This window comes from Adelges cooleyi, unplaced genomic scaffold (genome assembly GCF_023614345.1).
Source record: "Adelges cooleyi isolate 19-005CV unplaced genomic scaffold, UGA_ACOO_1.1 ACOO_flye_CR_arks_rails_tigmint_CR_PRNA_651, whole genome shotgun sequence".
Classification (NCBI taxonomy): Eukaryota; Metazoa; Arthropoda; class Insecta; order Hemiptera; family Adelgidae; genus Adelges; species Adelges cooleyi.
Window position 1 is genome coordinate 4,253,018 of NW_026096352.1, and position 144,179 is coordinate 4,397,196.

The following is a 144,179-nucleotide window of genomic DNA, read 5'->3' on the forward strand; positions in this document are numbered from 1 at the left end:
TATTCCATAGTTCAATTTCAAATTTTTAATAAAAAAACTATATATTTTTTATTTTTTATAAATCAATCAAATTTTTACTTGTATCTAAAAAAAATTGCTTACACAAAAAAAAATGTTATCTTAAAATATTCAAGATATTTTTCCTGGAAGCATCGATAATGTTCTATTAGATTCCTGTAGGCTGTAAGATACCCAGAAACTAAATGAAACTCCCTAATTTCTTTATGGGGTATTTCTAGGTAGGTATACCTACATATCAACCTCCTCTGGGATACCTATGCTATTCAAGGATTTCAGTAAAATTTCCAAAAATTCGGCTACTTATTAACTATAAAAGCATAAAAAAATAATTTAGTCTAATTTTATCTAAGATATTGGGTAGGTCACTCTTAGCTAACCAATCACCTTGTAATGTGTAAAATAAAGTTATTAGTTGTTAGTTTGTTAGTTAAGTAACAATTTGTATTTTTTATTTAGTCATACAGGTTACCTATAACTATAATTCATAGTTAAGAGGTAGTTGTTCAATATAATATAGAATTTAGGTAATTTATCCCTTTTTTAAATAAAAAACAAAAATGATGCCCCACCAAAGAATAATCCTTTTATATGGCATTTTGTTATGTTTCAAAACTGGGCATTTTTCCTTAATTTCACTACTGAACTTCAGTATTAATTAAAAATAAATTTAGCAATTTGAGTGTAATATTGGATACCAAATAAAGTTCCGTGATAAGCGGAATTTTACAAATTTGAATTATATTAAAATGTAAAAGATTATTTGATATTTTAATGTTTTTAAACAAAATTATTAGTAGCTATAGACCAAATGCGGTTTTAGCCATAAACATACGAGGCCAACCTACTAATTGACTTAGTATGTTTATAATTCTTCAAAGATTATTCTAAATGACGCACTATTTTTATCATAATAATTTTAAGTCCATAAGCAGCTATAAACGGTTCTATAAAATAAAACAATAGGTTATAATTTACTACAGTCGTGATAGGAGACGCACATACCTAATTATATTATGTGTTATCTCTATAGCTAAAATCAACAGTTTATAAGCAATATCGTGTAATTCTCCAATAATCCAATGGCAAATCGTTTTTGTTCTAATAAAACAATAAATTAAAACACGTCATATTGCGTTGTATAATTTATACAGTAAGTTGTAAGTATGAAGAATATAAACACTCAAGATTAGTGCATCCTATTCATAAACAACTATTAGATGTTTAAATTATTAACTATTATACCAAATTATCATGAGAAAATGTACACCCATCAACATTTATAGCTAGTGGACAAAATATGTTATTGGGACCAATGAGTAAAATGTGAGATGGTCCCCTTAAGCACAATATTCTACTTAGTGAGCTACACAAAACAGCAAATGGCTGGGGTTTAGGAAAATTGTTTTTCGATCATTTCGCTAGGTACAACAGATTATAGGTTATATTATTTTTAATTTTATAATTTTCGTCGCTTTTTCTTACGTTAGTTAGAGTTAATTTAGTTGGCGTAGTAGACATATTGTTAAAACTGTATAACATACAATTATACACACTAATGACAACTATTAACATACTATTACAACTATAACTATTATTACTAAACAACAATACAACAACAAATTACATACTAATGACGTACCATTTTTAATTGATATTTAATATTTTTACTATTACTAATATTACTTACTGTTAAACTTTTACACCTTAAGTACAACAATTGAATACATACATAGTTTAAGTAAATACAAATTAAAAAAAAAAACATCAAACCCAAGCCTACGCAGTGTATTAAAATAATTAGGTATATTTAGTGTGTTTAGTTTACTGAATTTCTAAGATTAATAACTTGCATTAGAGAAAAACATGCCAGTATATTAAATTGGTTTTGAAAAGTTAATACATACATATAAGCCAAAGGTGAGAATATAATTGTAAAACGATAAGCGATGAAAACTATTTGTTTTAATCTGGATTTAGCTGATAAGAGTAGGTTCAAGTGCCGATGTAAACACGTTAAAGTTTATAATTAATTATTGTTTATAGTTTGCAATCACCTTCAAAACAAATCATAATGCTACGTTCCAAAAACTTTACGTTTTTCATGCTAGTGAGTAGACAGTTTAGTAAAAAAATAAAGCAAATTTTTTTTTCATTATTAATTTTATATTGTAAAATATGTAATATTTATTTATAATACGTTATTTTCAGTTGTTTTGCAATGGCGTTATGGGCTTTCATTCGTTCATCGTTATGGGCTCATTCATATATTCAACCATACTCTTAGCACAACTTAACGTTGCTGAATCCGAAATACCGCTGAACACCAATCAAGCATCATGGATAGGTAAGCATTTTTGATTATCTGGAGAATAATAGTAGTATTATTTTTTTTTGTGCGTTAATGCAATATCGAAATTCGACTGATTGTAAATATTTCACTGAATCCTGATTGAATATCGTTAAAATACCTTCACAGCTCTTCGTCATAACTAAAATTTTGTTTAACTTACAACCTATTCTATGTACCCATACTGGAAAACAGAATTATATTTACAAGTTTTATTTGAAATCTATTAATATTAAAAACAATTTTTTTAAATTATGTTTTGCAAGAAATTTTTGTTTAAAAATTAACGTTTAACAAAGTGTTGTTTAAATATTACTAAAACATAAAAAATATTATCATTGTATTTAAATTATGTTAAATATTTCAAATATGTTTATAATTGTGGGTGTGCGTGAAAAAGGGATTAAGTCAACGACTATTAACTTTTCAAGAAACGGAAAATAATTTTTAGAAGAACATGTTAGATTGTACATTAGGATAGGATAGACATTTTTTGAATACGATAATAAAAAATCTTATTTTGATATTTTCTGTCTTAATTTCAATTCATAAAAATAAATAACAAAATAACTGTTCTAAGTTCTAAAACAACAAATCTTAGTGAGTTGAGTTTACTATTTCTCTGTTTTTAAATAAAAGGGTTTAGTCAATTTAATAATAATAATATTTTATTAATTAAATACATTTAATATTTTTAGTAATTTCACATTAATAACAATATTATAAACAATTTGAAAGTGTAACAAAATAAAAACTTATTTAATAGACAACCCTTTTTATCACTAAAATAATGGTTCAAAACGATTTAAGTCAGTATAAAAAATGACAAAACTCTTGCTGCAATATTCAATTGTAAATTCAAAAAGATTTAAGTCAACTATTACAAAATACACTAAAGTGAGAAAAATAGTCACTTAACTCACAAAAACACTTCTTTGTTATCTATTAAATAATATACTTTGACTTTAATTATAAACCACAAATATCTTTTCCTGAATTTTTCGGTGTATCTATAACTAATTTTGTACAAAATGATGACTTAACCCCTGTTTCACGCGCACCCATATTAAATAATTTTGTAAAAAATATTTTTGAAACTTTTTGAAAACTTTACTATGACATTCCGTTTGAATTCGGTATACATTCTAAAAATATTTTTAAAACATATTCTATATAAGAATTAAGCTATACTAACTATTATTGTTTTGTTGGTTTATAATGTTGCAGCCAGCATACCGAACCTCGTGTGTCCAATCGGTTTGTTAATTACCGGCATTTTGACAGACAAAATTGGCCGGAGAAGAGCTATACAGACCACATACATACCGATAATTACCAGTTGGTGGATGTTCGCATTCGCTCGAAGTTACAACGTTATACTGCTGGCTAGAATTATAACAGGCTATGCCACAGGTAATTTACTAAAACAGAAATCCTAGATAAATATTGCGAACTTATCGTTAATGATTATTATTTTTTTCTTAAATCGTACACATTTTACTGCCTTAAAGATATATTTGATGTGGAAAGCAGAAAAAACTTACTGCCGGCAAAGATGATTTCGAGAAATACATCTTTTAAGATCGAAAGTATCAATTTATTACTAAGTATTAATAGTTGTAGCATAAAGTCTTTAGGATTAAGGTTTAGATCAGAAAAAAATCAATTTTGGAAGTACCGACAAGACATGAGCGTAAAATAGGGGGTGAGAGGGTTTAAAGACCCTCCACCGTGAAAATACATAAATGTACTAAGTTTATAATAGGAAGCAGAAAAGATTTTCTTTTTTGTCTTTTTTGCATAAATAATAATAATACAAGTAATAAAATAAATAAGCTTTCATAAAAACTATACATAAAATTAACATTTGCCATAAACATTGAAATAGTAGTGCTGCTGCTGAAACAATAGAATGTTCCATAAAAAAAACTGCAGATAACATAATATACAATTTTCTTAAAAAATCTTTAGTCAAACCTTTTATAAAATCCGGTAAGGAAAAACAAAAAATTCACTCCGGTGTATTAAATTTCCATGTTGTTATGTGTAAATGAATTTATTTATAAGCCTATTAATTATCTATAAAGTATTACCTTTGTTTTAATTTTGTTGTAAATTTGTTCAGTACTCATTTATTTATTTATTGGGTATAATATAGTTGTAGTATTTTAACTCAGTGGTGTCATTTCACTCTTTGCAAAGAAGGGGGCAAAAGTTTTGACCGGATCATATAAGTAAAAAGTAAAAATAACTGCTCGTAAGTTTCTTACCGCGTTTTTATAATCTTATATAATTTGATATTTATTAATTTATCATAGGCATAAATTACACAAAATCGATTCGGTATCGATTAGAAAAGGAGGAACAACCGCAACTTCCTTTTCTAAATAGATCGCAAACCCGATTTGGAGTCCTAAGTTTATAACCTATAGTTATAAATAAGTCGCTAATGGCGATTGTAAGAGCAATAATGATTATTTAATAAAAAAAAAATGTTTAAGCTTAACATGGAAAACTTTACGTTTGGCCAGCGTATTCGTCAGCTTCCGGAATGCGGTAATCGTTACTTATAGACATCCGCTCCCTAGATGTTGCAAGCTAATCCGTGAAAGAGACACCTAAACATCTAATACTCTACGTCTACCTTATCCTACCTTTAAAGTTTGGGCAAGTGCGACGAGAAACACCTAGTCATTCTTAGGACATTTGTCGAAGCTGGAACTATCACAATGGTATTACTACCGTTCCAGACTCTCAGAAAGCTGAGTCATCTACCTAAAATGTCGGTATTCTTGGGCTTTAGTATATTCCTAAGAACCTAAATCTTAGTAGCTACTATTTATTAAAATACATTTTTACCTTACTAGTTATTATATAGTTATAAAATAACAATAATCGATCAAAGGGTAGCCTACCTGCAAAAGTGAATCATAATTATAGTTAAACAGTGGCATAATTTGGTCATGTTTGTGGGGGTGGATAAAATAAATTGCATACATTTTACTCATCACCCCCTCCCTCCACCAATTTTTTTTTTTGTATGTATACCATTGTGATATATATAACGTCAAAGGGGGATACGACACCCAAATCCCCCCCCCCCGTAATTACGCCACTATAGTTAATAATAAGATATTTTAACAACATTATGTTTGTGTTAAACAAAAACTATTTTTGTGCAATTATATAGTTTATTTATATATAAAATCCTTATTTTGGGATTTTTCTGACGCTGTTATTATAATATCTGTGACATTGGAGTTCTTTTAAAATGAACATCGCTATTTATTATTATTTTAAAAATAGTTAATATTATTATTCAAATAGGTGAATTATGTACCTATCGCTTTAAATCACTCAGAGTTCCCTAGCCATATTAACATGTTTTGAAAGAAAAACATAATTGAAAACTGTAATAATTAAATAATTTTAACCAAAAAAATAAATATCATTAAATAGTTCAATATAATCTTTATTTTATTAGATTAATAGTCACGCATGCCTAATGTGACCGTTACAGCAATGTTTTATAGATAATTAATAATATAATAATTTTTTAGGCACTATTGCGATGGTGTTCGTATACACAGCCGAAATGAGTCCAACTTCTTATCGACCATTGTTTTTGTCTTTGATTTTCATGCTCTCGGCGTTGACTGCGCTTTTCGAAACGGCGCTTGCCGTGTTCTACACGTGGAGAACGGTAGCGATGATATACGGTGCGATGAGCGTGGTCGTCGCACTAGCCATGTTCGCAGTGCCGGAACCGCCGCAGTGGCTTCGGTCTATGAACCGTATCGAAGAAGCCGAACGTGCCGAACGATGGTTAGGATTGGAACCAGACACTTCGGCGGACGTTGCTACATCAAAGGAGCAGTCGATCGCCACGCCCAGACTAGATGAAACAACGTGGGCTGTGTATACCAGTTCCTATGTCTGGAAGCCTACGGTCCACATGTTAACGCTGTACTTAAGCCAACAGTTCTCCGGCATTTACGTGTTGACGGCGTATACGTCAGAGGTTCTGAGAGACAGTCACGTGCGACGGGATTTCCAAGTGGGCACAGCTTACTTGTCGGTCGGACGCGTCGTCGGCTCTTTTATTTTTACCCTTCTGTCAAACGTCAAAAGGAAAACATTGGCCGTAGTGTCCGGTCTAGGAATGTTCATCAGTCTAGCCGCCGTTCTGGGTTACATGTGCGTGTACGACGACGTCCTCGACCCGCTGTACTCCGACATCCCGTTAGCTGCATTCTTTGTGTACACCATCTTCTCATACGTGGCTGCAGTCCCGCTGCCCTGGAGTATATCTGGCGAACTGTATCCAATGGCCGTTAAAGGCGAGTAAAGAATTCGTTAACATACCAATCATAAGGTTAAGCTTTCTTTATACTTCTAATCATGAACATATAGGACACAATGCAAATTTTAAGATATTTAATTAACTACCTAGTCATTTTCGTATTATAAATAACTTGACTTTTATATTTTTTGTATGAACTAAATAATTCATTAATTCGCATTTTTTTAAAGCTTAGTTTGTTACACAAATTAAAACATAATTTCGTAAACAAACCAAGTGCTATAATATATTCATACACAATTAAAACACTATTAATACATATTCACATCTAATACTCTAAAAAAATTGAAAATGATTTCAAATTCAACATAATAACGGATTCACTCCATGGATTCTAACGGATGTCACACAAACACCAACTCCAGCCAGCTAGTTTGTACATAGAGTTATTATGCCTACTGTGCCGATAACATAAAAAATAAACCTAACACGATAGTGAATGTATATAAATTAATATAGCAACAAATAATAATACAATAATTACGATCCGAAACTTTATTGATAATTCAAAAATGACAATGGTAATTTGTATTGTTAATGTCGAAAAGCAACTACCCGGAGTTATCTTATGACTTATTGCCATATATGTATAAAATAGCATTGAGCGGTCGTCGCTTTCTAGTATCCCTTCGCAGATTAGCATGAAATTCGAGTTTGATCGGTTTAGATCCCAGCTCACATATTTTCTCAATTGAAAAAACCAATATTCTTCAGTAAATTTTGCCACTGCGCAGTCTAATGAAAAATATCCACCTAAGTTGTGCACTATAAGGGTAATGGTTTTCCTCATTGAACATTGTACAAGAAAAAAATATTTTTCTTTATGTTTTCTAAAAAGCAGACCATCGTTGTCAACTAAATATTTCTCTTGTTTAGTTATACCATAGCTGCCTTGTCAAGTATTTGGACAAGTTTTTTAATATTAGCGTCTTTTTGTTGTACCAGCCGAAACACCTATTGTAATATTAAGACTTAAGAAGGTCTACACATCTAGTCTCATTCTCATTATTTCTTCACTCGAGTCTTTATTTGGCCGAATTTGTGCCCGACTAATAGTATCCCTATGTGCGTGTAGGACCCAGGGCCTTGTCGTGGGTTTGAAACATATAAAACCACCGTGATATTGATGCCTTATTAGTCTTATGTACATTTAATTAAACTAAAGCTTTACAGTCAGTAAATATTCTAAACTACAGCTCCAAAAGTAACGGTTTTAATTCCTTCAAACTCTAAATGATTGCAAATATTTTAAGTTACTTGAGTAATAATATTTTTCTGCTAATGTAGTTTTTTTACAAAACTAAGCAACTAACTAAATGTTAGTTATTTTTATCTTATTCTTAGTCCAGCTAATCCTTTACTTCTAGTATCAGTATGTAGCCCTGTCGTCAGAATCTGCACATTGAATAGTTGTATTACTAGATATTAAGTAAGTAATTGCTTTATCTTATTCTTGTATCCAACAATTAGCTCTGCGGCTATAACTGCATACATCGGTATGAACCTCCGAAGAACCCGGCTAGTCCAAGAAAACGTCGGATTTCATGTGCGTACTTTGATCTGTCATACCACTTTCACACTTAAGTATTTAAAGTTGTCAACTTTAAAATATTTTTTATTCTGCATCTCCTAATTTCAAGCTATATCAACATATATTTCAAGCGACCTATCATTACTCTATTTGTACTCTACAGATCTACTGATTTTGCTTTTTGGAATTATTACTATGTCGTCTACGTATGGGACGGGATGTCCGTCATTCCGATTGATATGCTACTTAATTCAATAGGTTAAATAAAATATAAATATCTAAAATTCAATAGAGCCACTTTAAAGGCGCGTCCACACGATATTATTGATTGATCCAGTATTTGCTTACGAAGTTCTAGCATGTTAAGATTGAAACACAGGTTTTTGTCTATTTAATAATGTTTGATCATGGTTTTGTTTTTTTTTAACAGACAAAAAAACACATAATTGCAAATCAATTTAATTGAATACCTTCTCGACTTCGCATCGAAACTAAAAAACTATTATGAAAATTTAGAGCACAATAATTAAGTATTATCTAATAAATGGTTAATTAATAATATTTTAAGGTTTTAAGTAAACGACACTAGTTTAAAATACGTGACTGTGAGCTAACAATGGAAAACCCAAAAAACAAAATATTATAAAAATGTATCCAAAATTACATTCAAGTGAAGTCCGGTTTACACGATTCTTAGCGCTAATCATTAGTAATTATCAGTTGTAAAGAAAGTGGCTTTTCGATGATTACAAATGATTAGTAAATAGAATGAAGTTCTGTCTATTCACACTCTCAATAATTTCATTAATGCTTAATATTATTTTTACCTGCGTTTACATGTCAAGTATTAGTGCGAGTGACAAGACGTACTAATGATAAGTACTAAGCATTGTGTAAACCAGACAATAGCATAACTCAACATTTAAATTAAATTAGCGTAATTCAATTAAGAGTTGACAACTTTGAATAAAACACTGTAAATTTCTTAAATTGTATTCATTTTATTATTACAACTTATATTAACAGGTAAAATGAACGCGATATCCCAGTCGATTGGTTATGAAATCATGTTTGGAGTCACAAAACTATACCCAATAATGGTCTCGGCTTTAGGATTGAAAACAGTTTGGAGCATATACGCCAGTGTTTGTCTGTTGTATACTTTGTACGGTGCTACATTGATGCCGGAAACCCAAGGCAAATCCCTAGAGGAAATTACAGCTTATTTTGATCCCAAAAAAGAAAAGCAACAAGCCGATATTGTGAACAACAGTGTGGCATAAGTCGAAGGCTACATAGCAAACCCTCGTAAGTTGATTTTTGTCACATTTTACAGGTGAAACGAAAAACTAATATGTATTCTTGCAACAGCAAATTGTATTGGCATGAAAAAAAATTGTTATAAATAAATATTAACATAATATTCAAACATTAAATTTCACGCCAGATCATCATTTTATGCTATTTTATTTACTTTATATTGATATAATATATTTTTATAAAGTAAACTCAGTCATAAGCATATACATATTCTAACAAAAACTTAATGTTATTCCTAACTTATCCTACCTTGTAATTACTCAAATTTTACAATAAATACTATTTTTTGAAATCGGATAAATCGCTTTAGACTATAGTTTTGGAGTAATTATGTACACGAAATTTAGACAACATTTTAATGTTATAATATATGATGTCATTATCTTCCAATTACAGTCATCGTAGTGTAGTGGCAAACTAGATCATTGGGCAAGAAGGCGATCGCAAGATTTAGTACTTTAGATAATTTAACCAATATCGCCTGTTTTTATTTAAATAATGGATCTAATTGTATGATTTCCCAGGCCGATATTGGTTAAATTATCTTATGTAAGTGAGTAAATTAAAATAGGCGCCGTCGAGTGCGCAATGTATATTTTTATAGGTACATCAATTTATCGCAGCAGCAGTGCTATATTCACTATATATTATATATTGCTGTATTGTCAATTGACACAAAAATATACTATATTTCTTACTTTTAACAAGCGCAAAGAAACACAATAGAACGAGAGGCTTATTCCACGGGTGGCCAACATACTATGCAGTTCATTGTTATATATATATATATTATGTACTTAACAAAAATAAATAATAATTAGATGAAATAATTTATAAAGATAATTTATAAAAAGGTTAATTAATCAATTAATTTATAAAAAAAATTATCACAAAGCAAAAGAAAATTAAAGAGGAAAAGAGAGAAACTGCTGTTTTTGGGAAAATATCAATTCGATACTACGGAAACCTAATGGTTTTAGTCTTAATATAAATTTTAAAATCTAAAACACACTGTCAAATTATTGCAACTTTATTGAAACCGAATAGATCACATTTAACATTTTGATAAATTAATATTCTAGAGTACCTTGTGAGAATTCCTGTCAAAATTAAAAAAAATTGCCATTGCCTTATCGCCATCAATATTTTATCAGTTAATCTAGTCAACTGAACAAACATACTGGTCAAATTTTAGGGAAACTTTAAATGCGCATAGTCACTATCGGTAGATGTGGGAATTGCATATACATACACGGATAGAATGCTAAGTTATTCTATTTTCAATAAGGATATACATAAATTCTTCTTTTTATCCCGAGATTTGAAAAAAATGTTTAGGAAACCGTACATTGATCATACATTGATAAATTAAAAATGTGAAATCGGGGGAAATGTACAGACTTGGCTGTACCAGACTTTTTATTTTTTGGTACGTCATTTTTAGCTTCGATATAGGGCTGAAAAGGTATTACAATGATATTATTATTTTGTGTTGTGTCGTATATTAAAGTTTGTATACAATTTCCGCAGTAAATATAGAATATTTTTTTGAAATATAAAAAAATCGGAAGTAATAATAGTTATGCTTGAAAACTTATAATACTAAGACAATTAAAATTTTGAAGAAATCTAAACCTAATACTATGTGTGGTACTAATACAGGCTACTTTAATTCATCAATTCTCCTTTATGTTTAAAATGTATATTACAGCTTAAGAGACTTAGCAACTTGTAGTTTTAAAATTTGAACAAAATTTTAGAATTGGTCTACTAAATTTCTACAATATTTAAATAAACTCTTAATCACAAAAACGTATTTCGGCAGCAATGTTACCATCTTCAGCATAAACAACAGTCTGTTATACACAGTCTGTAGGGTTTATTTAAATATTTTATTATTTCATAATATATAACTATAAGTGTTGCTTAAGTCTTTTCTGTATTTCAATATTGGTTTACAGTACAAATATAAAATCGTTGTATAATAATTTATAAAACAACTAAATAATAGCTTATAACTAAAATATTGTGATTCATTCTTGATAACTGAATGACATAATAATGAGTATTATATGTTACAGAAAATTGAACTATACTTTTGACAATTATTTTTAAAAAGAATACCTAACAGCGCGTTCTCTAGGACGTTGACTACGTTACAGTGTTACTGATGCGGCCTCTTAATTATACAGCTTACGGGAAATTTAATTGGTTAATAATTTTCTTATTTAGCCATGAGTAGTTGATTAGTCAAAATTAAGAAAGTTGCTTATTGTAGTAGGTCAAATGATGTAAGCTAATTGATAGAAGAAATTAAACAACTTGACTCGATATCATTACCATTTACGTTTCAAAGGTTGATATCAAAAAACCTAATTTGGGAGGGGGATAGGAACAAAAGAAAAATTTTGGAAAATTGAGATCACGATATATTAAAACACTATGAACAAAAATGAAATTATTAATTAAACCCAGTGAGATAATGAGTGGTCCACGATAAAAAAAATCGCCTTGTATGACTTATAGTTATAATAGGATATAGGCAATACGCGTCAAGAAGTAGCGATAAGAATAAATATTTAGTCATAACTAGAAGAACAAGACAACTCGGACCTGATAGTAGAGAACTATATCTTACAACAAGTGGAAGATTTCAAAATCTTGGGGTGAACATAAATCAACACAATAGTATGTATAATGAAATTAAATTGAGGATATCTGCTGCTAACAAGGGTAAGGGTTATTATATAATTATATAATAACTATAATTATTATACAATTGACTATAAGTAAAAATACGCTATAATTATTTAATTAAACCCAATTTTTGCATCAGAGCAATTACATTTTTTTTATAAACCAACTTTTCTGGAAACTTACTACACAACGCAAGACCTATGTTAAGGGGAACGGAGAGCGGTCCATTTATTTGTTGTTAAGGACCAAAAAGCCTGATAAAATTTTGAGTTTTTGACTACTTAAGATGGTTTGATTTCAATTTTTCAATTATACACGAGTATTTAGCTACTTCACTAGGTTATGTTAGAAACAGAATTTTTAGATTTTGCTTTTTTTTTAAATTGCGTTTTAGTATTACAATTTATAAAACGCTTGACACGTCGGGGTAGCATGTAGATTTACTTGACTTTTAACTTCTAGAGAATTATTTAAAGTATATATTTTATTATTAAGCAGTTAATTCAATAAAATATAAACATTCGGGGAATGAACTATACCAGAAAAGTTCTGAATTTCTACGCTGCTCATGTACTTTCCAAGGTTATTCTAATAAGACCCTAAATAACAAAATCCGTTCATCGGTTTTAGAGATCTGCGTGTCTAAAGACAAATTTAGCTAAAATAGACAATTACTTTCTTGATTTTTGCAATTGTTAAAAATGTATTTTTTTAAATATATTTTTAACTTTTAAAATGATTTTTTTCTATTTTCTTGACCAACTGTTTCTAATGAGCTCAGAATCAACTTTTTATCGCTTATAGTTTATAAGTTGTAACACACGATTTTGTTCAAATTCAAATCATTATACCACTTAAGAATGGAATCCGATCAATCTGTATATTATTATATGATATTAAAGCTAAAACAAATATTTATCTTCTCACTATAAGTGTGTAGCATTTTGTTTCTTTTTCTATTCACAACAAGCTTTTAAAGTTATCGACATCAAATTTGTTTTCATTTCTATTGTTATACTTACTTGATTTTTAAAAATTAAATAATTGAAAATCTGATTCCAACGCAACCCGTTAAAGAAGCCGAACATTTCTTAACGTTTTACATAACTGAAATCGAACCTGCTGAAGTCGCTCATAAAAAAAATGTGTAATCATTTTTTTGTATCGAGTTATTTAGTTCTTATAATTTTTAGATGATTAAAATTATTCTGTAGAGTAGGTGGTTAGATTAATATCGATGTGGCTAGGTTAATACCTCGTTAACCAGTAATAACGAAAAATTATTAATCATTTTCCGAGCAAACAGTTGGTCAATTAGTGCACGAACCTATGCTTTTCGGGTGCAATGTATTGTTAATGGTTGAATTCGAGCGTCTTGTCTGACAACTTGTTTACCGTGCGAATACTTTACGGATTAAATTAACGTTGCTTTGGTAAAAACATTACCAATGAAGAACGTATGATTTTATTCCGGTGGGAATCGGTAACAAACACAGTTGGGTTTTTTCGATATTATTATTATCATGATGATTACTATAACAATTGATATACATATATTATCCAGTACGTGTTTGACCACCAACAGTGATACACGTGTGCCACCAGTGCGATTTTATCAGCTGCCGATAAGCATTTTAGTAGTTACGCCACTTATCAGGTAATATGGACATTATTAAATAATACCGCAGGATCTGTAATGAGCACTAAGAATCAATTAGGCAAATCGCCTAACACTTCAACACCCACGCAAAAACACAATCCAAATGTCATATCAAAACCAACGGGTAACCGAACCCAAAATAACATCACTTCAAAAATACAGCAAACCCCTACCTCTACCAAATCACCAATAATAAACCGCACATCAATGCCGAGCCAGACGGTCGGAATCAACAAACATTACCCCTCCCCGGCCTCCAGCTCCACAATGTCTACCTTTTTCATCAATTCACCGCACGCAATCGGTATCGCAACCGCTAATGAACCCGATACCGAGATAACCGCCAGCATTACGAACACCGCGCTTACAAGCCACAAAGACGGACAAAATGTCTTTACACATATAAACCCAACACAAACAACACTCATGACAACAAATTGCTCTAACAGAAATTTTGCTTCAATAACTGCAAATTATAATTCGCCCAAAAGAAGCCCTCGTATTCAACTCCATCGACGGGGTTCCACAAAAAGAATATATTCTGGCCGTAGGTCAAATAGTGTCACCAAAAAATATCACCTTCGTGTCCAGAATCTCCAATAACCGCTTCTGTATATTTTTATTGAATAAAAGTACATTAGATGCACAGATGGAAAAAACCAAAAGAATTACAATAAACGATCAAGAAATTCAATTACGCAGATTAATCAATCCAGCCAAGAGAATATTCATCTCCAATGTTTGCCCCTCCATACCCAATCAAGGGATACTTAATGACCTCAAAGAGGTTGATATAATTCCCACATCCCAAATTAATTATTTAAAAGTAGGAATAAATATCGAAGGATACGAGCACATAATGAGTTTTAGAAGACAAATGTATATAAAACACGAGGACACAAATAAACTCCCGGAATCACTAGTAATTAACTTAAATGGATCCCAATTTCGTATATTTCTCACCGACGACTCAATCACTTGCTATACTTGTAAATCTACCGGACACACTTCCAAACCCTGCAAAAAAGATATTTTAGACGAATTAAGCACCCAATATAGCACCGATAACCAGTACCCAAAATTATTACAAGTCACCTCACCAAAAGAAGTTACCAAAAGGGTAGACCACTTTCTCCCTCCCAAACCCACCCAAATTCCTGACTCGTCCGACGGCGGCAGACTCATGGATTGGTCACAAGATGACATCTTATCAATTGACACAATAAAAACATCTTCCCCACCTACAGACACCAACTCACCGACGTAAAAAATAAGTATTTCACCCAAGAGAACACGGACCACGTATCAAATCCCTCGAAACATAGTGTACCCCCCATCGTAATAAACGAAACTAACGAAAAAAACAAAAGACCACTATCCGAAACATCTGTTTCACAAAAATCACCTACCACGATTAATATTGCAACTTCTCCTACTGTTAACAATAAGCCCGAGAAAAAGAAAGTCAAAATTAATTCCCGATCCAATTCTTTCTCGCAAGTTGAAGAAAGAAACCTGGAAACCTCATTGGAACCAGCTCAAGAGATTTTTCTCAATACCAATGACGACCCATTATCAATATCTCAATTTCAATACGTAATTGAAAATTTTTCAAATAAGTCGATCAACATACATTCCTTATGCAAACAAGTCAATACAGATATACCCTCGATTTTAAACATAATTGAAAAAGTTCGTCCAAAAATAACGGATAGAGCATTGAAGACCAAACTCACAAGACTATCTAACCTCTTATTTCAAAGCTTGCCACCCCAAGAAGACGATTAAAGTTCTTCGCACTCAAATAGTAAAACAGCAATAAATATTAATATATCTGAATGTGGACAATACTACAGTGGAACATAAACGGGTTTTATAAAAAACTCGACGAACTAAAAATCATATTATCAGAAATCCGACCAGCAATAATATGTTTACAAGAAACTAATTTTAAAAACGATAACACAGGAAAACTACCAAACTACACAGGTTATAGCAAAAACCGAACCGAGGGATTACGAGCTAGTGGGAGAGTAACAATATATGTCAAAACTGAATACCCTAGTAAATTAATCAACATAAATACCCACCTCAAGGTCAGAGCGGTTAGAATAAAACTTAAACGCCTAGAATTAAATATATGCAACATATATCTACCAAATCAACACAGCTTCGACCATATCGACATAACAAATATTCTAAAACAAATACCAACGCCTTTCATCATTACCGGAGACTTCAATAGCCACAACACCAAGTGGGGATCCGAGTCAACCGATAGAAGAGGAAAAGAAATTGATAAAGCATTCGATGACGACAATATTGTAATACTTAAGAGCAACGAACCCACCCATATAAACATCGCAAACGGTCTTATGTCCAACATCGACCTAACACTATCTAACGCATCGCTAGCACAAAGATTACAATGGAAAGTATATAGCAATATTACCAGCAGTGACCATTTCCCCATTATCATTAAATACTTATCTCGGATCCCTGATGAACCTCCCTCCGGTGAAAGGTGGAATTTAAAAAGTGCCGATTGGTCACTTTTTTATGAATTACTTGACGAAGAAATCAAATGTATAAATGATGCCGAGACGGTAAACACCAATATAATAGTACATACATTTACTAACTCAATACTTAAAATAGCAAATCTAACAATATGCAAATCGACTTCTAATAAAAAAAACCCAAAGTACCCTGGTGGAATCAAAACATTAAATCGGCAATTAAAGATAAACATAATGCATTAAGAAAATTTCAACTCTCCAATTCTCAAGATGACTTCATTGAACTGAAAAACTCCGAGCAAGAACCAAATATTTGATTAAAACTATCAAAAAAGCTTCATGGGAAAATTTCACAAGTAGTATCAACGAAAAAGCCGACACCAAACTTGTTTGGAACAAAATCCAATCTCTAAAAGGACTCTATAGAAGTCGCAGAATAAACCTTATCGATAATAATACCGACCTACTAATGAACAACGACCATTTAACTGCTAATAAATTAGGAGAATACTTTACAACAACAGTAGCGATTAAAACTATAAAACCCAGTTTCAAATTTATAAACAAAAATGCGAAAACGAAAATATTCCCAACTATATAGACAATAATCTTACGGATCAAATCCAACTAAATAAATCAATTTCCATCCAAAAACTCAAATACACTTCAGAAAAATGCATAAGTCACGGCCCCGGGCCCGACAATATACCTTACATATTTATTCAAAACTTTGGACCAAATGCCCTAAAATTATTGTTAAAAATATTCAATAGGATCTTTATCGAAGGCTCTTGGCCAACCACTTGGAAAAATGGTACAATTATACCCATCATCAAACAGGAAAAAGATAAATTTAAACCAGAAGGGTATAGACCTATAACTCTATTGAACACCATGTGCAAGATATTGGAAAACATTTTGAACCTTAGACTAACATGGTTCCTAGAAAAATACAACTTCATAGCCAAACAACAAAGTGGTTTCAGAAAAAATAGAAGTACAATTGACAATCTCTTTCAAATTAAACACGAAGTAAATCAGACTCTCGAAAACAAGCAAATCATGGGACTAGTGAACTTGGACATATCCAAGGCTTATGACTCAACATGGAGACATAACATATTAATTAAACTCAATAAAATTTTATCCAAAGACAAAATACTCAATATTATAACCGACTTTTTAAAAGACCGTACATTCCAAGTAAAAGCAAATAGCCAGATGTCCGACGAATTCTCACAAGAAAACGGAGTACCCCAAGGCTCAGCACTGTCAGTAACGTTATTTCTGTTAGCCATAAACGACATTATCCAATGCTGTTCCCTACCCGTAAAATGCAACCTTTTCGCAAACGATTTTAACTACTCATGTCGAAGCAATAATATTAACTCCGTACAAAAATTCCTTCAGATAACCACCAATAATCTAGAAGAATGGGCAGGAAAGACAAGTCTTAACTTCTCTCCAAAAAAATCAAACTGCATAGTATTCACAAAAAAAAGAAAGGTAGGCAAACTTCATATCACTCTCGACGGCATGCCAATTCCCAATAAAAAATCGGTTAAAATCCTTGGTCTTTTCTTTGATCGCCGCCTCACGTGGGCATCCCATATACAATACCTAAAGACCTCAACCAACAACGCTCTAAACTTACTCAAAATACTATCCCACACACCTTGGGGAGGTGATTCCGAAACACTAATCAAAATCCACAGATCTACTATACAGTCCAGACTAAACTATGGATCCATTATGTTCAAATCTGCAACATACTCTATCCTAAAAGCAATTGATACTATCAACAACAGCGGATTAAGACTAACTATAGGTGCTTTCCGTAGTAGCCCAATTTTAAGCATATATAACATAACTGGAGAACACCTTCCCGAGATAAAAAGGGTAGACTTAGCTCCAAAATATATGGTTAGAACAGTTAGAGCCAACTTCAACTCACTCACAGAGGAAAATACTGAAATTCACCAAGAATTAAAAGTAAACGGTATTAACACGACTCAAATAATTTCAAGAGAACCAATGACCCATCCCCCTTGGATAGCTCATTACGCAATAAATACAGAACTAACTTCCCTCCTAAAACCTCAAACTCCTCCCCCAGTATACAGAAGTCACTTTCTCAGTATACTAGAACAATATAAAGACTACCAAAAAGTATACACCGATGCTTCTAAATCCCTAGATCAAGTTGGCTTTTCAATAATATTCCAAAACAGAAATCTATTATTCAAACTTCCAAGCTTATGTTCCATATTCTCGGCTGAAGCAATTGCGATACTCGAAGCAATAAAAAGAATAATACATGAAGAGCACTCAAAACATTTTATTTTTAGTGACTCCCTAAGTACTCTCAACAGCATCAAAAATCAATTCCATCCCGGCGATATCGCAACAAAAATACAAAACAAACTAAACGAAGCCTCAACTATGAACAAACAAATCACGCTTATGTGGGTTCCTGGACATACTGGCATCAAAGGAAATGAGTTAGCCGACCAACAGGCTAAAATTGCCACCCAAAATGCGGAAATAACATTAATACCAGGGTTAACATACGATGACTTAAAAACCCAGATTAATGAGATGTCCAACGACAAATGGCTCCAGTTATGGAAGCAACAAATTATCAAACTGAACACTATTAAAAGTTCCACCAACCGATGGATTAACAGCTCTCTAAAAAGAAAAGATGAAACAATACTAAACCGCATGCGAATCGGACACACGAGACTAACTCATGGTTACCTAATGACTAAGGAAGAAGCTCCTATATGTGTAGCTTGTGGTGTAAGACTGACCGTGAAACACATATTAACCTAATGCCTCAAGTCCGAACAAGACAGACAAAGGATTGGAATCGACGCGACACTTGACACTTCACTAGGACCAGAACCCGAGGACAATGCCAAGATGATCGACTTCCTAAAATCAACTAACTTATATAACTCAGTTTAAAAATTACACATACTCTTCCTTTGTTCTTAATTATTAGAATTCGCAAACATAATGTATACCTATTGTAAATGACTTTTGTTACACCTCATCTGAAACTAATGGTCATAGATGCCAGGTTGTATGTTATTACTAGATCAATAAAAAAAAAATTTTTAAAAATATATTTTCATGATAATACTTGTTTGAAAACAACTTGAATTATTAAATTGATCGTGTGTGTGTGTGTGTGTGTGTGCGTATGGCGGTTGAAAACTAACAGTATATTACATACTGTATTAATATTTTTGGCATTTACATTTTGACTTGAATATAATTTTTGTTTTTACATAAAACGACGTGACGCGACAGTGTTACTTGATAAAAAATAATTAGTGTCTCGTTTTTTTAAACGTGACGTTTTAACAATCTATCAAAACAAAGTTTATAATATAATACCAGTGAGATGGCGCAGACAATGTTCGCGTGCTTGGGTTTAATGACTTAAGTATTGGAATTCGATTTGAAGGTTCCTATATTTGTATATTAAGACATATCCATGTCCCTATGTACTTCCGTGAAGCGGAGGTACTAGTATCAGACTACTGATGAATTCCATTTTTTTACATGCTTTTCTTTAGCTCGCTAACACGTACGTTTGTACAGGTATTATTCAAATCTTCTAAAACTAATTTAACCCACTTCCCGATGTCGTATAGGGCTGAAACTTACACAGACACATATCTTAGATGACAATACAATATCCTGTAATCATATTGGGACTCGGACATCCAGGTCGCCCTACACAGTGTCAAATGTGGAGGTCATTTCACTAAAATTTCATTTTTTTCCAAATCGTCCTAAATTAATTTAGTAACCTAACCGCAACGCACATGTGTCATGACCTTGAAATTTTACACCCAGCGCGCGTAAAAAAGTTTCACTTCAATTGTTTTAATTCACTTTACGACAAAACGAGTGATATAATATTACAAATATTATACTCTCATTGTATAGCAGCATTTAAAACATCACAACAAACAAAAGCACGACATCACCGTCAACACAACTCGATGAACTCGTATAATATGTTTGGATTGAACGAAAATTATCTCTAATTAATATAGCATATAAATACAACAGCTAGTTTATTACAGTGATATTCCGAAGTCAACAACACAATTAATAAATCCGTGGCTCGGAAGATAACGTTATGACTTATAATAAATTGAAAATAAAAAATGTATAATTACTTATATCGGTCGTTGAGGAAGGGCTAATTATTTTTAATTAAAGAAGTATTTTAATAAAGTTGAAAAACAACTCGATAGCTAATCTATTCGTTTGAAATTTGTATGGTCGCTTAATATGAAACAATAAAATACGTATTATTATGTTTAGGAGTAGATAAATTGCAATAGCTATGCTAGAAGAAGCCGATGAATCAGAACGATTACCCGTATAATAAGATTGATTACACTTTTATCGGCAGTCTATTGAAAAACAGACAATTATCCAATGAACAGTGCACGTTTATCACGGATTCTTATATATTAATATGTTTAATCATACTCAGTCAAACGAATGGACTCGAATTGGTTGAAATCCTATAACGGACAGATTATAATCCGCACATAGACATGACATTCCCACCTTACTAGTAAGACACTTTCATTCTGCGATCAGTATTTAAATGTTAAATATTACAACCGAGTCGTATTAATTTTGTCGGTTTCGGATGATACAATGACCGTTGCAAATCAATACGAGGATAATACACAATAACGTAAGTACCGATCAAATAGACGCCAAGCGAACCGCACAGGCTCGTAGTTGTTTTTTATTGTTATTCATATATCGTGTGTTTAGTTCCCATTTCTCGGTGCTCAAGACTTGTTTTTTTACATACGTTTTAAAATTACAGGGTTGTACACATTTCGTGTTACAGCCGCTTATTAAAAAAATATTTAATTGGACAAAAGTGAATGACAGATTTGCGTCAAACCCGCGTTTTCAATATATGTAATCATTTGGGCAATTGAATCAGCCACGTGATCCTAAGGAAAAAGTATATGAATTATTATCTTTACAAAAGAAAAAACAATACTCGTATACACTGATTTCCACACAAAAATATACATAACTTTTTCTATTAATGTTATTGCACTGGAAATAGTTGATAATTATTGACTAATGTCTTTGCATAGTTATCTTCTTTAATACAAGGAAAAAATATTGTACACAAACAACTAATAGAAGAGAATGTTTTTATGAATTTTATAGTTTTATTGATAAATTCAGTAAAAATGTATAAGTACACACTACACGATTTATTTACAATATTTGAAAAGTGAAAATAGTAGGTTACGTTAAATAGTAAGATTAATACGCAGTTTGACAATTTATTTAAACATAAACTAAATAATTTGGTACACACTCTAAATACAAGATTTAAACCACCCTATATATAAAATAAACATAATATTTAATTTAATAAAATGTTATTATTTTTATTATCGAGCTATGAGCTTTTGAGAAGTGTTTACCGATATTCATAGGTCCTCGAGTAGCTTATTAAACGTTGACGCTTCACGGTTTACAGAAATATTGATAGGTCGTACAAGACTGCAACAACATACAAATTATAATATAATTGCAGTTTATTTTTTCTGTACACAAGTATGGAACTGTGTAAAATGTGAGGTACTTTGGAAACTAGCCAACCGCAAGAATAATGAAGCGAGACAAGACTAGGCTCCTTTTGAAGCTCGTGAGTTCAACTTAAATTATAACATACACAATTTTGACATCGTTTTATTTCTATAATATGTGACTTACAAATTGCTTGTCATATTTATGTTTTTTTCCATATTATACAGGTGCTTTGTACGGGTGTGATAAGTGTTTACTCATTCGTCATGAGCTCCTCCCTTATATATTCGTCGATACTTTTAGCACAGCTTCATGATCCATTATCTACCATACAAATCGACAACAATACGGCGTCGTGGATAGGTAATTGTTTAAATTGGATACTGAAATATTTAAAACTAAAGAAAACAAGTCTATTTTTTATATTTTTTAAAATATATTTACTATAATTAGTTATATCTAATAATAATAAGGTACTCTATTTTTATCTAAAAATATAGTAGGACTAGGTACTTAGATGTTATTATCTAGCTGTTACTATATTATTATCACGAATATTTAAATTTTTGATTATGTATTGATATCTAAAAATGTAAGGAAAAAAGCATTGCATGCAATTAGTACACATTATACTATTGAATAAATAATTGGTTAATTGCAAGTATAAAGATCTCGTCATTCTGTAAATCTGTTTTTTGAAAATATTACATCTATTATGCTTATTATTCTACATTGTAACAGTTTGCATAAACAAAAAAACAAAACAAAAGTTTATTTATAGTTTGTTAAACGTTTAATAATGTATTTTATTTTATTTTTAGCTAGCATACCAAACTTGGTTGGTCCCGTTGGTTTGATTGTAACTGGATTGATAACGGACAAAATTGGCAGGAAAAAAATTTTGCAGTTCACTTACATACCGATTATCCTGAGTTGGCTCTTGCTAATTTTCGCCAATGACACCAACTGTATTTTAATTGCAAGAATCCTTTTAGGCTATTCTTACGGTAGATATTAATCGAAATTACAATAATAATGTAATGAAATTATGAAATGAATAATAAGTGTTTTAAACGGTTTTTAACTGATATTACTATTTTTAATTAATTTAACCCTAGATAATATGATGATTTAAATAACTAATGTACTGACTATAATATAAATAATGAGTTTTAGAATGAGTTCAATACCAAAAAAATTAGGATTTTATCGTATTTGTAGAGATGTAATGTTCTGGTAATATTCGTCGACATTAAATAGATGCTTAGCTAAAAGCCAAAACAGTAAGGGGACGTTGCACCCCTATATAATAGCACCAAAATAATACTTTTGTATTTCCAATGGTATGAAGTCAGGGATGGGCAAAATACAGTATCTTTCGACTAAATACAAAATACTATTATCTTATAACTTAAGATAATTGTATTTTGTATTTAGTCGAAAAGATACTGTATTTTTCCCATCCCTGTATGAAGTCTACAACGCACGCAGGGATATAAATTATAAATTGTTTGAAAGATGAGAACTTTAACTAAGCTTTGTTGGAATTAGATTTTAATTTTAAGATATATACATTTGAATAATTAAAAAAATGCCCTTTCTTTATGCCATATTGTTCCATATTTTGAATATGGAACAATAAATTGGATATACAACTATCGAAAATTGGTTTTCAACAAAACATGGAAAAGTTCTCACCTACAACATTAATAATTAGGTTTTTTACTCTAAAACCACCCAGTAAGTCGTGTTTTTGGAATTAGTAAACTATGTTTAAATGAAAAAAATATTTAAAATCGATGATAAAGATGCTGCGATAGTCCGAAAAATAAATTAACTGCCTAAAAAGGATACTTATTACTAAGCTAATAATTACAAATTACAATTTAAGCTTTAAATTGAGATTTTGCAAAAAATTGCCTATAACCAACTCCTTAATAAATAGCGGTACGACGTCCCCTTAATTTTTGGTTTGAACTTCACGAAGAGTTGCCCGTAACATATATATATTATGACACAATATAGTAGGTGATATCTACCGTTCTAAACTATCAATGCTTTTTCTTTTTATAGTGTAGGTTTTTTAAATGACCCTATTTATATATATATAGGGTGATCACTAATCAACATTATAATTAGCAGTATTTTTCATAAAATTATTTTTTTTAGGTAAAAAAAGATGCAAATAAAATTTTTATTTCATTTAATGATCAAGAATTGTTTTTAATATTCAAGCTACAAATATTAGCTTGAAGGATGATTTTAGGGGGTAATCATTTTAAAAGATATCAAAAAGCAGCTTACGCCTGAACATTTAAATGCTTTCAACTTATGATATACTGTTTCTGGTACACAGTCCAGTCTGTAGTTTCTAATGACTACTTTTATACAAATTTGGCTAGGTTTTTTTACAATTTTACGAATAACTAAAGAAAGAAGATATATTTATTATGATATTAAATTAGATAAGTATACTCTACTGTTTTTTTTTTCAATAAACTGGACATTTAAATTTAGGATATAGACCAGTTTGGAGAAAATTAAAACAATAAATTAGGATCTCAAGTCACATAAACTAGATTTATTACGGTTACTGTTTAATCATCTTCTAAAATCTTCTTAAAAATATGTTTTAACTAAGTTTAGCCGATTAATTAAATAGGTATTTTTAATGGCTAAAAATTTAATAATCCTGTATAATAAAACCATTTAGCCAAACACAGTTTTATAAAATGTGATGTTTTTCTTCTAGGCTGCGGCATAGTGGTATTCATGTACGTGTCTGAAACCTGCCCTACGGTCTACCGGCCACTTTTTCTGGCCATTATCAACGTGTTCACCGGTAGTAGTATGTTTTGCGCCTCGGTAATGGGTATGTACTTAAATTGGCGAACGATGGCGGCTGTGTACGGCACGATCAGCTTGTTTGGCGCGATTGGCCTGTTAGCCGTACCGGAACCGCCGATGTGGCTCAGATCTCGCGGCCGGACAGAAGAAGCGTTGCGGGCTGAAAGGTGGTTAGGCGAGCAAGTACAGCAGGACGACAATGGCGGTGACAACGAAAAGCCTTTCACAGTGACCACGCGACCCAAATGCCCGACAGAGTGGTCCGCGTACACCGGTCCCACCGTCTGGAAGCCCGCGGTGTACGGGCTCACGTTCTTGTTCCTGCAGCAATGCACTGGCATCTATGTCCTAATTTCTTATTCAGTAGACGTACTTCGGGACGTCGGCATTCCTATGGACGGTCTGACAGTCACAGCATTTCTATCATTCGCCAGGATGGGCGGCAGTTTGACGTTCGCTGTTCTGTCGGGCGTTAGGCGGAGAACCCTGACCACCGTCTCGTGCTTGGGTATGTTTTCTGGACTAGCCGTCATCGTCAGTTACTTGTACTTGTTTGAAGGCGTCTCAGATCCGCCGTACGGTAACGCACTTATCATCGCCTTTTTCGTGTACGTCTACTTTTCCCTGTTGGGAATGCTGCCTCTACCTTGGAGCCTCACCGGTGAACTCTTTCCTATGCCTGTCAAAGGTAAGTACACGCGCCAATCAGCATTATATAACCAGGTTTTACGTTCTAAACGCCATTAAAGTTGTACATTTTTGTCAGGTTTCACAGACAGGCGTTATAGCCCAGTACACAACATTTGTTGTATAGCTTTATAATTGATACTTCTAATTTATTTATTGCCAATTAAAGCCGTATCGTACAATATTTTATGATGCGGTTGACTACATATTTTACACTGCCCCGAAAGTGTAGGTATACAAAAAGCTAGCACAGTAGGGTCGAGGCATAGTGAGGACGGAGGATATTATGGCTGGGTACCTACCCAAAGATGCGTATAACGCTGCATGTTTGGAAATAATCACATTTTCACACAAAAGTTATTATTCAGAATTATTTTTAATGGTAAATTCATTTAAAGATCAACAAAAAAGCACTTTAAAGACAATTAATAAACAAACAAAAATTATTCAACTTGTACAATACAGTAACTCAATCTTATAATCTTCGGTCTTCTATTAAAAAAAATAATTAAATCATATTTTTATGAAATACAGGAGGACTTTTTAGTTCATACACTCAAAGAACAAATTGATTCTGGTTTAATATTGTATGGAGCTCTTAGCAAAATATGAGAATAGCTTAGCAAAATCTAATGTGCCAACTTGATCTATGGGCTATGGTTTATATAATATTATTGTTTAAGCAGTATATGAGACGGGATGAACCGCCGTTGTTGGTGCGGATATTTAAATAAATTAAACACTTCGAAAGCGGCGTTAGAGACAGCCCCAGGGTCAAATAACAGTAGGTACGAGTATATTAAAAATTAAAATGATAATACATTAATGTCAATATTTGCACCACGGGGAAGATTAACCGACGTGTCGGGTCCGAGAAAACTGACAAGTGGACTCATTAAATCTATGCACTGGCTATTAATAATGAGTTATGCACAGCTACAAAACGCAAATTGTGTATACGGTATGTTTGCCAGTCTGCCACAAAAAAAGTTGAAAGTCTGATAACGGCTACATGACGTATTAAGGTCAATTCACACACAGTGCTTGACTTGGGGGGGGGCGCAGGGGGACTGAGTACCTCAACTAATTTTTTGGATATTCTAGCGACCCTACTTCTTTTTTAAAGGGGAACGCATGGGACAGGTTGCTATTTAGTCTTACCTATATTTATTAAGTTGCTCAACTTAAATGTTTGTGTTAAATATATAAATCTTACAAAATGTTCTAATATTTACAAAATGTATTGATATCTCATATCTGATACGTATATTTTATTTTGCAATCAATATTTCATTATCACTTATCAGTGACTACGCGACGGCAAAACGTTTCCCGTTCGTGCCCGCCAATCGTCATGTTAGTCTCGTTGCGAAACGTTACCGTTTAAACTTTAAATACGCTGTCTAGAGAAGTACCGTCATTGATTAAATACCGGGTGATTACAAAAGAATAAATCGGTTTCAAATCTGTATTTTTTAAACGGTACAAGCTACAGAGCTGCGCGACCTCTTAAAATGACCGCTATAACCTCAAGTTTTTTTAAAAATAAAAAAAAATCATAAATGTTCAATGTGTCCTCCTTGAGTAACCCAAACAATGTCAAGTCGGTATGCAAATTTCCTCCCACACTCTGTGGAGCATGTCAGTAGTTACTGTCTGCACAGCCAAAGTTACGCGTGCCTTCAAATCGTTTTTGTTCACAAGCAATGGCGGCACAAAGACTTTTCCTTTGACGTATCCCCACAAAAAAAAATCACATGGCCAATCTTTCAACATTTAAAGGTACAGTGGCTTCATTAAAAAAAATGGTCCATACACTTTCTCATGAGACATCGCGCAAAACACGTTAACTTTTGGCGAGTCTCTTAAGTGTTGCAGGGTTGTGTGTGGATTTTGTTCACCACAAATTATCCTAGCGGTAGCCTAATCTAACTTGAGGTTACAGCGGCCATTTTAAGAGGTAGTGCAACTCTGTAGCTTGTACCTACCGTTTAGAAAATTCAGATATTTGAAACCGACTTATTCTTTTTTAATTCCCTGTACAATTGTATTTATATTTACATTTCATCAATGGTACCGTGGAATTTTTTAAATGAAGATTGAAGTTATACTTAGATAATTTTTATATTATTCTTTTTTGTTTAATGGTTTTTTATTAATGTTCCTTAGGGCGCCGTTAAAGGGGGTGTGGGGGATATTAAAATGCTAGGGACGCTACTTTTTTAAAAGTATCTAGAGTACCTCTACTACTTTTTCTCAAGTCAAGCACTGTTCACACATATCAGTGACGCGACAGTGCCTTGACCGGCCCGTATTCCAACCGACGATGTTAAAAATATTCTTTTGGGAATTTGAATGGGGCTGTTTACACTCGTTCGATACGTGTCCGTGCCGATACAAGTAGTGATGTCGCCGTGAACGTATGATTAGTTTCGGACGATATTTTTCACTTTTCACGGACGTGAAAAACGGTGAGACGTTCTCTTGGTGTGATAGCTTTTCTCCAGTGTGTCTTAAGTTTTACGAATACTTTAAAATGTCGGAAAATGTCGTTTAACTTACTGTTGAACAAATAGGAAGTTTATCTAAAAACACAAGATCCAACAAGTGTTGGTGAGATAAACTACTCCGATAATATATAGACGTGATACAAGAAAAAATCGATTCAGTGATTTAAGGGATAACGTGGGCCCAGTTAAAAAAATAGAAATATATTGTATAATTTTCAATACTTCTGAGCTCTGCATCAAAGTTAAAAATACTCCAAAACAGACAGTATATCCGAATCAAAAGAATATTTTGTGACCCATTAAATTTAACAAATAGGACCATAAAAATGGTTATTTGGTGTTAGCTTTACTCCAAAACTAAAACTACAATTCTATTCAACGCCTTAATTAGTACTAATTATTTAACTCATTTGATTTGTTATAGCTGTAAGCAAAAACACAATAGTTCATAATTCTTTGTAATATTTGTATATGTCTACTAATTGTATTACGTTACATGTTTCAATTATTTTTATTGATATATTATTTGCAAACAGGTATTATGAACGCAGTGGTTCAGTCTGCTGGATACGAAATGCTGTTTGGCGCTACAAAAGTCTATCCAATGTTGGTTTCAATGCTAGGCATAAAAATAGTATGGGCAATTTTCACCGGTTCTTGTTTATTGACTGCCATGTACGGTTGGTTTTTATTGCCAGAGACCAAAGGAAAATCGTTGGATGAAATCTTAGAGGGCTTCGAACCAAAAATCAAAAAATCCCATAACACTTCTGTAACGTAATTCTTTAACTCGTTATTATTTAGTTGTAATTTTTTTATTATTTAGTTTTTTTACGTTGTCCAAGTTCTATGTATATTGTACAATATGTAAATATATTTTTTATGTGTGTTCAAAATGTAATTTAATTATACTAATGTATATATCGTTTACTTTGAATTTTTTCTAAAAATAACTTTAAAGGATACGCTACGATGCAAATTTGTTAATAGCACACTTCCTAATATTCCTAATATTCGAAGATTTCATTTTCTTAACTCAACTTCTCATTGTACTAGTTAAAACTGTACTGATTTTTATTTCAATTAAGCATATTAACGAATAGATTGTTGACTTTTTAACCAGTTCATTTTTATTATCAATTCGACAGACATTCGATTTAGAGCCAATGTGGTTTTACTTTTGTAGATCACATGTGATTGGTTATTATACTTTTCAACGATTTTCTAATTTGCAATTTGTGACTAATTGGGTTACGCTGAATGTTTGGGGCTAGTGTTCTAATTCGTTTTAAAAACTATTTCATACCAGTCATATACCTAGGTGAAAATCGAATTGATCAATAAACATCAGTGGCGGTCTTTTTTGCCGGCAAGTGTTGTTCTTATCTTTTTTTATTTATTCTAAAAAATAATATATATATATACTGTTCAAGTTGTTTAAAAATCTATGATTAGAAAAAAGTAATACCTATCCTTAAGAGATTTACAGTGGTTAAATCCTCGTGGGACACCCTGTATATGTAATTGACTAATAAGAATAATTGTAGTGTGTGTTTAATTTAATGAACCGGCGTGATATTTCATGGTAATATGACTTAATTATCTTAAAAATTACTGAAGTAGCTTCTAATAAAAAAAATAAACTGAACACTTAATTTTTACATTGATAACTCTTTCGAGAGTTCATATGTTACTATCTCTTATGAGCACTTATAAGATAAATAACTGCTTGTCATTTTATACTAAGCATAGATGTACACACTACACAGAAGTATTTCGAAGGGGATAAAACAAAATTTGGAGATGATCCCCCTTCTCTCAAAAGTACTATACCCCCCTTGCCTCTAAAAAAAATCTACATTTTTTTAAGTTATAACTAAAAAATTAATTAAAATAATGTATGTGGTAATCGTAAACAAATTATTATGTAGTTAGCTATCGACAAACTAACAATCCGTTCCACCCATATTATGTTATGCTAATCAATAATGACAATGCATGACAATTACTGCGATTTATTGTCTACCTCAATTAGCTTATTAATTGTATTTTGGTTATTATATATTGACCATTCCACGCCCAATTGTATCCTATTTCAGATTTTTTTTTCTAGTAAAAAGTTTTCTTCTAGTAAATATTATATATTTCTTCTTATTGATTTAATCTGTTAACTAATAATTGTAATTTACAAATATTTGCTTCAATATAATTATTATTTTTATCAAATCATTAATGATAATCATATTAATTATAAGTTAGAATTATATCTATACTCCTAACTTCACATACCTTCCTATGCGGAGCCAATCTATTTGGTACCCAAATGGTACCTGACAAGAATCATCCAAGTACCTGTTTAGGTACCACCTGTTTAGAGTCCTATAATAATCTATATAGTAATTACCCATTAGAGTGCAATTTAATCTTCTGAGATGTACCTACTCTAAGCCCATTTAGTTCATCACAGTCCAACGGACTTCCTAAAACTTTTCCACGCTAATCAGAGAGTAAGTAAATAAGAACTTCCTGTGTAGTCATCAAGTTTGAATGGACTATCGCACTTGAAATAAAAAGCTATGTACTGTGGTATGTGAGCAGAGATGAGCAAAATTGGTACTGTAATATATTTAAAGTATAAAATAAAAATTAGCCGATAGGCTTCTGTTAACTTTTTGAAATATATTAAGTAAACTAGTTAGGTATCGCTATTTTAAATACAAAATAATTAGCGCGTATTCATTATTTACTATTAGGATTCAACATACAATTTATAAACACTTGAATAACCTAATTACACACTTAAATAATAATTAATAGATATAAATTACAATTACTTACCATTATTACACAATTTAATACATATTAATTAATGTCATACAACGTATGGCGGTGAAGTAACCACAAGAGAAAGAAAGTCGATAAATGAAATCATATTTTTGAAAAATTTATTTAGTATTCATTTAAATGGCTCCTGCGCCTGAGTTTTTAATTATTTATAATAAAAAAAATATAGGATTATCATGCCATTCTTACAAATACAATGAGTATTCTGCAATTGTTTAAGACTATCATAATAATTAATTATTGCATAATCAATGTTTAGCTAACCCATAGTCCGTTTGAGTAGGAACGAGTCCTGACGGACCATTTTTAAAAAAGAAAGCGAGAAAGCCGATAATCTTATTTTTTTAATAAATATTGTAAAAGTTTAACGATATGATTCATAATATTATAATGCTTAATGGATATATCAGTGTCGTCTGTCCTGTAAACACGGCACTGGTTTAAAGGATAAACTAACATAGCAGATCTTATGCAAGGTTTACTGGACTGGACATAGTTGGACTCGTCGATTTAATAGTTAATCATATACAGTAGTTTCCTTATCAAAACGTCTTATACACAATATTTTGTACTTTAAAATGATTACGTAGGATTAAATGTTATTTATTGATATTGTTTAATTTTATCAACAGCTATTAATACAGGTATTCACGATTAGTATTAGGTATTTTATGTTTTTAAAAGGCATAACATATTTATAACTATCATGCCAATCATTTTTCAATTTTCAAATTATTCAATTTTTACACAACGTGTTTGTTAGTGTTTCTACAAAACTTAACTACCTCTCTGTATCCAAGGAAAAACATCACGAGCTTGTCAACATACAACCGCGTTTGTTTTTTTGGGAATATATAGTTCAACTATTATTTGTATATTAATTGCTGTTGTGTAAAAATGGCATCCCAGTATAGAGTAAGTGTGCAACATTATTGTTATTAAAAGCATAAATGTACCAAATCGGTTTTTGTTTGTTCTATTGTCAGCCTTTAGACTCGCGCCGCGAAGAATTCCAAGACTATTTGGAACGTTCCGGCGTCTTGGACACTATCACTAAAGTGTTTCTTATGTTGTACAACGAGCCGGAAAAACCATCTAATCCAATCGAGTGAGTGTAATCGTTAGACTAAACGCCTGTGTCGATCAAAATTATATTACACTACTCATAGTCGTTAGGCGTAAGAACTACTAGCCACTAGCAGCTTATTAGGCTAATTTTATGTTATGTAGCTCCTAAGTTTATAGCTGATATTTAATAATAAACTTATTTTACAGATATGTAAGGAAGAATTTGTACTCAAACAATCCAGATGAGCAAGAAATAGCCCAGTTAAAGCCAAAAATCGAGGAGGCAAACGCTAAATTGGTTAAATTGCAAATTGCTCGGGATGAGCTTAAGGCCTTGCTGGAAGATACCGAGCAAGATAGTGGAATCGGTAATGCGAATGGAGATGGTAAATTAGCAGACGGTAAAGGAATGTTATGGCCTGGCGAAGAAGAAGGGACAGTAGACGGCGAAGCTAGTGTACGTTACTTGGATAGTGACTAATGTACTATGTAGTTATTATTCCATTACATTTTTTTCAATCTAACAGTAATTATTTAACATGCTACAACAAAATAAAACTTTGCCTAAATGTGTACGTCAGTTTAATTAAAAATGTTTATTTCCAAATCAAGTTAGTAATTATTATTATTAATAAAATATTGCAAATTTTTTTAAAAATACGATTTTATATGAAAATAAGCAGGATTTAGTTTGCCAGGGCTAAGTAAAATAATTACAAATAAGATTAAAAAAAAGTCAGTACTCCAGGCTGTATGTTGTAAAGCTTTAGCATACCCCGTCTCGTTTTTTTTTTGGGATCTACAGTCCCAGATCCAGTTCCAATCGTGAAAATGTTTAATAGCGTTCCCAGAATCGTGGTACATAGAATACATAGAATCATCACCTACCATTCGCTCGAGTACCATGGTTACAAACCAAGTGTTACTTTGGGTAAGCAACGAAAACTATTTCGTATTTATAGTACAAAATTCGTGTTTGAGGCCTTCCTTAGGGGTGGAATTTTTGAAAAGTACTATGCCAGTTACCTTTGCGTGAGTGTGCTCATCAACTTTCCAAAGTTTCATGGCGATCGTATGAATGGTGTACTAACGCAAAAAGGACAAACAGACATACATTAATTTTTATATATATAGAACATTGAATAAAGTAAAAAAAAAACTAAAATTAATGTGAGGCGGAAAGGAAAAGAGGCCATTTTATCTCGTGAATTCAAATAACAAGACAGGCCAAAACATTGATCAGGGACGGAAAAACAAATTCAAGATAAGAGAATGACTCTGTTCTAAATATGTTCAGGATTTAGTGCAGAGTTTGGAATAATCAAAACCCAAAATTTGATTTTTGCGAGGTCCCTTTTTTCTTTTTGCCTCGCAAATAACGGTTTTATGGTCCCGGGCACGGTTGTCTACTAGACAACTGTGTAGTAGACAACCGTGGTCCCGGGTATTTATCTTTTAACTGGACAGCACAAAATAGCTTACTTCGAATGTTCCAAACATAATAAATTAGAACTTTGTTAACTTAAAATTATTTAAATATATACTGTAAATGTAGTTTTGATTTAAGATCTTGCATTAGAGTTAAACTTGAACCAATGACCTTTATATGGTCCTTCGCAAACTTTTGCTTAATAAGACCACTGTGGCCAACAAAACTATTTCAACAGATAAAAATTTTTAAAATGTACAGAATGTTATGCAATTTTTATAGAGTTATGATTTTTTAGATACTGCCATTCCATTTTCTTCGTGCCAGGTTATGTGGCTGATATTTTTGAACCAGTCGACCAAAAAACTTTTGCATATTCCTTCACGTATTAATCACCAAAAAATTCTCTTTTATTTATTTTATATAAGCAGGTAGGTTAGTATATAGGTAAAAGTAGGTCAATATCTCAGTTTTTTGATCAGATAATAATGAAAATAATTCATTAAAACAAGTTCTATAAATTTAATATTTTATTCGTTTCTTTCGAATGCTTCGTCCTGAACTTTTTCGTCCTCTTCCTTGGCCTGATCGCCTTTATGTTTGCCATTGGGCTTGTCAACTGAACCCATCTCACTTTCAAAGTCATTAATGGATCGTATGGCGAGAGGAGGCCCTACTCTCCTACCCATCACCTTGGCCACATAATTTCCTGGTTGCATTTCGCTAAAAAATGCCACTTCTTCGCCCCATGCATTTTTGGATACCCATCCGGCATACATAAACTCGTAAAGGGTTTCCATACCCATGGATTCAGCGTAATCTTGACTAGATTTGCTAGTAAAAATGGCGACAATCACGTTCGTGTCGAACCACTCAAATTCGGGCAGTTGTTTGAACATAGCAACCTCTAATAATTTTGACCCAATGCCTAAAAGTCATAAACAACGTCATTGCAAGTTTTCATGTGTTAAAAATTGTTAAGTTACAGACGTGCAATTTATCATTTTTAGGTATAAAAAACAAAACCAAGTTCATTAAGGTACATTAGTTGATGAGGACAACAACGTTCCATATTAATTTAAGGTGTTATACATATGTAAATAGGAGAGAAAGAAATAACCACAATATAAAAACGTAATGTGATAATAAATATAGGAATAAGTACCGATAACACACCTTGACCCCGATATTGAGGAAGTACAAACCACGAATACGGCTGGAAAATACTATGGACTCCAAAATGCTTATAGACTTTGCTTTTGTCCATCAGATGACACTTAAACTTTTGTAGTTCGATCCATTTCAAGCCTTGGTAGAGCTGTAAGTAAAAAAAACTCACTGAATTTCTAGTCTCACTTGTACTTCATGAAAATTAAATCAGTACTTAGTTCACACTTTATGACATGTTATATTATTGCAAGGGCACCTACTATATAGTTTTTACCCTTTTTTTGCTGTATAAGTCATCGGCATTAAACAGCTCATTAAAACGACAAATCAAAAATCCAACTACTTTGCCTGTCTCCGTATCCACGGCGACGGTGGACATAGTATCCATTATCCAAAACCGCGACAAATACATGTACTGTTCTACAGATTCATCATCAAGGTACAACTGACAGCCATGCATAAGGGGTTCTTCATAAATATAGTTCTCCTAAATTTATTGATAAATAATAATTATTAATATTGATATTGATTTTGAAAATATAACCAATAACTATCAAACAATGCAACCATTAGGAGGACCTATACTAAACCATTACAGCAACTATCTACCTAAATTACTATTTGTCTCTTACTGTCTTGTAGAAAAATAAACATTCTTACTACAAAGCCTAAGTGATATAGTTATTAGGGAATTTTATAAAATACAAAATATTAATTTGTATTATATCTTTTTTTACAAACATATTATAAATAAATTCAGATTGGTATAAATAATATTACAAATATCAATAAAATCGTTTTATTAGTATGGTATTTCATGGTATTTTTAAGTACTCTATTAACCAATATAGAATATAAAATATACTCGAAAGTACTTGCCAATGACCTTATTATGAATAAAAAACGTACATTTCTTAATTCCGTCTATGCATTTATAGGCATTCTGTGTTATCAATATTGAGATTAAAGTTTAATGTAACTGCTATTTATAGATATAGAAATTAACCTACTAAAAGCATTTTAATTGAAAATTTTAAAATTTCAAACTGCTGAAGACTTTTATTACTTCACTATTTTAGGCCCACCCCTGGATAAACATAGAAATTATGTAAAAAATGGGATCTCAAGATTTTAAGTCTAAATAAAGTGATTTTGTATTATTAAACTAAGTGTGCTACATTTGAATTTGCACTAGAACATTCAAATTTTAATGGCGACACTATATAAATTACTTTTAAATGAATGTTCTACCTTAATCAAATTAAGAACCTCGTCGATTCGATTTAATTGAAGTTCTTGTATTTCTATCCCGATGTCTAATTTTTCCCACACCCGAGGTAGCTTCATAATTTCCATCAAGTCATCACCGTTCCAATTGTCAACTAACATTTCTTCATTTTTAAACATTTTTAAGTTTTAAAAACTACGTTTGAATTAAATTTTAAATACGGTTTCCAAGGAAGTTAACTTGTACATATACTTCTGATAGTTAAGTAACAGTATGAGCCAACACCACATATATTAGCAATACATTTTAAATAAAACAAAATATTGTTTACCGCAAGGGACCAGTTCTAGAAAACGTGATATAGGTAAACTCATCAAATTCTACTTATTATATTTTTTATTTAATTAAACAATAGTGTAGTTTTTAGATTTTGTACCGCGATCGTGAGATCTTTAAGTCCCAAAGCCTCAAATAAAATATCTCACCTATTACTTAACTAAAATCTCAATTCTTAAATTATTTATCTATGTATAAACTATTGAGTAATAATATTTAGGACTAGTCCTACCACACAACACATAGACACTATATACCTATCTTGTAAGTCCAAACAAATTAGACATTTCTTCATCGAACTAGTCTTCATGGAACTAAAAAAGATATTTCCTTTTTTTGACATCAATACGGAATACATTAATGTTTTTTTTTTCGTGTATCTGGGACCCACATTAATTTTCTCATCGTTGGACTGATAAAGACAGTCTACAAATAAGAAGACTCAAATTGAAGTTATGTGTACAAAAAATCGCAAAAAAATGTAAGCAATTTTAAAATACAGAGCGCTGTAATTTTCCGAAAAATTGTCAAAAACACTTCTAAATTGATTTAAAGTATTCTTTAAATATAACCCTAACTAATAATTATTAAAAAACAAAGTAATATCCATCAACTATTACCCCCAGAAATAGAATTTTGTATTTTTAGGAGGTGTTTTTTTAGATTCAGATATAATATTAAAAAACAGTGGTCTAGACATTCTCTTTTTATTCTAATCTTGCTATGCTATTAATTTTACAATGGGGTTTTTGTTTGCCACGCTGAACTGATAATCTTGATTAAAAGTCGTACCTATTGATTATATGTAGTTGACACATTAAAACTGAAAAGTGAAATAAAAAGCAAGTTTCTACCCCATCTGAGGGAAAGGGTTTTTTGATATTTATTTGATTTGTCAACGTATAATTATAATAATACTATGCCTAAAGAGTAAATATTCCCTATAAATTTAGAACTCATTAGATTACTTTTATAAAGGTTATAGCGCACCATAATTAAGATGGTAAAAATATGTACATTTTTTGGGTATTTTTCTAAATTTTCAAAGGAAACTGGTGTACTTTTTAAATTATTGACCTGATATATTGTAAATTTCGGATACGATTTCTGTATCTATAGAGTTGCCACATGAAGGGAATCGGTTCAACGGTTTATTGTAATTGTGAGTGCTGACTAGAAAAAGTAAAATGATAAGATATCATTATTAAAACACTAGCTTCTAAGCTCTATTGGAGCTAAAATATACGAGTATCTGTTTAATACCATTTATGACAATTAAATAATATGGAATATTTTATCCCAAACCGTACACCATTTAGAAAACATACACTCGGAATTTAATCATATTCTGATTTATGGCGACTTCCCAGCTATCCGGTGGTTGCGTGCGTGTGGTGCATAAATAAAAAAGTTGACTGGAGCTCAACTCCAAGGTATACTGGTAACAGTTTGGTATCTTCGAATATTCCAACCTGTGACTGACAGGGCATAAAATACATACACGTACGCGCACATGGGATAACTAGGAAATTGCCTTTAGTACCACAAAACCTTTTACATGCTATGAGATTTTGATAAATAGGTAATATTTTATCCACACAGAAAAAAAATTATTCGACCATATTAAGGCATACTCTGTATTTTAAGACTTTTTCGGCCGTGGACTAACAATAACAATTATTCTATACATTTTGTTCAAAGTAGGTAATTAATAGTCTTTAAAAACGTATGATTTTTCCTGAAAAGCATAGGAATGGTTTATTTAATATACCGTTAATAATGCTGTTATTGATTAAAACTATTAACTACAGAGTCTATAAAGTTACAAAAATTACAAAATATTAAAAAAATTTGCTCCGGGCGGCAAACATTGTAAACCCGGTCCGTGCGTGTTACCATAATATAATAATATATAAAAAATATAGTACACATGTCTCAGTTAAATCTGATGACGTCATTTAATACCCCTTTATTTTTTTACTAGACCTTTACTGCTGCCTAATATGACAAATCAATTGTTTATTTTGTCAAGTACTGTATTGTGCATTCTGACCCCCACAACATCGGCGACTGCATAATATGTAGTAAATAAAATTTAGCTCAAATATCAATCCTATACGGATCGTAAATAGTAAATACCTACTGACGTTGACATATTTTGTAAAACGACGCAGCCTTTAAGAAACTTGACGTTATGGCCTCTAAGGATTTATAAAAAGTTTTTACATTAGTCTATTTGAGATCTCATATTATATTCGAAGTTGACGTGTCACAAACAGATCATCCGCCATACCGATTTACACTATTTGTCAAAAAAAACTTTGTGAAAAATCATGTAAAAAGTCTAAACCTTGTACAACTTAACACTTTTGCGTTAAATTCTATGGTAACAGATAAATCATTAGGGAAAATATGTACTATGAAGCTTGAATATGATAATAGAGGTAATTAGCTTTTCAATTGTTATGTGCGGAATGTGATGTTGTAGAAAGGGTTGTTTTTTTTTAAATATAACAAACTAAAGTGACCAAGTTCGACAAAAATGATTATTACTAAACACAAAATTATTTTTAAAAAATACAAGTTCAAATGAATTTTTCAAGTTAATTTCATTAAGCGGAGTGACGTAGAGAGTGCGTGCGGGAGGTTGTTAGAAATCCGTCTGAGGAAGAAGCGTTTGATGGCTCGTAGTCTCGTATTTTTGTTGACACTCACCGTCGTTAATGGGAAACCATCAAAGGGGAGTCGGTGGCCTCACATTGTCATTATCATATCAGTAAGGGTCCCAATTTCAAGCTAAAGATTTTACTAAACTTACAATTTTATGATTTTGTTAACGTCGATTTTGTTTAGCTGCGATTAAAAACAGGTCAGGTCGTGCATTTACAATTACATTGCATTCAATTGTCTTTTACGTACAATATATGACTTTTTTTTGGCGAGATAGTTTTTTACAATATAATAAAACAATTGACAACAGCAACAGACTAGTTTCCTAACAAGTGCAATTCACGCCGTCGCGTCGGCTAGTACTCGTTAAAAGCTTTCCAACAGTCTTCTTAAAAAAAAATATTTCACAATGTAATTATATTAAAATCCGATCTGGATATTTAAAAAAAAAAACATAGAAATGTGTATACAAATATAAATGCAGATTAATAAGGATGCATAGTTCTTTACACGGTTTTAGTTCTGCGTTATTCAAACGCAGAGTTCAAAATATACCTTTTGTCGACGTTATGTCTTTGACATGTCATTAAGTACAATGAGAAATCTAAGAAGTACCTACTACCTACTTATAGTGAATTTGATACGTCATACACCAATGGTCTTTTAATTAAAAGGTCAAACAATACCTATAAGACTTATAGTTTCTATTACATTGTATTTTCCTTTGAGCCGTAATTGGAAAACCCCGACTTGGTTATGGTAGTACAAATGAAGCGTTATGTTTCAAACAAAATAGTAGGGGGAAGGTGGGTAAAGCGGCCACCTTAAGGGAATTTATCGACTCAAACTTAGATTTTTAATTTTTTTTGTCTACTTACTATGGGAATGTATACGTTGACTTGCTAGACATTATTTGCAATTAGAATTATATTATAGCTAATGATTTAATTAAATTAATTTTTTTTTTAATTAGATATGAAACTGGCCACTTTGCCCAGCCACATAGGGTAAATTGGCCATGCTATGTCAACTTTGCCCAATAGTAGATGATTTTTATTTTCAACTACAACATATTGTCATATTATTTCCTAAATTAACTTTTCTATTTTAACTGAATCAAAACACAATATTTTTCATCAACAAAATCATACACAAATAAATAAACAAACAGAAATAATAATAATAATTATTATTACAAGCATTTGTAGACAACATTGCAAAATTCGTTTTATAACAATTAAAAAAATAATCTACTTATAATAACTTGAATGAAAATGGAAAGTGTAGTGGCCACTTTGCATTTTTTATAGTTAAAATATTTTAACTACTGGGTAAATCATTTAGCAACTGTTAAATTCAACAAAAGTTGATTTTATTGTATCCACAAATATGTGTTGTCCAATAAAAAAAAAGATCAAAGTAGTTGAGTGGTTAAAATAATTAATAACATTTTTTAAACGTAACTGTTATACCTAACATCAGCCAGGCGCAAAATGTTTTTTCTGTTATCATTCATCAACAGCGTATCGTATTATCATTTATGATTCATCAATCAATAATAATGATACACAGATATATATAATAAACTAGATTGTTTGCATAGATAGTTAGCAATCTAGTTTATTATATATATCTGTGTAATGATAATAATAAATATATGGAAAAAAACTGAATAGCTGATAACTCTAATAACAGAAATATACGACGTGGCCACTTTGTACACCTTTCCCCTATAATTTGCATGCAATCCATAGAGATGTCTTGGTCGTGAAATGTTCTAAGAGAATACCTAAATATGTAAAAACCTTCTTATTAGTATATTATATATTATTATTTAATAATAATCTTCTAAAAATAGAAAAGCCTGTTACCAAAAACACTGTTTTTGTTTCCTTAACTTACTATAGGGACACCTAATGTCGAGATTAGCTTCGATTAAAAAATAAAAAATAATTCCAGAATTAGTGCCTTTACAATGGACATTTTAACTTTTAAAGAATCTAAACACTATTATTGGAATTTAGATACCACGCATAGAATTACATGAAAAAAAGTATTTATTCATAAAATGGCATTGTAATAATAATTAATATATTATTTATAATTAATTTATTACTGTGACTAATAGTTTACCATGGACCAGGCAAAAAACAAAATATACAAATTTAATTTTAAAAAAAACACAGTTGGCATCATTTTTAAACAAAAACTTAGCTCCGCTTCAAAACTGAAAACGTTTTTTTATATTTATCGAGTATTTTTTATTTAATTGCTGTAAGTTTTATGTTGATTTTACCAAAAATTAGTCTTTAAACAAACATTTTTCCCGTCTAGTTGCTTTTTCCCAAGAGATTTTTTTACTTTTTTTTTGTTAAAATTTATAAGGTTGCGTAAACATATATCGTAACCTATTTTTATTTTTTAAAAATAGGTTCTTTATGAAATGCCTAAGGCGTATTACTGTACATCGTGATTATAACTGAAAGATAAATATTGCCGGTAGGTAACAAATATACGAGTATACACAGTGTTCTGTTTATTATGTATAAACAGAATGAAGTGCCCCTCCGCTATAGTATATTAATTGTCTATGGACCAGCCACCGAAGGGGAACAATAATGCGATATTGGGGAGAAGTTGTAACTATGGGCCGTCTGGAGGAGAGGGTCGTTGGTAACGGGGTAGGACGACAAATGGAAAACCGGGAGTTATTGATCCGCCGCCGACCGTGGCTAGCAGCAACGCCGTATAATGTACGGTACTGTGGCCGGGACAAGCGGCGGTACAGTAACAGTGATAACGCAAAAAATCAACAAACGATAGTGAGTGATAGTGTATCCTGTTGATAGTTGATACGTGTTCCCGTCGACGGAGCAATTCGGTACTGTTTTCCTCGAACGATATTGTTTTTTTTTGTCACCGTAGGTAAGCGTTCCTCACCCAATCACCCCTTACACGTTCGGCAATTATATAGATTTGTGTTTTGTTTACTTTCTTTTTGAGTATTTGCTATAGATTTCGATTTTCTTTTCAATTTCACCGTCGGAGCGATTGATCCCGTCCGCGTTCTCCGCTTATTGGCTGTACCCCGTTTTGATTTTTTTAATCGCAACCACTCGTCTTGACGTGCTCTTGTCGATTTTTCTTCCTCCACCTGCTCCGTCTAACCTTACGACATTGACTTTGCACATCAGTTATCATGTTATCGTGTGTACGCACACGGACGTGATCGTGACTGCAACATCAACAACAATTGATTAGCCGCCGCCGCGAAACCAGTAATTCGCCACATACTCTACTCTATACGTTCACGTTGACTTTGATCATTCACACGGATGTATACCCAATGGCTTTGCGAAGTCCAAACAAAAATGTAAGTACCATTTACATAATATATCGAACCGACGATACAATAATTGTCTCCGGTACATTTGTACAATCCATATGTGAATTGTGATCTGAGTCGTGCAAAATCAAAGTAGTTTATTGAGAATCCTATAGAAGGCTGTGTTGGTCGACTAGTTGCGGATAGACAACATGTGTACGCTTAGCCATAGATCACGGTACCTTATATTGGTTCATACTTACCCATTTGTATTAATGTCGACCAACACAGCCTTCTACAGGATTCTCCATAAATACGTAGATGCTTAATGTTATTATAAAGAGCAATAGAAAAAAAACTATGTTGTTTGTTATCATCTGATAATATTAAAAGGTTATAACACTGGTTTCTAATGAATTTTAATTTCAACAAAGTCGGTTTTTTAATACTCTCATTTTTCAACAATCTAATTTTCCCTGTTTGCTATAAAGCAATTAAAAATTATCACCTACTAACATAAGAAACTCTTAAGTCTATATAATTTTACATTTTTAGATTATTGTTGGTGCTGATTAATTTTAATAATGCTGTTAACTTCTTCTATTATTGCGTAACCTTCAAGTCATTTATTGATATTAATTATACAATACATTTTTTATCAATTAAGTCTTTAGGTATTTAATATGTTGAGTGCCACAATTGACGTGTAGTGGACAGCTGTTACAAGGTTCTGGGGAATTCCACCGTCGACATGTTATTAGTATATTTTTTTATATTTGTTAACCACAGCTATTGTACATAGGTAAAAAAAACGAATGGCACTTAATGTGACAACTATAAGATGATGATAAGAAAAAATATGAACAATATAATTGACCATTATTTAATAGGTTTTTAAATAGCTTACAACTATAAGTTGGTGTTTAATATTATTAGTTTTATTAAAATTATTATTTAAGTTAGTGTTTAATATTTATTTATAGGACTGTGGTTGCGAGCAGACTAATTTACACTTGCATGCTGAAATTGAAAATCTAAAGCAAAAACTTTTAGAAAAAGAAAATCATATTCTGAGTATGGAAACTAATTTTCTTTGTGAAGCTGACAAATTTCCACACGGTGAATATGCTGCTTTAACAGATGAAGTTTTGATGTGGCAAGACAAATATGCTAGGTAGGTAATTACTACTATCTGTGTTTAAAAAAAATGTACCTAATTTCTTTATTATTTAGCCATATTACATATAACTGTAATATTTACTATACTAACACCTACTAACTTTTTACGTTAGGATTCAACTTAGAAAATGGCCCTGTATTGTTTTATAATTAATTAAAAATTACATTTAAAATATTACTTCTATTAAGACTATAGTGTTTAACTAAATATAATATAACTGTAATTTTTTAAATAGATTATTGGAATCACATAAAAGAATACAGCGTGTTAATCAAAGTTTAGAGGATAAGCTTCTATTGCTTGTTGACAAAACTGAAACGGAAAAGAATGTGTTAAACTCTGAAATTACAGTTCTATCTCATAAAATTGTTGATCAGCAACTTAAAATAAATCAAATAACTGATGAAAATGTAAGTTTTAAAAGTGTGTAAAAATTGGAATAATAGTGTTTTTGTATCTTATTTTTTTTTTTTATTGTTCAAGGAACGGTACAAAAATGATCTGAATATTGCCATTCAATTACTTCAGTGTAAACCATCACATTTTGTTTCCCAAAAATATGATAGTGTGAGTAAATATTCAAAATTTGTATATTATGTTAAATAATATATATTTCATTATTTGTTAACAAAATATTTTCTTGATATAGTCAAAAACTAATTCAATAGGTGTGCCTCGAATTACTCTCAGTTTTATGATTATTCAACATAAAAAATTTAACTAAAATTTAATTTTTCAAAAACATGTAATTTATTATCTTAATTATAATTTTATTTTGTTTTGATCTCTAGTTACCTGGAGAATTGCAGTCCAAAGTACGCAGTTATATTTATAGCAAACAACGAAGATTATCTGATGGAAATGGTAACATGGCTACAAAATCAGAAGGTAAAATGATCAAAGTGCCAATTCCCACATTTCCTCCAACAGCCATGGTTTATTCATTGAACAATGGTAATTTTTTCTTAAAAATCTGTTTTACTGGTTTTGTTTTTTAATAAATAATAACACTATAGTTCGATCTTAAATTCAATCTAATCATCTTATATTAACTTTTGGCCACAATAGAGTTTTCTTGACATTCTAAAATAGGCAAGGTTTCAAATACTATGGTCTTAAATATTACAGAGGGTTAAACAAAAATATTTTTCATTTTGATTGATACCTATTGAGTAAATAACTTTATATATATTGAGTTCATGACTCACACCGTTTTAAAGAATTTACCAGATCCTGGATTTTTGTTTATTGTAATTAACACAGAGTTTTTTGCAAAAAAGTAGCATATTTCATTAGACAAGAGTAATAGCATATTTTAAAATCACTGACAAATATTACAATGTTTCAGTATTCGCCACAAAATCCATTTTAAGAGAGTCTCTCGTGAGAAAACTGTGAAATGTATTTTTTTTTTTTTTGCTGATGTATACTTTAACAATTTATTGATGTTTTTAGCTCTCTTATACAAGATGTTTAACTACAAATAGTGTTCTTTACTTCCAATATATATATTTTGACATACACATTTTAGCTGTTACTAAACAATTATATACTCTAGCCTATAAGACTATGATACAATTTAACTATTTGCCTAGCTGCTAACTTTGATAGATAAATAATAACTTCTTAATATTACTTTGGGACAGTGTTTTCAAAAAAAAACTTTTACTAATAAAATATATCTTAATAAATGTTTTCACATTTTTGTTTGTAGATAAAGATTCAAAACCTAAAGATATTGAAGACGGTAGTTCACAACCTCCAGTTAACAATGTTTCAGCAGCTATCTTAGCTAAAGTCTTAGAACAACGAGTCAAAGAAAGAATTACACAACGACATTGCACCACATGTTCGTGTACTCCTAAAAATGATCCTGAACATACTGACAGTTCCTTATCACAATCTGATTTCTCAGACAAACGACGCACATATAGTAAAAATTCTAAAAGACATTCAAACAAAAGTTCCGAGTCTTTGACATCGGAACCTGATCTAATGCATTTTGATAACACAATGTCTATTGGCGAGATATCGGAAAGTGGGACCAAATTACCTGTAGCCAGATCTAGGATATGTTCTGTACGTCTTCAGGAAGGTAGTAACAATATATTGTTGGATAATGCCTCAATGCCATATGCTGCACCTGTATTATATAAAAGTCGTTCCTCTAGTGGTGAATATGATGAGCCATTAGTACATTCTCAAAAACATATTGATCGTAATATTCATAGTAATGAACATACTCGCATACTAATTTCTGATGAAGAGATTATCTAAATGTGATTGCTAATTTATAAGTATACTATTAATAAGACAACATAGAATTTTATACTATAGTTTATACATTTAAACAAATATTACAATAATGAGAATATTATAAGATTGTAACTTTATTTGATTTTCATCACAAAAATATGTTAAGTTAAAATCAACATGACTCGTTTCCTGTGTAAAAATAGTTTGCTTTCAGAAAGCTGTTCACATATATTTACTAAATTTTAAGACATTGCTTGGTGATATTATTAATTACAATAAAATAATGCTATGTTATCTTGTATTTTAACTGTTAAAAAAAAAAAAAAACTATACATTACATTTTTACAACTAAATAAAATGTATTTTCTTTTGAACTTTATATTTATTATTTAAAGTAACTGTGATTATTTAAACATTATAATTTGTAAATTAATTACAGTCAACATTAAAAATAAATTTAATTTGGGATATAAGAGTAATTTGGATCCGTGAGATAAAAATGGATAGTAAAAATCTTCAGGAAGCCTAAATTCATATGTCGGAGGTTCGGCAAATTCTCTGATCGGCGGTTTAGTAAGATCTACAAATATGACGCTGCTCTTGATTGGAATTTCTATAGTTGGTTTTACTAGTGCTATTTGAGTTGTGTTTATGGTGGAAGTAAAGTTAACCAGGATACCGTGTATTGTTGCCTGCGGGTTTTCAAATGATCCAACATAAGAATAGAAAACATGAATCTTGACAATATTGATAAAAGTTGAACATTGGTCGTCCAGCGTAAGCTTAGCGACAGTTATCGGAATCCACACGGATACAACCGGATCGCCCATACTGCTAACCATAATATCTTGGAATTCACCCAATATTGAAATAACCTATAATAACCAATAATAAAAAATAACTTTAAAAATTATTTAACTAAAAAAACTTAATATTTTAACATTAAAAATAAGTCGACATGTTTAAAATGACCATGTAAATTAATGTTTGTCATGAATTGCTTATCTTTTGCATCTTAATAAATAGCGCCTTCCATTCTTAATAACAGAAATGTATATGTTTTACGCTTCTTGGTGTTCTTTGCCTGTGTGAACGGTGGCTTTAGAGGCGGATAGGCTAAATTTATAAAGCTACTCGAGTACACGGAACCGACTAATGGAAAGTTTCGCTCCGAACACTCCCCTCCCCTTACACAAAATGTATTCCTTTTTATTATTTTTAACATACATATCAATAACTTTTTTTAAATTTAAAAAGATGACAAACATTTTTTTGTCAAATCTTATAAATTGTTTTAGTAGGTATTATAATAAGTATAATAATTATAAACCTGTATTTATAAATATAAATAATACCAATTACTAATTAATATTTATAATCAATGATAATACACATTTTCATGTATTATATCGATGTATAATAGTTCATAAATTATTGTAGCTTTTGTTATTTTTAGTTGTTCTTTGTTTTTATATTTTTTTGAATCAGGAGAAATGCTATTGGTTATCATTTATCAGTAGATAATACAATTTATAGATTGGCGTTTGTGTACTACATTTTCATGTGTTGAGTGGGATTTGTCCGGTATGCCGGTGGGTCTATCCGCCTATGGATCGCGTAGTATTTTCGCCTTGCAATGCCCAAGGCATGCAACAACCGGCACCTGGCAGACGATTACCCCTACCCGTGCAACAAGAGGGCGTAGATATTATCTCCCTGGAAGCGACTGTCGTTCTGATCGGTTTTCGACGCGTCTGCGGATTTATTTTTTTTTTTTATATATTTACTAAATGGAAAACTTTATTTAATATACGCGCTAAAGCCCATTACCATTTACCACGGGCTAAGTGTAGGATTTATTTATTTTGTTATTAAATTCCCCTTATTCCCCTCATTGAAATCGTTAAATATGTATCGGTAATATACCTTGACTGTAATTTTATTTAGCTTCGATGTGGTGCTGAATAGGTGTACGTAATATTTTAATTTAGAAAAAAACCTTTGAATTTAAAGCCTATTATATCAGTTAAAATCAGATTGTTATCAAATTCCCAATTTGTGAATTGCTATCTACCCAATTTAAAATTATCACGCAGTTAGGGTTTTAATCGGTTTTTAAATAAAAGCTACCTATTATAAAACCTAATGGGGATGATATTTCTGAGGACTCTACGTCAGTGTTTTTTTAGTTTGTACTTAGTAACAAAGATATAACTATTAAAAAATATAAATAAAAACATTTTTGTTTTATTTTTTTTTCATTAAATATTTAAAAAAAAAAAATGAAAAAATTGAATTAATTAAAAATGCACCAACATACAGCCTGTAATATATATTATACAATAAGGTCAAAAGTAAATTCACCACGTCATTGAGTATACCTAATCATTAGGTATACTGGTAAACTCAAAACTCAGTATATTTAATTATTAATATTAAATTGGTAATAATCAATTAATCTCCTACTAAAACAATTAAATTAAAAAATTAGAACTTTTTAGACAGTCCTAAGGTTTTGGGGTTTGAACATGTTTAGTCCCCTGAAATTGCAGCAATAAAATAAAAAATTAAGCTCATTTACCAAATACATTTTTAAAAAATTAGTTTTTTTAGACCCAACACAACATATCTACATAATATTATAAGTTTGTACCTTAGATTGCACACGAATGCAGGAATCTACGAAAGGCACGGATTCTTCTTTTTTCCATGTATAAAAACATTCGGTGTTGACGTTCTGGTTGAAATCGACGGATAGTCTAGACTTGGGATCGCAGTCTCGGCCGTTAGAACCAGGTAGACTCAGCGTGCCCATTGCCATTATGCCATTAGAGGGTTTCGCGTTGGAATCACCTTTTTGCCGTACAATGATTACCCGGTTTCCGGTTGTGTAACCGGGCTTTCCGCTACGAGTGTACGCCGTGGCGCTTTGGTTGACCCACGCAAACTTCACTATGATTTGTTGTCTAAAGAAAACGGGACTTTGCTCCACACCGAACGTCAAATCTTTGTAGTAAAAGCGTACTTCCAACTTCCGAACACCCCTAGTGCCGTTATGTCGAATCAAGTACTCAACTGTCTCCACGGCATTACGACACACAGTTCTATCTCCACCGAGCTGAGGGACAGGTGGATGATCCGGTCTGGTCCAGCAGCTGTATGATCCGTTTGCAGCTCTTAAGCAATGCTGTACGAAAGCTTTCAACTCGACCAATCCAACTTTCTACGGTAAATGTCTCATTGTTATTTAGACGGAATATAATGATTTTAAAAAAACAACACGTCCCTCATTTTTATCAAGATCAACCAATTATTTTTTTTAAAAATTACTTATTATAATTATGATTCGTTGTGTAGTAGCTGAGAAAGTATTTTTTTTTTACAATGATTTTTTTTATTTTTATTCACGAGAATTGTTTAATCTCTGCAGTCGGGTATGCAAGGAAGAGGGCGAACTTTAAGGGGTATATCCTCTTTGTGCCTTTTTTATATTTCTATACAGCAAAAAATAATTAAGTAGGGGGCGTAAAATTGCTTAGAATGCTTCTTAAATATAAGCCTCGTCTACTTACATTGAAAAAAGCTTAGCATGCCACTCAATTACTGAGCCAATTTCTAGACGGAACAAGTCTATACATAAAAATCGTATTATTTAATATCGATACTAGATAATTCCAAAAATAAAAATGATTTACCCTTTCCCATTTAAAATCGGAAATAACTAAAAAAAATATAAAAAATAGTATATAGAATGTAGGTATATAAATACAAATTGTTTCAGCTTCGATGCGGAGCTGACTTATTAGTTTTACAATGATATGTTTTTGAAATAAAATTGTTTTAAGTTTTTTTTTAACTTGTATGTAGTCTATGTACTTAATTATTATAACATAAATTTGTATTCGAATAATATAATTAGTAGTCTATTTTAATTATTTCTTCAATCAAATTTTTTTTTTGTGTTTTGGAGGGAAAACTTTTTTAGGTCTAGTTTTTGGAGATTTCATATTTTTTTTGTGAAGTGTAATTTTTAAAGTGTCTCATAACTTATTTTTTATTAGGTAACCCAACAAATTGAATTAAAAATATTTGTATTACTATAGTCTTTATTAATTCAAAATATCTTAAATATAAACTTATACTGGTATTCGCTAGAAAAAAACTAAATAAAATTGAAAGAAATATTTTTTGTAGTAAAAGCCTAGGTTTTTTTATAACTTAGTTTTTTTAGTCATTATTTAATAGAAAATAACTTAATCTCAAAGAAAGAAGTAACTCACCTCGGTTTTAGACGATTGATTGTATGTCGTTTGAACTACTCTGAATTCTCGGTCATGGTAGAACCTTTTATAACTTAATTCCGAATTATTTTTGCACATCTCAGTTAAGTTTTGAATGTACACTTCACATGTGGTTTCTTTGTTCACTAAGTACTCGACGGGTTCTTGAATAGCGCAAAGTGAACTAAACGCACTGTTTTTGACTCCTTTGGATAAACACACATACGTTATACACGATGAAAATGATAAAATTCAATTTTTGGTTAACGGATTTTACAAGTGATATACAACAATAATATTTTAGTAAACTTTTAATTTGAACACTGAGTACTGACCAAAAGCCATCCAGTCGCTGCCGTTGACGTTGGAAACTACGTACATCCAATGTAACGACCCGTAAGTTAAATCAAGGCGATTTCTGGTATCGACCACTTGACTAGATTCATGCCATTCAATTGCACCGCGACTGCGAAGTATTGCATTTACTTGTGTTTCTGTTTCGACTGGCTAAAATTAAATAACAACATTAAAGTATTCGTTTACGCATTGAATGGTTCAATTAAGGAACGAGTAGGGCGTAAGTAGAACCAACCGACTAAAAAAGCTGCCCTGCAGAAACAGATTGGTCACTTAAGCATGATCATTATGTTAAATAGTTTTTTTCATATAATGTGTTGTGTGTGTAATTATCGTTCACTGTGGCTAGGTGTGCCATAAAAACAAGAAGATTCTCTCTCGAAAAAAAATCGGATAAAACAAATGAAGTTATGAGAACGATTAAGAGCACAAGTTACATTTTTCTTAAAGCTAATATTTCGTCGTCAATGAATCCTAGTTATAGGTAATTGTGTTTTCATTTATTTTCGAAAATGAAATCGAAGAAAATGAATAAACACCACTCATAAGAACACATAGAAAACAATTTTCATTTTGCTCCCTGTAAACTTTTATAAAAGTCACTTTACCCTTTTGGTTCTCACCCTTTCAAATAATTTGTTTGATAAGGATTAACATTTTCAAGAACAAAAGACCAACTATCTGTTCAAACCATAGTTAACCATGCACCTACCTCTCGTTCAGGATAAAAATAATTGCTCGGTACGTTGTCCAGCACGACGTAGAACAACGACGAGTCGAACAAAATCGACTCGGGCTTTATTGACCCGGAAACCGTTTTATCTGAACATAAAGTAAAGGTCTTTAAATCGTTGCTCATGCAGTCCGTGTCGCAACAACAATTGATATCGCAAGCACCATGCTAAAAACATACAAAAATGACAATTACTAATGACCAACTCTGTTAATGGCCGTTCTCTGTTGATATGAAGAAGATCATAATATTATGCTACGATGACGATTAACTGCCTAAAGGAACTGCGGTGGACAGGTGATCAACCGGCAATTCGACAAGACGTTGAAAAGTATAAAAATAATTTCTTAATTCAATATTTTTAAATAAATATGGAAATATTATTATGGTTAACATATCATAGCATAATCAAATACTTAAGCCATTTAGAATATAGACAACAAATTGTAAAACAATAAGGCTATTAAACAAATAAAATACAGTTATAAATCTAGCTCTAGTAATAATTGCGCCTGTTTGGCAGAATGAGCAATATCGCTAATAAAGTGCCGTACAATACTCATAAGTCATACCAATTTAAACTAGAACTAAACCAACTGCTGGATTTAGACAGACGAATTTATCCTTTAGATAAAATTCCTATTTTTAACAAATACCTATAATAATAATACTCACGATCAAATCACAACCGCAATATTGGTCACCTGTGTTTTGAACATATCCCAAAACGTGTCCTGCCGTCGTCGTCGTCGTTGTCGCTGTCGTCGTTTCGATGGTGTTGACAGGCAAAACCGCATTGCCAGTCTTGTTGTTGGCGATCGTACTGCTAGCATTTTGAACCACCGCGGGTGACCCCGAGATGGTATAGTTTACAAAAGTGTCGTTGGCATGTGGCACAGGCGTTTCAATCAAGATAACACCGAAGGATTTGTCGACGTTGGTGCCGTTTCCGGTGGTCGTATTGTAACTGATATTGATCGACGTAGATTCATTACCGTTAAGACTCGATACTGTCACGGCTTTAAGGGGAGTACTTATAGTCATAGGCGGTTTGTCTGTGCACGCTTTGCCCACGCATTCCTTTGACGTGCCGGTCAAACCGACGACGCAGCTTAATGGTAACACGTACCAGACAAATTCGAAAATCATAACGCCACGTTTCACTACAGCTCTACGCCGTACTTCCGGAAGTTGCGTGCAATTATGTTCAAGTCAAAATGTACAACACCCAGTGCTTCAGTTTGCAGCCGATACCGGTCGGTACCGCAGTACGCGAAGTCCGGCGCTTTTAGTTGAGCGCCACCGCCTAGGAAAAACCGACGAAACTCGTCTCTTAGATTTCCTAAAAATAAAAATAAATAAGAAGAAATTTTAAAAATGAAATTGAGAGCTAAACAGTTTCGAAGCAAATTATTAAAAATTGATACTGCGTTAGCAATCTTCTAATAGAATAAATATATAGGTATTTTGTTTTAAATAACCAAACACCAATACAGATATGAGTGATTCATTAAGGATTAGGTAGAACTCTCATATTTTCTAATAAGTTTATGAAATTTTACAATATTATAAAATTATGTATTAAATGTTTACCTTATTTAGTATGTTTCATCGCTCTATCAACCTTTGAAACTTAAATGGTAACGTATATATTTAATTATTTTTTTAAATAATTTGCCGAAAATGTTTATTGTTCGATAACCAGTTTTGGATAATTACTTTCAAAGTTATTAAAGTTTAAAATTTAGAACGGGTGGTGTAGTGTTATAGAGTAATGCGTGCAAGTACAAATAATACTGCATTCCGTCTTAAGCGACTTTCCTTCCGTAATAAATGTACACATTTCAAGTAAAATGTCTTTGACATGTTATATTTATACAAGACATAAATAAATAAATGCCTATTTCTCACCAACTGGTCGCCAAGTGTAACAATCTACGGTATGCGTCCCAGGGGTTGTCGGTACGTAACAAAACCCGTAACCATAAATTTCACTGCGGCCGTAGTTGTCGTAGTGATATATTTGCACGTGAAATTTCGGCCACCCTAAACAACATAGAAACGTTAGTTAGTATTTCAATATTAATTAGGTATAATTATTTGTAGAATAAAATAATATTATAATTTGTTTTTTAAAGTAAAACGTCTTTACTAGGCAAATCCTTACGATGTAATATTCATCCGTAGAAGTTTTAATACAATTTTTGTAATCCTGTATTTCAAGATCGTCCTTAAATATTTTGAGACCTCAGACAACATAAAAATACCGCTCACTTTGGTTATATGCTTCACAACTCTTGGGCTCCTTTACTCCCCAAATCCCCACGTCCCCTTAAATATGTATTATTATAATGTATTAAATGTGTATCTCAGTATTACAAATCAAGATATTTACATCGTTTCTCCCCCCCCCCTCCAAGTGCATGTTTTTGTGCACATAAGACATAATTTAATTATTACTATTAATGAATCATTGATTTGTGATTTTCGGATTATGTCCTTAATTAAGAAACCATTGCAACTAATTGTGCTTACAAAGTTCAAATACACAAGTTAGCTAGCAAAAAAAAATTGATTTGAGTTGTAATATAAAGAATTGCAAAGTTCGTCTTACGAGGGCTAGTGCCATGGGACAACTAACCTAACAGCATATTTTCAGTGTGTTTTGTACCTATTTTCTATAATTGTCTAAAATGTGTTTGACATAGTTTTAAAAAAGAATATCTAAGGCCAGCTTTGAATTCAGCAAAGAAAAGAACAAATGAAAAAAAGAAATCTATTTAAAACACATTTTAGAAAATTAAGTACAGACACTTTGAACATTTCTCCTTAGAAAATAATTTTAGCTACTTGATAATCTGAAACCAAATTTGAATTAAAAAATAACGTATAAAATGTAAGTTTTTCGTTTTTGTTTTAAAAAAAGAAGGTCTAAATATAATGTTGTTATACGTATTTGAGTATTATTATATAGGTACCTAGTACACTAAAACTGTATTTGTCATACGCACCTTGAACTCCTTTGGTAGCGTAATGGATATCTATAGGATGACACCACCAAGTACGGTTGTCGTAAGACGGCACGTCTACTTGAGTCTGTCCTTCTTTGTGACCGGCAATTAATTTCCAATTAGACCCTGTCGTTAATAAATTAAAAAAATATAGTATTAATTTTGTGGTCTTAATCATGAAATAAGCGGTTAAAGTAGATTTAAATGTGAATAACATGTATGTAATAATTCTTTAGGTAGGTTCATGTAGGTCAGTTATAGTGTTACCAATTGAGGCGGAATATGCTAAGCACAGTGTCGTGCGGCAAAAGGAGCCACTATGATTGCTTGGCGTTTCCAGAACGCACAGACGTGCGCAAGGACAACAAAGGACATAATCCGGGAGTAACGCAATTTTTAAATCTAACTTGGTATCAACATTTAATCAATTAAATGTACTTAATAAATATAAAATCTGAAGTTTAAAATATTTTTTTTACTTATTATATTATAGCTGAATTACTGGCGTTGCCGGAAAAATAATTGTGATTGTTCAACTCCTTTTGAGTGAAAGCAATGTCTTTTTAAGTGTAAATCACCCAAAATAACGTTTAAAATAAATCGTTATCTAACAAAAAAAAACCTTGAAAAATAAAAATAAAAAGTGTGATTGATTTGACACGATGCTGCTTTGCTCTTCTGGGTGATTTTTTTTATAGGTAGCGGAAGTAGCTTTGTTCATTTCGGTATGGTTCTCTTAGTATTTTTCCCCTGCTATTACATTACCTCCAGGATTAGTTTGAATTTTCAAAAAGTATTATGCCAGTAACTTTCGTGTACTGAATAACTTCCCAAAGTTTCATGGCGATCGGATGAATGATGCACTAATACATAAAGGTCATTCAGCTACTTAAATTTTGGTTTTTTGCCCATTTCAACCCCTTAAAATAAAAAAATAAAAAATCCTTTCTTATTGCACGCCTAGACTATAATACAAACAGACCCTCAACATTTCAAGTCGCTAGCTAACACAGTTTAGGCTGTGCGTTGAATATGAATCAGTCAGTCAGGACTTCTTATTTTATATCTATAAAGATAAAGATATATATGTAGGCAAGTCTATTAATAATTTTATTCTTATTGCAGTAACAATGTACATAACATAGTAGTATTAAAAATATACCTTACCTAGTAATTAAATATAATAATAATAATAAATCACAAAAAACTATTTCTCAAAAAAGTACTTAACAATCCAAAATAAAGTATTAATTAGTATGAATTATCAGGAAAAAGTTTATACGGTGTTGTTAATATAATTTTCTGAACAACAAAACAAATCTAAATTAGTACAGTTTCCAATCGCCATAAATCATTAGAGTATTAGCTGAAGAAGGAAGAAAATATTTAGCTTTAATGTTATTAATAAAAAATGTGTCTTTATAATTTATTTTTTCCATTAACTGAAGACAGTCTATTTTATTATGGAGTAATTTATAAAGGAACAGTATATTAAAGTAATTCCTCCGATTTTTTAAAGGTGCTATTTTGAAGAAATCTAAGGTCTAAGACACCATCATAATATGACGAATGGAATGGTCTCGAACATTACATTTAAAAAAGATAAAATAAAGAAGAGTTTTGTATTGATATTTCATTCTAAGTGTAAAGTGTAAAGAATGGTGTTAGGGGACTAAATGAAATTATTATAATCTAGAAAAGAACACACTAAAAAATGATATACATTTTTTATGGTAAGCGGATTGCCAAGTTCTGAAAAATTACGCTCTAAAATGACCAATTTAGATAGGGTTTAACTTTTAGGTAGGTATTTCTAATGTTTTCAATGAGATAATTAAAATAAAATTTTACTTTAAAATAGACACCAAAATAATTTAAAACGGAGACTCGTTGAATATCAGTATTAACTTAAGTATAATCAAATATTTTTAAAAGGCCTATATAATATTTTTAAGAAATATATTTTTCATTTTTTAAGTTACAAGTAGCTCAGGATACTTTAAAAAATTAAGTCCTTAATAGTAAGCCTTTTCAAAAAAGGAGAATTTCAAAGTTTTCATTTTTGTTACTGACTCACTTACTCATTCATCATCAAAATTACAAAAAATTTCCCATAAAACCTATAGGTAAAAACGTGAAATTTGGCACAAAGGTAGGTCTTATAGTGTAACTAAAGGGAAAAATCTGAAAGTGGCAATTTTTCAAAATTAATACCGCTTTAGGGAGTCTAGTTCTAAATGCATGATGTGACGCGAATGAAGCATAAAACATCATTATCAAATTTACTCACTTAGGAGTTATTAAGGAAGGAGATAACTCAGAAGAAAAGAAAAAAGGTTCAGATTCTCTCCCAAAAAAGTCAGTCAAATTGGTAACTACTTTGTGGCTAATTCTGTTTTACGCCTCATTCAGAAAGGTCATGTTTCATTCAGATATTGCGGCCAAGTGTTAAGCAATACAAATAAAAGACCAGTATTGCTCATAAAAGTAAGAGTGACGAGAGGTTATGAATTAAAAAATAGCAGACTTGGCCATAATGTAGATATCACTATGTTGATAGGATGACTTTTTTGTGAGGGGATGATCTGAACCTTTTTTCTTTTCTTTTGACCCTTTACACTTTAAGGTTTTTGTTGGAGATTAATATGTCCTTAAAAAAAAAAATAAAACTTACTTTACGAGTTACGTGTTTGAATATGATCCGCGGTCACCTACATTTTAATTATTTATGATATAATATGATTTCTCAAAAGCTATTTAACTATCTAGGAATCAAATTAAAACGCTTAGAAGTTATTCCGTTTTAAAACAAAAACTAAAGCGCCTTATTACATTATTAATAATATCATATATACATATAAATTCCCGTTTGCGTTAATTTTGTTTTTCCCAAGTCAATCACTGTTTGTTATTTATTCAAATACTCACATAGTAAAGCAGGTTTAGGTGAGGTAATAATAGGTTAGAATTTCATAGAATTTGTCGTTTTTTTTTACGTTTATTTAAATTAAATAATATCAACTACTTATTTAGTACACTTACCGGCGTGAATGCTCCATTTGCAGAACAGGCTGTTCGATGGAAATTGTTCAGCACAGGAAAGTTGACCGATGATAAAAAGTTCAGCCATAATAACACACGGACATCGTTGTGCAAACACAGTGTTGGTCAATAATAGAAAAGAAATACTGCTGGCCACAAATTGTCGCCGATCGCGGTCTTCACCCGTTACTAGGCGACCGCCGGTGCATATCGCATCAACAAAACAAAACGTTAACTGGCATATTGTACGCCACAAAAACGACCACATAAATATTAGTATTATAATGTTGTAACAAACATATTGTGACGTGCGCCTCACCGTCGCTAATAGTAACGGATACCGCGTTGGTAATACATATACGATGTATAAAGTAGAGCTGAGACCTCGAATCGAATTTTTCTATTATTCGAATTATTCGAATAATCGAATAATACTATTCGTATGAAAATAGTTCGAATATTCGAATAGTAATCGAATAATTCGAATAGTAATCAAATAATTCAAATTTTTGGATTTTCGAATATTTTGTCAAATTTATGTTTTTTTGTAATTCATTATATATCTATATAAATTGTTAAAATCTTATTTTTTGTGATAAGTAATAATATTTAATTTGTCAAAAGATTAATTCGTTATTATTTTTTTTTTTTGCTTTACGCGCCATTTAGGTGCTTCGCAGCTTCTACCAAAGCTCTCCAAACTTCTCGATCCTCTGCATCCTCAATACTTGCTCCATTGCGTAATCTCTTCAGGTCGTCCTTTACTCGGTCCAACCACCGTTGTCTTGGCCTTCCTACAGGTCGTTTTTTATTTGGTTTATTGATGAGTACCTGTCTTATCAGTCCACTCTCTGCACGCCAAACATGACCAGCCCACTCTAATCTTTTCGACCTCAGAAAATCTTTTAAGTTGGCTGTATTAAACAGACTGTCTAAGTCAGCGTTTTTTCTTCGCTCGTATACACCAGTATTGGGGTTTAATATAGGCCCATATATTTTTCTAAGTATTTTCCTTTCGAAAGTCAATAGGTTATTCTCGTCACCCTGCGTCGTGGACCATGTCTCACATCTGTACATGACAATGGGGCGTAAGTAGGCAATGTATAGTTTTTTCTTTGTGTCTCTAGACAGCAGTTTCGATGTGAACATTTTTCTCATTGCATGGTATCCTCGGTTTGCTGCACTTATCCTGGACTTAATCATGTTATGCATATTATTTTTATGATTTATATTAGATCCTAAGTACTTAAAATTTTCGACTTGTTCAAAAGAGAAATGATCAATACTCACATTTTGTACCGGAGTAGGTCGTCTACTCATTAGCATATACTTAGTTTTATTTTCATTTATTTTAAGGCCCATCTTTTTACTTGTCAGTATGAGCTTTCGTACTCTCCCTTCTAATTCCATTTTCGATTCTCCAAATAATACAATGTCATCCACATATGCTAAGAGAGTTGAGCCCCCCCAGTACTTTCATTTCTCGGTCTTCCTGCATGTCTCTTACGACTTTTTCAAGTGATAGACTGAAGAGAGCGGGAGATAGCGCGTCCCTTTGTTTCAATCCACACCTGACCTCAAACTCCTTTGATGTTTTTCCAAGAAAATGCACTTTGCAAAGTGTGTCAGAATTACAACACTTTATTAAGTTAACCAACTTCTTTGGTATTCCGAAATGTATAAGTGCTGACCATAGCCGGTCTCTAATAATGCTATCATAAGCTTGCTGGAAATCAATGAAATTCATGTGTAGGTCTTTGTCATATTCATAATACTTTTCCATAACCTGTCTGAGGGTGAATGTATGGTCAGTAGTGGACTTTCCTTTCATGAAACCACACTGGTATTCACCGGTTATTTCTGTTGAATATTTTTCAAGTCTATGTTAAATGGCTATTGACAAGACCTTATAAGCAGTGTCTAATAGGGATATGCCACGGTCATTTTCCACTTTCTTGGGGTTTCCTTTTTTGTAAATCGGGCAAATAATAGCGGTATTCCAACCCTTTTCTAGTTTTTCTTGCTCCCATATAGTTGAGATGGTTTTGTGTAAGTTTTCCAAGAGGTCTCGCCCAGCAAGTTTGAGTAACTCCGGATTTATGTTGTTCTCTCCTGGAGCTTTGTTGTTCTTCAGTGACTCCACTATTGATTTAATCTCCTCCAAACTAGATTCCGGCACTTCTGGTTCCACTGTAACATATATTTGATCCTCAGCCGGTTCTCTAGATCCATCTGTATTGTTTGTCATCGTCTGATTTATTGTTTAATAGATTCTCAAAATATGTTTGAAACTTGTCTATGATCATTTTGGGGTCTGATATGAGGTTGCCATCGTCATCAGTCATAAGATAGGTACGAGATTTAAAGCCTTCTTTTATTGATTTACATTTTTCAAAGAACATTTTCGGGTCCTTTTTATACGACTCAATGTCATTTAAAGTATTTTTTTCTGATGCTCTTTTCTTTTGCCTAATTATTTTATTTGACCTTGCGTGAAGTTCTGCATATTCCTGTAAATTTGAAGTCGAAGGATTTTGTATCATTTTAACTCTTGCTGCTTTTCGATTTTTTATCGCTTCTCGACACTCATTATCAAACCAGTGATTCTTACTTTTTCCCTTGGTAGCTCGGAGAGTTTCTGCTGCTTTATTTAGTGATTGCTTTATTTGGGTTCACTCATTACGTTACTCAATTCTCCTTGTATTATGTTAAAGCTGTTCAATCTTTCCTTTATTCTGTTTTGGTATTTCATGATTTCCTTTTGATCTCTTAATTTACTTCTATCTAGTTTATGTGCTGTATTAGGTTGTTGCTTTTTTTCCCCAAATCGTTGACAGCTTTAACGATAGGCTTGCTATCACTAAGAAGTGGTCTGTGTCCCCATCCGCGCCCCTATAGCTTCTGACGTTTTTTATTAAGTTGTTAGAGTGTAAAAGTTAGAACAGTTGGAAAAGTGCGGTTGTATAATGTGCGTAGAAAAAAAAATACTACAACCCACTCTTCCCGTCGTTAACTTTAATCTTCAATAACAATAAAAATAATTATCCAAGACTGGTTATCGATCAGTCAACGTTTTTAGTGAATTTATCTTAATTTAAAAAGTTAATAAAATATATAGGTACATACGTAACGTTTTAATTTTCAAAAGTTGACATAAAAAAAAATGTATGTAGGAGGAAGGGGTTAAAAAAATAAGTGTATGAAAAAATCACCCTGTATGTTCATAACTATTCTTAAAATACCGCATCGAAACACCGATATGTAGTAAAATAAAATGCCAAAAAAAGAAAAATACGGATATTCTAAAATTATTGCTTGATAGTTCAAACGCAAAATAGTGACCATATTTACATTTTATATTTACACTGTCAGTCCAGTCAGCTACAAAGCTTCTCGTGCGATCATGGAATTTGTTAACAGTAAAAATCGAGGCCGCTTATTGTTTACGAAGGTTACAGATTTCGTTTCTATAAAACACTTTAAGATGATGTATAACGGTGGCCTTGCTGTTTGAAGAGTTGTGTTTTTTAAAATTATCTTTTGCAAATATCATAGTTGAAAGTAACACTGATCACAATCATAGTAGTGATATACCTACTTTAAAAAAACAATGATTTTTCATTAATTAGGCATAATATTCATCGTGCTCATTTATCAGTATATTCCCCTTTGCCGAATAGCGTTGAGGAATTACATGCTGCTTTGGGTTCCATGGACATTAAGACCAATATGAGCGAATAATTTTTATTTGTGAATGACAAAGTAGCATCTATAATTGGTTTTTCTACACAACAAAATATAAGAGAACAAATTACAAGGATCGAAAAAAAAGAAATTGGGCAGTTTGAATTTGTTAAAACTTTTAAGTTTTAAATATTTGCCAAACCAAAAATGTAAACTAAAATGACAACGACAGAACCGGTCATCAGCCAATAACATAATTTTAAAAACTTGACCAACAAACACATTTTTGGGAGACAACTCAGACAACTTTCCCGTGGTGTCTTCTGGGCAACGCTAATAGGCTGATAGAAAGTGGTAATTATTATGTGGCAGCAACTCATACGTCTCTCATAAATCCGGGCCGCAACTCGTACTTGATTTAGGGATTGGGCCGCAACTCACCAACACCGGTTAATTATCTATTTTTTTATTTAAACTGTTTGTAACTTTTAGAATGATATTGTATTTTTTTTACTGTCTGGACCCACAGTATCTTCTTAACCACTAAAATGATTTCTTCGTGTAACAACTCTATAGATAAAAAATCGAAAAAAAAACATAATATCCCCCCTTGCCTTCAAAATTTAATATTTAATAAAACACCCAAACAAATTTACATATTTTCAACTTAAAAATACGTGCTATAACTTTTTTTTAAATTATTCGTTCTTTTTGTAAAGTAATTTTATTACTTCAGTTGTAATAATTCCAGTAAACTGCGGCCTCTCCCACCGCAATATGCTCCGTCCTCACTGTACTGGCTTGATTCACACAAACATACTGCTATATTAGACGTGTAGATTTAACAAATAATGATTTTTTAATATTAGAAATAGTGAAAATTAAAAAAAAAAAAACAACCAAATACTTAAAAAAAATATTTTGATAACTCAATAGTTTTATTTTTGTTAGCAACACGGATAAACTAATATCAATAAATACTCAATAGATGTTCATACAAATGTTCCCCAATGACGTATAAAGATTTATAAATGTGTAATAATAATAAAAATGATAAATTATATAAAACAAAATTAGCAAATAATAGTTTAGATTTATGAAGGAATGATAATATCCCTAATAATGAAATAAATATAAATACAATAATCAGTACATATTATTTTTGTTTATAAAATTAATTAAAATATTTGTATACTCTTTAATTTGAAAGAGTTCTACATTTATTATTTATGATAAATAAATATATTAAGATAATATAATAAAAACATATTTTAATATATAATATACATTTATAAAAACGGGATAAATAAGAAATTATTATGTGATTAAATCAATTTTTATGATGCTCGATAGCATTTTGTAATAATTATACTGTAACTGTTTTGTAGTTTTGATGATTATACATTGTAATCACTTTTACCATCATTAACATAAGGCAACAATAGGTTCATTTTCTAAATAATATTATATCTTACATTATTATGAAATTATCTATATATATTTACTGTTGACTTTTCTCTTCACTGTTTATCATTTCAAGGCTAGTTTTAAGTATATCGATTTGATGCTAAAATATATAAATTGTTTATTAATCTATTATGATTACACGTATAACTTATAAAAGTAATAATATGTAAAAAAAGTACCTGGGCATGTTTTATTTCCCATTCAGCTAACTCTAATAAATTTTTATTAAAAGTTGACACACGTCGCGCTTTGAAATCAATTAGTTCTGAAACAACAAATAATAATTAAAATAATTTAAACACATATAGTCTAATTACAAAACATGAAACGAGTATTAAATTTTTAATTTTAAATTGGCCAAGCTCAAAACTACTTCTATGACACCATCTCAAACCAATAATCTCGACTTTTTTACCGAAATTAAAAACAGGATTTCAAGAGGAAAGGATATTCTTCTATTCAATGTCCTATACTCTAAAAACGAGGACCTAACCCTTCCTTCAACTACTGGGTCAGACTTACTGAAAGATTTATGTATTCATATTATTCGTGCTAAACGTTTAGGCAGCAAATTTGGTTAAAACCTCGCCCCATTCTATTAAAATTAGATTCACAATCAAACGTCTTTAAAGTCTTCAAATCTAAAATTAAACAACTATTTATCAGCCGTTGCAGTCATGTATCAATTACGGAAGATAGGACAACATACCAACAGGCTTTAATGAAACAATTACGATCCGAACTAGGCAAAAGAAGAGAATCTAGTAATAATAGGCGGTACATCAAATATAATAGAGGAACTCCGTTTCTTGCTCAAAAAAACTAAATTCCTACCAAAGGGGTAAAGTTGTAAATATTTATCATAATAGTAAAAATTAAAAAAAAATATATTTTTAATGTATTTAATGGATATTATCAAAAGGTACGGGGGTCTCCGGACTAAATTAATTGAGCTGCGATGCAACATTCCACTCCTTAATGACGATTTGTCTACAATAACTGAAACATGGTTTAATGACCGAATTTTCTGTTCTGAACAGGGGTTTAATGGGTATACTATTTTTAGCACTGATAGATGTTCAAACACCAGTTTACATCCTAGAGGTGGTGGAGTTGCAATTTGTGTTAAAAACCACCTTCTAACATCGCAAATCTATGTTCAATTTAATTATGTTTAACAAGTATTCGTCGAAGTAAAGTTAAACTCGAACGAAAAAGTTGTTTTGGTTGCTTGTTACATCCCCCCAAATAGTCCCTGCCATACATATTCTAACCATATTCAATCTATTGAATATATTTTAACTAAGTTCAATAACAACGTTAAGCTTTTGGTGATGGTTTGCAATTCAAAGGTAGACACTCAGAAGGTGCTGATTTACATTTTGACTGTTTCAATTTGAAGGAGTTTGTTCAATTTAATTAAATTTAAATACATCTAGATCTTTACTTGACTTAATTTCCTCTAATATGCTAAATACCTTTGTTTCTCCTATCAAAAACGATTTCTTAGTCCTAGTTGATAATTACCATCTTTCATTATTAGTCAGATTTAAATATAATAAGAATAATTTTACAAGTGATAACTCTTGTATAGATTAATATGACTTTAGGAAGGCTAATTACTCAACAATCACTCACACCTTAAGTACAGTAGATTGGAATTTACTCTACAAATATAATAACATAGAAATAGCTTGTAATACATTTTATGAAATAATTCTAGATGTTATCAAGAAATTTGTACCTAAGAAATTATCTGTCCGCTCTAAATTTACTCATTGGTTCAGCTATGAACTACGAGTAAAACAAATGCTAATTAGTAAACAGGTTGCTCATAGAGCTTTTAGACAGTCATCCAGTAAAAGTGGTTATAAAAAATTGTCTGATATCAGATTAAAATGTAAAAAATTGACTAGAAAATGTTATTCTACATATTTAACAAATACTCAAAAATATTTATCTTCTAACCCACGCTAATTTTCAATTTCGGAAATCAAGCTTCGTAACTCCTTTATGGAAAGATGGCATTAAATCGGCAGTTGAAAATTATCGTCCTATATCTAAATTAAGTACACTTTCAAAACTTTTAGAAAAACTTATGGAACCAAAATTATATGAATCATTTAGGCACACTTAAGTAGATGAACAACATGGTTTTTGCAAATCTAAATCAACAGAAACCAATTTAATAGTATTATTATACTTATTTAATTGATATTGTAAAAATAAGTGGTAAAGTAGATGCAATTTACACAGATCTTAAAATGGTCTTCGATTCGATTGACTACGGTATCCTGCTGTTAAAACTAAAAAAAAAGCTGTATAGGAAACCCATTATTATCAAGGTTCTCATATTATTTATTTAATAGGCCATTCTGTTTACCTACGTGGGTGGGGGGCAAAACACACTCACGGCTGTCCATGCCCGTCGTAAAAGGCGACAAAATGGACCTAGTATCAAGTATAGGTTTATCTATACTTGAATAGCATCCCTTAGTAATAAGAGGTGCCACTGCGATTCAGAAAGCAACCGGAAACCACTGGATTAATTTTCCCAAACATCAAGCAATGAAGGTTAAACGTAAAAAGAATGGAGAACCAGATTTGCAACGACATCGGAGTCAAAGTAAACGGTCATCTATCCTATAACATATAACCTATCCCCTCTTTTATTCATTATATTTATAAATGATATTAGAGCCACCTTCAAATCATGTACATATCTATTATTTGCCGATGACCTGGAAATCTATTTATCAATTAATTTAATTGAAAACTCAAACCAGTTACAAAACGATCTAGACGAACTTTCGAAATAGTGTATTCTAAACGGTCTTTCAGTTAACCCATCTAAGTGCTAATATGTCTCATTTAACCACCTAAAAAATAAAACCATAGCTCCACACAAAATAAAAAAAATGTCATCTACTGTACGGCATTTTATTGTCTTCTGATCTCACATTCAATGCCCATATTGACGCTATTTATAGCAAAGCTATATAAGCAATTGGTTTTATACATAGAAACAGTTTTAAAAGCATTCATTGTCTTGAGGTATTGTATTGTTCTCTTGTTAGGTCCATATTAGAATTTTGCGTCAGTAATTTAGAGACCTAAACAATATAATCTAATTGATAAATTTGAAAAAATCCTACGACGCTTTTTAAGAATAATGGCACAAAAATTAGGTCGAGTGGATATCTCTGTAAATATTTTAGCTGTAAAATAGGGTTTAGAATCATTGGCCTCTAGAAAGTTATATAACGACATAGCTTTTATTTATAGTTTAATAAATGGTAAATTATCCTGTCTAGAGTTCCTAAGCAAAATTAACTTTAAAATTCCAACCTTTAATTCAAGAAATAATCGCCCGTTCTTGCTGAACAATGTTTCACAAACTTAATTAAATATAGTCCGGAGTATCACATTTTAGATTCATGTAACAATGTAATTCATTTTATTTTTTCTTTTGATTCCCAACTTAAATTAAAAAATATAATAAAGAATAGTAATTAAGCTTACATGTACTTATTGTATATATGTATTTATTTTGTATTCTTTCTATATATACTCGTATACAGTACATCTAATACCTAAGTTTTAGTTGTAAAACTTTAATAACTGTAATTATTACCCCTTTGGGGCGTTAAAACTTTAAATAAAATACATTTTTATTTACCTTCTTTTCCTTTATCAGACATTACTTCGAATTTTTCACAAGATAATTGTTGAGTTGTCTCCGCCTATAAATAATATTAATATTTAATGTTCAATGCTACATTGTAAAAATGAAAAGCATATTATATACTTACTACAATAACAAATAGCATTATGTAAAAATATGTTAACTTACAATTATATCAGCATCTAATGATTATACAATTTATTGAGTTTTTAACTCAAAAATTGTGTAAACTAATGTTTTAATTTCTACACAATCAAATAATTTTAATGATTACTAACAAGCTCTAATTTTATAAATATTTGATTGAATAAAACACTAGATATTTAGTATTTATATTATGGAAAATCAAATTCTAAAAAACTAAATTAACTCAAAGCTACTTTCACTATTCTATTTTTTAAATAATAATTGAAACAGTATTAATAGGTATCATGACAAAAGACATTTTACCATGTTATGTACTATAACCATTTACAAATTATGAACTTGTATTCAATGCTTAAAATATAACAAAGTAATGTTCAATGTTTAATTGTAAGTTCCCAAAAAAAATAACTAAGTAATATTTAAGAAACTAAAATATACATACTTTTACTTTTAAGTACAATAAACCCCAAAAAATATCATTGTTTTATTTTAAACATAAAATGCAAGTTTTATATAAGATGTGCCTTTGTGAATGAGACAGAAATGAGTAATCTAATAATAAATGGCTCATAATAATACTTGTACTACGGTTTTGAAATGTCTAATTTTTATCTTACATACTTATCGTAGGCATTGTTACTTACATCAATTATTTCTTGAGCCTCATTAAACAATTTAATTAAAAATTATCATTATTATTATTAGTAGTGTATAGTTTTACTTGTGATGAATTAATAATTTACTTACAGCATGAACATCCTTATTTTTAGCTCTTGCTTTTTCTAAATTACGGTTGGCCGCTTCATAATTTGCTAAACATCGAAGCCGCCTATATAAGAGCCGTTTGGCAGCAAATGAGTCACCTACGTAATAACGTAGTGTGTCTGAAAGCTTTAGGTCTTCATCAGATGCTACTCTCCCTTCTACTTTCTGAAAATAAAAATTATAAATGTACACATTTATCTCAATGTTATAGTACAACTCTTTTTGGTAAATAATTATTAAATTGTGTTCTTATGAAGCGGATTTTTGGTCTTGGTTTCCCAATGCTTTCACCTCCAATTGGGTGGTCATTTATTTTTCCAAGAAGAGAAACGGACAATAAACATATTGTAATTAACTTATTATAAAAAAAAAATACAGCTTCTAAATTACCCTTAATTTTTCTAGAGTTTCAGAAAATCGATTTAAAAACCAATCTAATTCTCTATGATCAAATGTAGACAACTGGATCAAACACGATGATATTTTAATATAACAATCTGCAACGTCTGATGAAAAAAATAGTTAATCAGTCTGTATCATTATGGTTGGACATACAAGTTAAATGCTTTTAACTAACCTTTGTGTTTGTTTACCATTTTGTCAGATTTCATTGTAGCGTCTTTTAAGTGGCCATAATAATCAATAAGGAAATTTTTCTCTTGTTCGAAGAAGTCATTGACATCCCGGACAGTTGCTGAAAGTAGATACTCATCTGTTGTTTTAGATAATGATTTCATAATTTCCTAAATTTAAATTAAATATAGTTATTAATATGTTATGTCATTAAAGTAATAATAAGAAATATATTTGAAATAATTATTCTTGATATTTATGTTTCTACAACTGTGTACTGGTAAGCATGAAAATATTAACTAATATGATGTCAGGCGATGGTGTGACGACCCGTCTCAAAGCAAATTTGCTGAGTACCATGTAATAATAGTCGCATTAGGCCCTCAAGGCTTTTTAAGCTACATGAACAGTGGAATATCTTCCCATAATTAACCCTTAATTAATGGCATGCAGTAACATGTATTTATAGATTTATATACCTTTATATACAAAAATAAGTGACTTTATCTATGTATATTCTTTACAAGGACTAAACTGTACGTTAATTTTTTTTTAGTTTATTAATATCCAACCCGTTTATACAGAACACATAAGTCCAAAAATGTCGTACCTATCCGAGATAAAGTATTTGAAAATTTCACTTCAAACTTTCAAACTTCAAAAGTTTCCCAACTAGAATACATTTTTTTCAATGAAGATTTAATATTGTTTTTTAAAATGTTTTTGAATAATTTATAAAAATAATCATTAAAATCTAAGTGAAATAATTAGAATGCACTATTTTTCTTCTCAATTGTGAAAACGTACAATGTTATTAAACGGAGCCCTCATATTAAATTTGTTTTTATCATTATTTAAAAAGCTGTTTATGAATTTAGTATGATTTCTTATTAGAACATTAATGATGTATAATAAATATGAGTGTCATGTAGGCTTACCTCAAAAAGTTCCTTTTTATTTTTAGTACGAACAGCCAAATCTTGGTCGTATTCTAAAAATACTCGAAAATTTGTATCATATCGAAACACAGGATGCTGAGCTAGCCTTGAAAGAAACATTTCATGCATAGCAACTGTTTTTTTAAAAGTGGCTAAATACTCACTAAAAATATCAACATAATTGAATTATTAATTAAAAGTTATCAAAATAAATAAATTTATATCTATTTATATCAGCTTACGCTTCCAATTCTTTTTTCATTTTCATAAACTCCTCCTTTGTCATAGTACCTTCTCCTTCACCAAGTTTTTGTAATTTTTCTCTAGATGAATCAAAATCTGGACGAGGTGGTGCTGGAGGAATCTATAAAAAAAAAATTTATTTTTATTATTAGTTATTAATAATTAATCATCATTATTTTAACAACAAATAAAACCATAAGTAATACAGTTTTAATGTTAACAATCATGTAGAGGTCATTTTGCTTGTTCACAATCATCAAAAGAATATACCTACATAGTTAAATATACTTTTAATTAATATACCTAAAAAAAAAACACTTTAAATCTAAAATTTGTTTCAAGATTTTCTAAAATTTAAACTACAGTCTATAGTATTAGTAAAATTAATCTACATATAAATGATAAAATTAAAGTTACGGTCTACTTAAAGCTTAACGGCTAAAATGATAAAACATGGAACATGCTTTAGCCTGCTGGCTCCTGAATAGTGATTATTTCTGATCTATCATCTCCTTGCGATTGATTACGATAGTATAGTCTTAATTATATGTTCTGGCCAAAACGTTTGAATGACGATGACGACTCATTATTATGATGACATCTTATATGTTATATGTTACACAGAGTATACGAGCGCCACATCAGAGATGTAATGGGGATCGCTACGCCCATTTCAGTCATGCAGCATAATATGAGTAGTGGTGCTGAGGCAAGAGGCACAGGGACCGACCACATCAAAATGATCCGGTGCATTCGAATCAATCTTACGGAAGTAGGCCCTACTCCTGCTATTTCTTGTCGTTATTTTGTGTTATTTTCGAGATGGCAGGCCAAGACTAAGGCATGTTTCATGCTAATATAAAAGTGCTGTTTGTAGAATTTTACAAATAGTAGGTAGCTATTTAGATATTGGTGTTCTCTTAGAATAATTATGTTAATAGGACTAAACTAGAGAATCTTATTTCCCTGTACACAAAAATTCCTAAATCCGAACGTTTCATGTTACAGTTTACATAGTTTGAATTACATGTGTATTCGTATAATTCACAGATAGTATACATGTGAATTAGTTATACATTACAATTTTGCATAAATTATCAAAATACTCTTTAAAATAAAAAATATTTAAAACTTTCCTTACAATTACCAATAGTTATAGATGTTATCTTAATATATTGTAAATTCAATTTTTTATTTATATTACTCTAATATAAATACTATTTCAACTATATCTTAAGGGCCATTGCTGTTTCATCCAAGGTTTGTAATTGGTTTCGTTAAAATATATACACGTCAACATGTTTTTACATAATTGATTAATACAAAATTATGTCAGAATTATAATTTGTATTTTATTTATATATTGGACATTATTAAAATAAACAATTTATCTCCACAATAAAACAAAATGCAATTCTACTTACAATATATCCAGCATAATCCTCATTCTCTTCAAATTGGTCATGTAACCAAATAAACTCTTCATGTTGTCTTACAACTGAAAATTCTGACTTTTGAAAATCTGGTAACGTTGTCTACATAAAATGGTAAAAAATTTTAGTTACTAATGGTTTTTGCTTTAGTACATAATGCTTAAATCTTACCTTTGATAGAACAGTAAACTTCACTCTGTCTTTTTCGCTAAGAGCGTCAGAAATGACAACTTGAAGTGAGTTATCACTTAAGTCCACATTCTCTGAATTACTTCCCTATAATATAAATAATTACACCTTATTAATGAATAACACAGTACTAAAAAATTTCTGTAACAGAAAACTGTGCTTAATAAATTACTTAATAAAAACAAAATAAATACTTAATAATATATATGTTATTAATTGTCATAAACTATAGTCAATATCACCGTGTTATCCATAGAATATAAAATATAACAGTACTGTAGATCTAATGCACAATTAAATAAAACACCAATTTATTTTACTAGTTAATATTTTACACACATTATATTGTTTACCTCATTTAGGAGGTCCTCATTCATCAGATCACTAGGAGAATGATCTTCTACGTCTAAATCTTCAGACTAAAACAAATTACAAAGTTTTCAGTTTATTTATAATTTATAATACTTTTTCCAATGATGACACAGTTGGTAGCTCAGCGCTCTAGATACCACTAAACAACAATCAAGCTTGGATTTTTTTTTTTAATTTCCTAAAAACTGCAGTACTGATTTCTAAGCGGTTTCTGGAAGCAAAGCTACCGAACGACAACTCTGATATCACAGATTAGATAAACAATGAAAAAAAAAATATGATTATGGCGTATTGACCGGGAGTGGCTATGGCTAACTTTATGCCAGTTCGGTCACCGAGGTGTATGGCATTTCAGCTATGCATTCGGGGTTAATAGTGTGGGTCGCCGTTAAAAATCCCGGGTGGCCGTCCATCTGGGATCAAGCAGCAACGGACACAGCTTAACCTCAAGTGCCATACGGCACTTGAGATGTCCACTGCGCCACACCTCCCGGTTAAGATAAACAATGATTATTTATTATACAATCATTGTATTATTACAATATTTTTATACTATCAATGTTTATTGATAAACAATCAATAAACATAAGTGTATAATCTCTGCTAATATCATCGATTTGTTGAGCAAAAAATTAAAATAACGCACATCAGATCTATTTAAAAGTTAATCTATAAACTGTATCTATAAAAAAGCATTATCTTTTTTGTTGTAGAATAGTTATTCTGAAAATTTGTTTGACTCTCATATGCACCTAGGAGTTATATATTTTTCTTTCTATGAGAGTTTCTTCTCTCATGGGCTGGATTACCTATAGTATCACTATTTTAGCAACAAAATTACAAATGTAATTATTAAAATTCAAGTACACTGAAGTGTACTTGACTTTTATTGTTAATATCCTATTAAAATAATAAATTCCTAATTGAATATACGTTGAAATATTATAAAATATACATTCTAAATATGACGTTAAAACAAAGTTATAGAAATTAAGAAACAATTTCTTCCTACCAATAAAAACTAATTTTTGTTACTTTATACTTACATGCATTTTATCTGCGTTGAGTACAGCAAAGTTCTTAGATTAAGGAGCAATACTATAGAGGATACAGTTCTTTAAGAGTATAAATGAACAACAAGCGAATTGACAACAATTAAACAGCGACCCGATAATGACTAGAACAACACATTACAATTGTAATAAAACACATAATAATTATAACAATTATAATAATAATAATAATAAAAACGATTTCACGATTGTCCTTACAGAATTTATATGGTGATGCGAACTGTGACTTATTCACTTATTGAATAAATTTAAACATATGAAAACTGGCTACAGGAACCTACCATTTAGCAGTAGATAATACTATTGAGTATATATCGTACAATTTGTATTTAATAATTTATGTTTAACATTATGTTCGTACTCAATGATAATACTTTTGTGAACTATGAATTGTGACTAATTTATTTGCAAAACGACAAATTTCGATAAGCAAAGTACATGGTATATACGCCCAACGTAATATCCATTTCGTTTGTGACAATATTGTGATCGAAAATGATAACAATATCAGTTTGGTGTTTGTAATTATTATGTTACTCACTATTCAGTGATAATATTATAATCATAGATAAAACAATAAACAAACAATTATACAAAATAATATTATAATAAATTATTATTTATTTTTGTAAATTTGTACTCAAATAACAGGTACTTATTATCTATAGTCAATAGAAACCATAGACAAGAACACACATAGAAACTTCCAACAGCGTTGCTACTAATAATCAATTAACTAATCACAATTTACAAATATTAATGAATTTTCAGTCAAAGTAATAGCCCTAAACTTTATTATTATGTATTTCTACAAGTTCTTTATTTAAAAAATTATGTTTAACAAACGGTAAAACCTCTTGCTCTTCAAGTATGCAATACAAAAGTCAATGTTTACTACTTGCACATGAATACCATAGACTTTGGATAGATAATATGTCCCAAGTAGGAACTCTAATATTAAATCTATTCATTCGTTTGTGAATTAATTATTATTTACTATAGTCAATACTATATTATATATTAACTTATTTAATTAACCTTACCACAACGACTTAACCACAATTATATACTGTTACAAAAAACATGATAATGGGTGGTTTTATAATAACCTACGGTTTCAATTGTAGAAAGATGTAAAGAAGTGATTTATACAAAAACTGCAATAGCTTAAAATAACTTTCTGTTTTTTAGCACTACAAATTGAATTGTAACATACAGTACAATAATACAGTTGAATCCATGTACAACACACATACACTGATATTTATTTATAAGAATTACTGAATGTTCTTGTAGTTGTTTTTATTTCTTCTTCAGATATAAGGTGATACTACTAACTACTTGTTAGTTGTTAGACAAAATGTCTTAAAAATAAATTTAAATTACCTCTGATGTTTGAATATTGTATTATGTATTATGCTTAAATTAAATAAAGGATGCTTTGTACGAACAATGAAACTTCCATACTTTATAAAACGCACTATTAATAAGGTGGAAGACTAATAAGTACAAAAGGTTGCTTGTGAACCATTAAATTGCTTCCTAGGTTATATTATATGGATGAATTTTACCAAAATTTTTAGACTTCCATTTTATTACAATGCAAAATATATTATGAAGCTGATAATCCTTTAAATAATCACAGCTTTACCAGTTGTACTGGTAAAGCCAACCCATAAAAGTAATACTAGCATATATTTACGTCTTAAGTAACCTATATAAATTATGTATAAGCTGTTAGATACATACATTAAATAATACATATTTAGCCTTCACAACTGAATTATTAAATAACATAGTAAGTAACTAGTGGCATATAGGATCTTTTTCATTAATGTTTTTATAAAAGTAGTTAAATTACCTCATGAAAACTATGGACTGACATCTAAAATCAAATACGATATGCAATTTATTCAGTACTTTATTTTTAAGAAAAATGGCTGACGTAATAATTTGTAATATTGCAATTGGCTATCAACAAGTTTGTCAAATTACAAATTACTAATAGTGAATATAAACAGGAATAAATATTTTAATAATTGTATTATTACCAAAAACTATTTAAAATGTTTATTTCTTTCTTTTAATAAAAAAAATTATGTAAATATTTAAGCAATTTTTTAGGAATATTTTATGAAAAATATAACATAAAACAATTATTTTACTTTTCTATTCATATTTAATAAGTTACAAATAATCTTCATGTATAATTTTAATTTTAGTTTTAATAATTGTTAATATTATTATGTAACTTATTAGTAATTGTCAATTTAATCTTTTCTACGACGTTTCTCACGATCTGGCTGTTGCGGTTGAGCTCTTTTAGATGCATGCTTGGCTTGTGTCAAGAACTGATCCAAACCAAATGGATCTTCTTCTTGTTGATGTTTTTCAAATTGAACTGGGCCAGATCGACCGCTAGCTTTTGGATCACGATCAGTTCCACTAAATTCTTTATTTGGAACGAATCTACAAAAAAAAATATTATTAAAAAAAAAGTTTAAAAAATATACTTGAAGTAAAATACTAACCGGTTTGTCTTAACTATCTTATCAAGATCTCCTCCATAAGCTTCTTTGTCAATACTAGCAGATGGACGGTAAATATGTTGAGCCAAAGAGGCACCTCCACGCCATGGTTTATCATAAACATTATATTCTTCATCATCTCCAAAGCCAGTGTCCATTCCAGATGTTGTGTTAAGTAATCTTTGATCATATTGAGTTTCGCCAGTTTTCCTAGTGATTGCTGGTAATCCAAGAGCAATTTGTTCACTAATGTCGCGATCACGTAACACTTTATTCTTTCGGCTATCTGCATTTCTTGCAAGGTTACGATCACGAGCTCTGTCCTTTTGCCGCTCTAAACGTAACTGGTCTCGTTCACGTGATTCATCATTCTTTGCACCCGGAAGCCGAATACCAGCTCTCTCTTCCCTAGCTTTTTGAGCCAAAGCCCTAAGATGTTCTTCCTTCTTTTCTTTCTCTTTTTGAGCCATTTTCTTTTCCAACTGTGCTCTCATTTCAACAGCTTCCCTAGCTTTACGATCTGCTATATAAAGCGATTCAGCTAATTTTGCAAATTTCTCATTTATGTGGTTTTGTTGAAGACCACGTCCATCAGCTGCTAAACGTTTATCAAGAGGTATTGTATATCCTTTTGAATTTTTCCAGTTTGATATACAAGGTGGGATTTTCCATTCTTTTTGTTCTTTTACTGATGTTTTTCTTGTAGGGGAATGCATTAATGGTGCAGGAGGAGATGGAGGTCCACGAGGTATTTTTTTATTTATTTGAAATTTCGGAGGTTCCATTGGATCTTTTTGTGCTTCAACTAATCTTATAACACGTTGTTTGGATCCTGAATTGTAGTCCTTACCTTGTTCAGTTGGTGTATAACGAAACCATTGAACTGGAGCCTAAAAAAAAAAATTAAAACATAAATACCTATTGGTATAACACAATATATAAATTTATATATATATATATATATATTTGTACATACAGGTTTATCTGCAGCCCTAACAGGTAATGCAGCTGATACTTTTGAGTTGGTAAGTTTTTCAAGTGCAGCTCTAGTTTTCTCTGTTATATCAGCAACTTCATCTGAATCTGGTTTTTGCAATGATGGATCATCTTCATTTACAACTTCGGACGGTAGCATATCTGATAATTTTGAGTATATAACCTTATCTTTTCTATGGCCTTGGCGGGCAATCACATCATATTTGACTTTGCCATCAGAAGTCAACTGAAGTGCTAGAGCATTTGAAACCGAGTCTTTATTTTCTTTTCCTATGTTTAATGGATACTGTGCCACCTGGATTTCTGGATATGCTCCACCATCTCCAAAATCCTAAAAACAATAAGTATTAGATTTCCTAATTACTAACATTGTTAATAAGTGATATTTGCGTTAGTCACGCTATGGTTAAAAACGATCACAGTCAGATTGAATCACACTATCACTCAGGTAAGAAATGTACATAGGTCTCACTTTATTCAAGTGTGACTAAAAATTGCGGGACTAACGGAGGATTAAAATCATTATTATTTCATTGAATCTAAAAACTAAAAATTGATTTGAAGTTCAGTATACGATGTAACCATAATATAAAGATAATAAAGAATTTAAATTAATTTATTGTAGTAATATAAGCATTGGCACATATAGGGAAGAAGCGCTTTGGGACACTTTAATCCCCCAAAATCAAATTTTCATCAAGGAAGTACTAAGTATATATCATTGTTTTCTACAATTTAATATTTGTACACTAATCACTATAGTTGAAAGTGGGAGGCATAACGCCCACGTTTTTTAATCAATATCCTCCTATAACATTTGGGCTTTTTGCGTCTATGAATATAAGTGCAGATATTAAGATTTCATTTACTCTTCTCATAAACTATTTATTAAAACAATTTATAGTAATAATATGTAAGATTATTTTAAATTTTTATTCTCTTTCTCAATCAATTTACATACAGGATGATCAAATTACATTTATCCACTTATTTTTGAGGAAAATAATTTCATAAATATTCTTATTTATATCATTATTGTTTGTTATTCTTAATATTAAGTCCAAATATTAAAATTTTTTTAGCATTTTCAAAAGCGCTACTAACTTTTAAAATTTTAATTGTAATGTAGGTGTATTTTTTATTTACTTTTTAAATTACAAATACTTGTCTGGACATTCTGACTAATCAATAACCAGTTTTGTATAATTACTTTTAAAATTATTAAAATTTTAAATTTAGGATAGAAGGAAGGGTGTATTAAGGGATTAGAGGTAGTCGGGATTTTTAAATTATCCCGATTATTTTTTTTGCATTTTCTTGATGTCTCAAAAATATTATCTGAATCCAAGGAATAGATGACTTGTTGTAATCAATTAAATAATTAATATTTCTATACATACATCGAGTATAAAACTTTTTAAATGAGTTTTTCTCGAAACTATGTTTCGATGACTAAGTCGGTGACCACTATAATTCAAAATCCACTTGACAGATTAGAATGAAATTTATACAGCTTATTGAAAATATAAAAAACTAGTGCCTGATTAAAGGATTTTTTTTTCTAATAAAAATTATATTTTTTATAAACAATAAACTAGTGTTTTTTTTTTCCTTGAAAATCCATGAGTTAATGATCGGAGGTCACCATTTTGTTTATTTAGAAAAAAAAAAAGCTTTGATCAGGTGCTAGATTTAACTATTAAACTAATGATTTTTTTAGGTTTCACTGATTTTAAAAGAACCAGTAAAATTTTATGTTGGCCACCGCAAAACACAACTTGTGAGACGGGGTCCAACAAATATAGTAATAACTTGATTTTTATCTGAGGGTATAACTCAACCACATTTCTCTTTCCATCTCAACATTTAAATGCTAATAACACTAAAAGTAATTATTTATACCTGATTATCAGTCAAAACCTTTAGTAAAATTAATTTAATTTAGTAAAGCTAATTAAATACTAAATTAAATTGATATGTTACTATTCAAGTTTCAAATCATAAAATATAATTATAAATATTGCTCAAATAACCTTTTTTTTTTTCTGAAATTTTTACCATTAAGATATTTTCTATTAACATAATACAATATTAATTCAAAAAAGATAGGAAGTGTCATAATAAATATTATAAGAACTTTAAGTATAATATACCACATCTTATATGCTTTATAGTACGCCTAAAAAAAGATTTAGATTATGTAGTTTGTATATTGATTTAATAAGTAACATTTACACTTAATTGAAATCAAATTTTATTTCCTAAAAGCATTTGACTATTTTTAGTATATCCTATTAAATAGAGCGAAGGTTTGTTTTTCAGTGGTATGCGAGAAGAGAAACAAACTCAACACTATAAGAATCAAGTTTGACAGCTTACACGACTAGGCTACAAGTTGATAAAAAATATTTTCAATACCTCAATATTTCGCGGAATCCATCCGATACGTTTGCCATAAGGTGGGATTTTCACTGCGTAGACTTCATAACTGTTAGATTCAGTCACTATTTCATCAGGTTCTTCATCTTCCAAATCCTGAAGAAATTGTTTTGGTGCAGGCAATACGCTAAATAATTAAATCATTCATAACATTACAAATATATATATATATTTATATATGTAGTAGTATCTACTGTTTTATGTTCTAAAATCAGCCTTATCTATACATAAAATTGAAGTAGAGTAACCATTAGTTGTAGTATTTAAACAAGCCTACATTTCAAGTATAGTTAGTGCAAACCGCCATGAAAGGTTGCTGCAATATTTAATAACACGACTTTATCGTTGGTATAACTAAAGTAGAATTGAGTACTTACCTAAACAGCGACATTTTAATTTTTGTTTCAAATTATTTAAAACAAAAGTTTTGAGCAAAAGGGATTGACCTTATCCTTAAGTGCTACGGCCGAAAAGCAAAATACGATGCAAATTGCAGTTCAACAAAAAACAAAATATTGGTTAGTAATATCTAATATTTAATCCTAATGTCTGATAGTCGATAGCTGATGCCTGATACGAATTATACGAATATATAATGTGGCACGACCGGAAAGCGGAAACTGGCGTCTGGCGGTGTGCGACGTGCGTTAGAGCGTGTTAGTGCGTATGCAGTCGAATGCGGAGTACGAACACAGAATAGATGAAAGCAGAAGGGTCACTTTGAATGAAAACAAAACAGTGACGGCCATTTTGTGACAAACTATTTAGTAGTATATGTTATATTTATACACAAAAAATAATAATGATATATAGAGATAACATTATAGTGGTGTAGCCTTCAGAAGATGGCCGCCGCGTTTTTGTGTGATAAGCATCTTCCCCGTGTTAATTTTTATCAGTGTCTGGGGCCTGCTGTGGAGCTGCTGCTGTGTGGCATGCGGCCACCACGGCCAAGTGAACCAACTACGTCCTACATATCCATAGACCTATAAAGATTTCTTTATAGGTCTATGTACATATCTAATGGGTATAGCAGTGTTACCAAATTCAGGAAAATTTGGTATATCATGATTTACCATAATGCTGCTGTACTGTCAGTCGTACAGAAGTTCGTTACTCTTATCTACAAACTACAACCATAGCTGATAAAAATACGGCCTACAAGATTATCTTCTATGGCCGCGGATTATATATCATTGATATATACTATTATATACTTATCTATGGACGGACGTCAGACGATAGTCCACCGGTATATGAAATACGGCAACCGTTAATATAACGAAATGAACAGTTATTATAGGTTTGCCGTTTGGGCCAAAAAATGTTGTCAAAAAAAGTATGTAGCGTGGTTTATCTATAATATATGTTTAAACTTGTATGTTTTATTTATGGTACATCTGAAGAATTAAAAATCGAATATTTAAATGATACGTGCATAGCATAGCACGTTACTGAGTTGTCTGCTATTCTTTACTGACTTACGTTTACTGTTTATTAATAATTAATATTATTATTAGTGCAGCAGCAGCTGTTCACGCCGTATCGTTTACTTGAAGTCGACTGATATTTGTTTTACCAACCAGCGGACAGTGGCTACAAATCAATGGGGTTTTTCATACCTACCCTGTATTATGATTTATGAATTGTATGCCTAGTAAGTTTTTTCATAAAACCAGTATTTTATCAATATATTATTATATTCTTTTATTTAATTTAATATAACTTCAAATTTAATATAACTTCAAGTTTATTGTTAAATATTATATTACAATCCTAGCTTGTAGAAGATACATTGTAAATTATTATGTATAATACTGTGATTAAATATTATAGGTATTGATTTGCAATGAAACAATTTGACGCTGTCTCTTTTTCTCTCTTGATTTTTCCCATACAAATAACGATGGTCAGTCGAATCTCTCTCTCTTATTTCTCTAGTTACTCTTACACAGATTCCCATTCTGTTATACTTTTATATAATTCTCAGTCGTCTTTGATTTATCTATTCTTCTCCCAAATCCCCTTAACAATTCGTTAGCTGCGCAATTTTTGGTCATTGGTCACAGTGTGACTAAATGTAACTGCAGTCATTTTAACCATAGCGCGAAAAACGCCATGATAAACATTAGTTGGCTTGATCTTTTACACTATATTATTTCCTCCTTCCTTTCTACATGCCCAAATCCAAGCAATCTTATATTTTTCTTGTTACATTTTTCTGCAATTTACATATTTCTGACGTTTTCCCACTAACAAAACTAGTTTGATAATTAATCTAGTAGTTATTTTTTAATTATAAACAATTAATAAAATATCTTGTAATGTTTTAGATATATTCAATAAACATGGATTATCAGTCTTCAGATTTAGTAACTCTATGGAGTGAGTTGGGAAACCTTGCTCAAAATAATTTTAATACTATTAACGTAACAACAGAGGTAGTTACATTATTCATATAGCAAATTATTACAATTTTAAATACATCATTTACTATTATGCATAAAATAATATATTTAACATGCTAAAAGTACCTATCATATTAATTTTTTTTTTTTGTTATAATAATGTAATAATGAAACCCACGGGTTAAGTTGTGGTGGACTAAAACTATCACAAGACTAATAGATTTTTGAAAGAAGGTATTTGTACCTAATATTTTTTTACGCATTCTACTAATATTTTAGATTCAGTGCTGAGCTGAACTGGTATTGTTTTTACAATGATGTGTTTTTATTTTATTTTTTTGTCTGGATCCTATCTTTAAAAACCAAAAAAAAAAGAATAAAAACATAAAGTAACATAAAAAGTGATAATATAAAAAATTGAGGAAAAATTGTGTGTTGTTCCAAAATAAAACTAAAATTATGCAGTAGCTCATTAAAGGTTGTTAAAAAATATAACTTGTATATTTTGAACAAAAATAACAGTGACGGATGAAATATGAGACTCATTAATCTTTTGTTTAGAAATTGACTAGATAATCCAATCATAATATTTGGTCATTTTTATATTTTAATGATATGTATATTATTTTTCTTAGGAGCAAATACTTAAATTGGACAAAGTGTATCGTGATGTAATCGAATATGCCAGTAAAAATAGTCAAACACTTAATGTAACAGAAAAGAAAGTTTCTAAGAGACAATCAAGTAAGTATCATTATGTTAAAAGAATACAGCTAAGAGAAGTTGGGCCCTCCTTATTCATTAAGGAGTTAAATTAATATTATTTCAGTAACAAAACATTTTTCATAATCTTAAAACTATAATCTATCAGTAATTATTTTGCATTATTATTATGTCAGATAGAGGACTTATTTTTCTGTAAAGGTCTTATAAAAATGTGGTCACACAATGGGCATAAATCATAAGTCTATTTTTTTAGTTACAGTGATTCAATATTTTATTTAGCTTTAATAAGTATCTGAAAACGTAGTGTTTTAACAATTATGTATTATTGTAATTTTTTAATTTTTTTTTATAAAATGTAGAAATCAAAAATCCACCTATTTCAGTTGGTGATTTATTTGCAAATGAGCCTGGTTTCCAAGAACCAACAGTAACACTTGTTCGTAGAACTACACGACAAGCTTCAATTGTAAGTTATTATTTATTTTTTTCCATTGTACTGTCTACCATTTATAAAAATTAAATGTGACTGCATGTTCTTATTTTTATAATCTAGGTTGCAATAAATAAAATGAAAAATTGGACAAAATCAACAAGTAATGTAGTAATTTTTATTAAAAAAATAGTTTAAACATATCCATATGCCATGTACAAATGCAATTACGCTCATAAGTCATAACTTATAAGTTATAATGTAATTATTCTATATAATTCCTAGCCTTATCTGATGATATTACACCACATGGACATCCAATTGGAAATTCTACTGTTATCGGAAATAAGCCAAGTATTTCAGATAATTTAGTTGAATTTATTTCACCTCCTTTGTTTTCACCTGAAAATATTGACAAAACTTACATTAAAATTCAAACCTGTGATAAAACGTATGCAATACCTGCTAATAAAGAGTTTGGAAACATTCTTGATAAATCAGTTGATGTAGAAAATGTTTCAACTTCTAACACAGCAATGAAAAAAGATGGGTATGTTTATCATATTTTAACTAAATATATTTAATATTTAAAACTAAATTTAATTTCAGGAAGTTAATTCAAACAAACCATAGAAAGCGTGAAAAATTGGAAGATATTGACATTAATGTTGATGAACAGGTCTCACAGCACGTTACTAGAACAAAAAAAAGAAAAATTGATGAGGACAATGAAGTATTGCGAGTGCCATTAGAAAAACAAATATCAACTCCTCTGAAACCCGTAGAAACACTAACTCCTCATCAAATTAGAGAAAATGGAGCTGAAAAAAGAAAAGAATTATATCTTAAACACAAGGCCGATCAAAAGTATATATACTTTGAAAATGTATTTTTTACTATCATATCCTTACTATATTTCCCAATACAAAACTTCTAAATAATCGAGAGCCAATTCTATACATTTAGCTTCAATGCATAGTTTTTTCAATTAACTTCAGATTCAGAGAATACACACTTTTGTACACATTATATTCTTTCTTTTCTTTTCTTCTTTCTATTATACTACCGTCTTTTCATTAAAAAGTCAGAGTAGGTAATTTTTTACAAAAATTTAATTTAAATGGAAAAACTATATAGTACCTATATATTTTATTAATGCAATAATGAGGAACTACCACAACATTTATTGACGAAGTTTTTCACTATTTTTAACTTCGATGTGGAGCTGAGTAGGTATTGTTTTTACAATGGTGTGTTTTATATACTTGAACAGCTGAGTAGCAAAATAATAAAATTCCATAAATAGGAAAAATTAACTGAGTTTTGTAGTTAAAAGCAGTTTATCTACTCATATTATGAAGGTATAAAGGTTAATATTCCATTGAAAAATCATTTATTAGTTATAGCAAGAATCATGTAATTTTCCAAAAGTTGGGTGTTGAGGAATATTATCCCTTTTTTACTCAGCCGTTCATTTCCTAAACCTCTGAACAAATTTATTTGTGTAGCAAGTATTTACAGGGCCATTGCTACAATTTGCAAGGCTTGGGGCAAATTATGAATGCGAGGCCCTTAACCTTTTTCTGTAAAATTTATAGTGACCCCCTCTAATGTCCCCCAGTAGACTTTTGAAATGAGACCTCCTAATTTTTTATTGTATTTTCATGGTCATGACAAATTAAAAAAATGAAATATTGCACTTTTGAAAATATTAATTTCAAGTTATTTTCTACCATTTTGGATTTTGTTGCTCTTTTTAACCTTAAAGCTTTAACTTTAACCCTAGACATGATCACCGCTTGCCCTTCCCCCCAACTTCAGCCCTGAGGCTATATATCAGAAATTGTATCGGGGGAGGTACTTTATAAGACTTAAAATATCCCAACTACTGAACTAATAATTACACATACAATTCAATCTTTAAACTATGATTTTGCATAAAATTACCTATACCTAACTCATTAATAAATAGGAGGTATCCTCTTAACATATATGAAAGAATCAGACATGTGCATCGTTGTATGATAGTATTAGCCATTTCCAAATAATATGAATAGAAGTATAAGCCGAATTGACAGTCATGTCCGTTTGAACCACTCGTTGATTTTAAACGTAAAACATGTCGACATAAATCCAAGTAAAAAAAAAATGGACATTGCCAATTTATTAATAACCATTAAATTGATTAATTTCTTTCATGTTTAAGTTCATTAATATTACATAATAACCTTGTTTAACTGTTTACATAAATTTAATCAGTGTAGCTTACGTATAGTCAAGAAAAATATTTAATAGAAAAATACGGTTTTTTGGCAAATATGGCCTTTTGCCTGTTAGCTGTCAATATATTAATACACAATCTAGAGTTAGATATCCTTATAAAAAACTGCTGTATGTGTTCTTGTTCAATCATGATGATAGCATTACATGTAGTTAAAGTAAAATCAAATCCATCGTAGTGTGGACAGAGCATATTGTGAGTTGTGAAGATCGCAAGACTTTAGAAATTACTTGCTGAAAGCCACAAAATCAGCTTTAAAAAAACTTTTTGATGCAAAATAAAAAAATTACATAAACAATATATCAAAAACTAATTAAATTTTTTTTTTTTGGTTTTTCTTAATAAAAAAAATTTAACTACAAATTATTGAGAAAATTGTATATGTTATTCAATAATACAAGGCCTACTTCAATCTAAATTGTAATTTTCAATTCTCAAATCCAAAAAATATATATCTCGATTTTTTACAGTTAAGTAAAAAAGATAAAAGTTTTAAAATTGGTGGTTTTATATATGGGCAGATATACATTGTGAAGAAATTATTTAAGTGGTTAAAAAGATAGCATTAGTCCAAACTTAAAAACTAAAACATCATTGTATTGATTGTATAAACAATTTGTTCTATCTCCGCTAAGCTATACAAAAGCTAAAATGTTATTTTTTTACGATAACACATTTTTCTCATAAAAATAAATTGGTAATATGCTACACAAGAAAAAAAACCAATATAAAGAATACATCTTTACAAACTACATTCCTTAATGTAACACTTACAAAAAAAAAAACTAAATAAATATAAAATGTTAAATGACAGTCATTTAACAATACATTGACATTCAGTAAAGATCCAGCAGACATTTTTATGTGAACTTTGTGTATTATTAAAAAATTAAAAACCATAGTGTTGTGCGCCCTTCTTTCCCCAGCAACTGATTAAATTTGATCGTACATTTTTGTATTCTCCTAAAAAAAACCAAGTATTTTATACACTAAATATTAAGCTATATTAATATCTTTTTGTATTTTTTAATATTTCAATAGGAAAAATGATGAACTACAAATAAAAGCAGCTAAACAAAGAGAAGAACAAATTAAACTCAATCAAGAAAAAATTAATAAAAAAGCTGAAGAAAAAAGAAAAAAGGACGAAAAATTAAAAGAAAAAGAACTGATTTTAAAAGCAGAACACTTAAAAAAACTAAAACAAGCAGAACTTCGGAAAGCTGAAATAATTGCTAAAAAGAAACTAGCAGAGGAAGCAAATTTATTAAAAATAGTAAGTAATATTTTTGTTTTAAGAAGACATTATAGTCCCAAAGTCTAGTGTAAAACCTAATAGAATTATTTAAAAAAAATTAAAAATACATAATAGTCACATTAAAATAGTATCATTGAGTATAAATCATAACAATATATATAGTATTGTAACAATATAAACTCAAATGTAACATTGCCTTCTTAATAAACTTAGTTAAATAATATCAACATAATATACAAATCTTAATTCTGAATAGTCTATTTTTTCGCAATGACAAGGTTTAGCCTTTAGAAAAGAAGAAGAAGAATTCTGAATAATGGTTGTATTTCATTTTTTTTATTCTAAAAAAGAATATATTTGTTTCAGCAAAAAGCAGAAGCTAAACTTAAAGAAAATGAATTAAATAAGTAAGTTATACAATGAAAAAAAAACATGTTTTTTATATAATAGTTAATCTTTTATTTGTTTTCAGTCCAGGAAAAAGTAATACTATTCGTTCTAAAATACCATCGTCATCAACACAATCATTTAAAACAGCTACGTTACAAAAAATTAAAACAAAAAATGTACGTAATTTCAAATATGTCAATCTACTAAGGGTAGGATTAATTTTTATTTATATGCTTAAGCAATTTCAGCATATGAACATGCCTAAAAGCCTCTGAAGTTTTAAATTGCTTAAAAACTATATAACTGAAAGTATAAAATCACTTTTAATTAAATGCTTGATGCAAATCTATAAATAGTATAAACACAAATATCTATATTATTATTGTACGTTGATTACAATAATATATTGTATATTTTTGTAACTATAGAATACCCAACAGCTACGGCAGGCTGACTAATGATATACATTAAGGTGTGACATGTTTTGTTTCAAAAAATATGTTATAAATGCCGTTCAAGTAAGTGCTCGAAAGTCAATATAGGCGATACCTACCTTATTTAAAAAATAAATTTATATATTTATAAAATATAACATAAATTTAAAAAAGCAAAGATATTTCTCTTTAAAATAATCATCGCTGTAAAGTGACAACTCATTAAGTGTATTATGACCATGCAAACATCTTTTGTTATCCAAATTGTTTTTTTTTCACACAATTTATTATTTTATAATTTAACTAATTAAAAAACACTAGAAGATGAGGATTAGAGATATATAAACGATAAGAAAAAACTTAAATAGAGACATTTCTAAATTTAACCATTTTTGCCATTTTATAATATCAATAATTACAAAAATGTATTTTAATTTAATTAGGTTGAAAATTCAAAAGATGATTATGGATTAAACGATGTATCAGCTCAAGATTCTTCCGAAGATGAGACTGGACCTAAAAGAACTATTCCGGAATGGGCAAAACGTTTGTTTATATTAACTTAGTTTTATCTTTGATTGAATTGAATAATTGAATATACATATTTTATTCTAGGAGAGAATAGAGTATTGCAACTTCAAGTTCATGCACATGTTGACTCGACAAAAAGAGATCTATTTTTTGATTGTCCTAAGGAATTTAATCTAAAAAAAATGTTCAAAGGATTAAGTATTCGCGACCGTCCACGCACATCAAGCGCAGTATGGACTACACCTCCACGATACAGTGAATATATTCGTAGATATTAATCTAATTTTTATTTCAATGAAAAACAATTTTTTATTTATATTGATTTATTATCAATTTTTTTTTTTATTCCTATAAAAAGTATAGTTTATAAATGCAACTTTTGATCAGTTATAAAACTTAAAAATTATTATTTTCATTAAAATTAAATTTAGTAAAGTTTTATTAATAATGAAACTAAATTTAATACTTACTTAACCACCTTTACTTTATATACAATGCATTGATTTTTAGGATTACGTATCCCTTCTTACTGATAGTATGTTATTTATTAAAATCATGTTTATAGAAATATTTTTAGTTTAAAAATTGTATACAAATATTTTATTTCATTCTAATAAAAAAATGCATTTAACATTTTCATCAAGCTTTTTATTATTTTTATTTGAATATAGTTGTATTGTCAAAAAAAGCTGCCTCTTTCTAGAAAGGTTTCCTGACGGATTTGCTATCTTATAAGGGTCTTCAATTGGTCGCCGCAGAGGGATGGCAACTCTTGTTTGCTAGACCTGTCCAACAAATACCTAACCTAACCTGACCTACTCAATTACTCATCTTTCTCATTTATGTAGTTAAATTGTATCATCTGGTAATTTCATATTAATAGTATAAAATTATAGCACGTATCTCATTAAGAATTAGAAACAATTACTTTTTTTATTTTCACTAATGGGGAATTCCATTATTGTATGTCATCTGACCTGATATTGTTAGCTAGTTCAACATTAGTACCAAAGTCCTGTGAATTAAAATATATTACGTCTGACACAAAAAACAATTAAAAAACAGTCAAATTATATTCTAAATACTTTTTTATTTAAATGATATAATAAAAAAAAATGTATTATCGTAAAATATTTTTTATTTAATAATAAAATACGTGAAATGTATACATTAAAAATATCTTGTATTCAACCTGTTGATACCTATATTTTTAATGTTAACGCATTTATAAGTTAAGATTAATCATTTGAATATTTTGATTAATTCTTTGGAAAAATTGAATATAAAATTTACAGTATTGATAAAAATTAATCAACAGAAATAATGTGCTTTAAATTATATTTTTAGTATTGGAGGATGGATACGATTAGGGCTGAATTCCAATTAATAATAATATACTTTTAATAATTTGTTACCATTCTTATAAATATATTGTAATGAACAATTAACGAAATACAGGTTAATTCATTAAAGATAAGACACTCATTTTTTTAAAAAAAAAATTACAGTATTGTAGTTTTTCTTTCTGGAGATACTTTAAAAATTTGTCTTTATCCGACAAAATTTATATTTTTACATTTTTTTTCCAGAGCTCTATAAATTATTAAAATTTAAAAAAATGTAAGCATGTATTTTATTAACTTTTTAAGTTAAGAATAATTTTATGAATATTTTGACTGGTTAATAACTTGTTTTGGATAATTACTATTAATGCGCGCAGATAAAAATAAAACTACACTCCACTACATCTTTCATCTCGTCCTAAATTTTGAACTTTAATAATATTTTCAGTAATATTATTTTAAATTTAAAAAACGAATTAAACGTGTATAATACAATTTAAGTTTAAAAAGTTAGCCCCCATAAATCTGGCTTCTGACTGAAAGAAAATACACACTTTCAATTATTATTGTTTTAGAAAACCAAATATTATGTTTTACATAGGTCGGTTCTTCATAAATTTAGTACATCGTTAAAAAATCAGACGGGCCATGAAATTCTGCACACCTGTATACAAATATGTATAACTTATGTAACATTAAACTGACCCAGTGTTAATTAATTTCCGTATTGATTACCGAAACCAACCGTCCGTCAGAAAAGAGCGTGACAGCGGTAAAGTCTACACTATGTGGGACTTGTGTAAACGTGTCATATCTGGAATTTGTATAAAAAGCTTTTAAATGAATGGGTTTATCTATTTTAGTACACCCGCCATCTTGGCCAGCATAAGAAAAGTATACCCTATTGAATCTATATAATTATATGCATATAAATATTTTGCTTTTGTTTGGGAAAAATAACTTGCGTTGTAAGTTGTATTCTACTGTAACTTTGCCCGCCAAGTCATGAGCGAGTGTTCAGACTCCAGCTTACCCGTCTCTGTAGGGTCATATTTTTCCTCCATGATTGGAGACCCTTTGGTAAGATTTGTCAGCGCAACCACGGTTGTACATAAAGTTTAAAACGGTAACAGCTGCTGTTCCACCATTATTGTTGACCACACCCCCCTTAAAATAAATCGATACAATATACTGACGTAATAATAGGGGGTGCGGTATAAACGAAACAAGACTATTCTTATTTTTTATCACGGTTCTAGTGCCTATTCTTGTATACGAAGTTTAAAGAGTGAGGACGCCTGACGCGTGTTTATAGAGTATCGAGTATTTATTGAAGTTGTTTTGTTAAGTATCGAGTATTTACTTTAGTTGTTTGCACATTTAGTCCAATTTAAAGATTGTATTGCATTAGTATTATTTATTTTAGTTGTATTATTATATTATAGAATTGTTTTAGAAGAAACGGTCCTCGGGCCCTGGTGTAGAACTTGATCCGTACAAGTTTTAGAAACCTTTTTTTTTAAGTGATACACAAGTGATGAACAGTTGGCCGGGTATTCACTAAAGAACATGTTATGAACGACCCTTTTCACCAGCCAAAAAGAGTTGACAACTGCTAAGGGGCGAACAACTGTTCATAGAAGAGCTTAAACACAGTCATCAGTGGTTCGTATATGTATTGTAATGTAATTGTTCTATTTAAAAAACATGAACTAAAAATTAGATACACTAAAAAAAAAAATTATTAGTTGCATGATTATAAAAATCTTCTTTTGGTCGATAATATGATCAACATTTATATTAAATAGTTTTTGCTGTACAGAGTTTTGCGACAAAGCGTTAATTTGATTTTAATAACACTTTCAGTTATAATATCTTTTAAAAACTTGTGATTTGTTTTACTATAATATGCCCCCTCTATGCCCTGACCCCTTGTGCTGCTATTTTTTTTTTTTTTTAAATAACATGTACGACGTTTTTAAATTTGTATTCTTTTTATAGGGAAAAGCAAAAAATAGAAATAATTAGTCTATATTTTTTTTGTTTTTTAGTAATATAAGCGTGATGCTCATTCGTTGAATTTTACTATTAAAAATGGTATAATGAACCATATTAATTAGGAATTTCTTTATACGTAATTAATGAAGTTTGAGTATAATAAATAACTCTGTATGAATATCTCCCAATCTTTAGTTGCTTAGTAAACTCAATTTCTATTTTTGCCGATACTTGTTAAGATATATTTTTAAGTCCTCAATATCACTTATACTTTAAAAGACCACTCCAAGAATGTTTCTAAAAAAAAAAATTACTGACATTATAAGGCAAAAATATATACACAAATGGTCACGTATGACTTCTTTGAAACTAGTTATGTTATTTTTAGAATCATTCCCAAATGTGTTGATACTTTCAAGCACTTGAGCCCGGATTTACAATGCCTGTTTCGAAAAACCGTGCCACGTTTAAATGTGTAAATTCAGACTAGCAGGACCGGACCGATGGGAATTCTACAAACCCAATAAAAAATACCAAACAATTTTTTTTGCGAATTTTCTGTGCAAATGCCGCCACTTATGTGATGCAGTAAATTTAAGACATGCGAGTGCTCCAAGGTTAAGTAATATTGAGGATTTTAAGGATATGATTGAACAAATTCAGAGTCAAGAAGTTATTTTACTTAAGTTATATTCAATGGATTAATTATTATTTTTGTTGGACGCACTTAACAAAATGACAAACAATAGAAATTTAATTTATAATCAACAGTCAGTTGTTGACTGACACTATACATGACCATGAAATGTTAAAAATAAATTAATAGATATTATATAATTTATGATAAAAGACCCAAAAGTTACGTTTACCTAACATAACTAGCTTAGTCTGCACAAATATGTTGCATTAATTTTAAAAATGTCATCTAAAATATTATCTATTTTGCAGAGCATCAAATTTCTTAAATAATTGTTATTCAAAAATTCAAAATATTTGGCATTCCATTACTTCTATCTATAGTTGCAGTTTGTCATCAGTCATCACAGCTACGTATGTTAGTACATTTTTATATTGGTTTATTATTGTCTTTGCTTAGAATTGTTGATATTGTACAGTATTTAAGAATAATTAAGTTAGATATGTTTTTTGTAGGAACACGTTGCATACTTAGTGATTATTACTTCTACGGTCTTTATTCCAAATACTGAAACATAGAAGGAAGATGTTAATATCAACACATTTAAAGTAAACTATTTGTTATTATATCTCTGCTTGGATACCACTGATCGAGTGAAAAATTCCAACATTCGGATTTGGAGTTATAATAAATCTTTAAGTAAGTGTGCACTAATTTGCTTCATGTAAATAGTAATAATTAACTATAAGTGTTGTAAATTAATTTATATTGTTTATTTTTTATAAATATGTAGAAATTAAGGAAATACACATAGATGGTCATCATTTGATATATCTGGAATATGAGATCAACATTTCAAAGATTTAAACTAAAACTGTCTTTATAACAAAAACGATATCTTCATATCAAAATATAAGCGTCATTTGGTGTACTCTATCGTTATTTTATATGTGCACACATTGATTGATCCTTTTTCGTGAACAAAAGAAAAGAGAAAAATACAGAAGTGAACATCTGTCCAGAAAAGTGAAAACGACAATGGACAGCAATAACGACAAGTCAAAACAGCCGCCTACACCACAGTTGATCAGCACTACGGTCGATATCTATCAGCTATGCCGTCTTTGCCTGAACACATTGCAAGCGGACGAAGGTAAGTCTGTGTTCAACAATCAAGTGCCGTCTTTGCCGGAGAAGATTTACCGTGTATTCGGTGTGCGAATAACTGATGCAAAAGATTTGCCAAATAAACTTTGCTTAAAGTGTGTGCAAAATACAGAACTGTGTTATGGTCACAGAGAAACATACAAACGTCAAGAACGTGTTCTATATGATCTATTGCAAAAAACAGCTGATGAAAAAGAAAAATATTCGCCCAAATCCGAATTCATGTATAGCTCAGCCGATTCAAACAATTCGTCGTTGTCAGGTATTGGGTCAGATACACAATATGTTGAAAACGCTAATAATATTGATAACATTACTTCATCACCTCCGTATGAAACAAATGCTTCACTCGCGTCACATGTTGAAGTAATTCAAGAGTGTGATGAAATGGCGGCTGAAGTGACAATAGCTCATGATTCAGAAGAAACTGTATCCGAAGATGACACTATCTGTTTAGAAAATAATGCAGAATATGGTACATACAACAATGATGAAAATATTATTGTAGTAAAAACTGAACCTGGCAATGATACTGACGTAGAATATAAACACGAGGATCGAATGGGGTTGCTATTATTTGCAGCCAGACACATTCAAGAAATGACAACTGAAGGTGATGATTGGCAGGCACCCGGTATTGCTCCCAAAGCAGCAACTGTAGTTCATGGTAATTTATTATCGTCTGACCAAAACTGCACATTTTATCAAACACAGGGAACAGTCGGACAATATTCCGATGGCCATCAAGTACAACAACAAGTAATGAATATAAATGCATCACCCAACATACCCATCATACCAAGAAAACGCATTTCAAGAGAATCGTCTGTTCAAAGAATGTGCTCTAATTGTGGAACGACATGTTCAACTATATGGCGACGATTAAAAGAAGATCCTGTGTGCAACGCATGTGGTTTGTACTACAAACTTCATGGAAAGATCAGACCACCAGCAATGCGACGTGATACCATTCATACCAGACAGCGCAGGAAAATTTCTAACAAGGTTATTGACATAAGCATGAATAAGAAAAAATATAAAAAGAGAGAAACCGCAACTATAAAAATAGAACCAGAAGAAGAATGTGAAGTTGAACAAGCTGAATCATCCAACTCGGTGGCTGTTGAAATGATCATTGAAGAACCCGTTTATAACGAAACACCGTATAATCTTGCCAACAAATAATTGTCCCGTTTATGTGGCAATGTTCCCCATAATTGTGTATGACTTAGTTTATAAGCCATATATTTATGTAATTATCAAATTTGTCTTTGTGTTCTTGTGCCAAAAGGTTTCTTACACCTAGGTTTACAGTATTTACTGTTTTAATTTGTTTTATAAATACATAAAAAAAATTTTAATAAATTAAATATTAAACAAGTGTAGTTAATAAAATAGCTTATATAAAACTGATAGTAAATAAATATGAAAAAAATGTAACTTATTGTAGTGCAATGCCGATCAAACAATCGTTTAATGAATAATAACATTAATAACAATGAATAATGTCATTTTATTACAAAATATATATTTGTGGAATATGTATTGAAGAAATAATTGTAACTCACTCAAGCATGTTAACAAAATAATAGGTATTAGCTTATAAAAACTTGCTGTATAAATAATTATCTATTACTCTTTTTGTGTGTATTTAGGATGTTTGCTATTTTGACTTTTTCTTACTTAAATTAGTTTATTAGTTTTAAATTAATTAAATTATACTTATTTTCTTTAAAATTTCTTACTTATTCAATATAGTAAATAGAAATATTGCCCGAAAAAATGTAAATTTTTTGCGCGGTTGTGTGAGTTTGAATATTACAATTTTTATTTTGTTTTATCCTTACAATTTTTGTCATTTTATTATGCTTGAGCTAACCCTATTTGTAAGGGATAAAAAATAAATTAAGATTAATCTACGGTTTTTTTTTTTTTTTTAAATATAAAGCGTGTTTTATCAAAAAATTAAAACTGAATGTTTGCTGGCCTGATCTTATGTAAGAATTGCATAGGTATAATAGGTACCAATCTTGTATTATATACAATAGATTATTATTAATAATATATAAGATGATAAGATAATTATTGTAACAAGATTATTCGTATTTCATAAAATTTTCATTATAATCCTTTTTGATTAGTACTAGGTATAGAGAAATCATATAGTATGTGTCAGTAGTATGTGTAGTGTATTTTTATTCAATAAACAGTGTGTTTAAAATGTGTTTTTTTTTTTATGCTCTTAGCTTCATTTTATCCATCTTGTTCATTACATACTTAAGTTTAGTGTTTCCTATTGTAATTAAATCAGCAACCATTTCGAAAAAGCTAAAATTAATAATATATAAATCATAATATTTTAGGACATAAATTGTTTGTAGGGCGCAAAAAAAATCTAATATAAAAAACGTAGTTTGGTTCTATTCTTAATTAAAAATTAATTCTGAGAACGATTGTAATTTTTAGCAATTTAACTTTTTGAGAGTGAGTCGGATTGGCCTTTTCTAGTGGATTTATATATATTAGATAATGTATTAATTGGCCACGATAAAACAATTTATATATTCAATATAAGTTTAGCCCAATTCAACACTAAGGTGTTAATACCTCGTGTTAGTGAAGTTGGAGTACTAATCAGAATAAAAAAAGAAATATATTTATATATAGGTAGGTAATAAAAGTTTAGACAGATACAGTAGAATAAAATCAATTTAAAAAAGAAAGTGTTATAACAAGTACATACCTATAAAAACTCCATAATTAATAATTAAGCAAAAATACAAATAAAACAAAAGATAAAAATAAAAGTTTTTGATAAAGAATCAAAAACCTATATCGCCTAGGGAAATTAACCATCTGTTTAGTAATTGTTTGTATTTAACATAGAATTTGCAATTTATTTACCGGTTGGGACGATTCAAAATGTCTAATCCTCTTTTTGTAAAATACCTGATTATTTTTAAAGTTTTTATTGTCGGGATGGTTAGATTGTTTTTCTGCCGTGTAGTGTAGGTTATTGGCTTAAAAACTATGAATATGTAATCATTATTCATTAATTTAAAAAAAACAATAATGAATCAACTGTTTAAAAAGGGCCATACATTCATAAATCTCAAGTGTTTAACATTATCAAAGTCAGTGTATCACTAAATATTAAAATAGTACTAGCAATCATTTATTAATAAATAATATTATATATTATAATATATAATATTTGATGATAATTATTGGCTTGAACATGTGACATGTTACCCATTGTCATTTAATTTAAATAACAAATATTTTAAGTGCTTAATGGAATTTTTTTAATCGTCTCGCTACTGAAAACGTGTATAGTAAAGTTTACTATGTTATATTTAGCGTTAAAAAGAGAGTAGATTTCCCAAAAAAAAATCAAGGAAATCTTAAAATTGTGCAAATTGAGAAATAATTGAACACAAAACAATCGCTTCAAAAATAATTTCATATTAGATCAAGTTTTAAAAATATTTCTACAAAGCTCTGATACAGCTGATACAGCTGGTATCGCCTTTTCATCCGAATACGCAAATGACATTTCTGAAGTATTCTTTTGTTTTCCCGTTAAAAGTTTTTTTTCTTTTTCATTGTCAGAATGTGACATATCAATATCTTTTTTAGATAAACGATCATTGGCGTTGATTTCCAAAATTGTAATTTCTTTATTCAATGCTTCTTTCTGTTGATTTAATTGGTTTAAAGTATACTTTGTTGCCCACGATATTAAGGGGTGGATCTTATTCAACTGAATACACGTATCAAAGTTGCTGATTAAAATTTTACGCGCTCTAATCCGTTCTTCTAATAATTTTTTCATGGCCGCTTTGTATTCATTCATCTCTTGATATGTATAAGTCTTTTCACTGTTGTTTGTTGTAGAGTGTACTTTATTACCCGACAATTTAGAATTCGTTTTGTCGGTTGGGAGGACATCGAGTTTAGATGTTATTATTGATAATCTAGAAATAGAAAATTGTCAACTATTATTATTATTACTATTACGATTTTAATGAGAGCATTGAATACAATGTGCAATGTTCTCATTGTACACTTACGTATTGTCATCAATGTTATTGTCATGTTCTAATCTTTCCACTTTGCCACCATTACACTTTTGTACATCTTCTGTCTTCGAAAATTCGGAATAATTGGAATGATTTTTTAATTTACCAGTCTAAAACAAAATGTAAGTTGATTTTATGTTTCACAGAGCATAATTATTGTAGATATACTCGGTTACCAGTCCCGTCAAGTAAATGATCCCAATGGTAATTACAGCAACTGTGAGTAAATAAAATGTAGATGTGGCATAGGAATTATTAACATTTCTTATATCCATTAGAAATTTTCGTAGCATATCTACACAATAATCTTAAATTAATATAACGGTTTACCTTTGATATTAATTTAAATGTTTAGGGTTGTCAATTTGGTGTAATTTAAATGGTTGTAGCTTAGAAGTGGAAGCTAGTAATGCTATAATATATTATACCTATTACATTCGCGTAAAATCCTGACGATATGATTATTACAAGCATAAACCGAAATTCTGATAGAATATACGACAAATTATTAGCAGGTTTGGGGAAAATACTAAGAAACAAGATTAAGGAGTTTAAACCAAGAAAAGTAACATTAAGATGTTTATACATAAAGACGACATCTCACATCGGTGCAATCAAACTTGGTATATTTATTGAGCAGTTGAGGATTTTAAAACAATGTTATATTCGCTAATAAAATCAGCTAAGAAGTAAACATATAACCAAAAATTATAAAGTGAACATAAATTTTAACTTTAGAAGTCTAAATGAATTATTATTAATTTTCACAGAAATATCATTAAAAACTTATATAGGTACAAATTTTGTTAAATTGTTCAAAAATCAAAATTATAATAGATTTTAGATTGGTAATTAAATTGAACAAGCGCTTCCATTTATGGTGCTAATTTATGATAATGAAAGGTTGTTATGCCAGAATATAATAATATGTGATAGAGGTTGGGATCGTAGGTAGGTTTATTCGGTTCCATAGTTCTTGCGAGGTTAGATAAACTATTGGTTAACTACACATGATTGCCCAAGTTGTGTCAAACATTTGCAGCTTAAAAGTAGAAGCTAGCAATTCTGTCAGCTGTAGTATAAACACGAATTAAGACAACTTTTATACTAATAATATAATCATAGACTATAGTAGTTAATTACTTATATGTAGCATAATTATAATTAACTATGTTAACTAATTATCTTAATTCGTGAGTTTTTCAATTTGTATATTTCTCTCTATGTATGTGTATTCAATGTATACACCAAACGGATGTTATACATAGTTTGCTTATATTTATACTTACTGTCTTCATTTTCCCATGGAACTTTTGAGCCATAGACGAATTTCAACATAAGTAATACAAAGCATAAAAGTAAAATATGCATGCGCATTTCATTAATAATATAGATTCAGTCAGTTAAAAAAATTGTATTTCAATAAATAATAAGAAGTTTGTGTATATTTGTACATATAAATATATGCGTATACTTCTGAATTAAACACAGCCATTGTTTCTATAGACACAAATTGGAAAAAAATTGTATTTTAATTTAATACGGAACTAAAGAAGGTACTTATATTGTTTTTTCTAAATTTATGTATTCTTATTTTTTTGTTTGTATTTTGTCCTGCGATATTTTAAAAATAAACCGCTAAACCAATTTCTCCATTTATAGAGAGTATTATACTTATAATTCAAATTTAAACTTTCCTTTGGTATTTTCAGACTTCATTTAATATTCCGGGTTTGTCTTGCAACCGACAAAATAATGTACCTTTTGATACCTATGAGTAGCATACTTGCGATTTTTATCTGGATGTGATATTAAAAAAAATGGTGCTATGTAGGTACCTTAACAAGGGTCTCGCTTTTATCTGACCCCCCCATCTTTCCCTTTTTGTTTATACTGCACTTATGATCGAACTACAGAAAGTGAAAATATGGCCATATGGGACATGTCCATTGTTTACAATACTTCGTCAATCGTCCACTAAACTGAAATCATTCTGTGTCAATCCTAATAACTTTATAGTTAGTAACTATGTATTTAGTACATTATTCTCAACTTAAAAAGTTAATGAAATGTATGCGTTACCATTTAAAATTAAAAAGTTGTTATCAAGCAAAAACTAAGGAGGGGTAAAAACAAAAACAAATTGTGAAAAATTGAGATCATATTATATAAAAACAATATGAAAAAATAAAATAAAATGTCTTATTAAACCTTATGAGATATTGAATGGTCTATGATAAAAGAATCACCCTGTATATATAATGTATATAATGTAATAACTGTGTAGGCATAGTTGTTATTTTTTACCTAGGTACTTGTTAAGCACCTACTAAATTCTAAAAGATAGTTAATTAGGTATTAGAACATAAAAATTCCAATAACAAAACAAATACATAGATATATTCGTTGTCACTTAAGAAAAAGCGAATTGCATAAAACATTTATTCTTCGACGATATACGAGGGGAAAAAAAACTGAACTATTTTCGTACAAAGTGATTTTTTTTTTTTACAAAACACCGTTAATTTCCTTCAAAGTACTCTCCATTGGAGTTAGTACACTTGTCTAATCTTTTATTCCACTGTTCGAAACATTTTTTTAATTCATTTTTTGTGATGCCTGAAATCGCCTCCGTCGTTTTTGTTTTTACATCAGCCACGTCCGCGATTCTCTTTCCTTTCATGTCACTTTTCATTCGGGGGAATAAAAAGAAGTGACAGGGGGCTAGATCAGGTGAATGAGGAGGATTGGGCACAACAGTCAAGTATAAGAAATATAATATAATACAATATAATAATACAAATAATATTTAATAACATAATTATATATAATATATATAATACAAATTTACTCAGTCAAAATGATTGCTATTGTTCTAATATAGCTATTATTAATTTATAATGATTTTATTAAATAATAAATATTACACGTATGATATAATAATAAATTTAGTCTTAATAGTTGATACACTTAATAATGCACGAAAGACAAAAATTGTAAATGGTTAAATATAAATATATTTATAAGATATCATTATAATATAATATATGCATATGTAAAAACGTAATATTAATGATTTTATTGGCCACACACATTTTACAAATACATATAGGTGTCAACATGATCTAGTCCTCATAGTTTGGTCGCGTTACAAATATTACCTTTGATTAAAATTAAAAATATAAATGTTGTTTGATTGGTGATTTTATAAAATCGTTAAAATGTATTTTAATTAAATCATTAGTAAATACAAATGACATACGAAAAATGTTATATTATCCATTTCTATCGAAATACTATGAATGACTAAAATAACCGTGTTGGTTCAAAGATGATATGGGTCATAAAAACATAGCTTACTTTTTAAATAAACAAATTACTTTTTACATTTGTTTATTTATTGACCCCAAAAAGTTTTTGAAAATTCAAAAGTACAATAAAAAAAACAATTTCTCAAGATTAAAAATTAAAAAAAATATATTTCTTCAAAATATAGTTAAAGTACACTTAACTAGAGTTATAACTGTGCATGTTGTATGTCCATACCACTATCGGTGGTTAAATTACAAAATCGGAAATATGAGGTGTTTTTGGATAAGTTTTTTAAAAATCAAAATATATAGGCCCAAAAAAAAAAATTATATTTGTTGTCATTAAGTACCTATAAAGGATGTATGATAAAAACTATAGTCGCACTCACATTAGGTGATTTCACGTGGAATCACCCTATTGTATTTTATTTAATTTTTTTTTATTTCCAATGATTACAAAAAAAAAATTCCAATGTGCACACTCATTATAATAAATTGCAATGACAATATTTTTCCCCTGACGTGTTGTTCATCGCTCTCCAATGTGGCCGCAGCCTAATAGGTGCCTAATAGTTTTACCGATACCAAGACGTAGAACTTAGAAGTAGCCATTAACCTTTAACCTTATAAGTTATAACCTAACCTTATTGGTTAAACATTAGGTATCGATATGGTCAAACTTATTTAAGATTTTCCCTAAAACATACGTAGTATGTACAAACACATTATTCAACACTTACTTCCAAGTAAGTTCTTGATGATTTCGTATGAATATATAAAAAAAGAATAAAATTACCATAAATAACTAAATACTCTTAATAGTTAACACTATATATTATATAGGGCTAGTTATGTACATAATAATGACATTTTAATACTGAATTAGGTTTCTACATAGGTATTAGGATTAGGCATTGGATCTTGTCACTAGATTGGGTGTATAATAAGTCTTCCTTACGTTTAATGTGCGTTATTCCCACCGATCGGGGCTTAAACGGTTTCGACTTGGCATTTTTTGGTTTATATCTACCTAACCTAACGCTACTAAACAGGTTGGCCCCAAAGAGAGGTGCAAGTGGCCAGTTTTTCTCCCAGACAGTTGTCCGCCCGGAGGAACAAACCACCAGTGGCTGAGATTCAACCGACGACCGTTCGTCGATACACTACCAAATACCAAGTATCTCACTCCACCACGCGCCTGCACACTAGATGTACAAGTAATAAACAATTATATTGTTATTATAATGTATAATAAGTAATAAACATTATATTATGTGTTCGAAAGCTGAAATATTATGATAAGCGCAAAACAAGTTTTCAGAACAGCGGGTGTTTCTTTAAAAAAATGTCCAATACACGTGAATTGGACAATTGATATTTAATGATTGACCAATCGACATTAATCCGCCAATATACAGTGTAAACGTAGAAAAAAAAATATTTTAGATTATTCAGTCAACTTATGAAACGTACCTAGAGTTCTCAGCTGAGCCGACACTCATTAACTATTTAAATTAAAAAAACATTTTATATTCGAAAAGGATCAAGTTTTTGCATTTATACGGTTTTAGCTTACGGGTAAAGAATTATAAATCATCAATCATGTATGAATGAAGTTGCGAGCCTAAGCCCCATTTTAGTTACGATGAATAATAAAAAGCACTATAGAAATTAAACCTATGAAACATGCGATTTTATTGTTTAATCGTTTGATAAAAAGTTTAACGCGTAGAATAAATTATTATTTGATCGGAGTAACCTCAATGAGTCTACTATATTATAATGTGTGACAGTCCCTAAACTTTCGGTTTATGTCCCTCCGAAAAATATAATAATAGTAATTAAATGTGTCCTGGCGTTATATAAGGAGTTTTTCGTTTGCGTTCTTACTAAACATCCGAAGTGGTGGCTGCTGACTCGGAGTTCATTCTATAAGAGACAGCCACTCGGCTCTTGCCGTCTTGTTCGTAGTCGGTTTCGTCTCTTGGTACAGCATGGTACACTAGAATTACACGGAAAAAAAAAGAATTAGTCAATATAATTCGTATTGCACTCATATTAAATTATACTATTGTAAATCATTTAAAAATTTACCACTTCCCTTTCTTTTATATAATTTAGAGCTTGTGCTAGAATAAGGATATGAGAACAATACATTTTATAATCGTGAGAAACAGGGAACTAGAAGTTTAACCATTTACTGCATAAGGTTCGTGTGACCTTGAATCAATGTTCAAGAATCGACGTTTTTGACTAGGTAGGTACATGGTTTTTAAACTCGCCTATAAACTGTGGTTATGCTCTGTCCGCGACAACGTTTATATAATATGCATAATTATAGTATGGGGACTTAAGCTGGGTGAACTGCAACTGAATTAAAGGGCAGTACCAACTAAATTTTAACGGAATTTACCTACACAGTTTTTGCATTTAGTTTTTGTGACAATAACATTAAGATTTGTTAAATTATTACGAATTTGTATTTATTATTATATTGGCTTTATCATTTCGATTTTTAGAGAAAACTGATAATGACCTTGTATATCTTGTGTATTGGCAAGTAAAAATATTATACAATTAAAAAAAAAAACGTTAAATTTCATTATTGATAACAGGTATTGTACATCTATTAGGTATATAATTATTATAGGTTTAAATTATTCGACGAAGTAATGTAAAGGTTTCATTATTTAAGACCAATAGCTATAAAGGTTTGTTTTTCAACCGTATCGTATATTCATTAGTGTTTGCAAACTAAGAATTATATTGTTGTTACCTAGTACCTACCTACTAAAAAAACTATCTGAAAAAACGTTACAAAATTCCATAACTTGCGAATAATATCATTTTAGCTGGTGCAATTTACCTATAGGCTATAGTTACTGTATTATGCATAACGTTATGTAAGTTTGTAAATTTATCATACGCACATTATTACTTTTGGACTGTTGCTATAATTTTATTATCTGAGATGCTATCACACATTAAATTAAAAAATAAATTGTTAAACTAAAGAGTTAAATTACCTATTAAACACATTAAAAATAATACCGGCTTAAGCAAAACTAGGGTTTTACATTAAAATTTTATTTTATTTTAACCAAAATTTAGAGACTTTAAGGGGCTGTACCTCCCTCATTATTAACGAGAAAAAATATCTTCATATTGTTTTAACAATTTAGATTCATATATTTGTATTTTCTCTAATTAATATTAGTAATTGAGCTTTTATACTTTAACTAGGTTTCAAAATTGTATAAACATAAAACTAGACAGGTTGTGAGTAAACAATTTTATTTATTTTCCCCAACTATACATTATTTGTTCTTCAAAAATATAAAAAATATCTTTTTTATGTAAAACTAATAGTTATTTTCGTAAAATTACAACTATATTTTAAAGAAAATTAAATTTTTAAAGAAAAATTAGTATATTATGTAGACAAGTAAAACAAAGTACGATAAACACAAGTTTTTCAGTAAGTTATGAGCAACATGTACCTACTGTTCAATATTGAACAAATTCATTTCTTTTACGTTTCACGGTAAAAAAATAAAAATTAGAGAAACAAAATTTCAGAAAATTTCGAGGTGTAAAAGTTAAATAGGGTACGAATGGTGGTTGTTTTAACCGTTAACAGTTCATAAGTAGGTATGTATAAAGCACACATATCACCCGGTTCAAGGCAGTAAACGGAACGGTATTTCGTACCTTATATATTTTAGTTATGCTTTGTTACAGGCATTAGCGATATTATAATATATTTTAGATATTTATATCCTATTTTGTAATACATTTTTGAGTAATATATTTTTTGATAAACCTTTATTTTAACATTAGGGATAGGCCTGGGGACATCCGTAGTTTTGTCTACGATATCCGATCATATAATATATAAACTATTATTTATACTTTCACAGACCAAAAAAATTATTTGTTATATTTTTATGACTTTTAGTTAAATAATAACCATATTATATTAGCTAAGTGGGCAATGTTTAGGCTACCTCTCTCCCACTTGCGCCGAATTAAAGCCGATAAGACGTACATCGTGTCTAGCTGTACATCTAATTCTTCGTAAATCGATGTCGACTATAATTGTTCTATGGTATAATATTATCAGTTTAACATATTTTGTTGTTAAAAACATGACAAAAAAAAATATTTCTTAATGCATACAATGTCATCACATTTTATAATAGGGTTTACTGGTCTAGTAACACTGGAGTACTGTTTACAGACGGATCCTGCCATATTGCTTAAAATCCCATACGACTGATATTGTCATCAGCATTGATTATAAAACTTGGGTCTAAAAGGGCCAATGTAATTTTTTGACAAAAACGAGTTTGTCCGCTAAATGAAAAAACTAAAACATCCTTTATTACATTATACTGTGATCATAATGACACTCTGAGGCCAAACAATGAATTACTTAAAAAGAGTTTGGTAAAAAAAATTAACATAGAGCCTGATGGACAATAAAAATGTTAAAGCTCATTTTCCGAAAGTTACAATAAGTGAGATAGCCCTTTTAGACCCAAGCCAACGCTGAGTGTATTTTTTGCTGCCGACGTAGAGCGCTTTATACTGTTTATATTTATGGCAGTAGATACCGTGAGCGCTGACAATCGTCGCACAGGCGAACTACATTTTTCCAGGCAGGAATTCTGGTGACTCTGTCAAATACTATAATTGATAACACCGGAAAGTCAATGTTAATTTGTATTGACTAAGAATTTTTCCCCCAACAAGTGTTTCCCATATCAAGGAATCAAAATAGCCTTATTCTGAAACGATGTCTACACTAAAAATCAAAATTTGTATTATTTTACATTGGCTTATCAAACATAAATCAGTTATTATTATATCACAACATATGGCTATACTGATGTTGGGGGAAATAAGTGAGTCCATACAACTAGACAGTAGCCTTCAAGTATTATCATTTATAGTATTTGCGCATGCCTACTGTTATTAGGCTTAATAGTTAATACTTAGGGCAGCATGCCTATGACCAAACAACAAAATAACCAACATAAAATGAAAAAATGAATATTACACACTACTACATCTCTACTGTACATGATTACAAATACAATACGACAATAAAACAATACATTAGAAAGAAAAAAACTTTACGAAAGTAAAACTAGACAATACTACTTAATCAAAACACAAATGCAAACTGCTTACTAGTGATGGGCAACGATATTGTTTTATATTGTATGATATATCGTGATATCGAAATTTAATCGAATAACATTTTTTTTAATTATTTGATTTTAATATTATGTTTACTTATTTCATATTTGTTAATATATTATATTGTTGACTATAGTATTTACTATTTTATTTATTTATTTGTATGTAATTAGTATTTAACTAGGTAAAACAAATTTTTAATTAATAATTATTAATAAATAAGTAGGTATGTTAAATGTTTTTTTTAATTGTTTAGGTAAACATAAAATTTAATATTTTCGATACGATATCGATATCATACAAATTACGATATCGCGATACAATATCGGAAAAATCTGAACGATATTGATACATAAAATTATATCGTTGCCCAACACTACGTGCATACTATTCACAAATTCCAAATTAAGTAAATTTTTCTATACCTATAAATTATAGTGCCTCATTGATAATTATTTTTTAACTTATTTGCTTCTTATATTAATCAGTTAAATGACTGCTTACAGCTAACTATGGGTAATTTAAAAGATTATAACTTAGAAATAATCATAACTGTTCCTATATGTAGGCTAAGGGGCAAGGTGTAACACCATTAGTCACACAGATCATTTTTAACATCAGATATGTAATATATCTGATAATATATCATATTACACAATATGATGTTCTTATTATTATTATAAAGATTCGGATAAAGGTTGTCGTGTAATTAACTATACAAAAAAAAGTTCACAATATGCATTCTGCGTTTATCCAATGAAAATCCTACAACCTACAAGTGAGTTATCGTTTATTAATTATTGTTAAAAAATATTTTTGATTTTAGGAATTGAAAAAAATAAAAAATAAATGCTTTTGAAGTAAGCTTTAAACTTAATTTAAAAATTAATCTATTACTTTAATATACAGACTTTTTCATTACTTGTTAAAAAATACCAATACCACAATAAATGAAAATAACTGGATTTGTTTTAGGATAGTATTAAATTTATGACAATTCCAATTGTAATTCTTAAAAAAATATATTGAAATAAATTTACACAACTGTTAAAACAATCTGCAATTTAAGAACCAATATTTTTGTTACATCTGTGATTAAATATAATTAATATTGTAAAAGTAATAATATTTAATCAGACTTTAACGCTAATTAAGATTAGAACCTTTGTATTTTATAATTGGCTTTTGTGGTAGTAAATAATAGAAATCAAATTTTTGTTGGATAATCCTCAAATAATTATATTAAACAATAAATAAATGGTCACATCAAAATAATAAGTTAACATTTTCTGAAGACTTTTGAGTATTTAGGGTCCAGAATGCAAAAAAGCTCATCTTTCAACCGTAATTTTAAACTGAAAGAAAAAAAAATTATAATTTTAAGTGTTACCTGTTAGTAATAACTGTATTTCATTTAAGTTATTTTCAAGCACATGTTAATTTAATCTTAATATTATTTAATTTTAGACAAATAAGATAGTATGTAATAAAAAAATTTAATTATAATTTAATACACACACACACACGAGTGGTTATCTGAGTAAGGTATCAGTGGGTTTGGCGCTCACTGTCGCATGATGGCAGCATTTAGCCTTTAAGGCCCGTTAAGTAATGGTATACACACACATAAACTTAAACAAAAAATCTTACTTTAGAATTTTGTTTGCAGCACCCCTCCCCCCATTTTGACACTCTTTTACATGCCGCATCGAGGTAAAGTCAAACCTAAATTTTCACTGAATTATTTTTTAAATTAAAGAAAAAATGGGGGGTTGCAAACAAAATTCTAAGTAAAGTTTTTTTAACCAGGCTTATATATTATATACTATAATTTATAATATAATTATATATATATATAATTATTGTAATTTTTTAAGGCATAACCTATTTCGGGATGTGTCCCTAAATAGGCTCCTTCTTCGATTTCCCATACAGCCAACGGGGCTGTTCCTGTGATCGACTGGCGAACCGGCAACAGTGAACGCTGCACACTATCTGCTTGCATGATTAACCATATGTCCCCCAAATTTGAGTAGTAAGCGTAACAGAAATTTAACTGATTATTAAAGTATAATTTTTTTGTTGAAATAATTCCAGACTAGATAAATTTTTTTTTCTTTATGTTAGGTGAGTATGAAGAGTTATTTTACTGGTTGTTACGTACATGCATGGATTTAATTTTATATATCTTTATTTATGATAATATTTCAATTATAATTAAATAAGCTTGAAAAAATTTAGATTAAAAAGTAAACTTATTCAAATTCACAGTCCATATTTATCAACATTAAAGTTTTAACTAAAATTATTGAAGTATTACATAATGAAATACAATTTTAAGCAAACATTAAAAAGAACACATTTAAAAGCATTGTATGATGGTTCGACAATTAACATTAATACTATAATACCCTGTATAATATTAAGAGCATGCAGCGATTATTGTCAAGGACTTAGAGATATTATAAATATACTTAATTATCTTAATTAATTTGTATAGTATACCAATTTTCAGGCTCGTGCATTATTAGAACCACTAATGCAATAATAATATAATAAAACAATTCAGCCAATTATTAGTTTTGTACATCTTAGTATAATAATAGAACAAGGAAAGTCATACTAATAGTTAATAGTTGTTATGCGAGATATTAAAAACTTAATTTAATTTAAAATTTAAGTTGTTAAAAATAAACTACTAAATTTTTTTTGTCAACAATCTAAGCATTCACAACTTTTTTGTACATACATTTTTGATAGTCTCTGCCACAGTAACACAAAAAAGCTTTCCTGTTAACCACAAAGAATATAATGAATACAAAAAGTAAAAACACAATCGTCACTCCTAAAAAAAAAAAAAAAAACAAATTGTTAAACAATTGTATAAATTTTATTATATGACAGTATACTATAATAGCATACTTACTATATAATAGTATACTTACCATAAAACCATAAACGTTTGTTACTAGTAATTTCTTTATGACATTCTTCATGCCAATTATCAATGAAGTTTGGTTTTACAACATCAATAAACTGATCGAGTTCACATGCTACAGAATCACACCCTGGAATATGTAGCAAATATGGATCGTGGGTACTTGAATTTTTATAAGATACCTTCAAAAAAAAAATATATACATATTAAAATAATGTATCAAGCAATTAACAGCTGAACATACAGTAACAACATAAGAACTGGAATTTGTTTGATTTTTTCTGAGTTCAAACAACACTGTAGCAGCATAGGGCGGCAACTCGTTGTTATACACGTTCAAAGCATTTAATAATGCAGCCACATTGGAATCATGAGCAGAATACATCCATAACTTTTTACTGGATTTGATTGTGCTGTTTCTTTTGATATTCATGTTGATTACAATTTCTTTGATCAACATACCTATAATTAGTGGTTGTTAAATAAATATTATGGTGTTTTGATTATACATGAATAATAGTTTTAAAAAGGTTTTTTACCAACACAAAGTTTTTTCAGCAATGAATTATGTGTTTGCAATTCAAATGACTTTCTAGATACTTCCATCAACTTCTCAGGATATACACTGTTAGTCCAGTTAGGTAATGTGTAGTTATATTGTGTCTAATTGCACATGGAATTCGTTATAATGTAAATATATTTTTAAAAACGCTACACAATAATTACCTCAACTAATAATACATCGTACAAAAATTGTACATCGTAAATTTGATTTTTCATTTTCATTCCTGTATGTTTCTTTATATAACTGTACAATTCTTCATGTTTTTTGTTAAACTTACGTACTTCTGTCGAGTTTAATACCTTGAGAAATTCTCTTCTATAACGAGGACAGTTATCGCCATAAGTCAAAACCTGAAAGCAGTTTGTATTCATTGTATACTTACTAAACAAAATTCTTATAGTTGTTATAAACAATACAAGTAATTATTTTAAACATTATTGAAATATTAAAAAATGTAATAATAATAAAATAGATGTTTACGTTATCTTCTAGGGGCGATAAAGAATGTATAGGTATTGGCTGCCACAATTTTCCCAAGTCAGCATTCCATGTTTGGTTCCCAACTGGTGGGTACAGTCCAGCTAGATTACTTCCAGCACTCATTATAGCACGATCAACACTTGTACTGTGTATGTATATATCATCAGGTGAATATATTGCAGGTAAAAAGTCCTGATACCTATTTCTCAACCATTTACCTAGCTCAAAATGCCTTTTTTTCCCTTCCTAAAAATAATTAAACACAAATTAGTTATACTGTATTTATTAAAAAATAATAATATAACAACTCTTAAAAACAAAGTTAAATATACATCTTTTGATGAGTCAAGATGGAAGTTAAATGATATAATATCCTTCTTTTTTATAATCAGGGTTTCAATTTTTTTTTTTTTTTGGGAGGGAGGTTATAAAATAAATACATTTATCTTAACAATAACATGAATACATGATTAAAATATTAACTAATAATTTAAATTTGAAGATCGAAAAAATTAAAAAATTGACATTGGATTAGATAATAGCAATTTCAACGATTTGAAGAAGTTAACGAAGAAAGAATTGGTATGTTATGAGTCTATATTAAGTTAGAGAGGGATAGTCATTGTACAGCAAATATGAAACATTCAAACAAAATATGTGAAAAGTCACATTTCATAAGACATGAGCGAAAGCAGCAAAACAGTTACTTAAGGAAAGATAAGACGCGTGAGAAGGGAAGTTTAACCCTGCCAAAGATGAGAAAATGCTACTAATAATTTTTTATGCATAGGATGATTGTGAAACTGGGGTAGTGAGAGATATAAGAATTAATGAATCTCTTCAAATATGCATAGAAAGTCTATGCTGGTAAATTGGACCAACAGTTGTTCCATTGGCAGGAGTTTGTATATTTAATCAGTAGTAGAAATTCAGATAAAGGAATTTTAATAGATAATGTAAACAAGGAGTTACCGACAGAGAGAGAATTAACTGAATCATTATTTGTGAATAAACTCAAGTATAAGTAATACATTTTTTAAATGAGAGGAGACATATAAGTTGAGAGCCAAGAGACAAGCTAGAGAAGTATTGAAAGAAGATGATGACCGAAGTATGCAACTAGTGGATTTATTTTGTAGGCTTGGTATATGGAAAGCTAATTGACTTAAGTATAATGACAAAAAAGTTACATAATATAAACACATATTTTGGTACTTTAAGTGTTCATTTTAAGGTTTAGTGCATACAAACCTTCATTTAATTTAACACAAATCATCGTAAATAATATATTGTACCTGTTTAAATTATTGTAAATACTCAACAAAATGCAAAATGCATACTTAATATTATAATTTGAAACCAATAATCCAGAAATATAGATTTTTTATTACAGATATTATAATAATAATATTTAAAAAATAAACTTATCAATAAATATTACACATGATATTGTTATTATTAAATATTTAAATGTTATTTCTATAGTTTAAAATGATCTAAAATACTTACATTGGTTAGTTGACCATATCCAACAGACCAATATGTCTCATTCTTGTAAGGATCAGTAGGATAAGACTCCCCTGTAATTGCTCTATCACCATGTCTGTAAAGCTTCAAATATTTTTAAACTATTATTACTTGAAATAACACTTTTAATTTGAAAAAGAATCTTATAATTATTCGAATATACACAACTTTTTCCTAAATGTACTACAGCTGTTTATAGTTCTAATATATTTTAACTCATAGCTACAGTAAATATATGAATTGTACATACAGTAATGCACATAAAATATAATTTAACCCTGCGTCAACAGGGTGGGATGAATACGACTCAAAAGTCATTAATTCTGGGGTCGTATTTGCCCAACTTTGTCCACTAAGGGTTAATAGAATATTGTAGCTTTAACAATATTAAAGTGAGTTTTTAGGTAAATGAATACATTTTTTGAGCTAAATATGAGAAAGTTAAATTAAATATTCTAGTTAACCTAAACATCAACATAATGGTGAAAAAGACCATTATAACCATAGTTATAATGATTATTGTATTAAGCAAACTACAAACATTATTGTACAAACATTTTGTTTTATTACATTTTCATCATGTCACTGAATCATCTTATTTTGAGTAAGTTTAAAATTAATATTTTTTACATTTTTTCTTTTAATCTTATTTTTATTGTATTTAGAACATTTTTAGTTGAGGTTAAAATTAAAAAATCAACTTTTTATGGACCACCCTAATATGTGTATAAATATTTTTTTTTTGGCAAAATGTTTTAAAAATAATTGATTAAAATTTAATCTTTTACAATATAATTTATTGATATATTTAACATAAATATTCTAGGTATGACAGCTACAGTATAAGAAATTAAAGGGTTAGGGAAAAATAAGTTTAATATAGTTGTTGCATTTTGAAAAAAAAATTATGTTTTTGCCTATAACTTTAAAAGTACGAGCAGCCAATTTAAAATTACATTTATCAATCAAATAATGGTAGAAGCACATAATTTGAAGAAAAAATAATTCAATACTTCATTAAGGGAAAAACTTTAACACCACAATTCTTCCTAATTAATCTGGTCATTCTACTAGATAATTTTGTTTAAAAGGAGGAGATAGGGGTAAAGATAACATTTTAAGTCTACAAGTACAAAACACCTTTGTTGTCAGGGTGTTATTAAACCAATAAATATTTAAAATAATTAATTATTATACTCACTAGGGACACAAATACCAATTCTCCATATTCGTCGGCCAGCGGATCGGAGGATAAACAGATATGTCTGTGTGAGAGAAAGAGCAGCAGTGACAATGCTAGTTTCCACATTCTGGTGTAGTATATTTACACTTATTTTTTAATTGAGATATTATGTGTTTTCAGGAGTCCATAGCTCTGGTATACAGTAACTAAGCAAATTACATCAATTGAGATATTATGTTGTTTTTAGAAGTCCATGGCTCTGGTATAAGCATATTACATAACTATCATAAAATTTAAAGAAACCGGTCTGAGTGACAACAGATACTTCGATTTTTTGGCACACGTGCAAATTATATTTGTATTTTTTCCCCTTTGTCGCGAACCGAGCAAGCTATACTTTGTCCTTCGACGGTCAAAGTATAATGATATATAATAAATATAGTATAATATTCTAATATTATATATAAATTTATTACTGTCGACGGTAAAACCACTCTTTTTATTTATGAAAGCGTGAGGGGCATTCGACGAAAAATAAGCAATGCCAGTTATTTTTTGTACCTAATACATATGTAAAATGAAACGGCTGTTCAATGTTATTTTTTTAACAATTAATTTAATTATGGGTTGGGTAGTGCAGGGAATTAACGCTTATCAATTTCCATTTAACTATGAGCAATAATTTGATTTACTTTACCTGTTGGTTACGAAAAGTCGATACTAAACGAACAATGAACACCGAGCGAGAACGCGTAGTAAGCCGGCCGTCCGCGCATCCATAGACAAGTATACTGATAACTATCAACTGAAGTCTGCTGTCTGAGTAAGCAGTATACTATAGATTATAGAGTATACTGCGCGAAGTGCGGAGTTAACCCGTAAGGCGATAAACGATAAATACTGAAAAGTGATAATGAACGTCAATTACTTGAGAGTTGGGAGTCAGCAAATTTGATGGTGGTCAGTTGATTGCAGTTTATCAGAGAATTTCACAATACATGTACATGGTAGGTTTTGTCACTTTTTAGTACACGATGCCAATACCCACAACCCATTAATGACGGCCGTCGCGGCGTGGCGGAAAACCCGTCGGCTATGCTACACTACCAACGCGCTCTGTGTATGAAAATACCACAAATGATTAACATGAACTTTCGGTATCAGGTAAAATATGGGATTTGCTAAAATTATTATATTTTCATAATTAATTTTTGCTTTGCTGAGCTCGGAGCTCCACTTCCCCTTTAAAATCGAGAAAAATGTTCACAATTATCTTTTCGAAAAAACCGAATTAGTTCCTAACTAGTGTGGGATATTCTTTAGATCTAGTACCTACTTTAAAAATACATTAAAAACCTAGAAATTATCATAAACCTTTTCTCTCAGAAAATATGGATATTTCGCATTGGACATTTTTTCTTTATTTCAATTTTCAAAGAGTAGTTATTGGACTAATCACTAAGGTCTAAAAATTAGACTGTAGGTAGATTTTGCGTGGCTCTTTAATCTTTATCATTTAGAACATTTTTGTAAAGATAAACCAATAAAAAAAAAATGTTAAAAACACTCGCACCGTATACATTTCTAGGTTGCCATTAGGGTTGCCAACTTTCAAATTGTGTAATGTAGGACAATATTTTTCATATCCAAGCCGGCAGCGGGGCCCCATGGTCCCCTGCCAAATGAGGGCCTCACCCAAATAGTAAATACTTATTTTAAGTTGATAAAAAAATGAAATTTATTAATATAAATTATCATAACAAAAAACAATATTAATTATGAAATGCATATTGAAACTAATGAGAACAAACAAAATAAAAAATAATATACATGACTCTTGAGTCTTGGACCAAGACTCAAGAGTTATGTCTAAGACCGTGGTATATACAAGCATAGATGATAAAATATTTTTGAATTGTCAATGACCTTTGTATACATAATACAAGACGAGATTAACCTAAATCATAGATACAATTAAAAATAATTTATAATAATAATGAAATATAAATAATGTTTTTTAATTTTTCATAGACTAAACTATATTATTGGGTACATTTATTGAAATGTAGGATAGTCCTTCAAAAAATTTAAAGCGTTGTTGGACGTAGGACAAATCATACAAATGTAGGACTGTCCTGGCCAATGTAGGACGGTTGGCAACCCTAGTTGCCATATGTGAATAAATCAACAGCCTTATTTAACTATTTTGTTTCACAAACTAGACTGCGGAAGGAAGGTAATGTGTTAAGCGTAATGTACATAGGTATTTCATTTAATGTTAATTATAATATATCGGTAGGTCAGTAAATTATTAGTGACAGAAAATCAACTCTAATCGTATCCATTCATATCCACAAAACACAATAGTATACAAAAGCCAGTACAGTGTCACAGATCTATTTGAATGATTACAACTGAAAGTGATTTTATTACTTTCCATTACAGATTCGCAATCTGTAATGGTAGAAATACAAATATCGATAATAGCATTGTAATGGCAATAATGTGCTTAAAAAATAATTTTTAGTATTAAATACAATTTAGAGTTAATCAAATGTCTATATTCTACAATAATTTATTGCTGTTGTTACACATTTATCGTAATTAACCCATTAGCGCCTAGCGTTGCCCATATGGCAACATCCAATTTTTTTAAAATTTTTAAGTACACAATTAAAAAAAAAAAAACTCCGGTGTTAATGGGTTAACATTATTATGAAAACAGTTTCAAATACCTATAGAGAATGTTGATTCACTCACCCATATCAACTCAACTACGGTCAAAGTAAAAATATTCCCTTTCTTTTTAGTATTTCCTTAAAAAAAAAGGTTTGACTATAGATTTTAATTTTTATGAACATTATATTATGTTATTGTTCCACTCTAAAGTATACATTTCGGTAAACATTTCAGATCTTAAGCTCAAAAACTACACCTAAAAGAACCGAAATAAAGAAAAAAGTTTCCACCTTTTATATAGGGGAAAATATTTTTACGTTTATCGATTGTACTGGAGAAATATTTTTACGTTTATCGATTGTAACTGGAGAATATTATGTACAAATTCGACTATTGCTAAAAAAGTAACAGCGTGCCGTAATTTTTAGTTAAAAAATATTAAAATGTTATTAGTGTTACCACCAGACACCAATAAATCGCATACTATTATAGATCGATAAATTGCTCTTCGACTAAATTAATACACAGGCAAAAAAGTTATGGTGACTTCAGACACAAAAAAAAACACATAACTGTAAAACTAACACATTCTCATCTAACGCATCTAAGCTAAAATACAATTTAAAGCACACTACTTTCGTTAAATGATTTTTATCAATAGTGTTAGTTTTATAACTTTTTTAGAATATTATCTAAATTTCATGTTAAATTTATGCAATGGATAAATCAAAATGCTTAATAGATTATTCTTAACTTGTAAAGTTAATAAAATACATACATGCATAACCATTAAAAAAAAAATTAAAAATTGTCTACAATCTGCTTTGCAAACTGAATTTTTATTTAATTACTTTTTTTAAGGTTTTAGGTGCAACCGTGTAGCCTTAGCGGGGCCTATGAGGTCTAACTTTCCTCCCCAGAATTTTTGAAAATACCAGTCACATGAGACCATTTGATCATAAAAAGCTTAAAGCAAAGGAAAATTACTAATTGTGAAAAAAAGTTGTTTGTACTTGACAACCCCTCAAATACTTTATTGAGTTTAAAACAACATGAATATGCCAAATTTCAACTAATAATTGTAATACCTATACTCTATAGACTATAGTGCTCTGTTAACCACCAAACAAAAAATAATGCTCTATTAGCCACATAACAATAAATAAAAATCAGTGATTATAATATATTCGGAATGAAAATCGAGTAGGTAATACCAACTAAACATTTTTAACTAGCAAAAAGTATTGTACTGGATTTATCGAAACAACTTTTTCTGGGCTAATAAGAGCAATAAAGTTGCTTGACGCTTTTGTCATAAGGAGCGGTTTATCTCCTTAAGGGATGGAGATAAACGAAACATAATTTATTTTAATAGAAGTATATCGATGTTACATAAAAATTAACTATGGAATAAAAAAACAATTCAACAAAGAAAGGTGTCCAACATAGATTGAAGTATTTTGTATGCCTACTTCAAAAATTCGAATTTATCAAATCATTTAACGAATAAATTGTATTAGTCGTAGATTTAACCTCTTAAGCATAGAACAACCATTATCCAATTAACACTCGAATTACATTACAGTTGTTTGACTATTTTAAAAATCCGTAATTGTCATCACTAATGAAACTGGAAACCCCCAAAAATCCCCAAAAAATGTTTCGGTTTAACCCTCAGTTCTCAAGTACAGAAATTAAAAAAAAATAAGCGCACCGATTGTAAAAAATGATGCGTAATTTGAGGATCGTGATTTTTATAAAAAAAAATTGAGTGCAAATCGAACGTTATATTAAAAGAGCTCTCAAATACCCACTACAATTTTGAGATTCTCATTAGGTTTTACATGGAGGCCCTTGTAATCAGAGATGTGGTCCATTTTTGTAATTACGGTAGTTTAGCCCGTGCAAAGAATTGTTCATAGCCGCTATTTTAACAAATAAATGTTAATGCATTTAACTTGCTTCTTGAATCAATGAATAGTTCAATTAAAATACAATTTATTTTTCATTATGAAATATGTAAATCATAACATAGCGCCCTTTAGCTGTGTCCTATACTTTTCTTATCTGTGTCGGTTGTGTGTTATTACTTATTATCATTTATGGAATATTCATTAGTCATTGTTATTTGTTATATTATGTTATATTGTTACTCATTATTTATATGTGCAGTCCCTTAAACGTTTACGTGTAATTTAATTATTCTTTCAGGTAACTATTGTATTTATTTATGTTTTGAATTGTTATGTTTATTTATGTTGTAAATTGAATTCTTTCAGAATAATAAAATCTTGTTAAAACCACTTTACAAATATTATTATTATTCAAAATCGTTTGATTTGTGTACATATTTATTATATGCTCTTAAAAAAAGGAAGTAAAATTTAGAAAATACGTTTGTTAAGAGGTCTATTAACACGCAAGTCAATTATAGTAGGTATTTACATTTGAAGTTAGCTAAAGTTTATTAATTTATCACATCGTCCCTATGAATATTTTAACTATAACAAGTACCTATCGTTGGTCTCTCATTTAGTGTTCTTCATTTTATTAATATTGAAAATTACCATCTAGGTAAATTAGTTATTGCTTACGTGTTGACTTGACTAAAGCTTACAACAATATATGTGAAATTATCACTTATGGTTAATTATACAGTAAAAAAATTAATATTTAAATCCTTAACTGAGACCTAGATTGAGCCTAGTCTGTCGTACATGGAGTGTATTATTTGTATGGTAAGGTGTTTAAATATTAATTTCTTTACTATACAAAGTATATGCACGTACCTGATTTAAATAAATAAATGTCGTTTCTCTTTTTATTAATAAATAATATTAAAAATTCGCAGAACTTGTATTCAACAGAATCACATGTACAATGACTTGAAAGTAGTTATTTCAGATGTATGCACATGATTTTGAACATGTGCATTTATAAGAATTATAATTGTATCCATCGCCTATTTAGTATTTTAATAATAGTCAATAGAGATAACAAATCTAATTGTAATTGATTTTACATTAAGTTTAGTGTTTGACCTTTAATCATTTTTGTTTAATAGGTACACAAAAGAATTTTATAAATAGTCCGTTGCGTCACATTATTTTATTGCAATTCATTAGAAGTTATAAACTATTAAAAGTGTAGAACAATTTATGTAGTAGAAATTTGTTCTGGCTTATTGGTCTAAAATAAACCAAAATTGCTTTTACTCACAGAAAAACAAATTTTAATTCAAAATAATACCTTGAAGCTTGTACAAATTAACCGGTAAATTGACATGATCGAAATTTATTAAAACCCTTTTTTTTCTTAAATATTGCCTATACAACTCTTTTAAAGCAGAACGCTTGCATTCCTTTTAATAGTTTCATAGCCTTTTTTGGGGTAAAATAGAATTATTTTTTTTACCGAAAAATTGTCACGCTTAGGCATAGGTACTATTCTACTCTATTTGTCTATATTGGTAATTTAATACGATCACCGTCTTTTAAGTGTAAGTCTTGGTCATAACATATTAATTATTAGGACACTATATGATATTTTTTTATAGGTTTATATAATTTTGGATTACATAAATAATAATCATATTGTTATTTCGAATGTCGTAATCAATTAATGTATTATAATAATTTTGAATAGCTTTTTAAAGAAAGGAAATAAAAAAAAAAAATATTAGGTAAACATAAAAAAAGGTTTTCTGCTATGCTTTGTAAATACAAACGCTTTTTTTAGGTACTCACAGCTGGTGCACTTTTTTCCTTTCCTAAATAAAATATGAAAAACATAGTGAAACAGTAACCAAAAGCATTTCAACGAATCAAAAATGTTTCTTTTGTCAAATAATACACTCCGGAACAAAATAAAATAGTTCAATAATGTTTACAACAAAATTGTAAAGTACTTAATTATTGATAGGTATATGAAATTATACCTTTAATCTAATTATCACTAATATAATACTAAAATAGACTTATTTTAATATTAATACACAAAAAATTCATTCTACTTTTAATAAAAATTTAACATATACAGATTGCTGTTTGACTTTGAAAAATTACCATCTTAGCTATCTCTTGAAATCTTTTTTTTAGATGAAAAAATTATTTTATAGAATAATATTACAGGTCCATAAAACATTGAAAGCCTCTTACACTATTATGTAACCAACTACCTAAACTCAAAAAAGTTCTAATTTGTAATTTTTCCTATAAACGCTTATCACCTGAGTAACTTTGCGTATAATTACCAATTAATTACCAATTTGGTCTTGGACTGTTAAAACCAGTGGTCAATGGTCAGCCACACGGCTTTGACCTTAGGCTCCGACTCTTACTCTGTTAAATATTTAATTTAAGTTAGTGCCTATGTGGCGGTTGTAACGTGTAGTCGATTTATAGGTAGGTATACACATCACCGGCGTATTGTCTACCGGTATTACTTATGAACCGTTGCGTTACCTCTATTATATTTAATTATTTTGATTAAAATAAGTAGATAGTGATGAGTTTACAAAAAAATGTCTTGTTTTTTATGTACAAGGACCATTCCTGTAACAGTCTAAAATATTATTGTAAAATTGTATTTCTAAAGTTTGAGTCCAACCAAAAATAAATAAATTTGCAATACAATAACGCTTCTTAATTATTATTACTTATTATTATTTAACCTTAATCTTTTTTGTTGTTCATTGAACATAAACTATAACTATATAAATTAATTCACAATAACAAATCAATTCATCAACCAAAACATTAGACAGATGTAAAAAGAAATAGATGAATAGCAAATATTTTGTTCGTATAAATGTAAATTATTGATTAACAAGTCTAGGCCGACGGTTTAAACCAATAGCTAATGTACTGCAGGTACGTGCATGGTATAACGTCAAATTGAATTAATAGCCAAACCAATAGCACCACAGCAATGACTTGCACCAATCTATCGAGCCATGTGAGCCTAAAAATATCCAAAATTATCAATTTTATTGTGTTAACTTTTTAACGCGTTTCTTACCGCCACAAATTCCTTCGGGCGATCGGAAATCTTTTGGTGTCCACATTGAACATGTACTTTTGTGCACCCAACAGGGCGTTTTCGAAAAACTGTTCTTGGTCAATGTTTTTGAAGTCGTAGTTGAATTCTTCGTGGTCGACCTCGGGTATTTTGTCGATGAGACTAAGGAATTTAGTATTTTGGAACGACCAAGATTGGGTGGTGAAGTACGACAGGGCCATGGTCATTATGTAGATCTTCTTCTGGAGACCCAACAATTGTCTACAATAACACGTTATATTATGTACAAAAGAACAAAATAAATAACAATCGAGTGTCGTTAAGTGTAATATTTTCATGCCAAACAATCCTATCAGCCAATTGCTTTTAAGGAGAAAGTTTATTAAAAGTTAAAAGCTGTGTAAGGAACGCTTACGGTGACCAAATTAGCTTGACGGTCGTTGTTAGCCCTCCCTATAAGTCAATACTAAAGTCGCTATTAGAAATTTGTGTAACACGCCTTATCAGATTTTAGTTTTTAATTTAAAATCGACGGTATAACACGTCCAATTTATTTTGAACCCGTTTGTCCATTACTTTTTTAATGAAAACACAATGGGCGCGTGGGCTCAAGATGTACTATATAGACGGATCTAAGGTTATAATATGTTAATATTTGTACTTATGTGGTATGCCAAAAATGTTCAATAGGCCATCGACGAGTATGGACGGCAACACTTGCTGCAACAACGTGGCTGTATAATAATAGTAATAACAACTGGTGATTGATATCTGGGGACGCCACATCATTATCTCAAACGGATAAAATTGCATGAACTTCAATCCCATCTCGGTCAATTGGTTGTTGGATATCGATTTTGACACCGAAGCACTGTTGTATACTGGTAGTAAACCGTTATTGCCAGGCGAGCTGCAAAAATTTAAATTGTATTCGCACTCCAGTGGGTTCTCGTCCTTTTTACACTTGGTTAAACATATCACAATAAGGTCATACGACTATACGAGTTTAATAAACCTTAACTTTGCAGGGACACAATATTTTATCTGGTTATTTCCAGACATTTACTTATCCGAACAATTGGTACGAATTTCATTTTCACACGCTGTAGAGTTTATACGATCATTTTAAACAATCTTCAGTTCACCAAAACAAACGATCCGGCAGCAATAAAAGAAATCAAAGAGGTTTTAATAAGGGTTAGCTCTTTTATAAGCACTATTTCATATCAATTAATCAAGTAGTCATTAAAAGTAAGGCAACAAATTTAAGGGTAAATATAAATTACATTAGTTTTAGCGACATAACTTTTAAAGGTGATTTTATCTAAGTTACGACAAAAGTAGGATAAACATTTACTCTTGTAGAATTTACTTTCTGAAGTATCTATTAAATGAATTCTTTTTTTTTATAAAAAAGTAATGGTTAACAAAATATATTTGTAGCTAGATTACTTATTCTATAAATTATAAGCAAAACAAATAACATAAAGATTTTTTATTTTCCTAGAAACATAATTTAAGTACTAGAAACGTTTACTCATCTGGAAAATCCCAAACAAACTGGGAAAACACTATACCTAAAAAAAGTTAACCTAATTAATTAGTAACCGAAAGTGAAGGGCTCAAATAAAAACGTTGATAATTTAAGATATGATATTGTTTTGAATTTGTTTAATATTTTAAACTCTATGAATATAGCAGCCTAAAATACTTGTACATTTAAGTAAAACAATTGTAGTAGTATTCATTTTAAGTTATTATCAATATTTTTTTTTAATTAATGTAAAAAAAATCCAAAATACTAAACCCTGTACCTTTTGTATGTTTGAACACAAGTGTGAACTACAATGTTTCCGTCACCAGAATATGCCTTGATATATTGCAGATAAAAGAAAAAAATATGTATTCTATTATTCTATGAGTGAGACAACAAATATTTTTTAAAAGTTAAACAAATGTCTTATGAAAATAAAATAACTATTTATAAAATAAATTGTATTTTAAGTTTTAACGTTTATTTAATACGTATGTATTTAATAATTAATATTATAAATTCATTTTTATGAAAACGATAATTCGAAAATTACGAAGTGGTTAATTTTAACTGTGCAGTCTATACAGACGAAATAATGTTTAATACTTATTATCTTAACTACTATTGGTTGTTTATCCGCTGACCACCCTACTACGTTACAATAGGTGTTTGAATGCTTACTGTGTATTACTAAACTATTTGTTCACAACTGTTAATGACACAGTTATTATCAGAAGAATAGTTTTGTACAAATCTATTTTTATTTATTTAAACTTTGCAAAAAAATAATAAAAACGGTATTAATTATTATTTTAAAAATTAAATAAATGTCTTACTACCGCGTAGTGTAGACTAACTCTCTCCAAAGCACATTATAATAATAACAATGTACTAAATATCTACTCATACGATAAAATATAGGGGATGTTCTAGTAAAGTTAAATGTCGTTAGTAAGATCTGACTTCCTTATAACTGTTTTAATGTACATAAGAGATCTTCGCTCACTATACGGTCGTACTGCATAAAAAGTACATACCTGGTTGCTCGATCCCAAGCAGCTACTATCATTGCTTTAACTGATACATCGACGGCCATATAATCTGGAATTATAGTTTTACCGGCTAGCGTAACTCGCACAATCCCTTTGCCACATGCAACCATCAAGCCAATTGGGCCATTGAAGTTGTCCAACCATCCCGATACGGGATCATTGTATGATGAAATAACTATTTACCAAACAAGTGAAAAAGCGAATTAAAACAAATTAATAAGTAAACGAGTTACAAAATGTTTCCCAAGACACCTATAGGTCATAGTCGTATTCTTAATTACATAATTTGTCATGAATTAGATTCCAAAGAGAATTTAAAAAACAAAGACCATTTCCGACCACTTTTGGTTTAAAAAATAATTATATAGAGGGTATAATGTAAAGTTCTACCGAGCTTCAAATGAGACATTCAGGATGCTTTATGGGTACAATAAATGGTATTTATTTTTTTTTTCATTTTAAAATTATTTAAAATAGAACTCGTATCTCATTATAAATTTGTCTAGCGAAAAAAATAATTTCAGATTTGAAATTAGGAGAAAAAATCTTGTTGAATTGATATGTAACATGATTTTTTGACACCGAGTGGCCGACATTTATTGTTTAATACCATTTATTGTACATATAAAGCTACACGAATGTCTCATTTGAAGCTCGGTATAACTTTACATTACACCCTGTATAAACATTTGTACAAAAATTTAACATACATTGTTTAATGAAAAGTGGTCATTGTTTTGGTATTACTTACATAAAGAATTTCAAAACATAAGTTTATAATGTGTCAAGGGCCAACTCGAATGTCAGGGGTTTTTTAAAATAGTATTTCATTTTACGTTTATTTTATTTCAAATAAAACGCAAGAAAATCGACTTAAGTCAACCCATTGATGATTACCGTAGATATGAAGTAAAGACAAAATGGTAATTTCTTAGGTAGGCTAAGGTAGTGTAGTAAAATAATGTTTTTAGAATTAACGAAAAATATTAGTTAATGGATAGTGTATTGTGTGTGTCATAAAAACTATCACCACGTACTGATACATATTAGGTACCGGATTTACTAAAATATTGTGTTACATGTTTTCCAAATGAATTCTTCATTTAAAGGTCATACGTACATTATTTTTTAAGTAAAAAGTAAAAAATCAAATTAGAATAGATGTATTTTTTTAGTTTCTTTAAATAGTCTTATAAACGAGACATACTATTAATTATTAATCTAGAAAAAACTTAAGCAACACTTGTGGTAAAATATTTAACTATTTTATATTATTTATTACAATAATTCAAATTTTAAAAACACGTCTACAAAATATTATTATCCATCTGTATGAGCTCAATTACGTTAATAATGTTTGTTGATTTAATTTATAATCTTTTCAAAATTATCCAAAAACAAAGTTTTGTCAATTAAACAGGAATGGCGTGAAGTTAACGTTAAACCATAAAATGCACACAAATTTATTATTCACACTACTTGGGCAACGCACGTACTTAGTGTGAGATTTTAATACGGTATGCCTTTTCATGGAATATGTTTTTACATGAAAAGTCTTATTATTTGTTCTAATCAAATATACCAAATAAATATACGTTCGATTTCGGAATGTTGTATCATTACACGTATATGCCTAGAATGATAATACCTAAAAAATGTATAGATTAAGCTGTTGTTGCTATAATAATAATTGTTACCTAATAACACGTAATATCGGTCAAAGCGGACATATTATGAAAGAACAAACGTTAAACGGTTTAGTTGTTAAAAAAATACTTAAACAATTTTTTGTATGACATGATGTATTAGGCTGTAGGCATCTAATTTTATATTCACTAACATAATGTAGATACTTACAATTAACATGACCTGTTTAGTAAACAGGAATAAGGTTAAAAACAACCATACACTATGTTTTTTTACTTACACACAATACTATTGTCTATTACCTAGTTGAGATTATTAGAATTTTTATTTACAATTATTAAAGTTCAATAAACCTTTTTATAAATTACTTTTAAAGTTATTAAATTTTATGTTTAAAACGGAAAGAAAGGATGAGTGAAGTATTATTTTTATCTGCGTGCATTACTGAACTATACACTCTCCCTCCCGTCCTAAATTTCAAACGCTAATACCTATAAAACTATAAAACAAACTACCAATAAGTCAAATTTTTCAGTAAATTATTCTTGTTTTAAAAATGTAGTTAAATATTTAAATTTCTATTTTAGTTTTAAAAGTTGATAGCGCTCTGGAACACTGTAAAATTATAATTATTTGCCGAGAGAATAAGTGTCTTATGTTAAATATATCATCCTGTGTGTATTGTGTATTTACTCGTCTGTCTTCTATGGTACCAAATTTGTATTGTAGGTATAATGAACGACGCAGTTTTTTTTTTTTAAATATGCAAATATGTTGTAGTCGCCTAACCACTTTGATGAATCAAATTATCCGTATAATTCAAGGAACCAAAATTAAAACATGTATTTAATTGTAATTATACTTTTGACTAGTTATTTTATGGCATTTAAAATAGTTAAACAGGTGAACTTATCGATGAATATCCAAATTTTCCTGAAGATAATTTCATTGTTCATAATGCCGATCAAGTTTTATTTTTAGGGTGATATTGGGCAGAATTGTATGGGCAATTATCATTTTTCAACGAACATTTTTAAGTTTCAGAAAAAACAATTTAGTTGGAACGGTTCTATATGAAAGGGCGTTAGGGGTTAGCTACGGTTTACACTTAACAACTTCGAAATCATTTGCAATTTGGCATACTGAGCATACACAATCTGTTATATTTGCATTAAGTCATCTACATTTAATTTCATTTGTGACAATTTTATTTACGTTAGTAATATTTGTTCAAAATAATTATTGTTATAAGTCCATGTCTATTGTTTTACTCTATCAATTCGTCAACACGAATGACGCACTTACCGATCGACGGCCTGAATATGACTGATGGTATATTGTACCGTTCCTCGTTGATTATTTGCTCAGCAAATAGTTTTGTCAATGTGTATGTATTTGGAAACGAACCCAGAAACCTATATGAAATATTCAGCATATTATTAAACAAAGACTATTCAAACGAAACCTTCAATCGGCGATATCGGTCGCAACTAGCTGTATAAATAATATTATTATTATTAATTATTTTTCTTATTGTAAAAAGCCACTAGGTTAAAAGGGTTGCTCAGTTGATTTTTACCTTATACAAAGCACCGTTGGCATACTTACAATAACTAACTAGCTAAATTTTTTCTAGAGGTAGAGGTTGGACGATACCTTATATAAAATTTCAAATTGATTCACGTGAATATTTATTATAATATGCCGAGTAGGAATTATAATTTAACGATAACTAAAACAAAACTTTAACACAACGCAGCCGAGCACACATAATATCAACTCAAATGCCCTTTTATCCTTTGCCCCTCGAGTCTGCCCCCATCGCAATGTTATAAAAAATCACGTGAAAAATCAATTAATAATAAATATACTTAACCAGCATTGGCGTGCCCAAGGGTAAGGAAATGATTTAGATGGAAAATTCAGGAAGTGTTTTCTTTTTAATAATAAATTATTAATTATTTACGCTAGTGATTTCTTTGCAAGAAACTTATTGAATTATAAGTTATTATTATTAATTATAACTTAAGATTAATTATAAAATAATAAGTCACAATTATAGATGGTTAAGTTAATCAGTCACTTTTTGAAATCAACAGTTTAATTTGATGAAATTATTGAAAACACTTATCATAATAGTTCAAAACAAAATTATAATAACATAATACATATATCTAACAAATTATGAAGTTAAGTGAACATTATAAGTATATTCTGAGGAAAAAAATAATTATTTCTGGCTTTCTATTATTTAAAATATTATGCAATAACTTCATTTATATTTTATACGATGGCTTACGCGGCAAAAGGGTCCAAGCGACACTTTCTAAGTAAAGTTTCCAAGCGATTCTAAGCGATGTTTTCCATCTTTAGATGGAGAAAAAAGTGCTTCATTCAATGCGTAAAAACAGATGTGGTCAATTTAAATTTTTAGTTTGCGTTAAAAACAACAATATATTTTTTTAGTTCAAAAATAAAATATTAAAGTGAGGTGCAGTGTTTACAAATTAGCGTCAAAGCAATATTTAAAAGTGATTTTTGAAAAAAAAACACAAAAAAACTTGCATCCTCGTTGGGAAGGGGGGGGGGGCGTCAGAAATGTGTTTAATTTTAATTTGAGAATATTGACATATAAGGGCATATTAACTAAATACTTCTTTTAAGTTTCAACTCGATACGACCCTTTTTATAGAAATTGTAGCCAGTACAACTTGAAACTTTCAAACTAGTATAGGTTTTTTTGTTGTTCCAATTTTTAAGGGTGAAAGAGTAAACTTTTTTATTTTTTACCCCACTTACCAGAGCTAACTAGATAAAATTTGTGATTTTTAGAGTTGCTACTCAAAGGAATTGGTCCAATACTAAAAAAATTATAGTGTATACAGACAAAAAAAAAAGCTCATTTTAAAACCAATACCATCGCTGCTCCGTATCGAAGCTAAAAAATCACGATAAAACGTTTTTAGCTATCTTGAAAACTATCAAAACGACGCTTAGACTCTTTTTACGTGTAACCATTGTGTATACATTTTTATAAATTTAAAACAATATCTATATTAAAAATTTGGTGAAAAATGTTATTTTTTCATAAAATAGAAATTTGCCAAAGTGAACCGCAAAGGCGAAGATTTCATGGCTCACTTTTAAACTATAAATATATATACTACTACAAAATATCTGGGCACTGGAAGAAAATTCCCCAACTTCCCTGCGGAGGTCCATAGTACAGAGGTAGAATTGTGTAGTACGCCATTTTTGGTTACATTTTAAATAATTTTCACGTATTTATAAATTATAATTGTGTACTCAAAATTATTCTGTACAGTGTAATACATAACTAAGCAGGACATGGGCATGACAAACTATGTGAAACAGGACTTCGGTGAGAGGGTGTGCATAATGGACCTGTAGGTCTGAGTGTATGGGCCCATTCTGGGCCCACCCGTTAACTAACTAAAACTAAATACAGCTGATTGTCAAAAGGCAATTGCCTGATCTAACTTTTTATAGTTTGTATGCCACCATTTATATTTATTTTAATAACATTTCTCATACACTACATTATCAGTCTTACATACCGTGAATAGATTTAGTTTTGGACAACCCAGCGTTCAGTAGGTATGATAAATACTCACTAATCCGTTATATGAGTGAGTTACTCATATAACAAAATATGACAAGAGATGTTCGTATTGCGGTAAACTATTCACACGAAAGACTATTAGAACATGTTTATTTTACTCAAAAATTAAATTTTTCCTCTTACAGTCACACTAAATAAATTTCCCCAGAATTCGAATTCCCTGCACTAGGCGAGTTATTGTCATGGATACACGTCTGGATATTGCGGGTCAAATGTATTGCAAAGGAATAGCTTAGACCGTAAGTATAGGATAGCTTTACGGGTATCACGTCAATACCTACTACAATGATTCATAAAAATAATAGGCATTATGCGTTATTATAGAAACAAAATTAAAAGTCATACGTTGTACGTATAGTGACAATATTTTTGATATCTTATTATTTTTATTTAGTAACCTCAAAGCTTGTGAAATGGAGTACACGTCAAATAAAGAAGTCCCATGATCCATACCATATTGATTGCTTGTTAAATTTCTACTCACTTTTTGGTCAGAATACTGGAAAGAGTGGGATCCATATTTTCTGCAATTGCAATGGCATCGCGCCAATTCATCGGTGATTCGTAGACCTTCTCGTCTACTTTAATTCTGTTGCAATTGCAATAAGCAGTGGAAACGTGCAGCAATACCTATTTAATAGGATGCATCAAATGGTTATCTAATACTCAAAGTAGTTCATTGTAGTTGGTGAAAACAATGAGAATTTTTTTTTATAATAGTTTATTGTATATTATGATGACTCAACATTTACATAGACACTGAGAAGTATTTAAGGCTTTTTGACTTTTGTCGTCGTTGCTATCACCCATTTAGTAAAACGTTTGGGGGATTTAATGGCTTTTTATTATTAGATTAGTTGGACTAAATTTTTGTTTTAAATAAATCGATGCGTTTAAGAATAGTGATAACGAATCTGTAATAATAATGTTTTTGATAAAATTGTGACTTAGTCCCTTATTGAATGAAGCGATTCAATTATAGTTCATTGCACTATATTTATATTCAGAATAGGAATGTACTAACCAATTTTTAGTACCGTATAATTAAAACTCTTTATAATTAATATAGGTACGTGTCCATATAAAAATCATTAAATAATCGTCCGACAAATTGTCTTTTAGATTTTTGATAATATAATTCACTTGTTTGTTTATACTGAGTTTATACTTACTGCTAAGTTTTTGATATCCTTGGCTAGCTGCACGACTTCACGAGTTCCTCTAACGTTCATGATGGTCGCATCCCTTATAGGCTCGTCGAATCTAACGCTGGCAGCCGCGTGAAATATTACTGAAACGTTTTCAACCAACATGCTGTAATCCTTATCCGACAATCCTAATCGTAGATCAGTCATGTTGCCCAGAACAGGAACTAGTTTTTCTTCTAACAAACCAGGACTTCGCGATTTTATAGTGTCGAAGAGCTATGAAAAAAGAACGTTTATTTACCCTGAGTAATGTAGAACTACTAAAATTAATTAAATATAGTAGGTGTACTATTCTCTATAGTTGTTATTACAACTCATAGACCGAGATATTTTTTGTCGGTTTCATAAGTCATCGGTTATCCGGTTTTGTCAGTATTAATTGATCTTTCTTCGCATTCTCTAACAGCGCATAGTTACGTTAACATAACCATTAATATACCGTAGTATACAAAAATAGAATATTCCGCCTACTTTCATACCTATGATATATCTCTATACTGTCATCGTCATGTAGCTTAAGCCTTAACGGACCTTGAAGGCCCAACCCTGCCAACATGAGATAGTTTTTAGACGAATTCGCTGTCCGGGACAGGTCGTCAGTCCGTCGCCGGAGAAGGGGATAGCGGCTAGACGATTTATCGTATTTCCAACTACTTTATTATAATAACACAACATACAACATATTTATGCAATACTGCAACAGTAAGCAGTGTTTTGTAAATTAAAATCGTATTATGAATTTTATTATGGTATCACTCACTGTGTAATATTAGTTGTGTTCCGAGAAATTAGACTACTGAAATTTCATTAGCTCATATTTTGTATACGAATTCTATATTAAAACTTAAATATTTTCTACCTGATTAACGCCAAGTTGCGCATTTTATATGTATATTTAAATAATCATTATAATTAATAAACCAGTTACAAGCCATTAAATGTTGTTTATTTAAGTAAACACGATAAATGTTTACTGCTTCGTTAAGCCTTAATGAATATTCATGCAACCCGACAAAAACAAGTCGTATTGATTGTTTAAGTTGTGTAAATGAAAAAAAAAAATCAGTAAAAATTATGTATAGCATACACCTGTTTTAAGAAGAAAAAAAATGTTTACCCCTTAAAAATTATAACTATGATACAAATACATTGTTAAAACTATAAAACCAAATAATGTCAATAGAAAGCTTATTATGTTTTTAACAACGTAGGGTATTTCTTATATCTTTATAAAAACAAAAAATATAAAATGTATGTAAAAAACTGATTTACAAAAAAAAAAATTACACAAAATTAGGTTTCAATTAGAAAAGTTTAAACTTAATCAAAGAAATCAAAATAACTGTTAAACTGTGTTATTATTTTTAATTCAATAAGAAAGTTAAAATAAAATAATTTTATTTTGTATTAGGTGTATTATTAGGAATAATTAGATAAATGATTCGAAACTGGAACTTTGTACTCGATTAATCTTGTCAGAACAATGTTTCTATGTTTAAGTTATGCATAGGCGGAGATTTCATTAATTTTTTGGGGGGGCTAGTATTTTTCTACCTAAAATGACCAGCAAGGGATTTACACTCCTAAATTATTAATATATAATACTATATAACATTACAAATGTATAAATAAAAAACATAATAATTATAATATAATATTTGTATATTATTTAAGTAAATACATATTATTTTAAGGCAATGTACCTATTCTTAGATCCAAATATATCAATAATTTTTTCTACATCAATATTTAAATCGTTTTCAATGTATAATATGGATGAATTATTAAGCAACCATGTCAGGTAACCATGTCTTAATTTTGCGCATAGCTGAAAAGCTGCGTTCGCATGTAGCTGAACTAGTTGGCAAAGACAAGGCGACTTGAAATAATTTGAATAAGCTGGGAAATACATTTAGGGTTAGAGCCTTTTGAATTTTATCAATATTTATTGCGTTTTTTGAAAAATGTATAACTTTATTTAGCACTTGAATTAAAATTAAATGATAACATTATCAAAAACATTGTTATAATGTTTTGCCGTTTGGGAACTAAAATCATTTTCATAATTTATTCTTATTAATAGTTTTAGTTTTTACTCCATTAATTAAGGAATTTATTACTTTGATAAGTGATCAAATAATTGGGGGGGCTATTGATAATTTTGGGGGTGCTAAGCCCCCCCCCCCCAAGCACCCCCCAAGAGTTATGTTATTTTATTTCTAACTAAATATTTAAGTAAAAATACATATAATATCGCATACTGTCATCATTGTAATATTATTTAATAAGTAGACCTTATTTGTATTCTTAATTTATGTAAATGACCATTTTATGTACAACGAAAATAAACATTCCGTTGACAATTTTTTGGTCAGTCAAATATTGTATAATATGTAAAAATAACTTACTTGTACGTTACACATTTCTTTGATCCTGTCCTTTATATCTTTTCCTTTACGGTTTCTAACCAATATATAAATTTGTCCAATGCCCGGACAAGATCTCACAAGTTTTTCGATTAACACTTTTCCCATAAATCCTGTACCACCTGTCACGAAGACATTGCGTCCCTTGAAAAAATCTCGTACTCCCATTTTCTGCAATACAAATATTGTATGTATACAAAAAAATTCCCTTAAGACTGGAATATTAAACTGGCTACTAATGTAAATAAAATACTTAAAATAATATGATTAATAGTTAATTCAATGTTAAAACAATTCTTATTACGAGTATACTAAAGAAAAATAACTTATATAATAAGATATCTTATAATATAAAAATTACATTTTTACGACATAATTTTTTTAATGTAGTGTTTTTTAAACAAACAAAATTTTATTTTGAAAACTTCTTTACGAAAAAAACCCATGTTTTTACATTGCAATGTAATTTTTATAAGTAATGTAAACAAGTATAAACTATATTTTATTATGTGTTCAAAAAGAAACTCACTTGTAGTTCGATATCCATTGCAAAAACACTGAGCTAAAACAGCAAAATTAACTTGTGTACAGAATATTTTACAAAAACGCTTCACCAGTCACTTCTACGGAGTACGAATGTGAATCGAATGTTATTGAGTGAATATCGTAACAGAACAGCAGTGTATCTATATTATTCAACCATGTTTTGTACAAAGGACACCTCGTATTTCCTTAATTGATATTCACGGCGGTATGTACACCAATAAAACATGGTTTAATGTGTCTTGAATGGAAAAATGTATATTTATTTATTTATGCATATCTGTGATCACAGGTTAAATAATGATAACGCCAAAATCGGCTAGTTTTAGTAGTAGTGTCATTGCCCATTGTTTTTGTTTATATAAACATTTTTTTTTCAATAAACAACCAAGAACTACTAAGGTGGGATTCCACTACGTGGAATGTGCATTGACGTACCAGGCATTAAATAACCGTCACCATGTGCTTGGACTAGTCAATCAAACGTTTATTGTTTGTTATATTAGTAATTCGTGGTTATTTAAACTAAATAATAATAGATAATATCTATTTTGTAAAAATATTTTTTAATTCATTTTTAGTCATTTATTTACATTGTTAACATATTTGCTTATTGTATATTTTTCTTTATGTACAGATTGTAAATGTTATTTAAAAAAAAAAAAAAAATTTTTATTTTAACTTTATTACAATTTAATGATAGGCAATAGGTATAAATAATTATTACTTATAACGATTAAATTAATAATGTATAATATGTAATTGCCTGTTCTATTATTATTTTAACTCGTTATGAATTCGAAATGAGAAATAATTTTCTTAAAATATATTTTTTAAAAAGTAATAACTGTGTGTATTTATTTTTTTGTTATATAATAGGCTTCAACTGCTAAGTAGTATTAAAGTTATTTACAGTAAAACCGGAAACAATAATTAAATGTTTATTTTAGTTAAAAAATAAAATATTTTGGTGCTGATTTCTTCATTAAGGGCTTCTTAAAAATTGATTAGTGGGGATAGATTTGTTCGTATATCATGGTTCTTCTAGATAATCCTGGATTTTGTGTAGAATAGTTAGATCGATTTGACATTTATCGCATTTAGTAAGAGCACCCTTGTTGTTGACTAGATATGCGTGTGTTAAAAAGGAAATGCCGATTCTAGCTCTTACTATAATGACTTTATGACGTATTTTAAAGTGCGGGGGAATGTGCCATTTTCAGTGTTTTTCTTAACCCTTTTTAGTTTCTTAGTAAGTAGAATGAAATCCCAATAGTTTTGCAAATCATACCATGTTTATTTATTTTTTATAGAAAATGTAGTAGATACAGTGATCATTGGTTGAAGTACCTAATGCTCTTGTCGCCTCGTCTACTCTATTGTCAGAAAACCGTTACCTGTTAAACCTACATTAGATAAATTGGATATTTTTTTTGGATTTAAATTAATTCAGAATGTATATTTTGTCGCAAAAAGGTTTTGAAGTGCCAGGGGAGCGCTAAGTGAGTCACTAAGAATTCATTTTTTATTGAAGATAATCTTGTTTTCTATTACAGCTACTTCATAAATGGCGTAGTTTTTCGCTGAAAATATACTTATTTCTTAACGGAGGTTATGCTGGATAGTGTATTTATCTTGAAAGCCTACTCCTTGTGCGTATTTTGTTGCATCGGTATAAATATACATTTTATTAATATTATAAATATTATTATTAGCGTATTCGTTTTTGAGTTTAATTTTCGCAAGTAAATTTGCACACACCGAAATTTAGATTTTGGAGAAAGGTTGAAATGTAATAATGTTTATCTTTGCATGCATTACTCAGCCGCATTCAGCTCCCGTCCAACATTTTGAACTTCAATGACTTTAAAAGTAATTACCCATAACTGGTTATCGACCAGTGATAATGAACTATATTTTTCATTTTCATTTCTAATGTTAATGTAAAAATCATTAAAAAACTTTAAAAATTGTAATTTTTCACATAGTGATTATTAATTAGGTACCTAAAAATAATTTTAAAATTGTGCCACGATCAATACTTAGAAAATATTATGAAGAATCCAAATATTTTTTTTTTAATTTCACTAGGATTATTTTTAAGAACGTACTGATCGAGATAGAAACATGTGTTTTATACAAAAATAGAACCTGTTGCGTTATAGAAGTTGAAAAAACAATGAATATCAAACTAGATTCCTCTATTCTGTGTCATTATATATTATGTTTAATATTTTTAACTTAATGTCAAGTTTTAGTAAAACATTGTTAATACAGTGCACCTTACTAAATGCTAGTGTAGAGGCCACTTAAGTATAGTTACATAAATACGTTGTTGATAGTTCTACAAAAAAGAACACAAGGCCAAACAGAATATTATTATCGAAATAGTTTATTTCTTCAGTTATATATTACATAAGCAATATTATTAGTATAAGTCAACATAAGCTTTCATATTTAGTGGTTAGATTAGAAATAAAAAAATACATGTTGTTAAAATTCGCTATTTTTTAGTTTATATAATTATAATATTATAGTGATTATTTTAATAGTATTTGAAAAATATAATAATTATGATTGTATAATATAATTAATAAATTCCTTTAGCCATTTATAAATAATTAGGCCAAATAAATGTATAGCTATATTAAATGAGAAATGTACAATAATAAAGAATATAAACTAATTATACAATGAATATAAATCGAACAGGAATAAGTAGGAATTGTTAAATGTTGTTGATAAATATAGCAAACAAATGAGGCATATTAAACTGTGTCGATTATTTTTGTTACCAATTACAAACATTTTAAATATTTATTTCATTGTAATCTTTATTAGTTAAAATATTTTTTAAACATTATGATAGGTCTCTCTAAAAAGATTGTATTAAAAGGAAGACATTTTGTGGGTGACAATCTTTGCTATAAGCTTTAAGATTCCAAGAAAGAATAAGGTCCTCAAAAATCGATCCATCCAAACCAGTCTACAAAATATATATTATAACATTAATTATTAAAGCTATTAAATAATAATTTTTAAATTTATGTATTTAGGTATATTTTATAAAAAAATTATCATCACTTTTTAAGCGTTTTTTTAGCTTGTAAGTTTTTGTGTGGGTTTGTGTTGAATAGATACTTTTGGGTTCCGATAACGCTGTTTTGGAAAAATTTGTCTACATCTTCATTTTCAAATTTAAAATTGAAATCCTCTTGATTTACTTCCGGTATGTGGTTTAGTAATTTTAAAAAATTGTTATTCTCAAAAATCCACGATTTTGTAGAAAATCTTGACAATGCTATTGTCGCTAAATATATTTTCCGTTGTAGTTTCGTCAAGTTCCTAAACAGCACACAAAGAATAGGTTAGATATTTAAAAATTGGTTTTTATTTTTGATTCTTTAGGTTTTGCGCATAAGAATAAATTAATCATATAATATATTTTATTAATACATAAATTTGTTAATTATTAGCTGTTTTGCCTAGTTAGGCATTTTTAGTTTAAAACTATGCTAAATAATCATTAAATTCTGAAGAATAAAAGGCCGTCTTCGCAGACTACAGCTGGACCACACGGTTCTACTATACAGGATGTGATCGCAAAATGGGCTTCTCCAATTACTAACTTTGGATCGTGTTAATATCTAGAATAATACCCTCAAATATGTTATCCATCAGGTTATATTTTTTTTTTCGTTGAATCCAAGTCTGGTAACTTTTTACATTAACTCATTACTAAGGTTGTTCTTATTCAAATAATCAAGTATTGAATTAATAATTACATTTTATGCATTATGACGCATTGTAATTTAAATTTGGCAATTACTAAAATTTGATCGGTAATCGCTATTTTATAGCTTTTTTACTTGAACGTGGAATTACAGTTTTTTTTAATGAATGAAGTAGTATTCTAATATGCTTATAAATGGCAGAAATTACAACTACAATAGTACGATGTGGTCTATCATGGTCTACCGACTTCAAGAAAAAGCGATACAAAGACAATACAAAATTGCCAACTTTTTTAAACCTGTATAATACAGATATATACAGTATAATAAACAATAAACATTGGTTTTGCTATTAAAATTCGTTTTTTAATGAACTTGCACTAATCCGGCAGTACTCTATTCTGATATCTGCCGAATTACCAAAAGTCCACTGTATAGTATAATGTGATCTACTATAGTCTACCGATTACTGTAGTAACAAGTAGACAAACAGTAAAAATCGTACATTCAAAAGTATTTGACGTTACTTGAAGACACGTAATTTTGGCACGCTGTAAAATACATAGTAGGATCTATGTTTTTTGAAATTTTAAATTTTAAAACCCATCGGCCAACTTATACTGAAAATGTGAAAAATGGTAGTCCCTGTTTACATAAAAAAATCCTTTCACGAGTAAAATTTAAATTTGTTTGAAGTTTTTCAAAGTAATTTCAAAGACTAACATTTTTTTTGCTCCCTGACATATGATTTTATAAGAAGAAATTCAAAACTGAAAATACTATAAAAAAAAGCTATGTATATAAACAACTTTATTTGAAAAACTAGCGGACTGCTCACTCCGTAGTTAAATTCACTTGTTCTAAAAAATGGCAAATCAATAAAAACACGTAATTTTTGACAAATGCTTTGATATACTTTTAAACTAATAATAGGTACTTAGATTACTTACACAGAATGTTTTTTTCCTGAGACTTTCATTGCAAAATCAATAAGCATGGCCGGAAATACTTGTTGCAATAAGGACAAAACTGTAAACAGTAACACGGAACTTGTTACCAAAATTCTAGGACGCCATAGCATTTCATCATATGGATTAATCATGAAGTATTTCACAGCAAGTTGCAAAATTTCATTAACCTTTATAGATTTTTTTACGGACGAACAATTGTATATTGGCAGATTGTTGTCTAGTGGGGTGCTAAAAAAAATAAATTATTTTCAAAAGTAGTTTTTGTAATAATGAGGGGTTCGGATGGTGTTCCAGACAAAAATAACGTGATTAAATTCTTGTGATTAAAATTTGACTTGTCCAAAACTTTATCGGGACCCTTGATATTAATTTTAGGCTAGGTTTTAAATAAAATAAAATAAAACAGTAGAAACAAAATGATAGACAGCACACGTTTTTTGTCTATCACTGTTTTATAATAAGTTTAGAGACGTTTTCTAAAAATATATAAAATTTTTGTTTTATGTCAAAGTAGATGTATTTATTCGCTTACACTATACAGCCCCACTACTGAGTAGCATAATTACAAAGTAGAAGAGTGTTATTTTCTTAAAAAAATTTTTTTATATTTATAAAAAGTCACATTAAATTAAATAACTAATGATTTTGTGAAAAATGGCTACGTATACCTCTTTCTGGGACCAACTTGTTTGGTAGTATTAGGTCGGCAGCCAACTATAAGCCCAAAAATGCCCAATCTAAACCGTCTAATCCCTGTTAGGTGGGAATAATGAACGTTATTAAACGTCAGAGAGAGAATTAATTTTATGAGCTCAAGTGTTCTTGGCAGCTCAGTGGCCGACTACCCCCATTTTCCCTAGCCAAGTCCGTCATCGCTAACTACAAATAAAAAAAAAATAAAAAAATAAGGGTTATAAAAATTGTAATTTTATAAATCTTTTTAAAAGGTATTTAATATGGAAAGACTTATTAAGAGTATCGCTCAAAAAAATGTATTGTATATTTATTTGTAAAATGCTGTATTATACAAAATTGTAGATTTTCTTTTTAGAGACCTTTTGATTTATGTTATTTTCCAATATTTAAATCGTTTTTATTTTTTAAGAAAAATTTGTTAAACTATTTATTTGGTTATTAACCTGTTTAGAATTGTAGTAAATTATTCATAATTTAATTAGTTAATTAAATATTTACCTTACAATTTAAGTTTAAAACATCGATAAAGCTTTGAAAAATACTTAAAAGGGTAAATATTTAGTAATTTTATATAAATAGTATAGTAAAATAACATAAGCAAAAATGTTTTCAAAAAGAAAAACTACAAAATTTAAATTATCTTAAAAAAAATAAGTTATCCTTAATGAATCACCATGCATATATAAATATATATAATACATATTATTCAACATTTTTTGAGATGAATTAAGTCAAGTTGTCACCCAGCCCCATCCTATTCATGCTCAAAGTGAGGTTAGGGTTTTATTATGGCTGAATCCCAATGCATTGTTGACAAAAATCTTTAGAATAGATCCTACTTTATAGACTGTTTTTTGTAGAAAACAATATTTTTTTTAGTGTACTATAGTAATTTACTCTAATCTAAACTTAGTATAAAACAAAAGAACCAAAACATGTTGATGTTATTTAGCATGCTCAAACTGATAATAAAATACATCATATATTCAATTATTCGGGTAATTATTAAAAAAAATATATTTATTTTTATAATAAAAACCAAAAGTAAGCTCAGTATTTTATAAACGCTGAACATAGTTTACTGTTAGTACTGTGTACATAGTGTACTGTATTATTTAATAATTTAACTATAAAATAAATAAGTAGGTGTACTTGTGAATTCCACGTTGATATGCCGCTAAAATCATAGCCTTAATCGACACGTCAACTGCAATAAAGTCTGGAGTTTTATTTTTATGAGCTAACGTTACTAGAGTAACGCCTTTACCACATGCTGTCATAAGTGCAATTGGTCCGTTGAGGTTATCAATCCATCCACTTATTGGATCTCGCAATGAAGACACAACTAGGTAATGTGCATATTATTATATTATATACAAAATGTTATTATAAATATACATATATATTATATGGGTATAGGTAATTATAGTATAGCTACAGCTATTGTCACATATTAATAAACAATAATATTATATATTAATGATTTAGTTTGAGCTGTATTCAAACATTAAAAGCCTTAAACATTATTGAAGGAATAATTAGTTTGTGGTAAGTAAACTCCATTGATAACAGATGAACAATGGTTATAAGCATTGCATTACAACATACAACTATAACTTGACATATTTTATAAAATTCAATAATATCTGTATACTCGTTGAGTTGAATTAAAATGAGAAACGTTAAATTTAATTTTTTTAAACCACCGATGAGCACAGTCGCAAATTTTATAGATGCTAAGGTAGGTTGCTTAACAGTTAGTTATTATTTTTATTATTCTTATTTTGTAATTGCTAATCGACTACCGCAGCGAATTGTCTCGTGTGACCTTTATATTTTATCGTCACATTTTAGGCCAAAAAATACTAGGTCTAGGTGTTTCCTGCATTAAGTAGTTACTTATTTTTTATCCGAATAGCCTCCCGAAAATATCTGATTTTCAAATTTGTATTAAAATTATTTGCTATAACTTATAATAATAGTATTTGCAATATTTTATGCTAAAATAACTCTTAACAAGAGATGATTAATTAACTACGTTTGATGGCTGTCGTCATATCTGTGGGTTCTCCTATATCAATATTATTACAGACTAAAGTAGCCCGTAGCAACAGCGCGGGAACCTTTGGTTTAAAATTTAAATACAATATTATTACCAACCGATAGATGGTCTGAATATAACCATTGGCATGTTGAACTTTTCCTCATCAATTATTTGTTCAGCAATTAATTTTGCTAGCGTGTATGTGTTTGGAAAATTTCCCAAAAACCTAAAACGATATTAAACTAAAATATCTATAGGATAATAAATTGAACGTAAGTCGCTAATTTTCTAGAAAATAATTGCAATATTTTAGTTTTCTTTTTCGAAGTACTCGAGTTTGTGGAATTTTGTAACAATATGTAATATTCAAACTTTTGTCTATTTTTTTTCAGAGCCCTATAAAAATTAAAAATTTTAATGGTAACAAATGGTTGACAACTAGTTTTGTATAATTACTCTAAAAGTTACCAAATTAAAAAAATTAAGACGCAGATAAATAAATGCATATAAAAGTAATACATTAATACAATAAAATGTATAACAAGAAAAAAGGTTGTAGCGTAATGTTTTTCCTCCACCCTTCCTTTAGTCCTAAATTTTTAACTTTAAAATTAAGTATCCAAAACTGGTTATCGACTAATCAAAATGTTCAGCAAAATATTCTTAATTTATAAAAACCAGTACAGTGGTGTCGGGGCATATTGGGGACGGGTAGGTCACAGAAATGATTATAGTTGAAAGTGATAAATTCACTTTTAAATAAACGCTTTAATGCAAATCTGTTGTTGGTAGGTTCAAACCAGTACGGTTCAAACCAAGCACAGTACAAGTAACAAGCACATAAAGAACGTATTATACGTAAGTGAGTAGGTAAGGGAAGACCAGCGTTCACAGATAAAAATACAAACATCGATAAAAGCATTGTACCTAATGAAAATAATTATATGGTTCAAAATTAAGTTTTAGTATTAGGGTAGATACGGATAGGGTTGTTCCGTGATCGTAATCGTGTTGTAATTAACAATATAATGAAAATGTTTTCAGACCCTGTTGACTGTTGATTCACTTACAGATAGCAACCTGGAAATTGACCACGGTCAAATTGTAATTTCCCCCTTTGTTGGGATTTTTCCTTAATAAAAAAAAAGTTTATAGTTCCATTCTAAATCAACTTTCGGTCCCAAATCCCTAAAACTTTGCTTGAAAAAGTGAAATAATGAAACAATTTCTATGCCTTCTAAAGTTGGTCAATGTTTATCGGTAATACTAATTACTATGTTTAAAGAATGATCTATATAAATTCAGAACTACTTCGACTATTTTTTTAAAAGTTATAGAGCATCGTAATTTTAAGTTGAAAATTATGTTGATATAATTGTTTGGGCGTTTTTCTCGATTTTGAAGGGAAAGGGATACCTTTTTAAATGTTTGTCCTAATTAAGTACCTTTTAGTTACGATTTCTGAATTCTGATCTATAGAATTGCTACTCGAAGAAATTGAATCAGCGGTTTAAAATATGTTATAGATAACATACAAAAATGTTTCCAAAAAGAAAAATTATTGAACTGCAATTATTTTCCTAGAAAATGAGTGTCATACGATGAATTGATACCCTGTATTAAATAATTATTATTATCTCTAAAACAAAAAACAATACCTTCTCAACTCTGCATCGAAGATAAAAATAAATGTTTGTATTTGACGTTTATGAATCGTAATATCACTTTACCAATTCACGTCTAATTTAAAATAATGAAATACGTTAGATAGATTAGTGTAGAAGGATTTAGAGGTAAAAGTAGATCGAAAAAGTAGCAGACTGATGTTATGTTATAAATTAAGGAGTAAGGTATGTGGAATAAACTATGAAATGGTGCTGGATACGATTTTGGATTTTGGAGAGGTATTATTTGGCTGGCAGACCGCATTTACAAGGGATAATGTGAAGAAAAAGAACATAAAGTTTTTTTATTATTTTTTAAACCATAAAATAATAATACCTATTCACTATTAATACTAGAGTTTTTTCGATCAATTATTTATAATTTTACTTAATCTATAGTTTTACTTAATACACGAATACCATGAAATCTCATTTGCCTTAGTGAATTACTTAAATTAACTTATTATAAAACCAGTTTGTATTATACAAGTAATTTCAAACCGTTAAACTGCAAATCAAATTATCGAATACTTCCAACCAAATAAAATCGGACTCACTTTTTTGCGCAAATTTCCGACAACTTTGGGTCTAGATTCTCGGCTATGGAAATTGCGTCCTGCCAGCCCACAGGGGATGGGTAAAATTTCTCGTCCACATAAATCCTATTACAGTTACAGTATGTCGTCGATACGTGCAAAAACACCTAAGCGCCATTAAATATTAATGTCAGTACTTAATACGGGTAAATATGTACCTATACATTGTATAGTGCGATCTAATCGACCACGATAAAACGAATCCACTGACCTTAAGGCGCTTCATTTGCTTTCCTAACTGAACGACTTCCCTGGTGCCTCTGACGTTCTTGATAATCGCCTCTCGGAGTGGCTCGTCGAATCGTACCGTGGCTGCTGCGTGAAACACGACCGAAACGTTCTCGGATAGCATCCGGTAGTCGACGTCGGACAAACCCAATTGAGGTTCAGTTATGTCCCCTTCAATAGGGAATAATTTCTTTTCGGCCAACCCGGGCTTTTCGTTTCTGAGTTTTTCAAACAGCTGCAATTATTTACCGCTAACACGTAAATAGGTACATTTATAAAAATAGCAAACTTTTTATTCGAAAAACTAAATTGGTTATAAAGAATCAAGACATGCAATTGGCATGGTTAAGAACTTGTATGCGCATAGACTATTTTAGAAATCTATCAGTTCTTCTGAGTAAAATATATACGTGACAAATAAAATTAATTTATGTGTTTTAAATAAGGAATTAATTATTATTTATTTATTAAATAATGTGTTCATTTAAAATATAATATTTATCAAGCCATTAACAAGGTCATAAGTTAAAAATTAGCCTTGGCCTCGCAGTTTGAAAACGACATAAAAAATCGACACAATAAACAATACAATATAACGACGCAAAATAGCGACACGAAATAGCCCAACTCCTGTTAAAATTGATTTGAATGCGCAAGATCATTTCGATGTGGTCGGTCCCTGTGCCTCATACCTCAGCACCTCTAGTCACTACTCATATTATGCTTCACGACTGAAATGGGCATAGCGGTCCCCATTATGTCTCTGATGCAGCGTTCTTATACACTGTGTAACATATAACATTAATATACCATCGAAATAATAACATGCAAACGTTTTTTTATTATAAGTTGTGTTTTTTTAGCTATTCCTTAAAAAAATTACATTGATTTCATATTAAGTAATTGTTATAGCGATAAAATGTATTTTTTGTTGGTGTTTATTTGAAATATTTTGTTTAAAAATAAAAACATTGGTCAATAGAAATCTCTAACCAAAATCAACTTATTGAACTAATTTATACAAGATATAATGATTTTATATGACATAATACCTAATATTTGTTTGTTCTACCAGTTTCAACATTACTTTTTTTTATAGGATTGTTGATTTGAGGGTTTATATTTAAATATTTTATTGAAAAAATTAGTTTGTATTGTTACATTAATTGTATGCAGAGCGATAGAATAGTTTTGGAAAATCGTCTGGAAAACTGTTATCGGTATATTTTAAATTTTCATTTTTAAGCAAAGTTTTTGTTAATATACTTGATGTTTTTTATTTTTCTGTAGATTTAACCTTTCGAGTTACTTTAAAATGGTACTATAAATTTCTTATTTTTTTTTGGTAGTCTTGTAACAATCAAAATATTTAATGTTTGTATCAAACAAATAAAAGTTTATTTTTATAAGCTACACACGGAAAATACATATTGGTCCAACTAAAATTAAGGTTATTATAAACCATAATACATTTTTAGTTGCCTTAACTAAAAATTTAGTTATTCCAACTATATGCATTTATTGTAACTATTATTTTAATTGATCTAAGTATTTATTTTTTTTGTGTACTTTACTTTTAAAAGCTTACTCTATTCTGTTTAATAAATCATGTTTTATTAATTTTAAGTTTAAAATCGTAAAAATGCACTCCAGTGATAAAATTTATACATTTTATGGTAGCTCAGTATTTTAACATTCGATATTTTTCATGATTTAAGTATAGATTATAAAAATAAGGAAATGGAAGGACATTTATAAAATCTTAAAACGTATCCATAATTCAATGTTTTCTGGGCAACATAGTAAATGTGCCTTTGATTTTTGTGCTGTTAGGGCTGTCACGGGAGTGATTTTCCATACAGATGTTGTTTTGTCATGGAAAGTGGATACCAATGAGTATTCATATTATTTATATATTTAAATGGTATGCATTTTCCACTGTTTATCTGTTTTATTATGAAATCAATTTGTAACGTCGCTATTAAAGTTTTAACATAATGTCAGCTATAAAGACGCGTAGCTACTTGACGCCATAAAATTGATTAAAGTAAGTCTGGTTTATACCATACAAAAATGATACAACAATTCCAGGGCTATTGGATATCGTTACAATACTGTTTAAGTGTTTTATACTTGTCGAGGTACTGTGTTACCCAAATTGCTATAACTAAAACATTTTTCTAGCACTAAAAAAAATATTTTAATAATATTATACTAGCTCATAAAATACTCACTAAAATATTTTGATGTTTATTATTTTTTTTTAATTATGAAAATCGTAAAACTAATTCGAATCAATTTACGATCCAGCGGGAAACAATGCTTACAGGTTTTCATTCTACAATTTTCCCAATTTGTATTTTTCAAAACAAAATGTTGTGTACTTACTGGTAAATCGATCATTTCTTTAATTCGGGTTTTCACATCTTTTCCTTTCCGTTCTCTTACTAGTAAATACATTTTTCCAATACCGGGACACGATCTTAATAACTTTTCAATCAGAACCTTACCCATAAATCCCGTGCCGCCTGTTACGAAGACGTCACATTCCCTGTAAAAATCCCTAATGTCCATAATTGCCTGCAAAAGTTATTTAATTATTACAACTGAACTCTTGAAAAACAAATTCTAATTTATAAGTAATCTATGATCTATCAAAACATTTTATAACTAGAAATTGTATAGTATATTTATAAATTGAAATAAAATTTATACCCAGTATAATTATTTATAACTTGCTACATTGACAGAAAAAAATACAGATAAAATGTTTAGAAAATATTAAGTAATATTTGTCTTGCTAATTTGTCCTACATAGTTCACCCATTAAAACAGTATATACCTAACTGCGTATTATGTTAAAGAGGCAGTATAATAGTATTTATATATTTATTTTGCAATTTAGTTAAATGATTAATAATTTTTAAAAACCCGTAGGCTCATTAGGTACCTATAATTAAATTAACGAATTATTGACTGTATAAACTTTATATTACACAATTAAATAATATCAATGGCTTACCTTAGTATTACTTTATAAAAAATATTCTTATTACATGTGCAACTGTAATATACAAAATATGGGGTTCTTAGAGTTCTTCTGACTTCTATGTATGGTGTTCTTTAATAGGTATACGTGACTGTTAAATATCACAACTGATTTACCATTTGGCTGTATTACTAATTAATGTACGTCAAACAAAAAAATGATAAATAAAATGCATTGTATTAGTGAACGAACTTCCTTAATTATAATGCAAAGTAGTAGCTCACGCAAATGTTCTAATTGTCATAATATTCTTCAATTTACTCGGAACATTAACAAAATTGTTTATAAAGCTATCAACTTCAAACCCTTATTTTCTATAATTTTTTTACGTTAAAAGTGAAAGTCTACAACAAATACTAATTTATTTATCGAGTACAAGCGGAATGCTAAAGAAACCGATTTATAAAAAATCAGAAAAACGGACAATATCATAATTCATATTAACTATTTTGGCACTTATCTTATGTAGAAATATATTTTTACGGCTTCTCAGTCGTCTGTTCTTTTTTTATATACTAATTTAAATTTATAATTTGTTCAAATCTACTCTTAATACCAGCTAGTAACTATTATTCAAAAGTACAATCTACAGCGCTATTCGAATAATTTATTGAAGTGGGTATCTAAGTTAGGTTACAAATAAATAAAAAAAGTAATGACATTTTTTTGTTTCATTGGTAAGTTTTCCCGATATATAATATATTTAAAATATCTTAGACTACTTCATATTTCATTAATATTCTTAATACTTCACATTTCTTTAATTTTTAATAAAACAATTAGAAGGAAATAATCAAATTGTGGTAAAATTTTAGAATTACTAATTCTATTGGCTACAATTATTCTCGTTTAAAAATGTATTAAAAAATAAATAAGTTTTCCAATAAATAAAAACTTCTTGTCAATTATGTAAATTTTAAATATATTAATTGATGTATTTTATGCCAGGAAAAGCTTTGCACTCAAAACAGGGAAGTGTAAGGATCCGAAA

The 144,179-nt window shown here is 29.7% G+C and overlaps 15 protein-coding genes across 34 annotated transcripts; 6 read left to right on the plus strand and 9 right to left on the minus strand.

The window, feature by feature from the left end:
* The first annotated feature begins 1,016 nt into the window (after window positions 1-1,016).
* On the plus strand, window positions 1,017-9,716 carry LOC126844873 (facilitated trehalose transporter Tret1-like). 7 transcript variants are annotated; one of them, XR_007686647.1, is made up of 8 exons: window positions 1,319-1,344; window positions 2,065-2,128; window positions 2,230-2,365; window positions 3,596-3,781; window positions 3,880-3,957; window positions 5,929-6,708; window positions 8,202-8,277; window positions 9,289-9,406. XR_007686647.1 is itself a non-coding variant. In XM_050583322.1 (7 exons), the coding sequence occupies exons 2-7, from the start codon at window positions 2,093-2,095 to the stop codon at window positions 9,543-9,545; spliced, it is 1,473 nt and encodes a 490-aa protein (XP_050439279.1). In that variant the 5' UTR covers window positions 1,017-1,178; window positions 2,065-2,092; the 3' UTR covers window positions 9,546-9,716. The 7 variants fall into 7 exon arrangements, 6 of the variants coding, with proteins under 6 accessions (XP_050439279.1, XP_050439282.1, XP_050439277.1 ...); XM_050583322.1 differs by lacking the exons at window positions 1,319-1,344; window positions 8,202-8,277 and adding an exon at window positions 1,017-1,178 and having other exon boundaries at window positions 9,289-9,716; XM_050583325.1 differs by lacking the exons at window positions 1,319-1,344; window positions 8,202-8,277 and adding an exon at window positions 1,017-1,171 and having other exon boundaries at window positions 9,289-9,716.
* A 10,723-nt stretch (window positions 9,717-20,439) lies between these two features.
* Window positions 20,440-29,030, plus strand: LOC126844874 (facilitated trehalose transporter Tret1-like). Of its 4 annotated transcripts, none has more exons than XM_050583329.1 (6): window positions 20,443-21,190; window positions 22,064-22,174; window positions 22,284-22,419; window positions 22,878-23,063; window positions 24,809-25,591; window positions 28,637-29,030. In XM_050583329.1, exons 2-6 carry the CDS (start codon window positions 22,139-22,141, stop codon window positions 28,879-28,881), a joined length of 1,386 nt encoding a protein of 461 aa, XP_050439286.1. In that variant the 5' UTR covers window positions 20,443-21,190; window positions 22,064-22,138; the 3' UTR covers window positions 28,882-29,030. The 4 variants fall into 4 exon arrangements, with proteins under 4 accessions (XP_050439287.1, XP_050439286.1, XP_050439284.1 ...); XM_050583327.1 differs by having other exon boundaries at window positions 20,444-21,190; window positions 22,007-22,174; XM_050583330.1 differs by lacking the exon at window positions 22,064-22,174 and having other exon boundaries at window positions 20,440-21,190.
* Window positions 29,031-30,188: 1,158 nt separating this feature from the next.
* Window positions 30,189-32,619, plus strand: LOC126844771 (c-Myc-binding protein). 2 transcript variants are annotated; one of them, XM_050583170.1, is made up of 4 exons: window positions 30,189-30,230; window positions 31,708-31,859; window positions 31,931-32,052; window positions 32,220-32,619. In XM_050583170.1, the coding sequence occupies exons 2-4, from the start codon at window positions 31,842-31,844 to the stop codon at window positions 32,491-32,493; spliced, it is 414 nt and encodes a 137-aa protein (XP_050439127.1). In that variant the 5' UTR covers window positions 30,189-30,230; window positions 31,708-31,841; the 3' UTR covers window positions 32,494-32,619. The 2 variants fall into 2 exon arrangements, with proteins under 2 accessions (XP_050439127.1, XP_050439128.1); XM_050583171.1 differs by lacking the exon at window positions 30,189-30,230 and having other exon boundaries at window positions 31,691-31,859.
* Window positions 32,620-33,971: 1,352 nt separating this feature from the next.
* Window positions 33,972-36,018, minus strand: LOC126844744 (uncharacterized). The gene is made up of 4 exons (XM_050583141.1): window positions 35,863-36,018; window positions 34,886-35,098; window positions 34,750-34,759; window positions 33,972-34,369 (listed from the first exon to the last, which is right to left on the minus strand). Exons 1-4 carry the CDS (start codon window positions 36,016-36,018, stop codon window positions 33,972-33,974), a joined length of 777 nt encoding a protein of 258 aa, XP_050439098.1.
* Window positions 36,019-41,669: 5,651 nt separating this feature from the next.
* Window positions 41,670-45,850, plus strand: LOC126844675 (uncharacterized). 2 transcript variants are annotated; one of them, XM_050583039.1, is made up of 6 exons: window positions 41,670-42,218; window positions 43,154-43,344; window positions 43,586-43,760; window positions 43,834-43,917; window positions 44,142-44,238; window positions 45,065-45,850. In XM_050583039.1, exons 1-6 carry the CDS (start codon window positions 42,192-42,194, stop codon window positions 45,625-45,627), a joined length of 1,137 nt encoding a protein of 378 aa, XP_050438996.1. In that variant the 5' UTR covers window positions 41,670-42,191; the 3' UTR covers window positions 45,628-45,850. The 2 variants fall into 2 exon arrangements, with proteins under 2 accessions (XP_050438996.1, XP_050438995.1); XM_050583038.1 differs by having other exon boundaries at window positions 41,672-42,218; window positions 44,142-44,304; window positions 45,065-45,847.
* A 124-nt stretch (window positions 45,851-45,974) lies between these two features.
* LOC126844673 (tectonic-1) lies at window positions 45,975-52,125 on the minus strand. 3 transcript variants are annotated; one of them, XM_050583035.1, is made up of 6 exons: window positions 51,652-52,125; window positions 50,956-51,144; window positions 50,222-50,393; window positions 49,887-50,092; window positions 48,260-48,829; window positions 45,975-46,481 (listed from the first exon to the last, which is right to left on the minus strand). In XM_050583035.1, exons 1-6 carry the CDS (start codon window positions 52,123-52,125, stop codon window positions 46,011-46,013), a joined length of 2,082 nt encoding a protein of 693 aa, XP_050438992.1. In that variant the 3' UTR covers window positions 45,975-46,010. The 3 variants fall into 3 exon arrangements, with proteins under 3 accessions (XP_050438992.1, XP_050438993.1, XP_050438994.1); XM_050583037.1 differs by lacking the exon at window positions 45,975-46,481 and having other exon boundaries at window positions 48,387-48,572; window positions 48,632-48,829; XM_050583036.1 differs by lacking the exon at window positions 48,260-48,829.
* Window positions 52,126-52,139: 14 nt separating this feature from the next.
* Window positions 52,140-57,197, minus strand: LOC126844676 (B9 domain-containing protein 2). Its single transcript, XM_050583040.1, has 4 exons — window positions 57,030-57,197; window positions 53,988-54,113; window positions 52,888-53,022; window positions 52,140-52,318 (listed from the first exon to the last, which is right to left on the minus strand). The coding sequence occupies exons 1-4, from the start codon at window positions 57,115-57,117 to the stop codon at window positions 52,140-52,142; spliced, it is 528 nt and encodes a 175-aa protein (XP_050438997.1). The 5' UTR covers window positions 57,118-57,197.
* Window positions 57,198-57,683: 486 nt separating this feature from the next.
* Window positions 57,684-58,187, minus strand: LOC126844746 (uncharacterized). The gene has a single exon (XM_050583142.1). It carries the CDS (start codon window positions 58,185-58,187, stop codon window positions 57,684-57,686), a length of 504 nt encoding a protein of 167 aa, XP_050439099.1.
* Window positions 58,188-61,984: 3,797 nt separating this feature from the next.
* Window positions 61,985-72,067, minus strand: LOC126844802 (sorting nexin-6). Of its 3 annotated transcripts, none has more exons than XM_050583218.1 (13): window positions 71,880-72,066; window positions 71,572-71,702; window positions 70,507-70,572; window positions 70,136-70,240; window positions 69,956-70,066; window positions 68,531-68,652; window positions 68,289-68,451; window positions 67,355-67,520; window positions 67,168-67,283; window positions 66,760-66,942; window positions 65,860-65,923; window positions 62,360-62,445; window positions 61,985-62,280 (listed from the first exon to the last, which is right to left on the minus strand). In XM_050583218.1, the coding sequence occupies exons 2-13, from the start codon at window positions 71,575-71,577 to the stop codon at window positions 62,215-62,217; spliced, it is 1,254 nt and encodes a 417-aa protein (XP_050439175.1). In that variant the 5' UTR covers window positions 71,578-71,702; window positions 71,880-72,066; the 3' UTR covers window positions 61,985-62,214. The 3 variants fall into 3 exon arrangements, with proteins under 3 accessions (XP_050439175.1, XP_050439174.1, XP_050439176.1); XM_050583217.1 differs by having other exon boundaries at window positions 71,797-72,065; XM_050583219.1 differs by lacking the exons at window positions 61,985-62,280; window positions 62,360-62,445; window positions 65,860-65,923 and adding an exon at window positions 66,559-66,674 and having other exon boundaries at window positions 71,797-72,067.
* A 1,587-nt stretch (window positions 72,068-73,654) lies between these two features.
* Window positions 73,655-78,267, minus strand: LOC126844510 (puff-specific protein Bx42). The gene is made up of 5 exons (XM_050582760.1): window positions 77,939-78,267; window positions 77,541-77,688; window positions 75,103-75,453; window positions 74,130-75,016; window positions 73,655-74,067 (listed from the first exon to the last, which is right to left on the minus strand). The coding sequence occupies exons 1-5, from the start codon at window positions 77,950-77,952 to the stop codon at window positions 73,869-73,871; spliced, it is 1,599 nt and encodes a 532-aa protein (XP_050438717.1). The 5' UTR covers window positions 77,953-78,267; the 3' UTR covers window positions 73,655-73,868.
* Window positions 78,268-78,681: 414 nt separating this feature from the next.
* On the plus strand, window positions 78,682-86,544 carry LOC126844511 (inner centromere protein). Of its 3 annotated transcripts, XM_050582764.1 has the most exons (14): window positions 78,682-78,900; window positions 79,082-79,218; window positions 79,895-80,002; window positions 80,605-80,713; window positions 81,055-81,161; window positions 81,249-81,288; window positions 81,411-81,538; window positions 81,635-81,675; window positions 81,735-81,992; window positions 84,448-84,682; window positions 85,031-85,071; window positions 85,137-85,230; window positions 85,932-86,034; window positions 86,104-86,544. In XM_050582764.1, exons 3-14 carry the CDS (start codon window positions 79,910-79,912, stop codon window positions 86,295-86,297), a joined length of 1,443 nt encoding a protein of 480 aa, XP_050438721.1. In that variant the 5' UTR covers window positions 78,682-78,900; window positions 79,082-79,218; window positions 79,895-79,909; the 3' UTR covers window positions 86,298-86,544. The 3 variants fall into 3 exon arrangements, with proteins under 3 accessions (XP_050438721.1, XP_050438719.1, XP_050438720.1); XM_050582762.1 differs by having other exon boundaries at window positions 78,692-78,900; window positions 81,411-81,675; window positions 86,104-86,543; XM_050582763.1 differs by having other exon boundaries at window positions 78,693-78,900; window positions 79,087-79,218; window positions 81,411-81,675; window positions 86,104-86,543.
* Window positions 86,545-88,540: 1,996 nt separating this feature from the next.
* LOC126844581 (uncharacterized) lies at window positions 88,541-92,465 on the plus strand. Of its 2 annotated transcripts, none has more exons than XM_050582872.1 (4): window positions 88,541-89,027; window positions 90,309-90,414; window positions 90,498-90,696; window positions 90,791-92,465. In XM_050582872.1, the coding sequence occupies exon 4, from the start codon at window positions 91,036-91,038 to the stop codon at window positions 92,347-92,349; it is 1,314 nt and encodes a 437-aa protein (XP_050438829.1). In that variant the 5' UTR covers window positions 88,541-89,027; window positions 90,309-90,414; window positions 90,498-90,696; window positions 90,791-91,035; the 3' UTR covers window positions 92,350-92,465. The 2 variants fall into 2 exon arrangements, with proteins under 2 accessions (XP_050438829.1, XP_050438828.1); XM_050582871.1 differs by having other exon boundaries at window positions 90,513-90,696.
* A 5,732-nt stretch (window positions 92,466-98,197) lies between these two features.
* LOC126844308 (prostatic acid phosphatase-like) lies at window positions 98,198-111,477 on the minus strand. Of its 2 annotated transcripts, none has more exons than XM_050582418.1 (10): window positions 111,153-111,477; window positions 110,474-110,661; window positions 109,255-109,356; window positions 107,746-107,991; window positions 107,427-107,615; window positions 107,240-107,363; window positions 106,945-107,162; window positions 106,708-106,882; window positions 106,512-106,607; window positions 98,198-100,559 (listed from the first exon to the last, which is right to left on the minus strand). In XM_050582418.1, exons 2-10 carry the CDS (start codon window positions 110,579-110,581, stop codon window positions 100,447-100,449), a joined length of 1,371 nt encoding a protein of 456 aa, XP_050438375.1. In that variant the 5' UTR covers window positions 110,582-110,661; window positions 111,153-111,477; the 3' UTR covers window positions 98,198-100,446. The 2 variants fall into 2 exon arrangements, with proteins under 2 accessions (XP_050438375.1, XP_050438376.1); XM_050582419.1 differs by lacking the exon at window positions 98,198-100,559 and adding an exon at window positions 104,766-105,117 and having other exon boundaries at window positions 111,153-111,474.
* A 6,236-nt stretch (window positions 111,478-117,713) lies between these two features.
* Window positions 117,714-130,356, minus strand: LOC126844743 (putative fatty acyl-CoA reductase CG5065). The gene is made up of 9 exons (XM_050583140.1): window positions 130,193-130,356; window positions 129,646-129,834; window positions 127,202-127,453; window positions 126,514-126,659; window positions 123,692-123,801; window positions 120,725-120,914; window positions 118,815-119,063; window positions 118,154-118,414; window positions 117,714-118,096 (listed from the first exon to the last, which is right to left on the minus strand). Exons 1-9 carry the CDS (start codon window positions 130,208-130,210, stop codon window positions 117,967-117,969), a joined length of 1,545 nt encoding a protein of 514 aa, XP_050439097.1. The 5' UTR covers window positions 130,211-130,356; the 3' UTR covers window positions 117,714-117,966.
* Window positions 130,357-132,836: 2,480 nt separating this feature from the next.
* LOC126844488 (putative fatty acyl-CoA reductase CG5065) lies at window positions 132,837-143,310 on the minus strand. Its single transcript, XM_050582730.1, has 9 exons — window positions 143,162-143,310; window positions 142,528-142,719; window positions 140,123-140,374; window positions 139,873-140,018; window positions 137,768-137,877; window positions 136,760-136,952; window positions 134,891-135,139; window positions 133,291-133,551; window positions 132,837-133,192 (listed from the first exon to the last, which is right to left on the minus strand). Exons 2-9 carry the CDS (start codon window positions 142,711-142,713, stop codon window positions 133,096-133,098), a joined length of 1,494 nt encoding a protein of 497 aa, XP_050438687.1. The 5' UTR covers window positions 142,714-142,719; window positions 143,162-143,310; the 3' UTR covers window positions 132,837-133,095.
* Window positions 143,311-144,179: the final 869 nt, after the last annotated feature.

Coding starts and splice junctions, on each gene's coding strand:
- LOC126844675 (XM_050583038.1), top strand. CDS start 42,192: ATGGCTTTGCGAAGTCCAAACAAAAAT. Junction 42,219..43,153: donor TGCGAAGTCCAAACAAAAAT/GTAAGTACCATT, acceptor ATTTATTTATAG/GACTGTGGTTGCGAGCAGAC. Junction 43,918..44,141: donor TTTCCCAAAAATATGATAGT/GTGAGTAAATAT, acceptor TTTGATCTCTAG/TTACCTGGAGAATTGCAGTC.
- LOC126844744 (XM_050583141.1), bottom strand. CDS start 36,018: ATGTTTAAAAATGAAGAAATGTTAGTTGACAATTGGAACGGTGATGAC. Junction 35,099..35,862: donor AGGTTCTTAATTTGATTAAG/GTAGAACATTCA, acceptor CAATAAATTTAG/GAGAACTATATTTATGAAGA.
- LOC126844510 (XM_050582760.1), bottom strand. Junction 75,017..75,102: donor TTAGGGCTGCAGATAAACCT/GTATGTACAAAT, acceptor TTTTTTTTTTAG/GCTCCAGTTCAATGGTTTCG. Junction 74,068..74,129: donor AAGATAGTTAAGACAAACCG/GTTAGTATTTTA, acceptor TTTTTTTTGTAG/ATTCGTTCCAAATAAAGAAT.
- LOC126844743 (XM_050583140.1), bottom strand. Junction 120,915..123,691: donor CATATTCAGGCCGTCGATCG/GTAAGTGCGTCA, acceptor TTTGGTAAATAG/TTATTTCATCATACAATGAT. Junction 119,064..120,724: donor GCTTGGGATCGAGCAACCAG/GTATGTACTTTT, acceptor AAATTTTTGCAG/CTCGCCTGGCAATAACGGTT.
- LOC126844308 (XM_050582418.1), bottom strand. CDS start 110,581: ATGTGGAAACTAGCATTGTCACTGCTGCTCTTTCTCTCACACAGACAT. Junction 107,364..107,426: donor ACGATGTATTATTAGTTGAG/GTAATTATTGTG, acceptor ATGTGCAATTAG/ACACAATATAACTACACATT. Junction 106,608..106,707: donor CAAACGTTTATGGTTTTATG/GTAAGTATACTA, acceptor TTTTTTTTTTAG/GAGTGACGATTGTGTTTTTA.
- LOC126844874 (XM_050583329.1), top strand. CDS start 22,139: ATGAAGCGAGACAAGACTAGGCTCCTTTTGAAGCTC. Junction 22,420..22,877: donor CAATACGGCGTCGTGGATAG/GTAATTGTTTAA, acceptor TTTTATTTTTAG/CTAGCATACCAAACTTGGTT. Junction 25,592..28,636: donor CTTTCCTATGCCTGTCAAAG/GTAAGTACACGC, acceptor ATTTGCAAACAG/GTATTATGAACGCAGTGGTT.
- LOC126844676 (XM_050583040.1), bottom strand. CDS start 57,117: ATGGCTGAACTTTTTATCATCGGTCAACTTTCCTGTGCTGAACAATTT. Junction 54,114..57,029: donor CAAATGGAGCATTCACGCCG/GTAAGTGTACTA, acceptor TATTAACGACAG/GGTCTAATTGGAAATTAATT. Junction 52,319..52,887: donor TTACACTTGGCGACCAGTTG/GTGAGAAATAGG, acceptor TTTTATTTTTAG/GAAATCTAAGAGACGAGTTT.
- LOC126844488 (XM_050582730.1), bottom strand. CDS start 142,713: ATGGACATTAGGGATTTTTACAGGGAATGTGACGTCTTCGTAACAGGC. Junction 140,019..140,122: donor AGCAAATGAAGCGCCTTAAG/GTCAGTGGATTC, acceptor AATGGCGCTTAG/GTGTTTTTGCACGTATCGAC. Junction 136,953..137,767: donor TATATTCAGACCATCTATCG/GTTGGTAATAAT, acceptor CACATTACCTAG/TTGTGTCTTCATTGCGAGAT.
- LOC126844771 (XM_050583170.1), top strand. Junction 32,053..32,219: donor AAACCATCTAATCCAATCGA/GTGAGTGTAATC, acceptor CTTATTTTACAG/ATATGTAAGGAAGAATTTGT.
- LOC126844511 (XM_050582762.1), top strand. CDS start 79,910: ATGGATTATCAGTCTTCAGATTTAGTAACTCTATGGAGTGAGTTGGGA. Junction 85,231..85,931: donor AAAAAATTAAAACAAAAAAT/GTACGTAATTTC, acceptor TAATTTAATTAG/GTTGAAAATTCAAAAGATGA. Junction 86,035..86,103: donor TATTCCGGAATGGGCAAAAC/GTTTGTTTATAT, acceptor ATTTTATTCTAG/GAGAGAATAGAGTATTGCAA.
- LOC126844873 (XM_050583320.1), top strand. CDS start 1,319: ATGTTATTGGGACCAATGAGTAAAAT. Junction 1,345..2,064: donor TTGGGACCAATGAGTAAAAT/GTGAGATGGTCC, acceptor TATTGTTTATAG/TTTGCAATCACCTTCAAAAC. Junction 3,958..5,928: donor TACATCTTTTAAGATCGAAA/GTATCAATTTAT, acceptor ATAATTTTTTAG/GCACTATTGCGATGGTGTTC.
- LOC126844581 (XM_050582872.1), top strand. CDS start 91,036: ATGGACAGCAATAACGACAAGTCAAAACAGCCGCCTACACCACAGTTG.
- LOC126844802 (XM_050583218.1), bottom strand. Junction 70,241..70,506: donor ATGAGGACCTCCTAAATGAG/GTAAACAATATA, acceptor TTTATATTATAG/GGAAGTAATTCAGAGAATGT. Junction 62,281..62,359: donor GGGAAATAAAACATGCCCAG/GTACTTTTTTTA, acceptor TATATATTTTAG/CATCAAATCGATATACTTAA.
- LOC126844673 (XM_050583035.1), bottom strand. CDS start 52,125: ATGATTTTCGAATTTGTCTGGTACGTGTTACCATTAAGCTGCGTCGTC. Junction 51,145..51,651: donor ATTGCGGTTGTGATTTGATC/GTGAGTATTATT, acceptor GTATGTTTTTAG/CATGGTGCTTGCGATATCAA. Junction 46,482..48,259: donor GCATTCGTGTGCAATCTAAG/GTACAAACTTAT, acceptor TGGTTATTATAG/GTTATTTCAATATTGGGTGA.
- LOC126844746 (XM_050583142.1), bottom strand. CDS start 58,187: ATGAGAAAAATGTTCACATCGAAACTGCTGTCTAGAGACACAAAGAAA.